We start from the raw sequence: 101,786 nt of genomic DNA on the forward strand, positions 1-101,786 counted from the left end.
GTACTTTTAAATGTTTTATAAGGTTTTAAAGCTGCAGGGTATTGTACCTCATGGAATACTTTGATTTATGCAAATATGTATACACATTGTGACCTGAATATCTGAAAGAGTCACCTCCATAAAAAGATGATCAGTCAAGACAGAAAAAACAGGGCAGACTGCATCTCTGACTATAAGCAAACAAACAAACAAAAAAATCTACTGAAATTGCAACCAGAATGCAGATGTGTTTACTGCTGATATTAAATAGATACCTGTGATTTTGTGTTATACTTGGTTGTTTTCATTAGTAAATAGATACACAGTTACAACTTTGATTCCCATTGCTTCAATAATTTTGCTCATGTATTCTATTCCTGCATTTCCAACTAAGAGAATATAAAACTTTTGTAAAAAGGATCATGGACAGATTAAAAACCCTTGAAGCATACTAGACAGATTTTATAGGATTATGGGAAGCTGAAACAATTCTGTGTGAAACTGCCTTAAGACCTAAGGACTTTAAAAGGTCCATCTTTGGAAAAGTTAAGGCCTGATGTGTGGATAGAAATTTTGGAGGGCAAGTGGCTTTATGGGGGGTGGTTTGTGTTTTAAACATGCTACTTGAAAGCCTCCAGAAATCTTAGCACAGACTGATTCAAGGCACACTGTGAAGGTTTCAGCTGTTGAAAACACATTATGCAGAGCAAACTATGGGCAGTATCTATCTAATCTAATAGATCCTGGTAAGGAAATCTGAGCTGCTGTTTGCTGTAATGCTTTCCCTGTGCCTAGATGGTAAGAAGGGACTTCTACATGAATGTCAGATGTGCCCACTCATGGGTTATTTGCAGTAGTAGAACAGGTCAGTTTGCCAAGGCTGGGTGTTCATGGAAGGAACATGCTGACATGCATCTTCTCTTGACTTTGAAAAGTAATTACCATGTTTAGCACTATCCCCTAGACAAAATCTTGGGGTAAAAAAGAGTGTGGATAAGAATGATTACTTAATTCAGAATTTTTCAATGTGTGGGGTTTGGGTTTTTTTTTGTGAGGTTATTTGTTTGTTTGTTTTTTGATGGTGGAAGTTACCTAAGAAAATAGAGATTTTTAAAAACCCTAAAACTCTAGGTAATGAGCAAAAGTAAACTACCTTACATGTGCTGTAACCTCTTTAGTTATGAAAATAGTTTTCAAGTTCCAGATGCCTTATTCTTTCTTATTCTGAATGACTTTTTGTATTTCACTTAACCTTGTTAATAAAGAGTGTGTACTGGGTCTCTACGATAACACATTTTTCCAGTGTGGGAAAAGGACTCTTGCTTTTATTTCCTGTGCAGTTTCATACAATGATGAGTGCCTCTGTTTTGTTTGGAGAAGACACTTATGGCACTTTAGCTTTTTAATTTCTTTAAAGATACACATATTTCTAAATTTTCTGGGTATGTTTTTTTCCTCTTTTTTGTGCTATCCCTTTTTTTATAATGCATTTCATATTGCTTCCTTCACTCCTTGATTCATGTATTTCTTTCTCCCACTATGCTGTATTTTATACTTTCCTTTTTCACACACTGCTTTGCTTTGCACTTTCCTCAAGACAACTTCTGTTGTCTTTAGCTGTTTCTTTTTGCCTTTCAGATATGCTTCCTGAGTATTTGCATGGGGGTCTCAGAGATTTCCTCTAAAGTTCAATGGCTGCAAGAAGATAAAAACTTGGCTTTAAGAAGCAAACTCCATTCTTCCTGAAGTCCAAGAATAATAAATATGATGCCTTGCTTTGCATCTTTGTCCCTTCTGCCATCAGTCACTGGTGGTCTTTGGTAAAACTGAGGCATCCTTCTCTCCTGGTCTCTGTGCATCCCTTGGCATGCAGGAGGTAACTCACTGTACCCTGGTTGTTACTTTATGTGAGTACACAGCTTCATATGCCTAAGAAGTAACGTATTTGGGCAGAATTGGCAGAGCTGTAAAAGGTACAGAGGATGCTCCCTCTTGCTTTACCACCTCTTCTCTTTCACCATCTTCTTAGCTTGCTCTGACACTTGGGAACTGCGACCATTGCTGCTGCCACCTCTCTGAGATTTTGGGCTGTTTGGAATAGAATAGGCATGGCAAGAGGTGAGCAATTTCTCTTCTGTGTTTCTGTTGCCGCTGACAGCAATATAAAGCACTAACGCTGTGAAATTAACCACAGTTGTTACTTGAAATGGCCAAAAAGAGGAGTGTTTCCCTTTCTTGTCTACATTTCTATCAAAAAAACATAGTTGCAAAGGAAGCTTAATACAAGAGTAATTTTTTTCCCTCCTAATATTTTTTGGACTTTGAGCTTTTTTGTACCACTTTAATGAACCATACAACACACCCTGGATTTTGTAATTCTTTATGTTGTGTTCAGTTTGGGTAGTTATAAGCAATACCCCTTAGATTTTATACATAAAATAAAGCACATGCATCAACATGCTTCAGAACGCATTGAAATTTAAGCCAGACTTGGCTATGATACACAACGACCTCAAAGCACAACTACTGAAGGTCATGCTGAGCTCCCTATCACACGTGCAAAAACTTTCCATTATATTCTGAATTTTGTTTTTAGAGCTGTGTTGTGTGTATTCTGTCAGGATCGCACTTGCTTTACAAAGGGGACCGAGTTCCACGTCCTCCCTCAGCCTTTCTTCAAGTCGAGCCCGGGGCATGAAGGTCAAACGGGAGGACTTTGTCCCCTTCATCCTTCCAGCTCCGCGCTGCTTTGCCCGTCTCGGCCTGTCATTCAGCTCCCACCAGGAGCTCTCGCAGCGGCCGGAGCCGCCCCGGTTGGAGCGGGGGCCCCAAGGGCACCTGCAGCCCAGGTGCGGCCGGGGCGTGTGGCGCAGGTAGGCGGGCCGGAGCTGGCCCGGGGGAGGAGCAGCTCCGGGCTCTGCCGTGCCCACCCACGCTTCTCCCCGTCCCGGGGCCCCCGCAGCGCTGCCCCCGCCCCAGCTTCAGCGCGGCACGGCCGCAGCGCCCGCACGGCTCCCCGCACACGGCGGGCTCCGGGGCGGCAGGGCCCGGCCGGGCGCCGCCGCAGTAGGACGCGCTGGCGGCGTCGGCCCGCCCTCCTCCCCGCCTCCCTGCTCCTTCCCCTCCCTCCCTCGGTCCCGCCGCCGGCAGGGGAGGCCGGGCCGGCCGGGCCCACGTGCGCGGCGCCCGGGAGCCGCAGGAGCGGCGCTGCCATGTGTTTCCGCGGGCGAGCCGCCGGCCGCGGCGCCGCCTGAGCGCCCCCCGCCCGCGATGCTGCGGGGCGCCGCGGGGCTCTGCGCGACGCGGCCGCCCCCCGTGCCCTCGCCGCCGCCTCCTCCTCCATGAGCGCCTCGGCGGCCCCCGTCAGGCTGATGCCCGGCGGGCACCCCGAGCAGGCGGGCTCGGCGCCCGAGCGGGGCGGCCCCGCCGCCGCTGTGCCCGGCGGCCCCGCCGCCGCCCCGCTGTGCCCGCCGGGGATCCCGCTGGTGCGGGGCGCCGCTCCCGGGGTCCCGCGGCCGGTGGCGCCCAAGGGGCCGCCCACCGCCACCCTCCAGCTGCCGGCCAACTTGCAGCTGCCCCCAGGTGAGTGAGCCCTCCGGGGCTGCCCCGGCTGCGGGCACGTCCCGTGTCGCGATTTACCCGGCATGTCGCGGCCGGGGGCCGGTGGGCAGGACGGAGCCCGCCGCGCTGCCCTTGCTGCTGGAGACGAGCCGTGGCGAAGGACGGGCAGGGCGGTGATGGTGATGGTAGTGGCGGTGTGTGTTTCGGGCTGCTTGTCTGCCCCGAACTTCTGGGAGCCGGCGTGTGCGCCTGCCTTGCAGGGCATTGGCAGTGTGGCTGGCTTCAGTCGGGTAGCGCTGGGGATGCTTGCAGCCTGCTGTAGGATGGATCTGGAAGTCTCTGGATAAAGGCAACTTCTTTGCAGGATAGCACGAAGAGCAGGAGAAGTAACCAAAAACTCAGCGGCCAAGTAGCCCTTACATGTGACTTGCAAAAGACTGCTCGAGGCTCTAGTGGCCCTGGGCTGAAGGAGTGCTCGGGGCGGGCGGTGCGAGCGTGGGCTGGCGGCTGCGAGCGCTCCGTGCCTGGGGAGCGGGTCGCGCCGCCCGCACTGCCCCGACCCGGCGGGCCTGCGGAACCCCTGTGGCTGGCACAACCGGGCCGATGTGGAACAAAATACTGCCGTGCCTGAGGAGGGTAGAGTTGAAAGTTCACTACGTGTTGCTCCTTGAAACCCTTTTTTTCTGTATAACCCCCCTGTGGGAAACATAAGGGTTCGGAGAGATACTGCCCTTGCAGGTGTGCTTCCTATAGCAGCAGTGAAAATATTAACGTAGGAATTGCACAATGCTGATACAGACATCTTAATACTTTGGATAGCAACAGAGGATTAGCCAGCACTTCCACCTGCACTTTCTTTTAAGAGGAAGAAGGTGCTGTTGGTTGTGAACATCCCACTTCTCCCCTTTGGGCTGTGTTTAAATGTTTGGGGGTTTTTTTGAAGTCACTTTGCTTCCAGTGGTTTTGGTCTCTCTCTGTTGAGACCCCAAGATATGTAATGACTTTATTGCTATTTGATCCTGTAATTATTTCCTGCCAGGACACTTCTGTTGGTGGAGCATCTGTTGCAATTACTTTCAGGTTGGATATTGCTGGAAAGGATGACTGGCTTTACAGTAATCCCTGTGCTGGTAGTGCGTATTTGCTTGTTTTTCTTTTTTTCTTTTTTTTTAAACCCCAATGTCTTTATCAAAGACATGGACCTCCCAAGAAAATATATAATGCTAATTAAAGAAAAGTCTTTAGTCAGTCAGTTTCACTGTACATTTCCCAGCACTCATGATGCTGTAATGTCTGGGTAGTCAGCAGTCAAGGGTGAGTCTAAATCCTTGCCAGGTTTCCTCTGAAATGAACCATGATGGAAATACATTAACTTCTTGTAGCAGGGCTTCCTAGGTACTCAGGTTTTGTATCTAACACTTTCACTTTCTATAATGTATTAGCATTGATTTAAACACCTTTCTGTGAAGGTGGATGCTCATGCAAGTTACCCATGGTTTTGGAACTGCAAGTTAGCAAAACTTACGGGTTTTTTGTAGTGGTTTAAGTTTGATTGTATCCAGGTATACTGTTGAATGTCATCTAACTTGTATTGTCATAGGAGGCAGATGTCACAAAAGTAGTATTACCCCTCAATTGCATCAGCTTGTTTTCCTTGCTCCTGGGACAATGCAGTCTTTGTATCAGAAGTGCTGGTACTCTGCAGCATTGTAAATTAAAATAACTATATGGACTTCAGTGATTCAGAAGAAACTAGACATTGTCAGATTTCAAATGGATCAATGTTTCAGGGAAACTTGTTTATGTAATTGTTTCAAGGTTACATAAAAATGCATTCCGTCTTGAAAAAATGTTAGTGTTTTGCCTCTCTTCTAGGTGGATTAAATTTTTTATTAATAATAAAAAATGCAAGATGGATAGCATTAATGCTTCAAGTGTTAGCAGCATTAAAAAAAGAAAGTGGGATAAGCCACTAAATTTCTAGGCTTGAAAAGTTTTATTTCAAAGAAACTGCCAGATCTAGCTGTACAGGATAAAATACAGAAAGGAGAATGCACTTAGGTTTAAAATCATGGCATTCAGCTTTTGTTGCAAAAATGCATATGGAAAATATCCTTCCCTTGAGTTTCAAAGGGAAATATTTTAGGTGGCTTGTTCTGGGGAAGGCTGGACAGCACTGCCCTCTGGTCATGCTGAGTTACTCATGAACTGCTTGTGGCCTGGAGTGGGCATTGCCTCCACAGCGCTGCAGTCTGCAGAAGGAAGGGCACCAGCACAGCTGTGTTTGCCTCTGTGACTTGCAGGGCAGTGGAGGTCCATGGAAATCTGGGATTTACATTCTTCTTTCTCTTCCATCTCTACCTCCTTCATCCTCTTGCTCAGAATAAAGCCAGGAGTTAGGAAAAGCAGATGACTTGATAATGACTGACTCCTCATGGGCACTGCCCATTGCCAAGTGCCTCTTGTCTGGTTGCCCAGGGAAGATCACTGAGCGAGTTCTCTTGTCTCAAAGGACTGAGACTTGCTCATGAGTAACAAAGGGTTTTCATCACCTTCCTGTGATTTCCTCTACACAGTGCTGGTTTTCAGTAGAGCAGTCAGAGCAGTGCTGCTGGTACCCAAGGCCATCCTCCTGCACCAGTCCATCCCTGACTGACCACCACTGGAGGCTTTAGCACGCAGCAGGACTCCAGGGTTTGGACTTGGTCTCCTTGTTGTGCATACCATCAGCTCTTAAACTGAATGCTTAGGCTATGTCTTCCCAAATGAGGGGAATTTTTCTACCAAAGGGACCTTTCTTCAGTTGCCCCCTTTGTTGACAAGGACAAGGCTAGCAGCATTTCAGAAGGCTTTGCACGTAGCAGTCTGGGTCTGCAGAGAGCAGAGTGGCGTGGTGAGAGCTGTGCTGCCTCAGTCCTGAGCTCCATGTGGCCTGTGCTGATGTGTACAAACCTGTAAAAGTCTCGTGTCATGGACCATCTGCTTAACAAGAAATTGTGTCCTTGGTTAACCTGAGCTTAATGGGGGGGAGAAATGGATGGGCTGTGCTATTAAACAGGAGGAAATAATTGGGAAGGAGAAGGAGAAACAAGGGCTGTGACAAATGTCTATAGTTCACCTTAGTGTCTTTGAGCTCCATACTGCTTTGGAGCAATAGAGGGTAGGAAAAGAGCATAAAAACAACAAAAATAATGTTGTTTCTTGGTTTTGTTTACTTTTCTTGAACTTCAGTTTTTGTCGCTTCTGTGTCTGTACTTTGACTCTGTCCCTGGCCCTGGAATGCTTGTTACAAGCAGGTTTGAAAGGACAATTAGTAGATAAACGTGCTTCTCTGCTGATGGGATGGATGAAGAAGGACAGAACTGAACCATATGCCAGGGATCCTTCAGTCTGCTCAGAGCAGGAAAACTCTTTGAAAACCTCATCTCATGGCACTGCTGCTGGCTCTACAGGGCTGTGGCAGGAGCTGCCATCACTCTCCGCTGTAGCATTGGCTGCCTCTGGTATGTTTATTTCTGTTTCATGTTTGCCATTACTGCTAACACCAGTATAGTGTCAGCAAAGAGAAGTTGCCCTGAGTGTGCTGTATTCCCACTAGTAATGTGGTGCAAGGCATGGTGTCCGTGTAAGGTTTCTTTGCACCTGACTTAAGAGGGGAGCAGTACAAGTGCAGCTTCTTGTTTCTGTGTGCAGCTCAGTTGTCTTTGGATGTTTTGCCTTGTCTGTGGCAGGTTTTCCACTGCCTGCAGCTTATCTAGGCTGACAGTGGGTAACTTCAGAAAGCACAGCCGCTGTTTGTGTCAGGTGGCTGGACTGTGTGGCGTGAAGCAGGCAGGCAGCATGGATGGGTGGGAAGGAGAAAACCAGAGTGGGTATTCCAAAACTGCAGTGGGATGGTATGGAGCCTGGTCTCATTGAGTTTCTCTTAATTGTCTGTAGAACCTGAGGTAGGTAACGTGACGAGGTAAGGGCTGATAAATATCTGGATGCTGCTGCCTTCTGCTTTCAAAGCTGACCTAGTATGTCTCAACGCAGAATACTGTGAATCTCCCTCGTTGTGTTCTAGTTGGTGGTTTTCAGTGGTAAAACCATATGAGGAATTCAATATTTTCATATTTGCATTTATCTGGTTTGTTGCTTTAGAATAGGAGGAAATGCTGATTTTAAAATACTTTTTAATTTACATTATGTTTGAGTAGGAGTAGGCTATCTAAGGATTTCTTGTTTCAACAGGCAGAAAACCGTAGAAATTGCTTTAAAGCATGCAGTTTCTGAATGCCAATAATCCCCTGAAGTCTGAGCATAGTACTTGTGCTTAGACCAGTAGGAGCTAAATAATTGGTGCTTTTAACTTTTTGTATCCCAGTGACATTCTCTGTTTAGCAGGCTTCTGGGGATGGATTCTTTGCAAAGTTCTCTTTTCATATTAGGGTGACACTGATAACCTTTTTTTTTTTTTTTTCCTGAAGAAGGGTGAACAAAGCTTTAGTGGGCTTGAAGGACTAAGTCAAACTTAGATAATAGTGAGGTATTGTCTTGTGTTGTAACCAGTTGAAATTTCAGCTGCACTGTAGGACTTGATTTTGCTTTCAGGACTGACTGTGTCTAGAAAAATAATGCCTTAATATGATCAAATGCACAGCCGTGTGGGAATTAAGATTTACATCTTGGCAGAAGATGTGAAGCTAATGTCTAGATTTATAGTTTTCCAACACAGAAAAAAAAAAAAGATGCATTCTGAATACTGAAGCACAGAAATATGATGCTCAGTAAAATTAATGTTAAATGCTGTTCAGATTTTACAGTCAATTGGAGTGTATTGCCAAGAATTACAGCTACAGTTTGGTGAATAGTAAACTTTTTTGATTCCTTAGAAGAGAGAGAATGTGAGCCTGACTTGTTTCTTTTGCAGTATTTAAAGGACCTTTTAACTTGTAGCAGTAAAAATAGCATCATCCACACACAAGTGACAGCTGGAAGAAACACTAATTATGTTTCAGTATTCTTTTTCCCAAAGATGCTGATAATATTTAGGTAAACTCATGTGTTGTTATTTTGAGTAGTTGCCATACCAGGTTTTTTAAGTCATTTTAGAGAACCAAGTATTTGTTATGCCATTTGATTGGAATCTATGCTGTTCCCAGTGGGTAGGATTGTATTTACAGATATATGTGTATATGAGTTTTGATATAAATTTCCACGCTTCTGATAACTATCAAAGATGAGTAATTAGTACTGCCCTAACCATTTAGACAAAAGCAAAAGGCAAATACTTTTTTTAGAATTCCCTCTGCATGAAGCAGCTTTTCTGAAAACTGATGATATCAGAAAGAAAGCATGTATAATTTGCAAAATGGAAAAGTTCACCATCAATGTTTTTAAGTATCTTACTATTCAAATTGTCGGGATTGAGGTCTGTTCTGCCATCTGGATCACCTCTAGAACAAAGTCCACTAACGGATCTTTTCTACCAGTGTCTTGAGGAAATACTCTGATTACAACTGAAGTGGGGTAAAAATGGCAAAAGGTGAAAGATCCTTGTTGTAATGAGCAAATCTAGGGTTTGTTAAGGCTGGAAAGCTGGTGAAGCTGAGTGATCTTACCGTGCTGTAAGAACAGCCCAATGATATGGTAACACTTAAATTTCATAGCTCATATTTGCAGACTTCTTCCAGTTTGGTGGAGGCAGAGGAGATGCTTTCATTAGTACTGGCTGCTCCTAGGAGTTGTCTGGGAAATCAGAGTTCCTTGGGTGGATGTCCAGGCTGGATAAACACCTGGGGGAAGCAGCATGCCCTGAAGACTTTCCCTGGCAGCTTGCCCACTGGCAGTTGCCTCCTAGCCCCGGTGGAGCCCTGGAAGCCAGCTCCAGCAGACTGGTGGGTGATGCATTTCCAGGCATTTTCAATGGGGCAGCCAATGCTCTGTGTTGAAGGGGGTTAGTGCAGTCAGAGCACCTTTATACATGGCTCACATACTCGACACTTGACAAATATCACACAGTTCTGGTGCCACTTTACATGATATCTGTGTAGACAGAAGTTAATGCTTCCCGTGAAAGTTTTGCCGTCTTCTGCAATAATTTTTGTTTGCTCCATCACAGAGCAAGGAGGTGTGATTAGTGTTAAAATTCAGTGTTGATCCCTTGTTTGCAAGTGAAAAGCCATCCAGCTGAGGAGTGAATTTGCACTTTTAGAAGAAATGAAGTGGAATTCAGCTTTTCTGGTACCCAAGTGGAAACACGGGTTCCTTTGTAAAATGAATCTGAATTAACTGGCTTGATTCTCATCTTATTTAAGGGAGACAAAGATTTAAAGGGGACTGATGTTGTCCTTTCTTAGAACACTGCCAAGACACTAATGATGTTTTCAGCAACTCTTGTTTTAAAGTTAAGATTTGTGGTTCAACATTTCAGCTTCAGATTTCTCCGTAACAGCTTACAGAATGGCTGTTTCAGAAATGGTAAGTGCAGGGTGTTGGCATAGCTTCTGGTCCTTAGAAAGCCATGTGCTCTGTATATATGACTGCGGTGTGCCAGGCATATAACTACTATTTGAAGAATTTCACTCCAGTGAATGCTAGGAGTACACAAGAGGATGTGGTATAGAGACTCAGTGCTTCTTTCAGTGCAGTAGGAATTGTCTTGAGAGTAAGGAAGTGTCACTTTGCTCCTTTGAGGTACTATTTCACTGCCATCAGCTGAAGGCCCAGCAGATATTTGAAGCTCCTGTATGAGGAAATTTGTGTCCCATAGAATGCTGGAGTCGGATCATCTTAGCTGTAGACAATCCTAGAACTGTCTGATGACTCTGATAGAAAGCAACCAAGCCTCAAGGTGCAAAGCTGGAAACCACAAAGATGCGATGGGGAAATGCTGATGGGAAATGATCCCAGTTGCTGAAAGGCATGGCCCAAGGACAAGAGCTAGATGTTATCACAATGTCAAATAAGGCTCTGCCTTGTGGTACACAGCATTGGCTGGGAATCCCGATGCCTACACACAATAAAAACAGCACCCCTTGGGATTCAAGTGTAATAAATACACTCTGAATCCAAATGGAAGTGGTAATGCCATCTTGTAACTATGCCCAGAAGACCTATTGGTTGTTTACATCCTCTCCAAGTACCCATGCAATGTCTAGATTTTCTTTAGATGGTTGGCATGGACATCTGGTGCTTGTTCTAAAAAAAAGGTTGACTACCTTTGTAACTGGCACAGTTACTTTTGATGAACAACTCTACTATAGCTGTAAAATTATGTGGATATAAATGTACTGTCAAGGAAAGAAGCTCAACCGTATGTGCAGTTGAGGAGAACTGTTTTAACACTGAAATGTGGACCTATGTTCTGTGAAAAGGCATCAGAAAATGTGAAAACTATGGGGGCCCAGTTGCTAGACTGATAAACAGATATTCATCTGGGCACCAAAATACATTGATGAGCAGCTAGTCTCCAACAGCTTGGATAAAACTTGCTGGTTGAGCAGTGTGTGAAACTTGGCTTCATATTTTTGCAGTTTTAGCACTTTGTGTCTAGTTCCTGGAGAAAGGGAGGGAGAGGGGACTTTGTTCACACTCTTGAGAAAGATGTGTGGTGAACATTATTCTGGGTTGTTTTAAACAATAGTATATTAGAGTCTGCTCCATCCTGCCTAGAAGAGATAGCATCATCCCTTTTCTGGCTCCATGTGCTTGAAAAGCCTGTGTCTGTCCTGGGTGTCTCAGGAGCTAGTGCCCACTGTTAGCACAGAAAGGTGCTTAGCTAGAGAAAGGCCACTGGAGTTACTGGAGGCAGCAGCCTTTGTCCTGTAAACCCCTTGAGCTGTTAGTGTGTGCATGGTGGTGATTTAAAACACTGCTCACAGCAACCCAGCCAGTCTGGGAAACACTAGTGCTGTTGGAACTCTGCTGTCAGCTGGACTGTGGTATCTGTGAGTAAAGCTGGTCACTGGCTTTGAAAAAGTGAGGTGTCAAACATCAGCCTTGGAAGTTTTAGGCCAGAGTCTGCATGAATCTGTAGTGTAGTTTGTGCTGTTGGCAAAGATGTCATCAACATTTTAAAGAGCTTACAGGTATAACACTGTGTTGTACTTTATACAGACTGTGTTCTGTTGTAGCATGAAAGAATATGGGGATCATGCCCTTTGAATTTTTCTCCTGACATGGAAATTAATGATTTCCATATTCATGGGCAAAACAAGGTGTCTTTCATTGGAATTTAAAATCTGACATTTCATTGTGACTCTGCAATATCTACATGCTAGTCACTGGTCCTGAGCCATTTCTATAAAGACCCATTAGTTTAGAAGCTTCCCTGGAACAAAGGGAAAGAGCACAGAGAGTGATTTCTGAGATATGTAATTATTTAGTTTGTGAAACAAAATATGAATGGAATTAATTGTTTGAGGGCCTGGATGTGTAGTGATTGATTCTGGTTGCTGCAATAGGAGTGCTTGATTGTAGTTGGGCATTGCTGAATTCTTACATGAGCTAAAATCGATTTCTAAAGTTGGAAGCATTTGTTGTATGGAATAAAATGTTTTGTGGGTGTAGTGTAGATGCTAAACAACTTATCTTGACCCCATATAGTGTAGATGAGCCCTCTGCCCTGCTTGTCTGGGAAATATGAGAACAATCACAGGTATTTTTCTCAAAAAATGTGTAAAACAGGCAGCCTTTGTGACTTCTGTTGTCTGAAGTCAATTGAATTTGAAAACAGAAGTTAGAGGTCATTATTGGGAGCCTGTGGTAAGGTAACTTGGTGTAGCCTCTAGATCATTGTTCCAGCTTCATTCCTAGAACATTGAAAAGCACAGCTAGATGTTGCCTTCAAATTGGACTGTTGTTCTTGTTTCTTCATCTCCGCTACAGAAATTTGCAGTAGACATCTAGGAAAAGTTAAGTAACAAGTGAGGTTCATGGAGAGTGAAGTTCTCCTGTATGCACTACAGACCATACTGCATCTGAGAACATTACAGCCCCATCATATTAGAAGGATTATATAAATCATGTAAAAGCTAAGTTACTGTCTTTCACAGTATTTCATTAGCATTTTGTGCCTCTAGTGCTCTTTTTCAGCTAACCTACAACATAATGCACCTTGATACAATCACTGCCTGAACAGTCTGTGTCTCTAATAATGCCCTTTTTTGGTCTGTCTTACTCTGTCCTGTAATGTATTTTTTAAAACTTTTAAGTGACCTGTTCTGTGGGCCCAATAAATGGAATTGAAGAGGAAGAAACAGTTGTTGATTTTTTTTTTTTTAATTATGAATGGATTTTGAGAGAAAAACTGTATTCAAACCTGCTGCATGGATTAGTAGTGTTTGGTATTTTATTTTGAAAATTTTAAATGATCCCGTGTAGTCCTAAATAGTCAAAGAAACTTAAAACCACTATTCCTATGGAATTGACACTTAGTTTCCTCTTAAACATCCCCTTTAAAGCTTGGTCTTAGCTTGAAATAACTGCCTTAAAAGCTATCACTTTGTTTTGAGTAGCTCAGTGAAAGAATGGGATTTGTTTAGGAACAGAGCTCTGACACATTCCTGTTGTTTTAAAACATTTTTGTTGTTTCAATTACTGATTTGAGACCTGGAAGTCCCCGTTTAGCCTTGTTTTTATAATTGGGTTAAAGTGTACTTTATTAAGATTGGCAACATATCTGATGCTGGTACTCCATGTTTTGAAATAAGCTAAATTTGCCCTTCTTTGAATGCAGCTTTTGTGACTTGTGTTCTCTTAAATGAGTTTGGTCTCATTGTGGTTGGTCCTTGCTTGTATTTTATTTTAGGAACAAAAGTCTTCATTTCCTCACGTTATTCCCTAGCCAGCAGTTCACAAGAGCTGTGGTTGAGCAGTTGGGTTAGAAACTTGTCATCAAATGATGGCTTAACTTGACAGCCTCAGCTTCACATGTAGTAACAGCATAAGGTGTATCTCCACTGGAGCACAGATACCAGCTGGCTCATCTCAGGAAATTCCTGGGTGAAGTTCTCCTTCAGAAATGGTCTCAGGTTTGCATGGTGGAAGTTGCCCTTATGGTGGGATGCTTTTAGCATACATTGGTGTTCAGTGCTGCTGGATGAAGCCAGCTTCAGTTAGCATTACAGGTTTTATGTTAACAACATTGTGGTTTCCTTAACACTATTCCCTGAAATACAGTGAAGACCATGCAGGTGGCTTTACATACAGTGGCGTGAACAGATCTCTGTTATCCCACAGGTTCTTGCTCATGTCTCCAGTGAGGTTTTGGTGCTTTCTAGTGAACATGCAGAGGTACCTGGAAGCTTCTCCTCCTGCTAACCTGTGTTTTTTGGTTCCAGGGTTGGGTGCTAAACCACGTTCAGAATAAGTGGGTTTCCTTCACCAATGGTGTTGAGACAGTGAAAATTTGTAGTGGAGGGATCTCAAATTTGGAAAATGAAATGAAATTTCATTAGAAAGCCTCTGATTTTCCATTGCTTAGGGTGTTGGCATGTCTAGGTAGAGGCTGGTCTGGGTGGTGGCTGCCTGAGCTTTGCAGGACTGCTGCCAGGCACTCCTCCTGAAGGCAGGGTACCTGCAGCCCAGGAGGTACCTGCAGGTTCCAGGAGAAGGCAGGGCACTGGGTGTAGATCTCAATGAGACCTCTCCAAGGTGAGAAGGTATAGAGTAGCTGCTTCTGTGTAGCTTTGGAGGAGACTGAGTTGGGTTTTCCTTGTCAGGTACTTTCCTCCAGCCCTTTTCACAGGGTTGCAGCTGAAGAAAGGTGTGCATGGCTGAAACAGCTGATTGTGTTTCAACTGCCTTCTCTGCCAGTGTAGGAAAACCAAATGACTTTCCAAAGTGTTTTTGGCAGGACAGGCAGAAATTGTAAGGGCAGAAGTCTCAATTCATTGCAAAAACAGGTTGGATTTTTTTTTTTTTTATCTGAGTGAGACATCTGAGTCCTCTAGTGAAGCATGTAAGAAATAATCCCTGATGGTAACTGGTCGCTTTGGTTTAAATATAGGAACAGCTTTGTAGCCCCAAAGGAATTATGCCTTGCTTTTACTGTCAAAATGCGTGAATAGTGAGAAAGTTGATCCTGTTCTCTGAAACAACTCCAGTAAAACTATCAAACAGAGTATTCTTGGAAGTGCAGCCCAAAAGAGGGCATCTCTAGTGTTACAAGGATGCTTCATTTACTACCATTGGTGGTGACATTTTGCTCAGATTGCCAGTACCTTTTTGTTTTTTTAAATGTAGTGCTGAGAGGTGCTAGCTGAAACTTCGTGCTTCAGCTGTTCACAGGTCCTGTGTTGTTTCAAGTGTTTTCTCGTCCTTCCCTCCATTTTCTTGTGGAATTGTAGTGACTGCAAGATGTGATCTGTTTTAACATTTATTTTGTTAGTGTTTGCCTTCTAGTGAATGTGGAAAATACCTCTTGATAAGAGGTACTATCTTCCCTCCCCCAGCAAATGAAGAATATGAATTCTTCACTTAATCTTTATTTGTGATAGTAGCATCTTGGTAGCTGCACGAGTCTGTTTACATGACCTTTTGATTGAGAGCCTCAAGATTGCCATCACCTGCTGTTCCCTCATGTCACACTTGTGCAGTTGTATAAAGTGTGTGAGACGTCAGGCATTGGTTCTGAGAGCCTTGGAACCTTTTCTTCTGACATGGGAGACCTCCTGTGCTGCCTCTTGGAATCTGTGCTGTTGGCTGCAGTGTGGGGTTATTGCTTTAGTTTCCAAGCAGAAAGGGAGTATCAAAGTTGTGAAAAACTGTAATTAAATTGTGGCAACCAGAGGTAAAAAATAAGTGCTGTTCTCAACAGCTATTGAAGTGTTTCAGGCAATTTATGTGTCAGTTTACTGTCCCTTTGTGACATTAGGTTGTAACTGCCCAGAATTGTCTCTTGTACTTGGACAAGATGTGGCTCTTCAGTGTGTGGAACTGTAGCTTGTACATCTGTTTCAAATTTGCCCTCAGCTTTATCTGTGCTAGCATCAGGCATCAATACCATTAAAAGTCTACAGAAGCAGTAGTTAATAGATTACCATAATACTTGTTTGAGTTACAATTCTGCCAGTGTCACAAAGAGTTGCTGCCATGAAAAGGTTACCATCCTTTATTAAAAATTCGCCCAAATGGAACAAAGAAAGGGAAATGATTGTTTGTTCCAAGGGGAATGATTTCTTACTCTAACTTATATGCAAGTAAAAGGCATTATCATAGTTGAATGTTCCAGTCAAGGCTGGGAACACTGGAGTGGCCTTGGGTAACAACTTCTGTGGATGCTCTCACCAAGTTATTTTACATGTTCTGATTCAGTATGGATGTCCTGTTGCTAGGGGGAAAGTTGCTTTGTTTCGAGTTACATCCTTTTTGGGATCATTGCTATCCTGCTCAAATGTAAAGGGCTACTTTGACTTGTTAATACTCCTGGTAGTTGTGTTTACCTTTTCTTTTTGGAGATGTTAATGGATTTACATATGAACTATATTGCGTTTGCATAAATTTTCTAGCTCTGTCACTCTTGAGGTAATTTCCTGTCAAGCAAGAAGATTGTGCTGGAAACTCAGGACTTTCAGGTGACTGTAGGATACTTTTCCAGCAGGGTCTCCATCTCTGGTGAATGCCAACTGAAAATGCAGAATAGTAGTGCAAAACCAGTCCCAACCCTGTAATCAGATTGACTAATTGGTATTGGTGTGATTTCTCAAATGCAGAAGTAGAAAATGCATTTCTGATAATTTAACTTAACAGACAAGTATAATGAGTGATGGCACAATATACAAGTACATGAAAACTAACTCTTAAAGCATTCTGAACCTCTTAAGGAATGAAATTGTAAGTTTATATATGCCTTCTGAAATAGTAGAGCTGTCAGTGATGTTTTAAACAAGGCTTATTTAATAAAAGCCTAAAATCTCTAGTAGTAACACTTCTGCTATTCTGAATGTAGACCTAGAGCAGAGAGAAATGCTATTGCTAGCAAAATGTGGTCAGCTTTCTCTCTTTCAGTGAAATCTGCGTAAGCATGTGTGAACAAGGGAAAAAAATGCCCTTTTCTGGCTGATGATAAATTGTTTGCCATGAATCACTGTCTAAATAAGATGACATGAAAAGAAAATGAGAAATCTAATGTTTTCTATAATTCCGGGTATTCGTTGATTAAATTAAATGATCCATCTGTACCTAAATATAATTATAGTCAAGTCATCAGTGGAGGAGGAGAAAGCTGAGCTGTCAGATGGAGTTAACAGTATTTTCTGAATATGCAACTGCCTTGTGCATCTGCCCCATGTAGTAAAAGCTGCTTGAGAAAGGAGGGGATCATGTAGATGCTGCTCTTGCAGTTCTCAGTTTGTGCCTGCTATGTAAATGGCAATATGTTGATGTTACAGAATTTTATACCAGGTTTTGTGTTGTCTTGCAATATCCTCTTATGCTTTTAGATGTGAAGGATGAAAAGCTGTTTCTAAGCATGTGGTTATAGCTTGATTATTTTTTAAAAAAACCCCAAAATTTACCCAACAAAACCTAGTTCCTGAGCTTGTGGCTTTTTCTGTTGTATGCATTTAATCTCAGAGGCACTGTTTTAGGCTGTATTGTATGGTAGTATTTTGACAGCTTTTAGACTAACCAATTAGTAAAAAGATTTTCATTGCAGTCTTGTTTTATACTAGGAAGGATCATAAGTGTGTGTATAAGATCTGGGTTTCAGATATTGCAAGAAAGTGTAATGCAGTCCTCCAGAAACATTCAGGTAGTCTTGTTTACCTAGCTGGATTTTCCTGCACCACCTCCTTCCTTTTATTTGAAAGGTTGGTGTTAAATGAGGGTGTTTGAGGATGGTGTTTTCAGTGGTTGGCTTTGCAGCAGCTGCTGTTGGAGGCCAAGGAGGTGAGACACCACATTTCTTTTGAATTTAGGAATTCTTTTCTGTCATAGGATGCATAATAAAGCAGATGTGCACTTAATTCTTATATTTCTTGGCAGCTGTTCCTTGGAGTAATAAACTCAATATTACATTGTCAGTGTGGTCTAGTTATTTCTTCCTATATTTCCTGTATTTCTTCTGTAGAAATATAGGAAAGCCATAATATAACTTAATTTCTAACAGTCTGAATGTGTTTTTTTCAACAGGAACTGTTCTTATCAGAAGCAGTAATGGCCACCTAATGCTGGTATCTCAACAGGCAGTAGCACAGACACAAAATAACACAAGTGTGAGGCGACCATCTGTGCCAACCAGCACATCTGCAGTCAGAATATGTGCTGTGCAGGTAACTTCTCTCATAACTTTATTTGGATATGACTGTATGCTATGTAGTTATAACAGGGTTAAATAAGCATTTGAACCCTTTCTGAATGGGCTGATGATATTTGGTTTTGCACCAATAAACATCACTATGTGCTTTGCTTTCTTGCTTGGGAAAAATCTTGTGAGCTTTTAATGATAAGGGTCAAATTAGTGACTTCCTCTCTGCTGATGTTGACATAAACCATTTTAAGAAAACAAATGCCAGCCAAAACTGCCTAAAAAGTTACTGCTAGTATCTAAAACTTTCTGATATCTGATTGGGATATTTCTGTGAAGCTGAGTAAAGCTGAGGACCTTTCCCATGTCCCTAGGATGTTCTTCTTTCCCTGAACCCTTCTGGCTTTTTGCTTCCATCTCTTGTTGTGTGGCCAGCACACAAAAGTAAGGAGATATATAAAAGTAACAATTCATGTATTTCTTCAACCATTTTATTCTGATTATGCATTATCTCTAAATGTCTCTGAATCTGTTACTGAATTCTGAGCAGTGTTTAAACTTTATGGACTGTGTGAATGATGCCTGTATTGTTTCTGTAAGAGGATATGTCTTGGTTTGTACTTCAATGTCTGTTTTGTCGTTGACTTGTCTGGCAACTGTTCTCTGCCCATGTGTAATTATTTTTTATTTTTACTTTTTCAAAGAATTCTGGCACACAGTTAGTAAAGAAAATAGCAGCTGCTCCTGTGAAAACATTATCTCAAACAACAAATGCTGTGGTTTCTACTGTTCAGACACCTGCTGTAATACAGGTACTTTGCAAACTTTATAGTATGGTGGAATAAGTGACAGAAAGAACTAGAGAAAATACGAATTTATTCTTGTTATTTCTATCTGTAATCTGGTTTTCCGTAAGCTTGGTAACCTTTGTCCTCATAACAAATTATTTCCCAAATCTGTTTTTATAAGTGCATAATTTAATTAGGCTTCTGTCAGTGTGTATCAGATAATTTTCTCACTACAGAAGAAAGTACATGAACAATGAATAAAATAAATAGTTCAGAGAGCCATTTCCAGTGCTTTTGTACACTGTGACAGAGTTCCTTCAGTCTCTTGTTACATCTTTTCTGGGAGATGTGCTGTTAGTGTTCCCTGATTCCTTAGTGGGGAAAAAGGTATACCTGAGATGATGTTGAGGGGAAAATGAGCTGTCTGCACCAATCAAGCTGTTTTTCATGTGTATGATTGTTTTCCCCCTCATTATAAACTGAAGGAAGGTCATAGCTGAAGACCTGTTCTCTAATTGTGTGTGGCAGATGGGTTCCTCAGGTACAACTGTAAATAGGCAGTGGTTGAAAATGCCTCATTATTTTTAGGTAGTATTTTTGTCTTATTTCCTAGGTCTTATTTTGCTTTTTCTAGAGAAAAATGTTGTAGTCCTCTTCTGAAGAGGGTTTTATACCCTTGCAGAGTATGAGACTTTTCCTACATATGATTCATCCTCTGTTCTTGAGGACCAGACTTCTGGATAAGTATATGGAATTAAAAGAAAACTACATTTTCCTGCAGATAATATGTTCTATTCTCATAATCTGGAGGAGAAATTGTGAAGAAGTCTGGCTTGTATCTGTATTTTGTGACAAGAGTTTGAAGGAGACTGAGCTGTAGCAGTTGACAAAACACTTAGTAAATGAGCAGGATCAGTCATTCAAAAAAAACATGCTGGATGTATGTTCTTGACCCTGAGGGTGTTTGAAGGACTGGGAGATGTGTTTGCTGACAGTGATAACAGTCTGACTAACAAGTTCATCCTTCTGCTGTTCTTCTGTATCAGCAACTGAACACTACTCACACTCTGTGCTCTTTTTTCACTTCCCTCTTACTACAGATGGATAATGTTGGGGCTAAAGTGGAAAACCTAGAGGCCTCTCTATTTTATATTTTGCTTAGAATGGAAGCAATGTGTGCTTTGTGTCTAAATACTATAATGGATATTCCTTACTTTTATTTTGGAATACTGGCTTGCAACCCTGTGTATGTGTCTCTGCATAGAGATCTTTAGGATATAAAAACTATAGTCATCTACTATACTACCCTTGCACTAGGGAAAAGAGATGAAGGTCATCCATCACCTGGTGGATGAAGTCTCATGCATCCTTACACTCTCATGTGGATAAACACTGAGATTCATCATGCTATTAACTTCTCTTTTTTTAACTTATATCTGCCTTTAGCTTGGTTTTTAGTACTTTAATTCAGTTTTGATGTAGTCTATTGAACTTGTGTTCCTCTGAGATATTTAAAGATGTAGACATGGAGTATTTTTTGTAAGCTGTCTTTTTCCCCCCCACTGTAAAAAGTGGAACACTTGTAATGAGCTGTAGGGCTGGATTTAAACAGCAGGAATGATGACCCTAGGAAAGATTAAAATACTTTAATAATTTAAAAGATTTTAGTGTTTTGTGGCTTCCTTGAAGCCTCTCTGTTTGCAGAGGATTGCAAAGCCCTATGTACCAGCTCCTTGGTCAATGTAGAGTAATGATGCAATGTGGATACATCTTGCCATCACATGGTCATGTTGCTCCTTGCCCTGGAGTGGACAAGAAAAGAGTGCTGAAAAGGGAGTCAGTGCAAAAAGTTGATGGAAGCATCTGGGGAAATGATGGCAGAGCCCTAGAGTCTGATTTCCTTGGCATCAATTAATTCATAAGTCTTAAAGTAACTTCCTGATCTTAGTCTCAACAATTTTTAGAGGTCACAGTAGAGAAGTATTGGTGTGGCAGTATGATGTCATCACAGAAAGTGGTGGAGAGGAAATAATCCTTGGCTTGGTTGTGCATCTTCAATCTTGTGTGAAAATCAGCTTGGAACACTCTCTGCAAAACTGTAGGTCGTGACTGCAGGATTGTTCTCCTCAACAACAAAAATATTTCCCTTTTTTGTCATTCCCGAATGTTTAAGCTCTGAGGTGAGACAAAATTACCTGCACATTCTAATTTTTTACCTGTTTCCCAGGTGGGATAACAAAGCTGCGAAGTGTCTAATTAGCATCATGCTGGGGCACTTTCATTTAGATGCAGAGCGCTTCTTCTCTTGAAATGACTTCAAAATATGCAGGATAAATGCCATTTTTTTGAGGGGGTTGTTTCTCTGTTGCTCAAAGTGAGAATGAAAATTGTCTGTAGCAAAAAAGGTTGACGGCAGATGACAGAAGTTAATTCCCATATATTCATTTTCCTGGGAAAATGGTCCAGCAGACTTCCTGTTGTTTCCTCCCTCAGCTGATAAAATGCTGTTCTAGTCTTGATGTGTAAGCATGCTGGAATTTGCAAGAGATCAGCTCCTGTTTTCAACTTTTAAAAGCCCAGGGCATTGCAGCTTGGCAGATTTGCACTGTGTCCCTTCCGTCTTCCTCCTGCCCATCTGTTTGTGGGATTCTTGTGCCCAGTTTGCCTCCCTGTGGTCTTAGAGCTGTTGAGCCTCATCCTTGGAAGAGGCAGTGGTGGTGGCAAAGATCCTGCAGAGAGCTATTAAAGTGTTACCAACAGCGGGAGCCTAGGCTACAAAGCTTTCTGGTAGCTGCCTGCTGCTCTCATGTCAAGCTGGCAGCAACTTGGGGAGAGGAGGACACCCACCCAGGAAAAAAAAATTGTAAATATGTGACAAAAGCGTGACAGTTGTGCTTCAGCTTTAAGTGTTTGTTCATTAATTTTCCCTATCCTGAAAGACTGATAGTCTAAATGATGTCTGCCTCACTTTTGATTAGTTTTTGTTTTATCCATAGAAGGGTAATTTAGACTCCTGTCTAACTGTTTTATGCAATTAGCAAATATTAGTTATGCTGTTTGACTGAGGTGGGGTGCTTAAATGTGCTAAGAGTCAATGAAAGGCATTACATTGTGCAGATCTGAACCTAAAATTTAGACTACAAAACCAGACTTTCCCTTCTTCTTCATAGGCTTGAAGCAAAGAGGACACCTAACTTTAGATTTCAAGTGTTAACCTGGCATTCTGCCTGTGGGTTCCCTCTGACTGTTCAGTTTTTAAGTTGAGAAATGAAAAGTAGTGGGTTTTTTTGCATGGGCAGTCTTTTACTCGTATTGTATTCTGTTGTATCAAATGAACTGTGTTGTTTTTCTTGGGTATGGTTGGTTTGTTTGTTCTCTTTAAAATCTGAAGTAGAAATACTTCAGTTTAGTGGGTTTTAGATTCAGTGTAGTTTGCAAAGAAGGGAGGTATTTTTTCCTAAACCTTAATTACTCTCCTGTTGCTGGAACTTCTGTTGGTAAATTATAATGAGCTTTTAAAAGGAGGTCTCAAAGTAACTGAATTTTGTGAGAGTTTCTGTCAGAGCAGAGGAGAAGGAGATCCAAATTGCTGCCCACGAGGAAAATGCAGGAAGAACTTGTTAGGTCCATTTGCTGAGCTGGCTGCTTCTACTGGCACTTGCATCCTTCCAAAGTGGACCTGATGTCTTTTGCCTATACTGTGTGTCATAGGAAAAGCAAGGGGTATTGCAGTTGGGAGAGGAGCTTCAGGGCAAGACTGGAAGATAAATAATCACTTATGGTTCTGCTTGTGTTCAGAACAGTGTCACCTGGCTTAGCATTGTCCAATAATCCATTAGACTGTAGGAGCCTGACAAAGTTAATGTATTAGTTTCTTCAAGACAACTTTACCTTTCTCTCTTCCTTCAAAGTTGTGGGCTGTGCTTTGGTCTGGATTTGCCTTTGTAATTTGTTTCTCACACCCTTGATTTGTAAATAGAATTATGGCTATTGTATTAAACAAACTCTCAAAGCAAATTAATCTAAACACTAAAAACAAAAATAATTGTTTCTTTGTGTTTCAAATAGCAGTGTGGAGGGAGGTTGCTACCTTATATGCTAGCAGAATCCAGTATGTTTGTCACGTTGTTCCTTGGTTAAAAAGTGTTAATTTTTTCTCTTCAGCCAGCAGCTGCAACAGCTAGTGTTACTACAGTTACTGCTGTAAAGCCTTTGAGTACTGGAACACCTGTAAAACTTCCAGTTACAGGACCACCTGCACAAGGTATCTCCCAAAAGGCAGTCTCTGTGAAAGCAGAGGGCACAACAGTAGCACAGACCAGCGCTTCTACAGTAAGGAAAAAAAAAATTTAATTAAAAATTAACATTCCGTATGTTCATCAGAGGTTGAAGAGACGGTGCAACACCTAACAGTCTTCTCTTTATTTCTGCACTAGGAGATGCTAGAGAATGTGAAGAAATGCAAGAATTTTCTTGCTACGCTAATAAAATTGGCATCTAGTGGACCTCAAGCCCCTGAGATGGGGCAGAATGTGAAGAATCTGGTGCAAAATTTACTGGTGAGACTTCTTTCCAAACAAAGTCTATGTCATTTGTGTATATTTTGGACATTTACTTTATCATTTTGTTCCTGTTATTTTGTAGTTTGTTTTTTTTCTTAACAGCTCAAGAGTTGGATTTGTGGCTGAGTACATCTGACCCTCGTTAAGTCTTGCATTATAAATCTTACTTTAACTGAATCCTGTGCTATTTCTTCCTCTCACATTTCTGTTTCATTTAATGCACACAGGTAACTGACAGCAGGAGGAGCTGGAAGTGTTAACACAGCTTCTGGGGTTTTTTTTCATATTGATGTACTTCTGAGTCCTCAGTAGCAAGCATCCAATGTACAGGTTGCAGTGCAACACTGAGTCCATACTACTGCTTTACTCCAAGACAGAACTGAGCAGTGGAACAAGAATGACATTATCAATAGCTTAAAGCAGTAGGATGGAGCAGACAACGTGGTGACTGCCAACCTCTCTCTCCTTGCAGGTGGCTTCTGTGTGGTGCTGGTGCTGTACCCCAGCACAGCTGGGTTTTCCTGGTAATGATTTCTCCTGCCACCACTTGTCATGGCATTTGACCGCTGCTGCTGTGTTGTTGTTCCACTGTAGCAGAAGGCTGTGTGCTGGTAGAGGGGGGTGGCTTTGCTAGGGGTACCAAAGGGCTTTTCAGTCTAGGAAGGTGTGGTGTAGGCAGGTGTAATTTCAGAGAGCAGATTGCTTGAGGATGCAGCCTTGCAAAAATTTGATTCCTTAGCCTCTGTCGCTGCTGGGTTATACAACTTCCTTCTGTGGAAAAAATAGAGTTGTTCTTTGTTGTGCTTAGACTACCTTTATTTTCTTTTTTTTTTTTTTTTTAAGAGCAGTTGAGAGACATTAATACATTGTTAACTGCACACTTGTTTGCTTTTTGTAGTAGCTTCAAAATCTGCCATTTGGTATGTGTATGATTAAATGCAAAATAAAGTGACCCTTTTGTGTGTATGAGAGAAATGAGTAAATAGCAGCTGGGCAGCAAAATGATCCTTAAGGCAGCATTTCATGAAGTGGGTGTCAAGCACCCTCTGTGCCTCAGTGAGCCAAACCCCTTGCATCTGTATCAGTGAGACCTCAGTCACCCATATCTGCATCTTGGTGAGATCTAACCAGCAACAGATCAATGGATAAATGGGAGAGCTGCTGGAAGCTCTGCCTGTCTGCAAATACCCAGTCTTTAAAATCCCTATTCTGGTTATGTAGCAACTTAGAACAGTTGCTCCAGAGGTGAAATGTGGATGAGAGAAGTAATTTCTCAGCATTCAGCAGAAATGAAGATTAGTGCTGCTCTTTGTGTGTCTGTACCTTCTTGGAGGAGGTAATGTTCTTGATGACTCTGGGAGGGTGAGGAAGGGCAGCAGAGTCTGGGGCTTAGCCCTGTGTACAGGTGAGAGGTCTCAGCAGTTTGCTGCAGCTTCCTAACCTTCCCAGCCCCTTGAGTCAGGTTGTTATGTGTGTTGGGACAGGGTGGAAAGCATTAAGAAAGGAAACAGTACTCTGCAATTCAGAGAACTGTTACTGTGTAGGTATGCAGAAATGTTTTGATTTTTGAAAGTCTTTTTGAAAGACTCTGTTAAGTGTTCTGTTTTATGAACCTATGTATGCATTAGTCTAGAATTGTCTTACAGAAACTGCTAAGCTGTCATTAGTCTTGATGCCTCTAAGTTTATTTTTATGCAGATAAACTACCTTTACTGAAAGAAGTACTAGTAGCTGATTTAAAATACATCTACATAACAAAGACATACTCAAAAGGATCAGTGCTGCTTATAAACTTTTTTCTATCCTTTCACTTCAGTGACTGGGTGTGAACATCTATCCCTATGTGCCTGTAGCTGAAGAAAGCATGAACAACTTGGATAATAATATATGAACATTGCAACATTATTCTATCCTAACTCTTTTTTTTTTTAATAAAGCAGGAAAAAAAGCATTTGAGTACTGAAATTGAACAATGCCAAGACATTATAAGTTTCCATGACTTTTTGATACATTTTGGGGGAAAAAGTGGAGTGGATTCAGTTATAACTTACTATTGTAATTATATTTTTCTCTTAGGAAGCAAAAATTGAACCAGAAGAATTTACAAAAAAGCTGTACATAGAGCTTAAGTCATCTCCACAACCATATTTAGTTCCTTTTCTCAAGGTAAGTGTCTGATTATGGATATGTAGTATTTAAAGAGGGAAGGGAGGAGTACCAGAAAAGAGAAGAGTTGGGACATTCTAATAGGTATTTCAGGTCAAGTGAAGAATGGTGCTTAGCATACCTCTATATGACTGTTGTGCTTGGAAAGGCAGTTCTTAAGGGGAAGGGGAATTTTTGAGGGGTAATTTATGCTGTGTTCCTAATGTTGTAGAGTAATTGCCCTCTAGATGTTAGTGGAGACTAGTGTTTTGGAAGCTGTGCATCTATCTACAGTAGAGCAGCTATGTTAAGATGACCTCTTACTTTGCCATCAAAACTGTAGCAATTCTGAGTTCTAACTCAGAGGCTGACAGTAGTGGCAATGCACAGCTTATGCCATATTAAAGATCAATCAATCTGCATAAAGCTATTCATCTTCTGCTGATTTATGTTTAGCTGGAAGTAGAAAAAATCTCTACCCCTTTCTCCATAAAGGGTCTGACAAGACTACTGCAGCTTAGGAAAAAAATCCCAGGAACTCTACTTCTGTTCAAGCAAATAATCACATAAAGGAAAGAAATTCTTCCTTGAGACTTTATCATATTATAGGATGGTATTAGCAAAATAAAAATTAATTATACAGTGAGCATTAAATCTCAGCGAAACCATGGAAAACTGTTAAATTTACTAAATTTCAATGTACACCATACTCTTAGGCTTGTTAGGTCTGTACATTCATTATAGGCAGATGAAGAATAAAGGAAGAATAGTTAAGTGGTAAAGCTGGGACAGAGTTTTTCTGGAGTTTGCCCTTTTCATTAGTACTTAACAAGCCATATAATAATGCATGTTGTAACATTGATACAGCTCTAAGTGGCTGGTGTTAATCTGTTCAAATTTTTCTTACAGTGGCAACTTTTAAATGCCTTGCTGGCAAGCTTGCTATGAGTCTGAAAGACTGCAGTCATCTCTGCAGGACCTCAAGCTGAGATGGGAGATTCAGATTTGATATTAAGAAAGAAAAAATTCACTGTTAGGATGGTCAGGCATTGGAATAGATTGCTCAGAGAGGTGGAGCAGTCACCATCCCTGGAGGTGTTTAATGGGATCTGGATCTGATGCTGGGTGATGAGATTTAGTGGTTTAGGGGATACAGTGGTAGTGCTTGGCTGATAGTTGAACTTGATGATCTTAAAGTATAAGTTCTTCTCCAACCTTGATGATTCTGTGATACATAAAATTTTCCAATTGGTCATTTAATGTTTAATTTCCTGGAGGCTTCTTAAATGCCCAATGAAAAGGCAGAAGAATAAACAGCTCCGAGAATGGGTCTTCTGCATCCAGTGTGGCTGCAGGATGACGAGATGTGAGTACAGGGTCAGTGTGACTGGCACTCACAGAAGTACCCAGCTGTTATAAGAAGCCATCCAGTGATGTGAAGAGCTGCTACAGTTGATGCAGAGAACTCAGGGCAGCTCTGCAGGGGTTAAGTTGGGTTCATCAATGTGGGTCAGACCCTGACCTGTTGCAGCAGAGCCCTTGAGTGTTTCTTCTGCAGTGCACTGCCAGGTACTGGCATCATCTAGCCTTCTCTGATTTGGGCAGTGTTCATACCACATAATCCTTGGCATGGTGCTCTCTCCCTGTTGCATGCTACATTAACAAAGATATACTGTGACTCCAGAAGTGTTGTTCAGACATGGCCAGAGTTAGCTGACTTTGCAGCATTGCCAATCTTTTAAAACATCTTGCACCCAGCTTGCCTTTTCCTGAAACGCTGTAAGGATGTGTGGTTGATACACACAATTAGGTTCATCTGTAACTCTTAAGCAGCTGTGACAGGACTGAGTGCCAAATGGAGGATGACTTCAGGAGCACTTCTCTAAGGTGCTAAGAGGATCAGTGCTGGCCTTGTTTGCGGGGAAAATGTTTGCAACTTGAGTCTGGAAAGAAATGTGATACGGCTTTTTGCCAATCCACTTCTAGCTAGTGAAGTGGAATTTTAGGGAGGACTCTCTGGAGTCAGCTCTTATCTTTGAGCTGCAGGTTTTTGATGAATTTGTGCATGTGTTTTGTTTGGCCTGCTGTAAGAGGTGGAAAAAGTACAGTGGCTTTGGCTGTAAAGCCTGCTTGATTTTCAAGTCTGCTGGATGCTTTTGGTACATAAATTGCATCAGTAGCTAAGCAGTTTTTGAAGAGAAAAATAAGTTAAATGTTAAAAAACAGATGGGCTGCAAAGGGTCTGGTTGCAAACAACATGATTACTTGGTACACTAGTGTGTGAGACATGCACCTTTTGCATGAGGTCCAAAGCAGCAGCACTGTGTTAGGAGATCTTACAAACTTCAGCAACTGCTAAGAGAAGAGGAAAAACTACAAGGGTTTTCAAGAATATAGAAGCAGCTGCAGCACTGATTTCCCCTGGTTCAGAGCCATAGCAGGTTATAAACAGTGAGGAAGAAAAATCTGTAGAGAGTTTGAAGATTATTCTGTCCATTAACCTTCTCAAACACAGCTGTAGTAAAAATGAGATGTTGCCAGATTCCTTTACTTTTGTTCTCCTGTTGCAGAGTAGCTGGCTGAAGTTGTGTTTCTGCAGGTCTATAGATATTATTAAAGTGGTATCCCCCCCTAGTGTAGATACAGCTGTATTGGTATAAAAGTGTTCTTGTCTTCAGAGCTTGTTTCTGACTTTATTGGATAATTCTTAGCTCCCTGTCAGGCTCCATGAAATAAACACAGCTGTTCCAATACAGCAGGGGGTTTGGGCAAAACAAAATTCCTTGAGTTAATAAAGCAGTTAAAATCATCTTACTCTGAAACATAAATTCCAAATTGAAAAATCTAAACAGAAGAACAAAGTTATGTGAGAGTTTCCTCATAGATGGGATTTACTGTGTGTAGTGTAGCTGTGATGATGGTTGACCTTTGCTTAACTGGTGTTGGTGTTTCCTGTCATCTTCACTGAGCAGGATTGTCATCAATTTAAGGGTGCCTGAAATTTAGCAAAACTTGTTTGCCATTTATTGTCTCACGAAAAATTTAATTGGAAAGTGAGGAAGAGGATTCAGTTACAAATGTATTATTATCGTGGAAAATTCTGCTGCTCCTACATCCAGTGTTTTTTCATTTTTCTTTCAGAAAAGCATGCTTGCCTTGCGGCAGCTAATGCCTAATCCTCAGAGCTTTATCCAGCAGTGTATGGAGCAGCCAGCTCCAGCACAAGAAGTGGTTTCAACTTGTACCTCTGCAGTACCAGCTCCTTCGACAGGAGCAACCTCGGCTGTAGCAGCAACTGCTCTTCCAGTAGTGAAACCCGTGCCTGCCTCTGTGGCAGCCCCAGCCCCTGTAGTTGTCACACCAGTCCTTGCCAGCACGTCAGCAGCAGCTTCTGTGCAGGCTGTGAAGGCCATTCCTTCCCCTGCAGCAGGGACAGCATCGCTCTCACCTGCAGCTCCCATCCTCAGCACGAGCACGGCACCGTCCAGGCTGACCACTGTGCAGCCTGGCAAGCCAGCCCTCACCTCTGCGGTGCCAGCGCCCTCTCTGCAGGCTGCAAAGCCCGTGCTGGTCTCTACAGTGGCATCTTCAGCAGCAACCCCTCTCCAGCCCCTGAAGCCTGTCATTGGAACCCCAGTTGGTATTAAAATCTCGCAGCCCAGCTCCGTCCTTGCGCAGTCAGCGGGTGCTCAGCAGGTGGTTAAAGTGAAACAGCTGGTAAGATGGATTCTCTGCTTCTCTGTAACTAACCAGGCTCCTTTACTTTGCTGTTTAATAAAGAGGATACCGATTTGGACCTTTGGTTCTTCTTCTGTTTTTTCTTTCAATGTGTAAAGCTAGTCTGCCTTGAGTTCATCAGTTATGTTTGTAATAGTTCAGAAAGACTGAGCCCTTGCTGGAAAGGTGAATCTAAAACCAAGCTGTCAGCTGGATCTCTTGCAATGCTGACCACCATTTCACCTGACTGAACATTCAGCTTGAGACACAAGGGGATACAGGCTCTAACCCCCACTGTGCACACAGCCAGGCTAGGTTGGCACCTGGAAGAAAAGGTAGGAAATGCAAGTGTCAGAAACAGAAGCTGCTGATGGGATCCGTACATTAATTGCTCTTGGATGCCCTGTTAGGGCTGTGCCTCAGCCAGCCTCCAGGAATGCCAGGCTCTCTGCCCTGCTAGTTCCTGTCCTGGGTACTTTGCAGGCACAGGTGGCTCAGTGATGTTCAGTGATGTGTTATCTGAAATGTACACACCACCTCAAGGAGCTTTTTCGAGCTGAGTTCTGACCTCCACATTTGCTAAGACATGTTAATTATGAAGTCGTCCAAAAGTGAGTTTTTTTTTCTATCAGGCCTCATTAGCTAACAAATTCCAGGAGGAATAACTGCCTTATTAAAACAATACCCTCAAAAGTGATGTGTTAACATTTTTATTCTTGGCACAGGTGAACTTCTTGCTAATGTTAATATTAAATACCAAGAAAATGTGGATCACAGGTATACCCGAAAGAGCAACTTTGTGAAATAAATTCGGTTTGGTTTATTGGTGTTTAAGATATCAAGTAGCATGGTGTCTAGCTGGTCTACCTGTAAGTAATGATCTCAAGTATTTTGAGAGAATTAGTCTCCCTTTGCTAGATATAAAACTCAATTCTTGTAAAGGAATTCCTTGTAAGGATTATTTTTCTTCAAAAAGTGGGAAAACCATTAGACTTCTTGTGAAACTAAATTTAGTATCCACAGATACAGTAGGACATCTCCTGTGTGAGTTTTCTTTTTAGCTTGGAAGTTGTGCGCACCTAATTTAAGTGTTCAGACCCCTAAAACATTTTGCATTTTAGTTTCCTTCCTTTCAAAGAGTGTAAGGTAGATATAATGCAAGAATCCTGCATTCTGAATAAAGAAATCATGCTATGGTAGTGTAAGCTACCATAAGCATGAGCTTTTCACTTTTCCAGACTTGATTAAAAAGAACAAAACACTCAACTGTATGTAGTGGATGGGGAGTCCTTTCTCTGAATTTGTTTAAAAATAAGAAAGCAAAATACCCTCAACCCCAAAACTCCAAAGAAGAATTATTAAGCATATGCACTGACAATCTTGGCTAGTAGTAGCTAAAGTCAAATTGGAAAAGGAGTTGGTTCTCATATTGTCTTTGAGGACTAAACTTGAAATTCCAGCCAGAAGAAAAGGAGAATTTCTTAGATAGTACAAGGGCAGGAGAGCAGTTTGTTGGCTACACAGAAAGGCTTGTAATCCAGGGGAAAGGTTGACCATCTGTACAAATAGGCAAGGAAGCTTAGCTCCACACAGGGGAGTCAAAACACTTCTTGAATCTGATATTGGTGAGCTGAAGAAGTGGCTTCTGCCTCCACACTGCTGCAGTGTGGCAGTCTGCTGCAATTACTTTTCTTTGCTGTGCCTTATATATATTGAAATGCATACAAAACATGTTTTTATCCTCATTTGGGTAGATCCCAGGCCCAGGGATTAAAATACTTGCTCTTCTCAGATCTAGTTGGAGGACTGAGTTGACTGCTTCACAGCTTAGCCATATCAGGAGCTTGGTGTTTGTTCAGACAACTTATTAGCACAAAGGGCAAGTTAGTAGAAGTGGCTGTATCTGCTATGGCTTCCATGATGCCTTTTCTTGAAAGGGCAGAGGGTCTGTTTTCTCCCAAAAGGAAACAAATCTGGACCTGCCCTCTCTAAACAGAAGGGTCCTACTGCCAGCTGAAAAAGGAAGCACAGTGCCAGCTGTGCAAATCTGTCTATACAATACTGCCAGCAATTTTTTCCCTGTTCAACCCACAGGGATGTCTGATGCCATACACTCCCTCTGCATGCCCCTTTCTAATTTTGGCCTCTTCTGCTTGAAAGAATTTGAACTTTCAAGTGCCAGCTTCATTATAATGGTGGTGCTCAAGAATGCAGCACTGATGTATTTTAATATCAAATTTGTAACTGGAGTGATAAAACATGAAATATTTTATTTCTGTAGCGTTGTTATCAAAACTCTGTGTGGACACTGAGGGACCTGTTCTTCAGGAGTGCTGTTGGGATTGATTGCACTCCTGTGCTGGGAGACTCGCACATTTTTTCTCCTGTAACTTTCTTAACACCACCTCATTTAAGAGTTTTGGCTTACAAAGAAGTTTCATCTTGGAAATAGTTTGTCTTGCTCTAGTATTGCTTTGTCTCTTGTTGAAGCACCATAAGTGAAAATTTACATTACCAGATGCTGGTATCCATTGGTGAGAAAGCTGCTGTGAGATTACAGCTAGGGGTTTGTGCCATAGTCCCTGCAGTTACCAGTGAGACACACTGCCTGGAGATTGTTAATGATTGAACCAAGGAGTGAAGTGTTCATACTGTTGCAACTGCGTGTTCTTAGTGAGGTGTTAATGTCAAGTCCCCTTAGAGCTGAGCTTTCATGAACAATCTTCTCCATTTTTTTTGGTCCTGGTTAGCTTTTGCATTCAATTAGTGAGGCTTCCTTCATGAAGCAATACTGCTTGTGTGTGATGATACTGATATTACCAATGTTGGTAATACTTTGTTCTGGCATTGGATCCTTGTTGGAGTTTCCAGTATTGTTGTTTTCTCCCATTGCAGCTCCCAAGATCTTCCAGCTTTTGTTAGTTTAGAGCTAGAATGGAAAACAGAAAATGAGCTCTACTGCCAGCACATCCTTTCTGTTTCTTGGCAGTGTAGCCTCCTTGGTTACTGGACTTACATCCCAGTCTCCACTCAGACCATTGCTGTAACATTGCTGTCTCTGTCCTTTTGTGTCCTGTACTTCAGTCTGAAATGCTTATGTTTCCTCCTGTGCTGTTCCAGTGCTTTGCATGCTGAAGATGAAGCATCGTTCTTCCTGGTGCTAAGAAGGATCTCTAGGTGTGTGTTAGTGCTAGTGGAGCCTGTAGTGTGTCCAGGCTGGTTGGCTCCTCATTGATTACCTGAACTCACAAAAAACATGCTAACATTATTCACAACTTGCAGTTTTTAGAAGCCGAATCTTTCAGAGAGATCAAATTGGGCTTTGGGAAAAACACACAGAAGTAAATGTTATCATCTGTTCTACTCCATGATGAGAGTGCTGCATATGTGAGCCTTGTCTCTGTCCACAGTCTGTCCCTGTATTCCTGTAGTTCTTTCCTCCTCTGGATCTTAGTGTTAACTGTGTGTTGAGTTTTCAGATACCACTTTCACATCAGTTACTGTGTTACTCCTGCTATGCCAAGCCAATATGGAGATGGTCAAGAGGATAACTTGACTCTTTGATACACAAAGTACCTATTTTTGTGAATGTGTGATGCTTATGTTGATGATATTTGTTAATAGAGGAAAAGACAGGAGAGAGCCTAATTTGAAGTATTGTAAATGTCAATTTTTTAATTACACTTGTGCCATCTTGCTGTACAAGTACTCTTTAGACTTTCTGAAGTAAGAAAAAAAGATACAGAGGAGAAAAATGGCTTCTTGACCTTGACGTTTTCTTTGTTAGCTTTCTGCTGCTAAAAAAATAGGATTCAGTCTGAAGATGTTGATTTTGTGCTTTGGTAAAGTAACATCTTCCTACTGCCTGTAACCAAGAACTTTTAAAAAGATGTATCAAAGCTGAAGCCCACATTTTGCTAGCTAGGAGGCTTAGAAGTGAGATTTTTTTTAGGGATGCTGCAATTTTATTAATTTCTTGCATTTTAATAGCTGCCCCTAAAAAGGAAGGATTAGTATTATGGGCTGTGCCTGTAGGTCTATGTTGTGATGACATCCTGCTGTCTAGTTTTGTTTCTTTGAAGAGTCTCTTTAAACAAAACTATGACTGCCTTCCTTTTTACCCTTCAGCTGTGTACTGATGTCTTTGTGTAGAGGCTCTACTTGCTACAGGTATTGCTATGTAGTACACTTCATGTTCCTGGTAACTGGTGTGTTCAAGTGTACTTTAGCTTAACACTTTGAAACTCAGTGTCTCAAGTTACAATTGATGTTGCAATTCCAAAAACACATCAATAATTTTCTATCATGTACTCTTTAATACTTAGCAGGTAAAGTATTTCGAGCAAGACTTCAGTTGTTTTGGTGTTCTCCCTTTTTGACTAGGTGTTTGTGATACTCACCTTTTGAAGTTATTGGCAGGCAGACTCACTCTTTAATAGTTAACCTGCTAAGCAAGACTTATATGGAGGAAAGCCTCTCAGTGTAGTGGCTTGTGTGATAATTAGAGAAACTTGTCTAATAGAGTTATCAGTAGAGAATAGGAGTGAGCAGTCTGTTAGAGCTCACTGAATGAGCTTAAAGCTCACTACCACTTGTTAAGATTTCTTGACATGAAGTTTAAAAAAAAAGAAGGCTTTTCTGAGCATGCTATTTGCTTTAAACCGAAAACTAGACAAGCATACCTGCCCAGTGGCACTTTTGGCTAAATGGAAACATTGATACTGTTTACTTCTTTGTATTTTTAGCTCTTCTCACTCTTGATATTGGATATTTCACTTCCAGATAGTCCAACAACCATCAAGAACCATTGTCAAGCAAGTATCCACACTCCCACAGCCCTCAGTGCTCACCCTGCCTGCTGAAAAGAAGATGCCACTGAATACTCTTGTTCAAACCAACCAGTTTCCTGCAGGTAAAGTGCAGGAACCTCTTTCATGGGGAAAGGGGAGGACTGCTGGGGTACAGAAGCAAGTGCAGGCTGTTGGTAGATTGTAGGAATGCAAGAAGGTGGCTGTCTGTCACATCTACTTCTGGCACTAGTTAAGAGCATGTCAATCAAATATTTGTACTTGTCAAAATAGTGTGACTGAGCTCCTCTGAGTGTCCTCTAAGCTGATGATTTTGAGAGTTGTTTCATGAGACCTTGCTTTTTCCATCAACAGGTTCAGGTAGATGCACAATAAGAGTTTGTCTCAGCCAGTCAGTTTTCACTAAAGCATTTCCCTGATCAGCACAGAAGGGAGAGTGTTTGCTGAGAGTATGTGAGGCTTTAGCCATACAGACCTTGTAGAGTGTCTGGTTTTCAGTTGGACCCAATTAGTTGTTACTGAGTTTGCAGTAGCCTTACCTAGAAGAATGAACTGACTAAATAGTTATCTTAGCATTTTACTTATTACTGCAACGTGTCCTTTGTTTTGTATAAGGTTCCATTCTGAAGCAAATTACCTTGCCAAGAAATAAAATTCTGTCGCTTCAAGCAGCTCCTGTTCAGAAAGTGAAAATGAAAGAGAATGGAGCAACATCCTTCAGGTAAAAAAGAACAATATCAGAAGTTAAGTATAGAAAGGAACAAAAGGAAGAGACAAGTATAGAGGTGGAAATGGAACCCAAATAAAAGCAACTTTCTTCAAAAGCTTTTTTCTGATTCATGTTTATCACATTTTAATACTCATTGACAATGGGTAACCTTAAAACTTCTACAGATGTTGATTACTCTTGGTGTAAGAAAAGTGTCCTAGTGAGGTTGGGTTTTGTGTTTTGTGTTTATTTTTCACTGACATATGAATACAATTACTAATCTAGTTATCTTGTATTAAAGTCTAAACAGGATTAAAACTGATTAAAACTAAAGATAGAACCTTTGTTTTTTTCATATAGTCTGATAGCATTGAACTATTCCTTGGACTGACTTGTAACCTGTCTAAAGCTCTGTCCTGCATTTCAGAATCTTTTATTAGCTCCTCTTACAAGCTTGTTTCTATGTGTAAGGGTGAAAGTCTTTGATTGCATCTCTAGTCATGGTTTCTAACATATTCTCTAGGCCTTTAGATGGCAAGAATGCTTAAAACTTTTAGTTCTGGCAACTGATTAATTTTTCAAAAGCAGAAATTATTTTTACAGCTATGAAGTGTGGTGTTGGAACAAACAGAGGTGCAGACTGCCATAAGCATTATTAGTGTTACCACTTAAGGGGAAGTTGACATTGCTCTTCCAAAGGAAAAAAAAGCAGACACCTCTATCTTGTGGATAGTCAACTTTCCAGTTGACTTATCTCTGGAAAGCTGCAGCTTTAAATTGCACTAGTATAGACAGAGAGCTGCTGCTCTTTACAGTAACATACAGTATACAGTGAACACTTAAAACAGTGGTTACCAGAAGTTGAGATGAAAAGCTCATGGTAAAGCAATACCTCTGTTCATCTGCCTCAAATCTTAGGAAATGCACTTTAGTATATAATGTGGGATGTAATTCTGGCTAGTGATGTTCAAAGAAAACCCCTTCATAAATATTGTGATTTAAAAAAAGGCAACAACAAACAAACTCATGCACAAAAAAAAAAAAAAAAAAAAAAATTTCTGTGATCTTCCAAATGGAATATATCAGCTGTCTTACATGACAGATTTGAATTCTTGGAAGCTGTTTCTAGAATTGTTAAATGCATAGTGTAGGGAAAAAAAACTGCTTTACAATATGATTCAATAGAGATTTCTCTTCTTGCTTTTGGATTGTGATCTTCAAAGTAGCTTAAGTCCATGACAATTTGGATAGGAAATAGACTCTAACTTCAATTTTCTTTGTAGAGTCTCTTGTCTCTGAAGAATTTGTCTTTAGATACCCCCTGTGGTGTTTCTTCTATTCACTGCTATCATTAAACTTTCTGACCTATGATCCATCAATTGCTGATCATGTGTGAGGCAGAAGCACCATGGCCTGCTTTCAGGTTTTGTGATGAAGTTTGTTACAAGCAGAGAGTGTGTCTTGTAATGGATGTGATTGTCCAGGTGCACTAATGGGAGTGCTCTTACTGTGCACTCGTGGAGCCTGACTCCCTCTGCCATCCTGTGACTAGGCTAAGTTAGGATCTGAGGGCATTCTACTCACTTAGCTGTAATTAATTAGCTGCAATTGCACCTTGTCTGCTCTTTAACAGGCTGGTTTAGGTTGCCTGAGATAAGCAGTAGAAAGAGTAGTTATTTCCTGCCCCCCAAGCAAACAAACTGGAAAAACCCAACAAAACACAAAGCATTTCAACCTAGATGTTGTTTCAGTTGTTTCATGGACATTGCACCATGGCATGTCAAGAGATAGTGTGTTTTTAAAAAATCGAAATTTTTGTAAGCTGATCTACAGGTTTCTGTAAAGTATATGCTAGAGCACTCTGGAAAAAAATAATCACATATTTTATCTTCAAATATTTGTTTTGAATTTATTCTGTTTAATACAGTTGTTCTCCAAAACACATGCAACTTTCTGGAATTGTTCTGGCCTGGGTAGTTGTCAGGGATGATGCACAGAGGTTTGGGTTCAGTGTGTCTTTCTCCTTTTCCCTTTGACTCCTGGATAAAATGGAGTAAAGACAGGGGAATTCAGAAAACAAGTGCGACGGTCAGACACCAGAGGGTGCCACAGACTCGCTTTTCAGGCAGCAGGCAAATTCATAGATGTGAGGAGCACCTGCATTGCTTGAGCTTCTTCGGCATGAATATCCAGCATAAACATCAAACCTGACTTCATGTAATGTATTGCTCAGAACTCTTGAGTTCTGTTTTCCACCTTGTCCTAGTAACCTTAAATCCCTGGAGACTTAAAACTTTTTTCAGTTCATTTCTGAGTCTGACACCATCAAACACAAAGAGCATTAAAGGGAAGTGATGCAGAAAAGGGGCTTTATGGAGGGATTGCTGAAAGTGAAAGCAAGTCAATATCCATCAGAAATGCCTTCACGTACACTCCATAATATTTTAAATTTATCACCTTAGTAGAGTGAGTTCTACACCTTACTCAAAGTACATGATGCCTTACTTAAAATGATTGAAGTTTGTTTGAACAAAGGAAAAAGAAAAGTAAAAAGTATGAACTTACTTTACCATGGCTTCTGAAACTTCCATTAATGTTTAGTAAGCACTTATCTAAAGAAATATAGTAGTAATTTCTTTGGGTTAAGTAAAATAAGTGCAACAGTGTTTTTATATATTTTGTCAAAGCTAATATTTCGTTGACTTAATGTAAATTAGTCTCACAGTGAAAAAGTTAGAATTGGTACTGAAGAATAGTACAGGTAAGAGATGTGGGCTTGCATATAAACTCTGTGTGCATGGAAATAATCAAGAAAATAGTAACCTGGTATAGAGAAATGAAACTTCTCTGTGTAGAAAAATGGAGAGATGTACATTATAGAAGGTTATCTGTTCTTTGCTTGAGCATTTTGAGTACGTGGCCAGATTAGAAGCAAAAATTATTTCCTGAAACTGCATGCTATTCAGTTGTACCTGGGATGCAAACATCCTTCCTGGGATTCCATAAACAGTTCCACTGGAGTGATGTCAGGTTTCAGCATCCATAGCTTGTGATGTGTGTTCCTGGTGCTGGTTGTGCTGATTTTGTCAGCAGATCTGTGGCAGTCGATGTGCTTCAATGGGATTCTTGTCTCTGCCATCAGCAAATACTTCTCTGTAGTGGTCACTAAGAGGAGGAAACTGGAATGTACTTGTGAAGATCACTTAGCACTCAATTATCATCCCTTGAAGCTTCATTGACACGCTTGTTGAAAGTTCAGGGTCTCTGTTAGGCTGATAGAGCCTGAGTATACACTTGGAGCTGCTCAGTTACTGGTTGAGAAGGGGTAGGGAAGTTGTTCTGGGACTGTTGGCTTCAGCTTTAAATTGTAACTGTGGACAGCTAAGTGTTCTGACAATCCTGGGACTTAACACTTTTCTTAGCTTGATGGATTAGGGGCACAAGCCTGGTTGGGAAGCTATTGTGTCTAGTTAGACATAAAGAGCTGGAGCTGGTTTCAGAGTCTGTTGGGTCTCCTTTTCCCTGAATACACACGCATAGGAACTGCTTGCAGTGAGGGCACACATGGAAAGAGGGGTAGAAAAAGGCTGGATTCAAGGCTGGACTCCTTTTCTGGCTGAGTCTCTCACTGGAAGTTTGCAGAAGAATCGTGCCATAGAAACATACTGGAACCCACAGGAGAAAATGCATCTATAGTTTAAGAAAAAATCCTAACATTTTCTTGTGTCTTTTAAAAATTGCTTAACCTTAAGCCCAACTCATGTTCTAATAACTTTAGTTTCTACCTCTAGTCAGTCAAGGATAGCCCCCAAGAAATATAATTTCACCTTAGAAAATTTCTGGCTAACCCCTTGTTCAAAAGTTATTGAGGCCACAGAGTGTTTTCTGAAGGTGAACTTTATCAAACCTTGCCAGAGAACACTTTTCAAGAGGGTTGTTTGTGTTGGTTTGGTTTTCTGTGCTTTCCAAATAAAAAGATGTTCAGATTGAGTGATTTTACTTAGCTGTCCTAATACTGCAGATGTCTGTTTTGGATTGGTCCTAATTCCCTGAAGCCACCATTAGGGCCTTTGTCACACTGTGAAGTAAAAATGCTTTCTCTTGATGATCTGAACTTATTTGAAAATAACTTGGATTGTTTTACTGCCAAGGTCATGCAAAAACTTTTTCCATGTAAGATTGACTCAGTATTTTAAATTAAGTGATCTCTAAAAAAAAATTAGGCTGAAGCACACAGGCTGTTATAGCTAGTCTGAGTGATGTTCACCCTAAATATGCCAGATTTGAGTTTTTATTTTGAACATAGAGTCCAAAGCTGCTCCATGAGAATCCAGCTAATGGTGCTACCAGCTAGAGCTCTGGTATGGTGCTTCAGAAGCAGTGGCATCTTCCCCACTATGTACATAGTTATGGTAGGACTGATCCAAAGTACAAGGTCTGGATTTGTTCTAGTATGTAATTCAGGGCTATTTGTATGCTGTGTTTTAAGGGAACTCACTAAAAAAACTGAAGATCACTTCTGTGGTAGTAAGCCTGTGCTTTAAGCCTCAGTTTGCAAGATATGTATCTTGGTTAGAAAATTGGCTTGTTTATAGTCTAATGAGTCAACATTCAGCTTTATTCCATACTTGGTTCTACCTGGTGAATTACTTTTAGAACAAATTTCAGGCTGCAGGAGTGGTGGTGCAGGGTTAGGGGTTGTGGGAACTTTTAATCTGTGTTTAACTCAGTCCTGGGTTTCCAGGCTGGCTCAAAATTTTGGTTTCATATAAAGGATTTGCATGCTTAGCAACTGGAGAATTAGCCAAATTAATGTTTCAGAGGTACTTTGCAGAAGTGTGAGAGCTTTTAGGAGCTCCCTGTCCACACCCACACTAAATGTCTGTTATATGTAGGATATGTGAATGTGGCTGCTTGATGATAGTTGAGACGTTTTCTTTGTGTCTGTTCTGAACAAAGCATAAAATGTTGGTGTTCTCTTTTGTAGAGATGAAGATAACCTAAATGATGTGACTTCTATGGCTGGGGTTAATCTCAGTGAGGAGAATGCCTGCATTTTGGCAGCAAACTCTGAGCTCATTGGTACAGTGATTCACTCATGCACAGATGAGCCATTTCTGTCTTTGGAAGCTCTTCAGAATAAGATCTTGAGCATAGGTAAGAACAAAGCATATATGTATGGATTTAGTGTTTCCTTGCCTCTTTCACCAGCCAGCCTCCAATCTTTGAAGAAGGACCTGGAACTATTAAGATCTGCCATCTCAATTCATGTGTTTCTGCCAAGCAATACTGAGTTTTCACTTCCCCTTCTAAGAAACAACTGTGCTTTAAGATTTTCTTTACACAGAAACAGTCTGAAGCACAACCAGAAAAAAGAAACTGATGCCACTTTAACACATGAGAAGTGAGCAACTTGCTTACTTTTAAACCTAATGCAACGTGTAACAGCCATAAAGGTGCAGTGTCAAAACAATTATATGTGCTTTTCTGTCTCAGCAGCTTCTAACTTGATGCATTACAGACTTCCCTAACAGTGTTTGCCTTCCTCAGCCTGTTCAGGTGTATGTACTCTATTGACTAACATTAGGAAGAAGTTTCAAACTTCCAATACACAAAGCCTTAGTTTATGACTCCCTCCATGGAAAAAACTTTTGTTAATTTTATACAAAAGAGATGTCAAAGCTGCTTGTCTGTATTGTGAATAGTACTGCGGAATGTACATTGACTATCTGTGTTACAGGAAGTTTCTAGTGTAGATATCATTTCAGCTGTTACCTTTTGAGTAAAAAATAGTAAGTGTTGCTTAGCAATGTTGTATTATGCCAGAGCAGGGAGTAGCAGCACAGTGGCTGGTCCCACTGCTGTCAACAGCACACTCGATGCACGTTGCTCAGCTCTTTGTTTGTGCCCTCTCCTTGTACTTGCTGTACTGGAACACTGAGTTCTACAGATGAGCATCCAGGAAAGCCTGAATGTGCAGTCACAATTCTGTCACAGTGGCTTAACCACATGTTCACAAAGTCTTTCTGTTTCCACACACAACTAACTGGTTCTTAGTCTGAGCAGCTAGCCTGTGACAAGCAAGTGCTACCTGTGACCTTGGTGCTCCTGACCTGGTCGGCCAGGTGTCATCTCAAGCTGTATGGGGCATAGTGAATGCTGTGCTACTAGTGGCAAAGGGAAAATACACATCAGACATACTGCCTAGAAGATGTTCTCAAAATTCAGCAGAAGATTAATCAGTCATTCGTGGGAAGTGGATATAAGGGAAAATAAAGAGCTCTGCAAAAACAGAGAAAGTATTTCTAGAATAATTTGCTGGTTGTGGGTGTAAAGACAGTGTGTTGAAAGATGGAAAATAGAAGCCTGGATGTTTCATAGCTAGAATGGTAGTTGTTCCAGATTAATAATAATATTAATAATAATAATAATAGCAATAATTCATGTCATAAATGATAAATGCTTGTTTGCAAGGAAAGGAATGCTGCCAGGGAGTAAAGCAATTCAGAAAGTTTAACAGTCTGCTTTTGAACTGCCATCTTTGGATTAAGAAATACGTGTGTGTGTGTGTGTGTGTGAGTAGGGAGGTCTTGAGGTTTGGAGGGGGTTTATTTTGTCTTTAAGTTGGTGTTTCTGATAGTCTAGTGAGAAGCTACAGGGGAAGTATTGGACGGTGCTTGAGCAAAATGAGCTTTGCACTCCGTTAAGTTAGAGGCCAATGCTTACTGATCAAATAGGAGAATGCTTTGATTGTATCTGGGAAAACATTCTAGGTTCTTCCTGTCTTGTGGGACTGTCATTCGTTTTCAGTTACAGTAGCAAAAGCAAATGAAATAGGTGATTAGTTTTTTTACAGTGCGCTGTTTATCCATTCTTAACACTTCACTTGGCAGTAAATACTGAAATGGGTTTTGAAGGCGTGCTGTATATTGCATCATAAAGTATTACAGCCGCTGTAAATGCGGCGTAGGGCAAGGCAAAGTGCTTGTGACAGGTACGGCGCGTGAGGCGTGTGGGAGTGCTGCCCGCCGTGCCTACCAGGGAAAAGCCGCTGCCGCCCAGGTGTCTGACGGAGCTGACTGATGGATGGTGTCAGCCACAAGGTCACAGAGGTGCTGCCCAGCTCTGGTGCAGGGCCAGCACAGCCTTGCCTGCAGCTGTCACCGGCCGCAGCTGCCAGCCGCGGAGCATGAGAGGAGGGCTGGATGGTGGGGGGTGACCCCGGCCGGCCGGATCCGCGCTGTCCCAGCGGCTGCCCCGGGTCCGTCCGGCAGCAGGGTCTGCTGTGCCTGCAGTGCGCTGCAAAGCCCGTTCCTGCTCCTCAGATAAATGTCATGAGTTGTTAACAAGCACGGTGTCAAGCAGGGCAAAATGTAATTCTGTATTTTTTTAATTACTGGAATTAACAGAATATGGCACTAATTTCTACAGCTTCTCCCCCTCCCTGAACATGAAGCTTGATTTGTGTTCTTATTAACTTTGTCCTATAAATGACCTTGCAAGGAGAGTGGTTCTGGAGGCTAAGTGAAACAATGTCTATATTTTCTGAAGCTCCAGGCTAAGTTTTATTAATGTAATGTCTAAGATCTTTGAAGTTGTGACTTTACCAGGAAAATCATAATCTCCAAACCTTTATTCATAATGGGTATGACTTCCAGGGGGAACAGAATACCTGCTGTGCTAATTATTTCAATTATCAGCTACTACTAAAACACGTAATGGATTTTCTCTGCTTCCACAGGTAAAAGGCATGACATTATGGAACTTAACTCTGATGTTGTGAACTTGATCTCCCACGCTACACAGGAGAGATTACGAGGGCTCCTGGAAAAACTAACTGTAATTGCTCAGCACAGAGTATCAACCCACAAGGTAAAGGAAATCATTAGCAAGTTCTGCACAAAGTTTTCCTGCTTTGCAGCCTTGAAGGTAAACCTCTTCCAAGTGTGGGCACATCACAGGCAACATTTGTGTTCTCAGTATCTACCAAAGGCTGGTTTTAGATGTGTCTAGCCCAGCACATAACTGTTCCATTTGACTTGTTGGACAAGTGCTCTTAAAGCCCAGCACAAGACTAAATGTTTGTGCTTCTTTTCTGTAGCAGTGGTGGCTGTTATACAAAGTCTCTTATGTGGTAATGGAAAGCTAACTTTGAGTGCTCTTGATAGTGGGTTGATTTAGGAGCTTGTGTTTTTCTTATGCGTTTGCTGTTGGTGGAATTGAAGTTGGTATTGGCTCAGTAAAAAGCTTTTGGAAACTAAATTGATTATTTTACTTTTAGAAAGTGTTCCATGAAGGCAGAGGCCCTTTTCATCTTAAGATTTTTCTTTTAATCTTAAAAGTTTTTTAGCTTCATTCAATATAAAGTATATTGTGTCCCAGCAAGGGTAGTATCCCTTAAGATGCTTATATGGTGTAAATGGGAAGTGATGATTTACTAGCCAAACCAGCTATTTCTTTTTTCCTTTAGTCATTGAATAGCAAGATACTAATCCTTACTTCTTGCAATGTAAAGCTGTTTAAAAAAAAAAATAAAAGAGAGAAGCAAATGTCGCTATCAACTCAGTTTCCTGTTTGTTCAAGTTGGAAATTTTTTATAAGAACTTTATACTTAATGAAATTTAACAAGAGCAGCCAACTGATGGAATAGGAGTTATTTTTGTACTGAACACTTTTTATGGGCCTTTCAGCATCAGAGCAGCAATAGTAAAGAGGAGCAACTGGTTGGAAACTTCTGACTATTTACGGTGTTGTCTGGAGCAGTTGGAATATTCTGTTCCTTGCCAGAAGAAGATGTAATAGAAAAGAAAGTCAATACAGAACAAGTACAGAGTTTTGTATGAAAAGACTTCAGAAATCTGCACGTGTTGTATGTTGTTTTCTCCAAAGTGAGAGGTACAATTGAGCTTGTCAGCAAAAGTGAAGAGGAAGCTGAAGTCCTGAGTAACCAGTAGGACTTGGTGTCCTGCAGACACCAAGAACAGAAGGAAATGGTTTTGGACAGTAGGCTGGGATAGGGCTAGTTTCTTTCTCATTGAACTAAAGCAATAGAAAAGCAGATAGGTTTTTGTCTGATTGAATTGCCAGAAGCAATGATAAGATTATAAGATTGCAATAAGCTGGCTTTCTTTTCCTCTTTTCTCAAAAGCAAAACAAAAAAATCAAAAGTAACGGGCACAGTAATCTTAGAGGCACAGATACCCTCTTTTGTTAGGAAGATGGTATTACGAGACAGAGGAGTGTCCTACAGGATTACCTTTGTGAGTAATGTTACTGTGAGAGATGCTGACAGGCTTTTAGAAATCTTAAATTCAAGAGGAGAACACTGCAGAGTTTTGGAGTCCTGTTATGTATTAATATAGGTATTTATACAGCCCTGTATTCCATCTGCTTACCCCCTGTTCTCTTTTCTGTCATGGCTTTTGATTGTGTAGGTTCCCCTGCATAATGTGGGCTATATTTATGTCAGATAAATTCCCAGAGCCTTTCCAGGAGGATTGGGCTGTTGCTCCAAAAGGCTTTGTACTGGCTTATCTTCATTACAAAAAGACAGTCATAGGACTAGGGGTGGTGAAACCAAAGCAACTGTTGTTAGGATAGGAGATTGTTTAAAAAGGCCAGTAATTTGTGGAATCATACTCAGGAACTCTTCTTCCCAGTTTGCTCAGCTCATGACTAGCGGCTTTGATCTGATAGATAGCCCTGCAGAGAGTGAATTGGCAGGGTGTGCCATCATCTAGACTTGGCAACTTTTGTCCTTTCTTTGCTGAATTTAAAAAAAGTTCTAATTAGAAGTCACTGACTTAATGAAAATAAAACCATGATGGTGGTCTCTTTATGTGAAGCAGGAATAGCCTTTCAGATGGTTGGGAGCTGCTGTCTGTGATGCAGCTCTTGTTGCAGTGCTCATATAGAGCCTTTGGAAGACCATAAAGGGAAAGGGTTTTTATGTGGATTTATCCCAGCATGAAACAGCTGCCATGCTCCTGTGGTTGGAGCCCTGAGCTCGTGGCTCCAAGAGGCATGGTGTGGTGCTGAGCTATAAATGATACTTCATGAAAACATTTTCTCCTCATGCAGTAGCACTAAACTAAACTGCATTATCTGTAGGGCTATAGGATGTGGGTGATGATGCTTCATCATAACAGCACCGGCTACAAGTTATGAACAGGGGTACAATGTAATGTTTCTGTCTCATCAATTCCCTGCTCAATGGCCACAGAGAAGTTTATTGAGTAGGACAAAATGTAACTGCAGGTGTTCCTCTTTTAGTAATCCCTGAAATAAGGTATCTTAAAACAGGTGATGAGCTGAAATACTGTTACAGATGCAACTATTTCTTGTCTCATATAAGCTCATGGTAGTGCATTGGAGAGTTTCTATTTGACTTACACTGCTGGTTGGTATAGGGTCATGGATTTGTCTTAAAATGTGTAAGTATCTGGCAATTCCAAAGCAAAACACTTGTAAACTTCAGAAAGAATAATCTTCTGGTACTACAGCTTTCTTCTTTGTCCTTTTAAAAGGATTGTGGCATGGTGGTGGATTATTATAAACTGCTGCTTCAAAACAAGTTGTACTGATGTACTGAGAGTGACTCAAAAATAGCCTATGCTTTGTGGGGAGTGGTTAAAAAAAAACTTGAGCAGTGACAGAAGGGGGGAAAAGGTTTGTTGGACTTTTTGCAGAGCCACAGCCACTGCTTGCAGTCTCTGGTTGCAGCATGTGGTGGGTTTTGAGCCACAGTTGGTAATATGTGACAATGAAGTGGTTCATTGAAAAGGACCAAATGTAATACCAGAAAAGGGATTGATTTCATGCTGTGACTCAGTTGTGAACATTCACATTAGGAGACAACAGTGTTCCACAAGGGAACTTTTATTTTCCTTTCTTCTTTTCATAGTACATGACTGGATGTGAGAAGAAGAGTCTGAGTTTAGTATCCTTGAAAACTAAAATCTGAGCAACTGAAGTCACTGATAGTCCATATACTTAACATATAACCTTGCCTAAAATTCAGCTGAAAAATATCCTGTGCCTCTTTTAGAATAGCTGTATGTCAGAGCTGTTTCATTCCAATGTGAGATTGGGGTAAGATAAAACAAAGAGTTGCTGAAAGTACATAGTGTTTTTGGCTGATAAACGCCCCAAGATAAATTTCTCTGGAAAAATAAACAAGTTCACAAAGTAGCTGAGAAAGGAGACAACTGTAGGACATGCACTAAAAAGTGGTACAAACAGGTGGCACAGACATGCCTCATCTAGAATGGGCTCCTTGTCTTGTGTTGCCTAAATGCCCTCTGGCCAAAGCATGGCTCAAGAAACCTGTCTGTGAAGAGCAGAATAGCAAACCCAAGCTTTTCATTGCCAGTTGTCCATGTTTTGGATCTTTCCTTTCTCTGCCTTTATGAGCTAAAGTAAATGTCAACTCAGGCTTTCCAGTAGGGGCAAAAATAGAATGTAAAATAAACTACTGATTGCTATTCTTTAGACCAAAAGGACCTCAGTCCTGTGTCAATGCCTGTGTGTCCAGTCACTGTTGGACTAATACAAATTACTGGTATTCACTGGCCCAGCTTTGTACAGGTGTCTGGACCAGATGACTTCCCCAGGTTACCTATCAACATAAACTATCCTAGGACTTGGAAAGCATTCACTCAGGCAAAAATATGTATTCTTAAAGCTATAATAAACTATATATAATATACTTAACCTTCTTAACCCCTAAGATTCATTATAATTGGTTCTAAACCAGCCCTCCAATACATAAAACATCTTTTTGGAAATACCAGGTGATGCTCGTTTCAACTTCTGCATTAAATGAAACTAGGCTGAAACTAGGACACAAAGCACTAGAAAGTTAACATAACAAATTCTAGGTTTTTCTCTCTTCAAAGGAGAAAAGGTATTATACCCTGCTGCTTTACAATTCCTTTTTTTTATTTTTAACACATTTAGTGGATATGAAGTTGATGGTTTAAAACAAAATTTCAATCTTAAGTGTAAGGTTAGGGGAGACTTCTGTTATTATAGTCTGGATGTTAATGTCTCTTGTTCAGTAACATCTTACTAGTCACAGACACCTGGAAACACGCTTCAGTGGAGAGATGTGTAAATGACTACCTACCACCTGAAGTCTTTCTAAAACAGCCCACATTTTTCAGCTGAAAAACAGTGTTGTTCTTTTCAGATTGTTCCCATTAGGTTTATTAGCTCCTGGTTGCCTGTAACAAACTTCTCTTTTCAGGGGAGTGATAAGTACATTGTGTGTAGTGACACCAGAGCACAACTGAGATTTCTTGAGAAGCTTGACCACCTAGAAAAACAGAGAAAAGAAGAAGAAGAACGTGAAATGTTGCTTCGAGCAGCCAAGGTAAGACTCTAGGTTTCCAAGGAAGTAGTCATGTCCTCTGGGTTGGTGACCATCATCAGATTTCTCCTACTTCTGCTTTAAATATAGTAATCATTGACCCTGTCACTGAAAATCTAATGTTTAGGACAATTGAAGCTATACAGAAAATGATTTAACCTATTGACATTTTCTAAAAAATCTACAAGAGTTCTTTGAAATGTGTTGTGGGGTAAACTGCTCATTTGAGATTTTTCCTACCGGTCAAAATGAAGTAAAAATCTATAAATGTCCTTCCTTTATCTCTTTTTGCCTCTGAAACAGAAGCCTGGTGAGACCCTCCACTCTTGCAGGTGTATTTGTTTTCTGTAGTCAAGTTCAGGGGGCTAGCCTTGGAGCTGGTACCACAGCATCCATGAACCTCTGATGGAGCTGTTGCTAGTACAGAATAAGTTTCTTCTCTCCTCCCTCCCCTCAAGAAGAGGAGGGAGGAAAAAAAACCCTACAACAGTAGATGTTGCTTCATCAGCTGTGACTTAACCATCTTTGTTGATTCTTTTCTTTTGGTTTTGTTTCAAGCTGAATTTTGGAGCCTGTTGGGTGGAGCCTAATCTAGAGTTGAACGAACTGTGTTGTGCTTGCATGAATACAACTCCCTTTCTTTCCTATACTTCCTGTCCTTTTTAAGTGTCTACTGCTGACATGAACAACATCATGCCTAGACTGGACCTGACTGACAGTGTTAGCATCATTTTCAGCTTAATCTTGCCTCTGGCTAGAGCAGAGGCAGCCGGCCCAGATGAGGAGGGGTGTGCACGTATGTGTGTGGAGGGGGATGGAAGCCAGTCTGGATTGAGGCATTCACCCCTGGAGCTAAATCTTTCAATCACCAGAGAAAACTGTCATTTATTAAATATTTAACAGATAGGATGGTGTTTGGGATGCCAGTAATTTCTATTCAATCTTTTTCCTCTTCCTTTGGTAGAGCCGTTCCAATAAAGAAGATCCAGAGCAACTGCGGTTAAAGCAGAAAGCGAAAGAGGTAGGACTTTGAGTTACCATGCTTGCTTTGTGTGTTGAGAGAAGGTTGGCAGCCCTGTCCTGGCAATTAGGTCAGGGTTTATTTTGCTACTGCATACCATTTGCAGAGGCCTTGGGGAAGGACAGGAACTGCCACAGGCAAGGGCAGTGCTTCAAATGAGGTCAATGAATTATGAGCTCTCTTTTTTTTAACATTTTATTTCTGCCGTTTCAGTCCTGTCTCGAAACAGTCCTTTGTAAACTGCAGCAGTACACTTGGTAGAAATATAATGTGGGATTAAAAAAAAAAAAAAAAAAAAAAAAAAAAGAAACTTTGAGATTTAGCATCTGGGACCGTACAATAGGCTACATTTTTCCAGGGTAATTGTTCGTTTTGTAAATCTGATACTGCTTATAATTCTTTGGCTGGGAGGCGGTACTGGGATTTAGTTTTAAATGGAAAACGCCTCTGGCTTTTAATTTTCTGGGCCCAGCAGTTTTCTGTTCTGGAATGGAGCCCTTGTTTCACACAGTTCATGTTTAGCTGCAGGGGTTTTAGTTTATAGCTTAGACTGGTTAAGCTTTTACTCCCAGAGGCCTCTGCATAGCAACTGTAGAAATCAACAAATAAGTTCATTTATGTCTGCAGCCTCCTCTCAGTAGCTGACTTTTTACATTTCCCAATATCCATTTCCTGACTTTTCTAGCCTGAGAGAAAAAAGCTCCACTAATTGGAGCTTATTTTAATTGAGCCTTAATATTGGATCTCACTGGAGTTGCCCCCAGAGCTACTGGGAACAGAATGAAATGAAAGTACCTAAGGTTGAAGATGTGTGTGTGTGTGTATGTGTGTGTGAAATTTTTCACTTGACCTACAGATTCTTGTCCCTGCTGAATAAATCATCAAGCCTGTTCACATTTCTGATTAAGGATCTGACAGCAGACAATAATAAAGACAATTGAGGTGTGAGACGTGTGATACAGAGCTGAAGAAATTGGTTTCTATAGTTACTTGACTGATTTCATGCAATTTTTAAGGATCTTTGTGCTAAATGAGAGTGATTTTCTGAGCAACCTTTTTCCTTAACTGTGCCTCTTGAACTATGAAATTTGTTGTTGCTTAACATTGCTGCACTTGGCTCCTAGGTGCCAGCAGCAGCAGCAGGTTATTTATGAATGCTTTAAAGGCCCTTATTGTTTGGATTAATGTAGGGGCCCAGGCAAAACAAATGGAAATCCAGTAAAATAGTATTTGAATCAATGCTCTGGATTTGCACCATAGTAGACAAAATTTGTAAAATGAGAGAGAAGGAACTTGCTTTACTATTATCTTTTAATTCTTTGTTTCTGCCTAAAACTCTTTCTTCATTGCTACAATCTGTGAGTACAAAGTTGCCCTGGAGCCCTTTCCAGTTTGCCCTCTAGTGCCACCAGGATCAACAATCAGTGGGTGATGCTAATCTGTCTTGTTTTGTAGGTGACTACCTCTGCATCATCTGATCCTTTCTAGATGTACTTCCTTTTAATAAAGACTGCAAAGTAATTCATTTATGCAGCTCCTTTTCTTTTGTTTTCCGAACAATAATGTGTAAGATCATTAAAAATATTCTGCAGTTTGCATATTTAGACCACAAAGGAGGTGAGGTTTAACTGATATTTTTCCTGAGATCTCTTTTAAAAAATGGCATCGTGGTGTACAAGAAAAGGAGCCAACAGACCAGAGAAGGCATCTATGTTTAGTGCTTGGTGTTCTAATATGTCTTGAATTCCAGTCCTTCTGTGCATCTCATTTTGTGCCAGACTAACATAACCTGCACCACTCTTTGTCCTGTGTGTTTCTCCGTGCTGTGCTGCTGCTCCCAGAGTGAGTCTCCAATTGCTCCATCAAAAGAAGAGGAGGTACATGTGCCTCTTGGAACAACACAGATATTTGTGTTGGTATTTACTTGCCCTCTGTCCTGCTGCTTTGTTCTCCAGAGAATGAGGCAGCCAGAAGCATTTCCAAGCTTCACATGGAGAATGGGGACACCCACCTTCTGTGGCAGTGGTGCTTTTTCATCTGAGACCATCTCAGGATTGAGTGGAAATGAGAGCAAATGCAGCTGGAAAAAATTAGCACTTCATTGACAGTTTGGAGAAAACTGGTCAGCACACATTTGCATTGAAAAAATTTGAGCATGAATAGGACTGGAATAAGAGCAAAATAAAAATCAACAAATATCCCAAGACTAAAACTGGTAACACAAAAGCATGGTGTACAGTGGGATGAAGGCTTGAAATGGCTTACCCTTGTCTGTCTGTCTGTCTTGTCATGTTGTGGTTATAGTCTGCTGCTAAGGAACCAAACTTGGAAACTTTGATGCCCCTGTCAGCTGAAATCAGATTCTTTCCAGGTCACTCCAGTTGAGTATCTGCTGGAAAGCCTCATCTGATTGTCTGCTTATAGTTCTTTAAGAATTAATATGGACCTGCCTTCCTCAAATCTGTCTTTCATATGTTGATGGTGACGCCCTGGGAGAAGGGAGAGGGTGTGGACTGATGGCACTGTAGCATGTTCTAAAGCAAAGTTTCCCAAAATGCAGGGTGTGCATCCTGACAATGAATACTTATAAATCCAAGATGTGCTGTCATCCAGTAGCTGGAAGCAACATCTTAACATTGCTGGAAGTACATCCAGAGACTCTGCAGTGGATTCTTTTATCCAAAAGGCTATACATAATTGCTGTGACCTTTTCATCTTTTTTGCATGACCTATTGCCTCAAACTTCCCCTATGCTAAGTCATTTACTTTCCTATATTCTTAGCCTATGTAGCCTGCCATGAATTAAGTCTGTATTTATTTCCCTCTTTCACCTGTTTCAGCAGATTTTAATACCTATGGAAAGTGCACATTCCTTCTGAGACAGCTGTAAGGCTTGCCCCAAGCTGCTGCTTTGTGCACTCAAGAATTTTGTCCTTGCTCTCCTCATGGACCAGCTCTTTGAGCAGTGGCATTCCTACAATCTGGGTAAATTACCCCTGTTTTTCATTCTGCCTTATCTGCCTCTTCAAACTGAGAGGATGCACTCCTGTCATTGTCCCTGATATTTGCACTATTAAACCATAACTTTTTTTATGTGGTCTGCTATTTCCTGTTGTACTTTCTACAGTGCTTCCAGTTACAAGGAAAATGTTCAGTCAGTGTGATTATTGTTGCTGTATTTGTAGTTTATCTGTGGCTTCATCCCCTTTCCTGAAATGAGCTTTCCCAAATTGAGTAGGTGTAGGATACTGTCAAATGTGCAAGCCAGCCATATGAACAGTGCATCCCAGAAGACCTGTAAAAATGTCAGTATTAAACAGTATATACACTGTAATTCTAAATATAAACTCTGATCCCTTAGAATCATTTAGGTTGGAAAAGACCTCTAAGATCATCATACTGAACTGTTAGACCAGCACTGCCAAGTCTTGGACCATCACTAAACTGTGTCCCTAAGTGCCACATGTAGGTATTTTTTTAATCCCTCCAAGAATGGTGACTCAATTACTTCCTAGGACAGCCTGTTCAAATGCTTGACAACCCTTTTGGTGAAGGAATTTTTCCCAATTTCTTTGTACTTCTGTCTATCCTCTTCAAAAGTGAGCATGCTTTTGTAGTACAGCTTTGGGAAGCTTAAGGCTCAGCCTGGGCAAACCTTTCAGAATGTATTTGGGCAAGATACCTGCTTGAGGCTGAGCAGGTGAACAGCTATTTTACTGAGACCATCTTTGCTTATTTCCATGGTATCCACCTTCACCCCTGCTCTTACCTGTGTCACCTTGCAGTGTCTGTCAGTGCATAAAGGGAAGCAGCTGCATCTGGAGCTAGGGGAAGGAGTGTGTGGAGCAAGTACCTGATGGACAGCAGATTCTCCTTCCCCACTCCTTGTTCTGTCAGCAGCTCTGTTCACTTGTGTCTTGGCTTGCAAAGCACAAGTAACCAGAAGTATGTGTTTTATCACCAGCTGTTAAAACCAGGTGGGGCAGTGTTCTTTATCTTTTCCACAACCCATCCTTCCTCCAGGAAATTATCTTCTCTTAATGGGCCATTGAGTCCCACTGCATGACTGATAAAATCACATCATCCCACTGGGAGATTCTCCCCCCAGGGGGGAGGAGCCAAACATTCCCAACTAGATAAAATCTGAGATTTGAAACACCAAAGTAGCCTTCTTTCCACTGGATTCCAGAGGAAAACTAGACATTTCCACAATATCCCTGGACCTTCAGAGGAAAACGGAACCCTTCTACAGGAGCACTGCTTCAGCTGAACCACACCTGCCACTGCAGGGGGACTGCAGCCACCATTTAATGGGACTGCTGCCAACACCCTGACTGACAGGGTGTCAGGTTGTATTCTGTCTCTGACAGTGTTTGGGGTTTTTTTCTTCTTTTTGTATTACTGTATTTTTATTTTTAATTTTTCCTAGTAAAAAAGCATTATTCCTATTTCTGTACCTTTGCCTGAGATCTCCTTTATTTTAAAATTATAATTTGAAGGGAGAGGGTTTATATTGTCCATTTCAAGAGAGGCTCCTGCCTTTCTTAACAAACACCTGTCTTTCAAACCAAGAAAACTTGCAACTGCACAGATCTTCCCACTCCCTTGTTCCTGCCTGCTTGACACACTCATGCATTTTTTGACACAGATACAAGATGCCAGTAGATGAGATGCTGAGAAAATTGAATACCTTTAGTATCAACTGACTGGGAGGAAAAAGGCAAGCCCTAGGGGTTTTTGTAGAGACAGAACAACTCCTGTAGAAAACATCAAACAAAGAGCCAGCATGATTCCAGTGTGTTCTGGGTCTTACATAGTAATGACTGAATTTTAGTTGTTGGTAGTATCTTCTAAACAGTTACCATATTTTTTTCCTGTCTCATATGACTTAACTCCCTTATTTCCTCTCACATTCTCAGGTAACAAGTTACTGTAACTTGATTCTTTGCTGCTTCCCCTACCGCCTCCAACTCACATTTTCAAGCTGTTTGTTTTCTTTTTCCTCTTGTGCTGCTTCTCTATCTAGTCTTCTGGACTCAGTGGTTCAAATTATTTAAGACCAATCTTGTGGCAGGGCAAAAGTTAACCATAACCTCTCAAAAAAGCAAGTACAGGATACTGTAAGCAAAACAAGGCCTCGTTGTGATCAGCTGGCTTTTATGAGCTTTCAGCATTATCCTAAGAACTTCTGCTTAATTGCCTGATTTATATTATCCTTACTGTTCTTAGTGTTTCTTACCTGATTCTGAATGTTTTGAAAGACAAAAACACAAACCATGATAATCAAAGAGACATAAATTTTAATAGCTGCAATGTAGCCTTACAAATAGGGCAATCATCAGAAAATTGGTGTGTTAAAAGTCTTGCAGAAAGTCAGGAATAGAAATTCTACAATGTGTTAGATTATTGGGTGAGCTACAAAGCAAACTGAATGTGTGTTTGTGACATTCATATTGGTGTTTTGAAGGAATGTAAAAAAAGAGCAGATGAGACACTGCATCAAATACCCTAAAACCATCTGCCTGAAAGATGATAACAACTATCTTTAGTGAAAAACAGCCCCCCCACAAAACTCCATTAAGCATGTTCTTGGATTTGCAAATAGCCTTTTCTCACTTTGTCTGAGAGACAGAGAATGGATGTATAACCAGTTTTAACTGTGGCCTTAGATCAGAAATTTGCTAATAGAGGAAACTTTAGGGCTGAAAGTACAAAAAGAAAATGATAATGAAGATCCAGAGAGTGGTCTGCCAAGAAGTGTTGGGTGGACTGCGTGATGAGATGGTCATTGAACAGTCTTCTCCTAAGTGAAACATCTGAAACAAAACCTGTGGAATACAGGTTGCATAGGTGTGGGGTGCTGTCACCTGTTTCTTGTCTTTGCAGCAAAATTAGCCTAGGCAGTGTCTGAAAGCATACAGAGAGCTTGATGCTAGACACCCAAGAACTTCCCTGACCCTCCAAGTAAGGCAAGCTGACAAGACTGCACAGAGGAAATCATGTTCCAATTGTCCTAGAAGACAAAGAAATGTATCAATAATGGTTAAGCAAACAAAAAACCTGGTAACAGGAAATGCACACTCCAACACATAGGAACTTCTTATCAAGAATGAGCAAAATAAGGAGTCAGGAAGTTCTGTGCCCTGGATTTTTTCTTGTGTGGAGTTAATTATATATTAGGAAATGTGAAATACCAACTCAAAATACAATTTTTTTTCCCCTTGTCCTATTGGTACATTACTCCATGGCTATCCTGGAAAAATGTTCTGTTGTTCTCCAGAACATTTTATTGCACCCTCTTAGACAGACAAGGCAGCTGGTCTTGGGGGATACAACCACAGTAGGTCCTGTTGTGCCACTGAAGCAGGTATGTGGGATGTTCACCTGAAAGAAATCTACAGTATTACATACAGCTCTATTATAAGTCAGGACTGCATTTCAAACAGTGCATGCTATTCTGCCTTTCTGCTGTTAAATCTAAATTACAACAGAGGGAAAAGTCAGTGGAAACTAATTGTATGGCTAATTAAAACAGTTTGAAAGGAAGCAATTGCAAGAAGAGAAATTGCATTATAGGCAGGAGGAGAGGATGGTAAATGTTTAAATATGCAGCCTCCAAGTGTCAGTTTTCCTCAGAGAATGTCCCTCATATGAGAAGTCTGCTATTCAACCGCATTCAACCTGTAGGGCAGAAAATTTTGTATGGGAAAGGTAGAGACTGGAGGCAGTAATGCTCATTGAGCTTTATGACAACCAGTGTGAGAGGCTTGGGATTGAAAGCAGATTTTAAGGTTTATTTTTCATTTTCTTCTCAAGTTCCTTAAAATGCTTAAAGGGAATGTGAAAAAAATTGCAGCTCTTTCTTCCAAAGACAATGAAGAGAGAAGTGACTGAGAGCAGTAGACAACTTTCAAAGCACTAAACAGAGGACATAATGAAACCCAGTGAAACCTTGCTTGAAAAAGCTGGTCAAAAAGAGACAATGGATACAAAAAAGAGAAAAGTCATTTTGGTGGGGTAAGTGGACCCACTAAAAAGGTACCTCAGTATTTAGTTCTTTAAAAATACACAGTAAAGGGCATTAAAAGGCTCAGATAGGTCTTTCACAGATGTGAGCTAGAAAAAGGTAGACATTGAAATTCGGTCACAGTTTCTTTGACTTTGAATTTTACTATTTGCTAATTTGTTGTTTAGTTTCTTTATTGTGGAAGCTGATAGGATTGCGAGCTTCTGTCTCTTTTGTATGCTTATATTCCTTTCTTTTTTTCCCTCTGCAAGTCTTATACAAATTCTTGTTCATCTACTTTAGTGCTTTTATTACTCCTGATGTACTTATTGCTGGATAGCACACATAACCCTTAGGCATACATTTAAGTTGTCTTCAGCCTTCCCTGGTTTCCTTTCCTGCCAGTTCTTCTGTTAGTTTAAATATTTATTTAATCTGTCCTGTACTCTATCTGCCTGTAATGTCATATGTGGAGACATCCCCACTTTTTACTTAATATTAAAGCCAGTATCTTGTACATACATTTTTAAGTCTTTCTCTTATATTAATTATAGCCAAGTCCAGAATTGTGGTGTTAAGCCATATCTGTCTTCCCAGCATTTCTTCTGAGCTCATTTACATCCATGGGGCTATATTTATTTGTTATTGCATTGCCAAGACAATATTTTTACTTTTTTGTTTCTCAGGCATGAATTCCTAGCATTCAAATGAAGAGAAATTTCTTTTCTCTGCTCCTCAGATTTGTTTCCTAGTACTTTGTATATGGAAGTGTCTGCAGAAGCAGACAGTGGTATGAATTTCTTATGCCAGCACGATGCTGGGCAAGGGCTGCCTGGCTGGCTTTTCTTTAACCTCAGTCCTCTTATTGCTCTGTGAGCACTGACTAAGACAGGTGATCTCATCTCTACCTGTAGAAAAATCTTCCTTGGTAAAACCAATTTTTGAGGATCTAGAGAGCAAATGTTTCATGTACTTTGTCTTCTGTGAAAACTTATATCAAATACCTGAATGCTGTCCTGGGTACTTTGTGACCAGACACAAAGGCTTTACTCCTTTTCCAAGGTGAACTTGAATCTAGCCAGATAACACTCTTTTTTCCCCCCCACCTTTGATAATACAGCCACTCTCTGCTGTACACATCGTGGATTAGCTGCTGTGAATTAGTTGACTTTATTTGTAGCAGTGTATACTTTTCATCAGTTGTATTTAAAAGATTCTTCCTCTTTAGGGAAAGCCTCGAGATCTGCATAACTTGCATTATTGAGGCTTTGATAAGGCAGGCAACCACATCACCATGTACTTTGTAACCAGAAGAGTTTAAAACCAATCTGCAGTATTGCTTTAAGTAAAAGTTTCAGCATCTCATAGCTGAAGTACTTCTTGTCTCCTTATACAACTTTAAATTTATTTTTTAATATTAAAGTGCCTCAAAAATGTCATTGGTGTAATAGTAAAAATAGATTTTGCGTATTTTCTGAAATGCGAGGTATGAGACATAAGTGAGAGAATTTCTGTGAGCAGGAAAGGAAATACTTTTCTCAGAGGATTGAGTGAAGAACAGAGAGGTCAATTTTAAAACCTTTCATTTTGTGTGATTACAGCCATGCTGCAAATGCCATTTCACTATAAGGAAGGACTTTAAAACATACCTTATTTCCTGATTTCTGCTGCAGGTCAGATTAACTAAAATGGTTATTGTGTCACCCTAGAGATTCCTGCTTGCTGCAAGACCAGACTTTAAACCCTATTTTTATTATTAAAAAGGCCAGCAGCAACAAAGACTATTTTACAAGTTCTGAGCCGTTTTCATAGCAATTTGATCTTTATACACAGGTTTTAGAACTCTTTGTACTGCAATTCTTAGCATATGTGAAATCAGAAAGGGGGGAAAAGAAGCATGAACACTCATTTCCCCCTTGCCTGGAACCCACCCCCTCTTAATGCCCTTCTTGGGGAACGGATTTTGGATAGAGCGTGTGTTGGGTTCTTGTGTTGTGATGGAAGAGCAGCATCTTTCAGCAGATTAAGTAGGTCAGGTTGAGGGGCAGCCTGCTAGTTTTGGGATCTGATGTGCAGTGCAGCTTCCCCCTGCTCCTGTGGAATTGTCATCACACACTTCAGTCTTCAAGGAAAAAGATACATGTGTTCTCAACGTGGGTGTGGTGGTATGATTTCACCTGGGTGTGACAGTTCTCTTTGCATCCTGTTGTACTCAAGGACATCACTGATAAGAAAACTGACCTCTAGATGAGAAACTGCAGCTTCTCTATGTCATATTTTAATAAAATGTATATATGACTTTTACTGTCCCTTACTGCAGTGATGTTTCTTCCCTAATTTACGTGCTACAAAACTAACCATTAAAGAAAGATTTGACTTCACATAGTCACCTCTTGCTCTTTCCTAATCTTGTTTAGGAAAATTTGGCAGTAGTTAGCCAGCCAGTATCCTCTGGTATCCCTTGACATTATCTGCCTGTCTTCTCCTTATCCTGTGCCTTTAACTGCTCACACAATGTTTAGACATTTAATCTGCAATTTTTAATGGAACAAAACTTGATGAAAAGATGATTTTGCTGGCTTCAGCAGGGCAATTTGGATGCCTGCCCATATCTCTTAATGGGGATCTGTTGAGTCCATTATAGAAATTGAGTGTTTAAATTCATTTGTCTTAATTATGTTCCCAGAAAAATCCCTGAGATGTTTAGAATGCAACAAGACTGATTTTTTTTCTTTTGCTCCAAACCCCTGATGAGACTCTGTATGATTTGAAAAGTCCTTTGACTATGTAGGAGGTGGAAAATGTATTGGAGAGAGCAGATGTTGGTGATGATGTGTGGTTCCAGCATTGTCTTGGGAACTGCCTGGCCAAACATGCACCAGTTCTGTTTCTAGAAAGCACATCTTTTTTATACAGTCCCCCAAGTGTCATCCTCTCCTTTGTTACTTCTGCCAGCACTGCCCTCCAGCAGTATTGCTCCCTCCAGCAGTGTGTCTGTGCCAGCAGCACGCTTGGTCCTCTTGAATTCTGTGGGGTAAATGGTGATGGTGCCAGGGCACTGCCCAGTCCTCAGCCAGAGCCACATCCTGATGCTCCACCATGAGAGCCTCAAACTGCCCAGTGCCCTCCACCCCGTGCTGATGCCAGCCCAAAACCCTCCTGGTGCTTAATTCATAGCTCTGCTTTTGTCCTCATGTTTGACCATGGCTGCCCATCAACAGCAGCTGTAAAAAGGAGAGAGGGGCTTATTTCAATGCTGCCTCAAGGCAGAGTTGTTCAGCAGCCACACATTTTTGACAAGTCTAAATGCAGTATAGCTGGCTGGTGTGTTCTGTATGGTTGAGAGAGAAGGGGGATGTTTTCCAGTGATTCCCAGGGATGGAAGCACACAGTTACACTAATAAAGGCTTTTGGCTTGTTTTGCTTTGTCTTAAGTTTAATGGTTTTAAAAGTTGTTTTACTTTGAGTGTAATGGTTCCTAAATGAAAGCAAATAATCTTTTCCCTTCTGGTGTTCTTTTTCACTGGAGCCTTTAGGAATTTAATCTTTCCCCAGAGGGGTGCTGTGTGCATGGCATGCTGCAGTGCCCCTTCTCATGGCAGGAAGGCTGTGGTGTACGTGTGGCCACTGTGATGACTGAGCTACACTGCTGGCAGGAAAGAGTGCTTTGCTTCTGCTGGGATGCTCCTTGGCTGCCTGCAAGGAAGGGTGGCTCCTTGCAGCTCCTTAGGCTCCTGGGCAGCAGAGGCTGAAAGTCAGCACCTTCCTCTGCCAAAACATCTCAGCATTTTATTGCTGAGATTTAACACTTACTCTAAGCATTTTATTGCTCCTGCTTAAGTAGTTTCTAAGCCTCGATCTTTCACAGTTTGTGAAGTTTCAATGTTTTTTTAAATCTGTTTTTAGTTTCCCCCACCTCTGATTGTCTGGAGTGCATTACTGAATATAAAGATACGAGATTCAATCTATGTATGAGATTAAAGGAAAGTTTATCTTAAACATTTTATGCTAGTTGGCTGGCTGGAGTTAACTTCAGTTGCAAAATACTACCAGTTTGAAAGTTTATATCTGTAAAGTATTCTTGAAAGCAATCCTGTATATTTGGATAAAAAAAAAGCTGACTGAATTGAGTGAATTTTGACAAATAAGGTTTTAATTGTGTATACTGCACACAAAAGCAAGAACAGTGTGTATGGTAAGTGAATGATGATACCTAGCATTGAAAAAGTACTACTGTGTGAAGAAATACTACTACAGTAAAAGCCTACAAAGATGACTTGCAAATAGTGCTGTTTTCAAAACTGAAACATACAAACCCCCCCAAAACTCTATTGTCAGTAATATATTTGTTAAAATCTTGATTTGCCTGATTTCTGAAAAACCTTGAGCAGTTTGAGTCTTCCAGGGAACATTGTCCTTTTAGGAATCTTGCCCTGAAATACTGTTTTTATTTGAGTAGCCTAGTTGCTGCTGTACTTGATGTGAAGCTGCTGCCATCACTGAAGTCTACTTACATGAAGTAAGATAAGGCTTGTAACAACATCCACCCAGAAACCACCCAGCCAAAAGCTCTCTTCCCTGAAACACTCCCCCTGAGCCCCAAAGTATTTCTTTGTTGTGGATTCATCTTTATTTAAGTGGTAGCATGGTAGATTTATACCATGTAGGTGCTGCAAGCTCAGTTGTTATCAGCTGCTCTTCTCCTCTCCAAGTGGGATTTCTGAGAGCTGAAAAGCAAGCAAAATCATAGGGTGTTGCAAGCTTGGTAAGCAGGATATCTGTATTGACTGGATGAGGAAATCCAGGTAAATCATTGAGTTTATGATTGGGGAGGGAAAGAGATTTGGATGCTTTCCTACCCACAGTATGGTTGTACTTCAATTTTTTTAAGACATGCACACACATCCATGCAGAGAATCCCCATCTGACAATATTCTAAGTCCAGGGAATGGGGAGGACGTGGGCTACAGAGCTAGTTACAGGTCAGATCATCCTGGGGTTGACATCAAACAAGAGGTTTGTATGTGGAAAGCCTTCCTTCTGCACCCATGCTCCAAGCTGGACAGCTGGTGGATCTGGAAGCAGTGTGGTTGTATTAGCAAGGTGGTTGATCTAAGTCAGCAGACTTCACTGGATTCAGCTCCAGAGCTGCTGGCTTCGATAATTGTTGAATAGAATGTGTCTGAAAAGAAAAAAAAAACCTTTTTTTTTTTTTTTTTTTTGTAATTTTTTTTTTTTTTTTGTAATTTTAATCCTCTTTACTGTGGGTTTCTGTCCCATCCCAAGTTTACCTAAGCCAAGTGAAGGTCGTTTTTAATGATTTCTTAGTGTTCAACAGTTTTGGGGGTGAGGGAAAAGAAATATTCAGTGTATTTCTACCTTGCTTCAGATGCTCCTGAACATTCAAATATGTACTGGGAAAAGAAAGACTAGCAGTCAACTAGCAGCATCACTTAAATTGGGTAGTATAATGTTTCACAATAGCAATATTAAGTGCTGGGTTTGGGTGATAGAGGAAATTTGGTATCTTTCTTGTGCAGTCAGGAATTGAGATTTTTTAATAAGAATAAACCCAGGTCACATAACATGGTAACTTCAATTTTTATTACTAATCCAGCTTCATAAACCAAGATTTTCTGTTATCTAGAAACAACAAACCTTATGAGGTAAGGAAGCACCTGCAAGGCTTGTGTTAAGGCTGCATTGATACTACAGTGTAGTCTCCATGAAAGGTGTTACTTACACAGTGTTGTCCATAGGGCTCCAAGCATGAGTACTGAATTTGTCAAAAGGGAGCACAAAGATGGGAAAGATGAACCACATCATTTCTGTAGGAGTTACAGATCTGTCTGACACTGTTACAAAGAGAACCTTTAACATAATGTGTATCATAATTAATGTAGATGTTTTCTTTTTCAATTAGATGCAACAGTTGGAATTAGCACAGATGCAACAAAGAGAAGCCAACCTCACAGCTTTGGCAGCCATTGGGCCAAGGAAGAAAAGACCATTGGATTCATCAAATGTTGGATCTGGGCTCGAGGTACAGACGTGGCTTGCAACGACTTGAATGGTGTTCCATCTTCATACTGAGCTATATTTATCTTTCCCTGTAGGAAGAAATGAGAATTTCCTCACACAAAATAATTTGTTGCATTCTGTAAGAAAGCTAGTTTGTCTCTTAGGTGCTTGAAAGGATTGTTTCTGGTAAATTTGATGGGAGTGTGTAATTGTGTGTTAAAGGAAAGACTGTGCATAAGAGCTCTGTGTGTAAAGGACTGAATGAAATGATGACTCAGAGAATTTCCCATCTGTAGTGGAGGGTAACTAAGCTGTGGTGGCCTTCCACTGCAGGTAGTTGTCATGGCCCCTTAGCTGAACTCACAGTGCCTGGTTTAGATGGCTTTTGAAATGGCTCTTGGTTTGACATTTGACTGTGGATATTTATCCATGAACAGTGCATAGGCACACTTCTCAAATACTCTGTGAGTTCACCTTGGCTAGGCTCTCCCAAAAAAGCAGTAAATATGACAGTAAGACTGTTTACTTCCTGCATGAGCCAGATCGTCTTCTATCGCTCACATTGAATATTGAAAGTGCTTTTAACAAATCCTTTCTGGGCAATTCTCTTAATGTCCTGAAAAGTAACTGCTCCCAGTACCTGGGAAGCTTTTGTGGCTGCAGAAGTCCTTTCTGAGGAGACTGGCTACTTCTGTCAGAGGTCATAATCTTTGCTGGAGATGGGAGAAATTAGTGTTACTGGCAGTTTTGCCCCTTTATCACAAAAGCCTCAATATATGTCAGGGTGGTTGACCTGATACAATCACAGTGAGCAGGAGTCTGGAAAGTAACTCTTGTGTGGAGGCAGTGGTGGTAAAGTTGTCCTGTCTGATGAACCTTAAGTCTTTTTCATTCTTGTTGTCTGGGAAGGTTAAATAAATGGTAGGATTGAAAATACTCTGTCATTTTTGCATAGTAGAGTCTGGGAGGACCCTGTCCTCAGTTATTTGCAATGTAACTGAGATAGTGGTGGGATCTGTCCTGTAGTTTTTTTCTTCATCTGGACTGTGACAAGAGGCCTCACTAAGCAGGTGAAATAGACTTGTTTCAGTGAATTTTTAACTTGTTTTTTCCATGACATGAATACAGAATTAGGCCTTTGAATACTCCCTGTTAACCACAAGTGAAGGGAAGCAATCTGTCTCTAAACAAGCTGCAGAAAGCAGCGTTCACATCTTTTGAGAAGCTTTTCTTCTCTTCTTTGAAGTTTTTTAATGCACTTTCACATGAAGCTAAATGTATGGTATTTTTTTTCTTTATAATACCACTGGAAAAACTTGAAAAAATCAGTCTAGCACAAGAAAAGTTTACCCCATCCTTTTCTCGTCTTCCCCCAAGCTTCTATCAGGTAACTATTCCTGTTCTTCATAGTGGTTTTCTGTAATTATTGCCGGATTTGTTTCTGAATATTTAACAAGTCTGCCTGTTAAGTACTTTTCAGTTATTTCTCATCATCTGTGGTATGTCTGCTTTATTAAAAGCTTCATGAGATTATGCCAAAGCGAGACAGATAACAGTGTTGCTGTTGAAAGCTGGTGATCCATTATTTACTTTGCCACTTCAAAAGAATGTGGACATGACATGCCTAAAACTGACCACAGACCTTGATAATACTCCATTGTCACAAATTTACCTGCTGTACTTTAAGCAGCTTTTCATATAGGTTGCCATACTAGACTGATTTGTAAGGGCAGTAGGTGAAACTAATTCTGACAGTGAAACTATTTCTGTTCCTTGCATGCAAGCTCACATTCCAGTGCCTAGCTCTTAGGCTTTGTGCATTTCTCTGCAGACATTTTTTTTTCTATTTTGTGAAATTACACAGGACAGCAATCCTTGAAACGGATGTTTAGATTTAAATGTTTTTAAGTGTCCAAATATGTCTGAGCAGGATTTATAAAAGGCTTAAGACTTCTCATGTAGAATTAAGAAGGGTTTTGACAAACACTCTCTAGTTCAAGAAGCAGAACATTTGTAATACATTCATGATAACATGGCAAAACATCCTGAGCAGTAAACAACATTCCATTCTTCAGAGATGAAAGGAGGCCTTTGAAACTGAAAGCAAGTACAATATGGCCTTAGGCTGATACACATTTGGGCATCTTTAAAATCATCTTTTTGGGCAACCTGTCTGAGAATAATTTAAACAGGCAGGATATGCTTTCTCATTTCAAATTGCAAATACAGACGAAATACAGACAGCTTTACTCTCAAATAATCTTAAATGCCAGAACTTCTAAACTGTGCAATGGCAAGTAAGTCTGTGCATAATACTCCTGTGACTTATTATTAATTATTATTATTATTATTAAAGCCTAATAACTTGGTAGACAGGTGTGATGGAAGAAATTATTCCTAAATATGAATGATATTTAAACATTATTGAGTGAAATCACTGATGCTAACTGGATTAAGATTTTTAACTACTACTTCAACTTTCTTTGGATAATGTTCTTTGTATAGTGTTTGTGTTTCCTATGGCCATGTCAGCTCTGTGCAGCTTCTTTTTATGGTTGCCTACTTCATTAATTAAAGGAAAGGAATTGTTTTGAGCAATTATTGAGGCAAACTAAAGCCCTAAGGTATTTGGGCAGACAGGGAAGAAACAATCAGTTACAGTATGTATTAAAAAAGTGAAACTCTGTAAGCAAATTTGTCGTATATTTGCCTTTCTTTATTCAGTACCAAAACGTAATGGGTACTGGGAAAGTTCAGTTCAGCAGTCTGGGTTGGTTGGATGTGCTGCCTACTGTTGCAGCAAATGTGAAGGGCTCACACCATCATTTTAGGGAGCATGGTATCTAACTTAGCATGGGACCTAACTTATCCACAAATGATCATCTGTGTTTAACTGGGATGATTCTTCAGCCCCGGGTTTTCTAGTTCTGCACGCTCCAGCACCGGGCTTTGCTCCTCTTCTGAAGAGTCTTTTTCCCGAGATAGTTGAGCGCTATAGTTCCTGCACGTTCATCTTATTTTGATGTCTGAAACTGTGCTTTCCTTGGTCTTTCCAGGAGACCTATTATGGGTCATTTTAATGTGGTAATTAGAGCATGTGGTGACACAAGCATGTGCTTTCCAGCTTGAAGTCTGCTTGCCAGCAGCCTCATCACCTCGTAGTGTAACAAGTACCGAAAGAAGCTCTTGTCCACAGGAGTGCCTGTCAACTAATTAGGACCTAAAAGCAATATAAAAAGAATAATCTATATATTGCCATGATGGCTTATGTATCTCTAAAGTTGAAATAGCTGTAGAGACAAATCCATGATGATCATGGAATGAAAAAATAAGGCTAGTGCTCTAGGCCCAATTAAAAAAATAAAAGAAAGAAAAGGCATTTGTATAATGGGAATTCTTTTCCCTTTCTTGTTGGAAACACTAGTTTGGGTAGTTTTGCATGTTTTCTTCACTGCAACTTAACATTTGAATGGTATTGTTAAGAAAGAGTAATTTGAGAAAGCCCTAGTAAGAAAATCCCTCTATTGTGAAAATGTGTTAATTGGTACTACTTGTAATCCAGAGGTGGCAATATCTTCATCTCTCATTCTTACCCCTCTGGATGCTTTTGGATACAATGAAGGGGAGAGGCCTTTGGATTTGATTTATATGTGTTTTTGTGAGTTTGTTACCCACCTCTCCTCCTCCCCTAGTTTGAGGGCATGTGGTAAACAGTAATGAATAATAGGGCAGGAGAACTGAAAACTAACTCATCTTGGGAAGGGAGGACACTTCTAAAACAAATAAGAAAAAAGTAAACTTGAAACCACAGACTGATTTTCCCAATTATTTGTTCTGTTTCATAGCTTTTTCTGATTGGTAACACATCCCATAATGTTTTCAATGTTGATAAATAGTCAAGGATTTTTTTTTTTTATTAAGTTTTACTGCTTTTCTGTTGACAAAGCCATTTTGGAAACAGCTTTGTCTCATTCCCACTGTAACTGGAATCTTAGAAATTTGAAGACCACAGTTCTGAGTCCTTAAACTTTCTTTTCTTCTATTCAGAGGTGTCTTGGGTGCAAGGTCATCTTTGACCTAGAACCATGAACTGTGTATTTGTGCAGAATCATGCAACAGAGAGCAAAAAAGTCTACAGATGTAGGCTCAGAAGACTGGTTGTTACACTTATGGTTGTCAAGTGAGTGGTCTGGAATGTCTTCTACTTTGTACAGGAAAATTTATTTGGATACTTGTATTTCCGTGTAATTTTTGGGGTAGACTACTTGCTTTGCATTACTTTCCTGGCTCCATAACAACACATTAAGTACATAGTAGTGATGCAGTCTCTCCCACCCCAAAGTGCTATTGGTGCTGGGTTCTTCACTTGTTTTCTTCCAGGTTGGTTCCACTGACTGATTCAGGGGTGTACATCTCGTGTCTTTTCTTTCTTTTTGCCAGATTCAATGGCAAAGGAGATTCCTCCCTATAGATACTGATTGTGTCTGTTCTGTCCCCTGCCAAGACTGGCTGCTCTGCTAGTAAGTGTGGGTCTTGCCTTGTCACAGGTAGTCTGGCTTTGCTGTGGAAACTCAAGCTATTGCAAGTAGTTGCTACATAAGTACATCCTGCAGCTGATTCAGTGCAGGGCCATTCCAGTACTTCCTTTCTGTCAGGCTCCTAGCCCTGGCCAACATACTTAAAATAATGTGATACTTCCAGGGTTGTGCACATAATAGAGCAATCCACACTTGCATTCTCCTTCTGCAAAGAAGTTTGGCAAGCAAAAACGGGAGAAATGGCTTGTTTACCACAGTGGTCATTGTGCCATTTTTAATATTGACTGTGGGTGGAGGAAATGAGCTTGTAATCTTCTCTTGTGTCTTCCACATCTGATCATTGTTAGCAGAACTTAAACTTACCCTTCTTACTTTACAACTTTGGGATGCTGGTATGCATGTTGATTAAACATTTTCTGTACATGGTGCTTGTTTAAGCTTTGGAAATGTCCTTTAAGTTAACTGAAGAGGAACTAAGCCTTTGAGCAACAAGTTATTTCTGCAGAGTGGAAGTAAACCCAACTCTTCCAAGTGACTGGGGAAGAGACATGATTTGTTTTTCCTGGTGTGTGACAATCCAATGGCTTTTTATTCCCAGAAAGGGTATATGGTCTTGTAAGTGGTAACTGTAGAAGCTACTGCCACTTTTTGGCATAAGCTCTTCTGATGAGGGAACACCCTTACACAATTCATCAGCTTCAGTATTGGTGACTGTGTCCAAGTGTGAATTTAAAGGCATGAATTGGCTCTGTAGCAAATGATAGCTCCCTGTGGAATGAGGCCACTGCCTGATCTTTGGCATGGGTGCATGGTAGTCTGCTACAGTATTTTCTTAGAAGCTGCATAAAATTAATTTAAAAGCAATCACTTCAAATTGGGCTACTACTTACATATAAGTAGCTGTTCATAACCAGGCTACAAAATCTCTTTCTACACTTCAGTGGTTTTTCTCACTTTCTCTGTGTCTCTTTCTCTCTCTGTCACCCCTTCCCTCAGCCCACAGTTATTAAGTGATACTGGAGGGTGAGGTTTTTCCTACTTTGCATATGCTTAATGTATGCAGACTCTTGATTTCAATTTCTGGTTTCTTATTTGAGCTCTTGGACAACTGAAGTGTCTATGATATAGTCATACCTTTGGGGAAGAAGGGACCTAAGTTACTGCAATTATAAAATGTCTTCAGCATCTTAGTTATCTGTTTCAAGACCTAACAAAGCACAGCTCTGTCAGCTGAAGAGTTTCAGTTTCTGTGCTGAACTTCCTGGCGCCTGTCAGTCTAGGCCATACACTTGATCTGAATTTTTTTCCCGTGTAAATAGGCGAAAATATTCTCAACTGCCATTCACACACTTCAGAAATACAGTTCATTGGCCCATATCGTGCCTTCTCCGTGTTAGAGATGAACTTAATTCTTTTTATATGTGAAAGATATCTGCAATTTAAATGACTAATTGCATTGTAGCTTTAGGCTGAACATATTGGTAATGCACAAATGTTGATGACATGTGAAGGGTCAAGAGATTTATAATTTAGTTGACAATACATTGCTTAAAATGATGTGGCAAAGAGCCAGGAAATTTCAGCTTAATAATTGTCTGTTAACTAACATGACATATTTGTATAGGATTCATTACCTCCAGGTACAGATTAAGCATCTGATGTACCCATACGAAGTGACATGCGTACATGAATCTTGGGCATAATAGTGAATAAACTGACATTGCATTCACAGTAATTTGTTTCAATATGTAAAACATGCTGTTGCCTACATTTGAAAGGACTTGTAGGAATGTTGCAATGAAATCTGAAGACAAATCTGTAATTGAATGGAGTTTTCTATTATATAGATCTGACAGCTCTCTGAGGCTTTTTTGTAGGTTGCAGATAACATCATAAATACAAGTTTGTTTTCAGCTGCACAAGAAGTCTGGATATAGAGATCTGAGTCTTTCAGCCATTGGCTTGAGCTACTGTTAATGGTCTAGAAGGTTAAAAAAACAAATAAAATCCCCAACCTAACACAACCAACTTTATTTAAAAAAAAGAATCATATAAATACTGAGTCATGTAATATTTTAGTGTTGTGAATGTGGGAGTATTTCTGTCAGACTGAGGTTTGTTAGAATAGGCAGCATCAGTAGTCTGGCTTGCCACCAAACTGCTATCAACTTCTTTCACTTTGTTTTCTCTGGCCTAGATTAGACACTTGTGTGTATGAGCAAAAATGTCACAATTTTGACAGGGTCTGTTTCTTCCTCCCTGGCTGCTGAAGGAGACTCAGGTAAGTGCTTGAACACAATGTGTTAATGGTTCTTTAACCCTTGTTTCCTCCTATGAGACAGGAATGTGTTCAGTGTTTTACAGCTGGGAAACCAAGTACAGCATACACTACATATCACTGATCTCAGTGTGACCACACGTGACAGAGATGGGGGTTGAACCTGGATGCATCAATTCTAGCTCTTACCACCTTTCAGCAACATCTCTGCTGCACACAGCTGTCATTTTTCAGCATTTGGAGATGTCATTGAAAACTGTCTCATAACTTTGCTTCCTTCTGCTGGTAGTATTTTTGTAATGTGCAGCAGAGCTGCAATCACAGTTTGCTCTCTTGAGATCTTGGCTCTGGAACTGTGATATGTTTATGCCACACCAAAATTTGAAATGAGAACACTTGGCTTGACTTTTTAACATTTGACTGAACACTTTTCTCCCTTAAAGTGTCTCCCTCCCAAGAGTTTAAAACTTTGAATTTTGGTTGGTGTGAAGTCATTGAATTTGGGAAGAGAGCATGTACTCCATGAGGAGCAGCTCACTGAACCTGAATGGAACTTGGTGGGGAGGAAGGTGTCTGCAGACCTCTCTGAGCTTTGTGTCAGGGCCTGTAGAACAGCTCTGGGCAGTTTTGAAATCCTTGTATCCATGATCCAGACTTGCAGATGCCAAGTTGCAGATACCTCGCAGACAAGAAATAAGGTGGTAGTGATGGCTCTGTATTAACTTCACTCTTGCCTTTTCAGAGAATTGGTATTTAATTCTCCATCCAGCCACTGGAGAGAGCTCTAGAGATCTTTAAACAGGTTTCCAGAGCAACCTCTGAACGAAACTGGCTGTTCAACAGCTTGGCACTACAGCAGGAGCACCACAATGTGTTCTGCTGCCAGGACCAGTGAGTGTAATTGATCTCTGTCAGGTGTGCATGAAAGGCTTTAGGGGTGACTGACAGTGTGCTGCTGTGGAAAAGGTGCTGATTTGGCTCAGTTCTGATGATAGTTCAAAGCAGGACTGCTGCTGTTGTGACCTCCTGGGGCTCAATTTAAGCTAGCTGTGGTCTCAGTACTGGGAAGGGTGGTTTACAATGGTGCAGTTACACTGCTGTAGTGCCTTACCTGGCTTACAAACAGGGCCTGTCAGCTGTGATACCCAGGCTGACTGGTAGAACCTACACTGGTAGTTGGCCCTCCTGGGCTGTATGTCTGTGTGTCATTTTCCTTTTGGAAGGAAGGCAGGGTGGTGAGGGTTTACTGAAAGGCAGGAACTTCAAGGTAACAAAAAAAAAAAGAGGAAAATAAAAGAAGTTGCTAGTTAAAGCACTAATAATTAGATGTTGCAGAAGGGGGATGCAGGCTGATTGCAGTACCCTTTGCTAGAAATGATTCCACAGGGATGCATTTTCTATTTGCTTATCTTTGTACTTGTCTATGACCTGGATGAAATAGGCAGCACTTTTCCCCTAGAGACAGACAAAGCTGTCTTGGGATATGCTGAAGACTGACAGTGAAGAATCCCCCAAAACAGCAAGACACAAGTGGCTGCTCCCTGAATGGGAGGAGCATAATAGACATGTCTGGAAGCAAGGAATGGGCTGGTGTTTTTCAGGTCTCAAAAGCTTTGTGCTTTTGAGGAAGGGGTATGTGAGATCTAAAGGAGAGGATTATTGACTGTTGCCTAGGGCCAGACAAGGTTGATCTCTGATAGGAATTTGCTCAAGTGGAGCAGCAGAGGATCCTCCCCTAAAGTGTCCCTTGTGTCAGCTTGGGACTCAGAGTTGGGCATTTCTTAAGTAAAGTCTTGGACCTTAACAAAAGTGTCTGTGATGTGCAGATCTTGGACCACTGCTTGATCCAAGTTCCAAAACAAAGCCAGGAAAAACCAGTGTTTGAACGCAACTGTGGAAGACAGTAGCTAAGGAGAGGTAGTGCTCAGCACTGTATAAATTCACTTAAAAGTGGGCTCCCCAGCATGTCCCTGTCTGGACTGGAATGACCTAGGCTGTCTATTGGCTTCTTTAATTTTAAACCATCGTGTACTTTGAGAGAAGGACATTTTGTTTTAACTTGTGGTAGGAGCTGTTGGTTGCCAAAGAGTTGCCCCTGAAATGCTGTGCTCGGTAGCTTTGATAAGCCAGAGTGATGCTATGGGAAACTTAGAACTGTGAATGGCTGTGTTAGTAAACTAGGCCCCAGGATAAGCTTTGACTTTGGATGTGGTATTACAGCATTATATCGCTCTGCACTGGGCATGATGGGTAAGAATTTAAGAATCAACAAATCCATAACTCTGTCTCAAACTCGGGCAGCTTGGTGCTTCTGCCCTGATGTAGCATCTTGCAGCTACAACAGCTTCCAAAGCGGGCTGGAGGATTGTGCTGTCTGTCTCCCTTTTGTAAGAATGAACAGGACTGAGGTGGCTTTGTTTGGTGTCTTTTTAAAGGTAAGACTTCTAGTCTAATGACTTATTTAGAGAGAAAATACTTTCACCTCAATAAAGTTTTTTGAATTATAAAGGACATTGCTGTTGGGTTACTGAAAACCCTTGGGGTTTGTTTCATTTATAACATTGCCTCGGGCCTTCTGCTGCATCCTGTTGGACTGACCTCCTTTTCAACCCGTGCTGGCAGCTGCATTGCAGAGCTATCTTTTCCCTGGGTCCTTCAGGGTTGTCATATGACAAACTTGAACTGTGACCCTTTTGTGTCTTACCAGGACAGCAGTGCCCTCTGTGCAATGTGGCCAGCAGTCTTCCCCACGCACGCATTTGTTCCGAGCCATTTAACAAACTGAAAGTTTCGAATGATGGCATTTCATAGTGTTTAATAGCATTGACTGTAAAGCAAATGAAATGGTGCTGAATACCCTGCGTGCTGCTTGTAAAAAATACAGCTTCCATTTCTGCAGTGTGCCCTGGATTTTCTGTGGCTAGCATGTGCTCTCTGGTGAATCTCTTTATATTTTTAATAAATTCCAATGCTTCCACCCTAGCAGCAGTAGCATTTGCTGCTACATGTAGTCCAGCTCTGGTAGTCATTTCTAATAAATGGAGGGTTTAAACAGATTTCTCTAAGCAAAGTGGGCAAAGTCATTTTGCAGAAGTCTTGCAGAGAGTGTTAGGGTAAGAATTGATATAGTTAACACTGCATCCAAGCAACACCATCTCCAAGTGGTGTTGATGCTGGCAGGCATTGCCTTGCTGAAGTTACAGAGACTGAGCACTCGTATTTGTACAAATTACATTCATTACCAAGAACCCTCCAGTAGTGATAAGAGACTGGCTGTGCAGCACAGATTGGCTCCAAGATAAGTAGCCAGTCTATTGTGCAGCTCATGGTAATCTTCCTCTTCCCCACCCCTTATAATAAATCTTGGGGCATTTTGGAAAGCATGGGGGTTGCTCGTTCCAGTAGCTTGAATGCAAAACTACTAAATATCATCATCTCCTACCATTTGTATTTTCATAACCAAGCAAGGCAGCTGACTGAGATGGATGGGCTCAGATACAGTGTTCTGAATATCTGGATGCTTTCACTGAATATTTGTTGCCCCCTTAAAGGACAGAACATGGCTGGAATCAGAGTTTCTCCTGGCCATGTTCCAAAGCTAAGGTGCATTCACAGTGACAGTTTTCCTCATGAAGAGGGGAAACCTCTGGAGCAAGCAGTAGTAAGATCTGTGCACAACCTGGGACTCTGCATAGGTACTGTGTTAGTACCTTCTTTATAGCTGGCTAATCCTTTCTCAGTGCAAGTGTGTTTAGCAGACTTCAGTGAAATGGCAGTCATTTATATTACCGTATTAGTATAATTTCAAAGGAAGAAAGAACTTTGTGGTTGCTTTGACTGAAATAAGCCATCAGCTGGAAAGTGCTTGCTTTGTCTTTTTCAGTATCTAATGTGCAAGGATTTTTGGATTGTTGGTTTTCAACATGGAAAGCTGAATATCAATGGGCTACTTTTATACAAGTAGGCAGTATAATCCAACCAGTTTAGTTAAAACTTCTATTTACATAAAATTCTGATGTCTGATGGGTTTTTTCTTCTTCTCTCCCCCATTTAGGGTTTGAACGGCAATGGAATTGCTGGATCATCAGGTTTTAGCCTTACGAAGCAGATGCACTGTCCAAGAGTAACCCGTGTCTGTCTCAGGGACTTGATATTCTGCATGGAACAAGAGAGGGAGATGAAGCATTCTCTACACTTGTACCGTGCTCTTCTGAAGTGATTTGAATCTTGCATTTCACCATGCTGTCTACTGCCAAAGAAAACACTGGAGCATTGTTGCACTGTCTTGAAATTCCAGTTTCTGGAAAACAATCCGTTGTAAGGATAACTCTTGTTTACAGATAAACATTTTTATTAAATACCTAACTTAGCACCTGTAAGGTTTTTAATAATAGTTGGCTTAAATCAGTCTGTAAACCAGTGAAAACACTGAGCTGCATACATGAGCACCTATCTGCTTGCATTTAACTGTCTTACAAGCTCTGAGGGCTTGATAAGTGTCCCTAGTTTATGTATGTCACTTGCTTCAGTACTCCAGAGTCTGCAATATCTGTTCTATGTGTACTGCCACCTCCAACCCAATCTTATTTAGGGAAACAGGTATCACTATAATGACACAGCATAGCATGGCAACTGTATTTAATCATGACCCAGCAGTCAGTAAACATGCTAATGTATTGCCTGTCTGACTCAACAGCTTCTGAAGTTTTCTGGGTTTAGAATTATTACTGGATGCTCATTTGTGGAGATTTAAGTACCAAGCGAAAGGAATGAGGGGCCCTTTCTACCCCACACTTTGCCTCAATTTCCCTCAGCCTTTCCTGTGAGAAAGTGACTGAGGGAAGGAGGAAAAATCAGTCATTCTTGTGATTGAAGTACATCACACAGTGTAGTTAGGGCATACTTGGATGGTCATGGGAAATTTGGAGTTACTAAAAATACAAGGAGTAAAAGATTCTAAAAGTGGAGGGTAAACAGAAAAAATAGTTTATTTTGGGGATATAAAAAATAGCATTGAACTTGAGCATAGATGCAGAAAGATATTAACAAAACCTGACTACAAAAAAAGGGAAGAGTTGAGATGCATTGAAACTCTGGAACTGAAGAGGAGCAATGTTTGCAAAGAATAGTATTCACTGCTTTAGAATATTGTTTGAATACTTTCATGTGGTATAACAGGGAAGCTTCTCAAATAGAAAGTATTTAGACAGTTGCTTTGTTTCCATTCAGGGAGGAGGACTCTGGATTATAAAGACTCTTAGAACAGATTCAAATATTGCCTACTTGCTGGTAAAGACTGCCTTGTGGTGGAAGGAGAGCCCTGTGGGTCACCCTTCTCCCCAGCCTCCAGACATGTTGCCTTCCATGACACAGCGCTGTATAGCATGGCTGTTTCCCAGGATTGACTGCATTCACGGAATCACAGAATATCCTGAGTTGGAAGGGACCCCTCAGGGATCATCAAGTCCAACTCTTAAGTGAACAGCCTGCACAGGGATCGAACACAGAACATTACTAGCACCATGCTCTAACCGACTATTGAATGGCTTCCTGCTGAATTCTTTTTCTTTGAAAGAACAAGCTTCCTATGGTTACTTGGCATGCTGCTTCAAAACTTGAAGCAACTATTCACACAACTATTCTGCACTGGCAGAACCACTGCAGATGGTTACCAAATTCACAGAGCTGTGAATCGGTTATGTTGGTTTTTGTTGGAACAGTAGTAAACAAATCTAGTAAATGAATGCTGTAAATAATTTATATATGTATATATAGCATATATATATAAGAAAAGCAGTACTTTGACGAAACTATAGTTTGCAAGATATTGAAGGCATTGGGTAAAATTGTTTTGTATAATTAAATGCTTAGCTTTACTTTTTATGTAAAGTGCAGCATTTTCCATATTTGTGTACTGTTATTGATCAGATGTTAAAAATTATTTTAAATACTGCATTAAAGCAATTATTTTATTAAAAATAATTAATTGGTACCTTTGTTTCCTGGCGTGAGAAGTTCAGCATCTGAAGCTGTCAGCACTGTGACCAATGGTGTGAGTGGGAGAGTGAGCCCCAGCTGTGTGCCCATCGCAGGAGCTGGCACAGTTTCCTCACGTGACATATTAACTATGAATTAATTGTTCATACTAACTATGAACACCTCTGTTTGAAGGGGTTTTAAACAGAAGTAGGTGACAGAGAATAGGATTGCTGGAAAGGGGAGAGGTGGGCAGGGAGAAAAAGCAATGTCTCCTGTCTGATTTCCTTCTCTGAGTCAGCACAGAGACTGGGTTGTGGGGGTTTTGTTAACAGCTGGGCAAGGTGAGAGCTTTGCACACGTTCTGGGAAGCAAAAGCATGAACTGTGTCAGATCTCAGCAATGTGCTGTGGAAGCACTGTCCTTAATTATTGTTAAAGCAACTCACAATTAATTAAGTGTGGGCTGGAGAACCACAAAGAGCCTCTGCATATTGGCCTGCCTCTTTCTCTTGAAACCAGTGCAATACTGAAGTGAAATATGTTGGAGGAAATAATTGATAAATAGATATATCTAAAGGATTATGGATGATTCAGGTGTTTTTATGGCCTGCCTATGATGCAGATCACATGGTTTTATTGCTGCTAGAGCAAGTTGTCTTTCACCAGTAGATTCTCCTTGTGTGCTCCCTCTTCCCCCATGTGTCATGTCCAGGCCCACCCCACTCCCAAAAGACCTCTCAAATTCAAAAATTTTACACTGTAAGGAGTAGCAGATGTTTCAAAAAGGTTTTTCAGCAAGTCTTTAGGCCTAATTTCAGACAGGGACAGCTTTGTCCTTGGTGCAAAAAACTGAAAATGCTTGTCCCCTTGCCAAGGGTTCATCCTGCCTCCCATTTGAGCTCAGCTTTGCTTCTGAGAAAAGTATCCTCTAAAGTGGCATTTAGGAGACAGCCTGAACTTGGATCAGCCACATCAGGAATTATAGGAGAGATCACCAGGGTTTACTTCCATGCTCTTCCTGCCCCTTTTGGGAATACTGAAATCCTAGTCATAAGGTGATGAGGACAAAACCTGCTACCATGCTCCCTTTACCTTTTAATTCTCAGTGTGCTCATGTTCAAGCCTGGGAACCTAGGGGAACTGTCTGTGCCACTGGTGCTGGGAGGGCTCTAAAGCTTGCTCCAGGCACTTCCTGCTTTCCAGCTGGCCTGCTAGCCTAGTGGCTGTCTCTGATGCACTGAGCTGGCTGGGCAACTATCCCTGCCACTGAAGTGCTCAACCTTCAGAGAAAAAGGTATACAGCTGGGGGAGGAGGGGAGGGTGAAGCTGTTTTTACTTTTTACTATATCTGAGCAGCATTCTATGCCAAATTTTGTCTGTTACTTGGTGACAAAAGGGGGCTTGTACTGTTTCCCCTCCAACTGCTGATTTTCCTTTTATTGCCATTTTCAAGCCTTAGCACTGAATCCAGCCCTTTGCACTGCCTTTGACTCCAGCTTTTCCCTTCTCCCCATGGGAAAGCCTAGCTGGAGTGCACTAACACACCCTGCAGCTTCGTTCGAGGTTTAATGAGGAAGGTAGCAGGGGATCGGGAGACATTGCTGGATGATTCCTCAAAGCCATTGCACTCTCTTGGACACTTTGACACAAGTAGCTTAAGGCTACTGTTTGCATCAAGTTGTTCTAGGCCCCCTCTCTTTGTAGGCACCTGTGTCCTGCCATGTGAGTGCACTGTGCTGAGCAAAAGTGCTGTCAGCTGTTCTCCAGGTTCATCTCTTGGCTCTGTTCTTTGCTTTCCTCTTCATTTGTAATCACTGGGCTGAAGAGAGAAAGACTAAAGCAAGTGAGGATGTCCTGAAGGGGCAGACAGTCCAAATGATTGGACTTGGTGAAACAGGCTTGTTCCCAGCAGCTTTTCAAATGAGGGCTGCTGGGTTTGTGAGGCCAAGCGCTGCACACTTGCCTGTGCAGAGAGCACACCATGTCTGCACATGCTCTGAAAGCTGGATGCAGCCATTGTTATCACAGGTGCCATGGCTGTAGCTCTGGAAATAATTACACTATGCAGTGTAGGCTTTACTCCTTTGAGGGGTGCAAAGCTGAGTACCAAGACTGAAGAGCACAGCACACCAGACCTGTCTGGTTTTTCACCCACAATGTCAGTGTTTCACTTGGTGCAGGCCTTCTGTAACCTAGAAAAGCACCCCATTTGGCTTTGTAACTCTAACGAGCTGGTCACTCACTGCCTGCTCTCTGTAGCTATTCTGGCATGTTAGCTGATAACTTTGCTACCCAGCCTCTCCTCATGAGCCCCTGCTTCACAGTTCCCTCCAGCGAGCCTGGTTTTGAAAGGATTCTTTTGCTGTGAAGAAGGGGGCAAAAGGAGGGTGTTCATCCTGGACTTTAATGGTTATTTTGGAGTGGAAGGAGATGGCACAGGTCAGCCCACAGCCCTAAGGCTGTTACTTTCCATGCCAGGAAGATCCTTGCAGGAATTTGGTGTTTTATAGTGGCCAAAACTTCCACCATTTAGTCCTATTTCATTCAAGGGTTTTCTACAAGGTCCTTATAGCAGTACGTAACTCCCATCTTCCAAGGGATGTTTTGCTGGCAGAGTCATTCAATGTTCCTGCTGGACACCGTGTCAGAGATGGTCATCCATTCTCTTCCCCAGCCCTATCTCACTGTCCCACAGCTCTTCCACGTCTCATTGTCTGCCTGTGTCTGTCTCAGAACTAGCAAAGGGTACAGAGCTTGTTTTGTGTGACTCAGGTGGACACTGAGGGGTGTCAGGACCCACACTGAGGCCCCAGAGTGTGACCAGTACGTGTTACACAGAGTTCTGCCTGTTTGCAGTGTCACTGAAAGACTACCTCCCGTGGGGCTGCACCCTGCTGGGAGGGAGCAAAGGTGGGGGTCTTCTGCATAGGGACTGCTAAGGCACAAAGTCCATCTTAGCAGCTTGGCATGCCACACTGCCACTTCACTGCCTTTGTTTGATAACTGCTCTGCAGTTATCAGTAAGCAGTCACTGTCTCTACCAGATCATAGGGAATAGTATTTTTAAATCTATTTGAAATGAAAAATTATCTGACAAGATCATCTGTATCTGTTTTTGAGAGCTAATTCATAATTAGGTGTAGCTCCCCAAGCTTCTTGAGATATTTGCTCTTCCACTTTGAAGTGTTTAGCGTGACAGGGTTTCTTATTTACAGTTATTTTAAGGTGTTTCTTATTTTTGTTCTTAGAACCTGAAAGGCAAGATGGAAGTATTTTTTTCAAATAATTATGTGTGAATATACATGTACTCTGTGTGTATAAGGATGGCTGAGTAACTTCTGAAAAGAAAATACTCTACTTAATGTAAAGACTGAGTTATAACAGCTCCCAGGTGTGAAACTCCAGCAACAAGGAGAGAGGGAGGAAGGAGATAAATTATCTTCTTTCTTTAAGAGGTTTCAAGTTTTAATGTGTTAAAATCCTTTGATACCTTTGTACAAAATTGAGCAGAGAATAAAGACTCCCTTGAAGAGCTGATCAGTGGGAAGTCTCAAGAAGGAAGGGTAGGAAAAGGAGAATGCATGCAGAGGATCGAAAACAGAGCTTGCTCCTCTCTTCAGGAGCTTCAGTGATACATTTGCATGCATTCTGGTAGAGGCTTTCTTTTAGAGAAAAGACAGAAAAGGACCTTCCTAGAAACAAAGTAGGTGAGTATGTGCAGGCTGTATATTTAAAGAAGCAGACTTACTGGGGAAGAAATCCTTATGTTGTTGCTTCCCGCTCAATGCAATTCTAATTTTTAACTTCATATCTCTTAAAATTTGGAAAACCCCTCCATTATCAGCTCATCTCTCTTTGAAGGAGTAGCAAGTACTATCACCAGCACAGAACTGAGCTATTGTGGGCCACATGTTGTGCATGGGAATCTGTGGCCCGACGCTGAAAGAAGAGGCTGGAGAAAGCAGATGTGTAGCTACATATAGACATACCAGGAGATGTGTAAATACAGCGAGGGCTACTCAACATGTCCTAGCTGAAGCAGTTTTCCTTTACTGATGTGAATAAACATCAGGAGGCTTATAGCCCATGTGAGCATCTGCCTTGCATCAAGCTGAGGTGGCAATCAGGCTTGTGCTACCTCTTGTCAGGCAGGGCCAGGTCTGTAATTTTCTGCACCCTGAATTTCACCAACCCATCCCTCAGCCCTTTGCAGACCGACTGGCGGGTGGTGCGAACTCAAAGAGACCTCATCTCACACAGCTCTCAGTCTTTGCTTCTAATTTGAAAGCTTTAGCCTTCCTTATTACAGGGGAAAAAAAAATTGAAAGTGACCCAAACTTCAGGTACGGAGGGCAAATATTAAAAATAAGCTTGTTTTTGCCTTTGAAATTCCACACTTCTTAGAAGTTGTTGGTGAGTGATGCCCCAGAGCTGGGGAGGATGGCTCCAGAAAAAGATCCCCTCAAGTGTGCAATCAGCCCTTCACAGCAGTCTGCTGGGATGCTGAAACAGAAATCAGCGTTTCAAGTTCTGTTGTTTTTTTTTTTTTTTTTCCCATGCAGTGAAGAACCTGTGGGAAGGTCCTGCCTATGTCCTTACACAAAACCAGGATATCCAGTAATTAGTGAGAGATACCTCCAGGGCAAGCTCAAATTTTGCAACACTTCCCAAGGCAGGGAAAATGCCCTGGGCTAGGGCAGTCTTGGGAAGAGAATGAGTCAGAAGCCTTATTTTTCTTTCTTTCTTTTTTTTTTTTTTTTTTTTCCTCCTCTAGTCCTGATCAAGTAAAAACTTTATAGGGATGGAAATTTTGCAGAGACCCGATTCTTGCAGACCTCCCTGTACCTGGGTGAGGCTCCTCCGCCTCCTGAGCTAGACGTCTGCTTTTTCAGGCTTTTTTCTCCTTAACAGGCTCCACTTTCCGCAGTCCTGAGCCAAGTCTGGGAGCGGGGGAGCCGAAAAATCCAGGGAGGTGCCACCCACTCCCCGATGAATGGAAGGGGTAGGGTGCTGCCTCTTTTGGCGATTGTTTGCCCTCCCTCAGAAACACACGGATGATTTAAAGGCAGGATCGAGAAGAGGTTTAAAATGCTTGTTTAGCTGTCACTCGCTTTGGGCGGCACTGCCACGAGGGAGAAGCCGAATGGGCCCAGGGTTGGGGCAGGGTGGGTGCACAGGCGCGATGGAAGGCGGGCGATGGCGCTGACCCGCCGGCAGCTCCTGCGCGGGGACCAGCCCGGGAAGGGCGGAGAGGCTGCGCTGGCGGAGGCAGCCTTGAGAAAGCTGCTGCTTGGCTCCGGGCCCAGAGGCGCCAGCACCGCCCTGCTGCCCCAGGGCGGCCGGGCCTGCCCTGCTCTGCCCGGCCCGGCCCGGCCCGGCCCGAGGGGCGCCCGCGGCCGTGGGCCGGAGGCGGGTGGGAGGCCGGGTGGGGGCCGTGAGCCCAGGCTGAACCAGGATTCCCTGTGCCCGTGACATGGACCAGCCTCCTCAGGCACGTCTCTCCTTGAGCACCAGTCTGCACCGCGGGCAGTAAGCCGTACAAAAGGGGCTCGAGCTCCTCACATCGGGATGCAGCACAAACACTCCCTGGCTCTTGGAACAAACATCCCCAGGCGTGTCTGACCAAGATGCGGTGGCCCTGCGCCTCTTTCCCACTCTTGTTGCCTCCACATGTTTTCTGTGGTGTTGGATCTCCTTCCCAACAGTTCTTTACTTCCACAGCTGCCTTAGTTTTCCATCTTTCCCCCTGCTCATGTCTTGTACAAACCTGCTGTATCATTGCCTGCCTTCCCTTACTGTTCTTCCTGGCCACTGCCTTTTCTCAGTGTTTTAAGCCCTGGGAATGATGTTTTGAAAGAATGAGGTGTAGCCCACTGTCCTGGTTTGAAGGACAAGTGTCTGCCAATAAAGGCAGATGCTTCTCTTTGAAATGGAGAATGTAAATCCCCTTCCTCCAAATTATTATTATAATTTTGAAATTAAGGGGCTCGCAGGCAAAGATATGGGAATTAGGAATAACAGTTCTTTACTAGGAAAATTAAAATAGAAATACAGTATTACAAAGAACAATCCCAAAACACTGACAGAATCAGAATACAACCTGACACCCTGTCAGTCAGGGTGTTGGCTGCAGTCCCATTAAATGGTGGCTGCAGTCCCCCTGCAGTGGCAGGTGTGGTTCAGCTGAAGCAGTGCTCCTGTAGAAGGTGCTGTTTTCCTCTGAAGGTCCAGGGATGATGTGGAAAGGTCCGGTTTTCCTCTGGAATCCATTGGGAAGAAGGTATCGTGCTGTCCAAAATCTCAGTTTTTATCTAGGTAGGAAAGGCTTGGCTCATCCCCTGGCTGGAGCATCTCCCAGTGGGATGATGTGATTTTATCAGTCATACAGTGAGACTGAATGGCCCAGCAGCAGATGATATCTTCCTGGAGGGAGGATGGGTTGTGGAAAAGATAAAGATGACTGCCTTACTTTGTCTTAAAGATGGCCCATTAGCAGATAGTATGTGCCACAGAGAGAAGGAAATCACTACCCCACCCAGATTCAATAGATGGTGATAGAATACACATTTCTGGCCACATCAACCCAATACACCCACTAATAAACAATGCTGGGATAGTGGTGACAGCAGATGAGGACAAGGCTGAGGTACTTAACAATTTTTGGCTTCACTCTTTAATGGCAACCTCTCTTCCAGATCTCTCAAGTGGATGGACAACATGATGGGGACTCAGGGAGCAAAGTGTTTTCCACTGCGTAAGGATGACCACCTGAGGAATCTGAATGCATATAAGTCTTTGGGACCCAATGTGAGGCCTCCCAGAGTCTGAGGGAATTGGCTGAAGTGTCACGCCACTCTCTGTGATATTTGGGAAGTCATGCCATCAACTAAAGACCTAGGTGATTGGAAAAAAGGAAACATTGTACCCATCTTTAAAAGAGGACCCTGGGATCTACTGACCTGCCAACCTTCTCTTCATGCCCGGGAGGATCATGGAACAGATCCTCCCAGAATCTGTGCTAAGGACAGGGACATGATTCAGGACAGCCAGCATGGCTTCCCCAAGGGCAAGTCCTGTCTGACCAGCCCAGTGGCCTGCCAGGATGGAATGAGTACATCAGTGAACAAGGGAAAGCCTGCAGATGTCATCTAACTGCATATCTGTAAAGCCTTTGACACAATATCCTACAACATCCTCTTCTAATTAGAGAGAGAACAGTCCATCCAATTTGATGGATGAACTGTTGGATTGATAAGAAATTGATTGGATGATCATGTCTGGAGGATAGTGGTCAGTGGCTCTGAGCCCTGAAGGATGTGAGTGACAAGTGGTGTCCCTCAGGGGTCTGTATTGGGACTGGTGTTAATATCTTCATTAATGACACAAACAGAAGGATCCAGTGCACTTTCAGCAAGTTTGCAGATGACACCAAGCTGATTGGTGCAGTTGACACACCTGAAGGATGCTATCCAGAGGGACCTGGACAAACTCAAGAAGTAGGCTCATGGAAACCTCATGAGGTTTAACAAGACCAGGTGCAAGTGCTGCAGTTGGGTCGGGGCACCCCCGGACATGAGTACAGAAGGGGGAAGAAGTCACTGAGAGCAGCACTGCTGAGAAGGACTTGGGCATGCTGGTGGGTGAGAGGCTGGACATGTGCAGGCAATATGTATTTGCAGCCTGGAAAACGAGCTGTGTCCTGGGCAGCATCAAAAGCAGCATGGTCAGAAGATCAAGGAAGGTGATTCAGCCCCTCTACTCCACTATGATGATTCTGTGAATTCTGAACTGGTAGGGAACTGTCTGCTTCACCCAGGCACCCTCCAGCCTGACTTGAACTTTTATGCTTAGGCAAAACCAAAGTGAAATGGACCACACCAGGTGCTTCCATCTTCATCTTTCAAAACTGTTGGGCACTTCTGCTGTGCCCAAAAGCCTGCCTTCCTCTTCAGCTTCCATGGTTGCTCTGATTCTCCTCCCAAACCCTCAAATAATTTGTTTCCCTTGGATGGCTACCATCGCTTCTCAGCCTTCTTCATTTGCTGCTTTGATTGTGTTCCTTTGGAGACATCTCCTGCACAAGCAACTCCTCAGCTGCCCCTTGTCTGAGCTGAGAGCTCACAAAGCTTTATTGCAAAAAAAAAAAAAAATTGTGCAGTTGTCCAGGCTGGAATTGTGAGCACTTGGGGTCCTTGTGGGCATGCCAAGACATTAAATCAATTTGAACATTGCTAAAAGAGGGCTCAGTTACTTTATCTTCCATTACCTTTGTTGAAGAGTAGGCAGTGTCAGTCCTGACATTTCTGTCTTACCAAGGTGTCAGAGAAGCAGGTTCCCCTCTCCCCAGGGAAGGACAGCGGGGGTGGAGCAGTTTTCCTTCCCTAAATTCCTGTGTGCACCTCCTGCAGAAAGCAGGCACGCTGTTCCAGGCAGCTGCAGTGCTTTTAGGCTATTAAGCTGTTTCTGATGTCTCGTTCAAGTTGGGCTTTGCTGTGATGCCAATAAAAACTTGCTGGTGTTAGGCTTCTGCGGCATCACGGAGAATGCCATGAGAAGGAAGCACTCACTTCTCAGCAGCTGAAACCCTGCACTGGGAATTTCCCTCCATCTATTTTTTGGTAGTTCCTTTTCCCAGTGTGCCACCCTCTGTGGGTGTCCATGGCCCATTGCTTGAGGCAATGTAGACCAAGGACAGCACTATATTTTACTTTCCTAAGATTTACCACAACAAGACCTTTTCCTGAAATTAGCTGTGAATCCTAAACCAACTGAAAGGTCACATCTTGTAACACCTTGAAGCATGTGGGGCAGCTTTGGAGGTGGCACTTTGCAAACATTCTATCTCTTCCTTTTGCTTCTGATTCTGCTCTGTCTTCAAATGGGCAGAGAGCTCTCAGAGAAAATGGAAAACAGTCTCCACTCCCATGGGTTCATGGTTTTGCCTTCTACTGTGCCAGCAGCAGGCTGTGTGAGGGAATACAAATGGTGCTCAGCACAGGGCTTGGATAATTAATACTGTTTCTTTGAGCTACGGTATTACTTATGCCTCTGGTTGATATCTACAGTGATAAAGATACAGTCCTTTCTATGACTGCACAAAAGAAATATATGGGAGGAAAAAATTGAATTTTTGCTGGTCCAAATTAATGTGGCCCCAAAACTCTCACATTAAATCTCCCAGAGCAAAACCATCCTATTTTCATGACCCCAGGAAAGGCCCTTAGATGCTCTCCTAGGGGCTTATGTGCCTGCGTGTAACCAGACCTCCCTCCCCAGAGCAGCTGGGGGGGACAGGATCTCACCTTTCCCACAAAAACGTGTGGGGACAGATAGATCACATCCATCACAATGGTACAGGGCTTGTCTGCCACCCCCAGCATGGCTGCACTAGTGGGGGGACAGCATTTTCCTGCTGCTGCTTGGGGAGAAAAACCCTTGCCGAGTATATCCTGCCCCAAGGCAAAGCTGAAGCCATAAGGAGTCGCTCCAACCTGCTGTGATTGGTTTAGACTATAAAATTGTAGGGGATTTTTTTTTTTTTTGGTGTTATTTAGTGAGCAACTCTCTGTGAATTTAATAGATGAGTTTTACTATCAGTAACAACTCCCCTAACCCCCAAGCACTTTATTTCATATGTACAAGAGTTAAAAAAAAAAGAAAAATAAGAATACCTCTGGGGAAAATAAGGGGTTGGGAAATGGCTGTAAGTGTAAGCACAGGATTGCCAAACCCACACGTTCAAAAAGCATGAATCAGATCTCCAGAAATCACAAGACTGGTGGTCTGAATTCCATGTATGAACTCTGGGCAGTTCCTGAAGGGTATTTCCCTCCATGCTTCTTAGGGGAAGCTGTATGCACTCCCTTGGGGAAAGAATGTTGGTGGGCCGGAGTTGAGGCTTACACATGCTTATAAATCCATCCTCCCTGTGCTGGAGCCTGAGATGGTCTTCATGCCCCCCAAATCCCCTAAGCCTGCCTTGTTGCAGTGCTCTCCCCCACTGTGAGGCATTGCTGCTGCTCCCTCATATCCCTGAGGAGCTGCCTGGAAGGACAACCAAGCCCCAGTACCCACCTCGCCACAGTAGGGAGCAACAGCTGCTTGCACCAGGGTTTTCTCCTCCCTGTGGATAGGTGGTAAGGAAGAAGTGCCTTTATTTAGTCCTCAGACTTTAATAAGAGAGATGCAGCTTTCAATAGTCCAAAGATGTTCCTAGCCAGAGCCATAAAACCAGCTCAGCACTGTCCGAGGTAGGGAGAGTTGCCCGCAACACCTGTTCTGGAGGGACATGAATTGTTTTTCTGTACTGTGCAGGAGCTTGCTTTAAGACAAAGCTGAAACTTTTTTATCTGGGGGTAAAAATTAATACCTTCTCCCCCAAAGTTACCCAAAACCCCCAAAAACCTGAGAAGAAGAGTGCTGTGCCAAACTTCCTCTGTACTAGACTAAATGGCCCAATTTGTTGGCGCCTGAGCCCCCAGGCAGGGAGCAGCCTTCACCCACACCTCCAAATATGGATGAGCTGGCAGGAGAGGGAAGCTTCCTCTGTCTCCTGCCTCACTTGAGGGCCTCTAGATCTATAACTGATCTAAACTGCAGTTGCCCAACTTGGCCTTGCAGAGTCAGCTTTGCTGCAAGTCCTCTCTTGTTTCCCTCTGGAGTCCCTCAGTTTTCGTCAGCACCACAATGTTGGTCCTTGCAAGCTCTTTGGTCATGCTACAACTGCTCAGTTACAGCTGTCCCCACCAAAGGAGCAGCATGACCTCCATGGGAGAGGACTCCCTAGTGACTGGCTACACAGCACAGCACCATGAGATGCTCTACCCGAGCCCAGCATGGTAGTGTTGCTTCCTTGTGCTGGACCCTGTGCTGAACACTTCTTCTGTTTCAGGAGAAGCCACTTTCATCCTTGTGTGTTGCCTCCTTATTGCTCCTACATCTCAACTCGTACCAGTCAGGACTCATTGGTGTGAAATGTGGGGAAATCCCAGGCTGCATGGCTCTTCCTGAGCTCCTGTTGGCTAGGCAAATTACCTGTCACAGGGAGAGGATCAGGAATTAGAGGGAATTGCATGCAAATGGGAAGAGCAACCAAAGAGCCCCAGTTCTCCCAGATCTGAGAGCTGAAGAGCTGAGGCTGAAGACTGCAGTTGGCAGTGCACCTGCTTCAGTGAGGGGTGGAGCTGCAGCTGTGCAATGCATAAACCTCACAGCCTTTCTCCTTCAAAGCCAAGCATCATATTTTGCTCCAAAGCACTTGTACCACCCACCTGTGGAAGAGGTGTACTGGTGACTTCCAACTGGATGGACAGCAACCAGCAGGCAGCGAAACCACTCACTTGTAACTGGAGCTGCAGCTCTTGCAGTGGTAGCTGATGAGCAGAAGCTGGTCGGTTTCCAGGGCAGGAATGACTCACAGCCCATCCGTGATTACCTGTGAGTCGTCATCCCAGCTCCGGGCTCCCCAGGGCCTGGTGCAGCAACGTCTGCTTCCTGAGTTCAGTGAAAGGGAAAAGGTGCCTTGCTCCCTGTTCATGAGGATTGTGGATTAATTCATGCTTGCCCTAGGTTGGAGGTAATACCAATAGCACCAAGCACTCCCTCCTGCTGCATATCAAGTGTGGGAGTATCCTGGCCTGAAGGACCAGACATATTAGCCTGATCCATAACTGAAGCATCAAAGAGGACACGAAATTAACATGTACGTGGACAGCACGTGGCAGCAACCCTTTAACCCTCCATAACTTTGCCTGCTTGCCTCATTAGAGGCCCTTTATCTGGTAGATGGACTCATTTGCCAATATAAATATGCACTTGCCAGCAGGGGTCAAACACAGTGCATAAAGAGCTGGAGAAGCTGGAAGAGCAAAATGCGTCCAGCATACACGGCAATGCCAGGACAGAAGCACCATTGGAGTCCAGTAGAGCAAACCCAGCCATATCTTTCTCTGATTCCTCTTCCCCCAGTTTCTTTATAACCCAGCTGCCTGAAGAGGAGAGGAAAAATCCAAAAGTCCTCTCAATGCTCACTGCAATCACATAGACTACATCAGCCCACACTGTTGGTTGGAGCAAGGTGATGAGACCTTTGGCTGCTCCCAGGCCAGCTCTCTACATTGGGTGTTTCCAGAGCAGGAAAGTTTCCTCTCTTCTTTCACTCTCAATGTACAGCTGGCCCTCACAGCCCTCCCTTTTTTGCAACAACAGATCAACCTATGTGGGCCATGCTCCCTAAGACATCTGCCAGCACAAGGACTGAGCCTCCTGCTCTCCCACAGCTCTGACTCCAGGGATAAAGCATGTGGACGCGACAAAAATGTCTCCACCTGCTCCCTCCCAGCAAGAGCTCTGTTACAGTTGAATCTCCATCTGAATGCTGCTCTAGGTTCACACACTGAGCATCCTCCAGATCTCTGTGGAGTTCCCACTCTTCCTTGGGACCAGGAATGCACAGTGCAGGTTGCAAGGCTTAGCATACCAAGCTCTTATCCACATTGCAACTCTGGTGAGTGATTCCTGCTTACTAGGTTTCCTGATATGTTTTTCCATGTCCAGATGCTGCCCACAGCATGTCTGGAGAGCCATTCCCCACAACCACCTTGTACGCTTCTCCCAACTGTCTCTCTCTTGGGAGTCATACACAGGGTGAATATTTTGAGATTTGGAATGTCAGTCCACAAGCAGCAAATGAGCACTTTTACCTGTTCCAAGCTTCCCATAAAGTTCTTCAGTGTGTGCAGGCTCTGAAGAGCTTTTAGGTTGTTTCTATGATGAAGTGCCTGTCTGGTTGTAGCTACATGTGCCATCACTCTGCTGAACTCTCATCTCCTTTGAAAGGGCAGGGATTTCCCATCCTTGCTGTGAACTTTCACTCATGAAAGAGCACTTCAGTGTGCACAAGACAGCCTTGCAAGTGATGGCTCCATTCTGGAGTTCTGAATACCGCTGACTCTTCAAAAGACTGGATTTGCTGCTCAGCCTTTCCCTCAGTGTAGCAACCCTTATCCAGCTAAATTCAGCTGGGGGAATTCCACCTGTAAGATGTGCAAGTAAGGGCAAAGACATCCTTTGCCTTGTCCCTGTCAAGTTTCTGCTCCCCAAGGCCTTGCTTTCTCTGTTGGTAGTTCCTGCATGCAGCAGCAAGTCTGCTCCCCATGCGTTTCGCTCAAGCCAAGATGCCCACACATTTTTTCCATTGTGAACCTGGCTTCATCCCTGCCAGCTCACGCAAGCAGCTATTGTTAAGTAATTGTTTGAGTCATCCACTGAGCCTACACCCAAGCAGACTTTTCAGATTTAGCACATGGGAGATTCACTGCTGTTGGCATGGCTTTGAGGTACCCTACCTCATGCCTCTGCCCAGGAGGATGGCAGCAATGAACACACTCCAGATGGGCCATTTCATGCCCATCCGTGCTTTCCCAGCCTCCAGCCTCCAGCAACAATAACTTAATGCAATACAGAAGAGCCACCAGCTTGCACCCAAGCTGGAGCAAAGGGTTTTCTCCTGATGCTGCTGGAGATCAGAGGTATCCCTTTCTTCTCCTTTTCTCCCTATCCCCACTGTCATTACTAGAGCAAATGTCAGAGCTGCTTCTCTCACTAGTGATGATGTCTCCCCCTCACCCCTACTTGATGAACGGGGTTTATAATTGAATTTTAGTTTGGCACAGTTGCTACTCCCCAACTCTGGCAATTAGAGGATTTGAGATGTTCATTACGGAGCCTTAAGTTTTCATATGGTCATTCTGGCTGACACCACACTTTTTACCACATTTTACATCCACAGCCAAAATACTCGGCACGTTTTCAGAAAAGGGAAGATTAAAAACCCAACTAAAAAACCCAAAAAACCCAAAACAACAACAACAACAACAACAACAAAAAACCCAAACCAAAAAAACCCCAGGAAAAAAACTGAAGCGAATTACTAAAGTTTATAAGGCTAATACTTTATAGGGCTAGTATGCACAGGCCTGGGGCCTTCAAGATAATATAATCTAATACTTGGAGATCCCCTGATGAAAGGCACTATATATGCAAAGTGCTTTATAAACATTAATTAGTTAATGTTGAAAATTTTGCTCAGGGCAAAAAAAAAAAAAAAAAAAAAAAAAATCCTACCAAAAATCCCCCTTCCCTCCCTCACTCTAGTCCCTAACTATACAAAGTTAATGATTCTGTGTGTGCAAACTTGGAGTTTAATTTTAATTTCTGTTTACTTCTGGGGAGATGGAAGCACTGGAAGTACTTTCATATATGTTATGCTTCTGCAAGCATTAGTAACATGGTGGCTTCTCCTATCGTGTGCTTTAATCTCCATAAATGAGGACACCCCAACATCTACAGTATAATTTTGGACCACAGTATTTGCAGCAAAACTGCCCAGGCTCTACTCACTCATCCCTTCATAGTCTGTAATCACTAAGCAAGCAAGCAAGCAAGCAAGCAACCAACCCATGTGTGAAAGTCTTTGTGACAATAGTTTCCATTCCAGGGCACCTTCTCAAACCTTGGGCAATCAGCAGGTGGTTTCAGTGTCATCACCACATCATATGTCCCCACATAATGTATGCACACAGAGCAATGGACAAGGTAGCACACATGCTACTTATCACAAAAAGAGGGAGTCTGAAGGACAGAGCAGGCCTTGCAGGATGAAGTTGTGTTTCAAAGTAGATGGTGTAAAAGGCAACAATCCTGCATTCAGTGGTATTTCCAGCAATGATATCCCAGGTATATTTAATCTCTCCTTCATGATCTTTCCCAGGGAAACATTCAGCTTTCAGGTAACACTCGGGATTGTTTTCCCTGAAAACCCACCTGTGTGCTGGCAGAGTAGTCCACCACAGTCCATCCCATTTCTTTCAGAGCACTGTGCTCACTTCCATGATTTGCAAAGCTTAGGGACTGTTGTAGGCAGCACTTTTCTCCTGATAAAACCCCTTTCATCCCTGACAAGGCCCTTACAGAGTCCACTCAGTTCAAGCAAGTCTGCACCCGGCATGCTCCTGGGATGCCACAAAATACCAAATCAGCTGCCTGGCTTGGACTTCTCTTTATCCACCAGCAAAGGACCACAAGGCCCCTTGCCCTGTGGCTGCCATTCTTCTCCCAGGTGCAAGGGCAGCAAAGACCCCAAGGGAAGAAAATGTACAGTCAAATCCCTTTCCCTGAAAACTTGGTAGCATCTTCTGGTGTCCTTTCTCCCCATCTGTCCTGTTGGAGCCCCAAACTCATGCCTGTCAGCCCAGACATTGGGATAAAAGTGCTTGATGGAGCAGGAGAAACTTTTTTGACATAGAAGCAGAATACTGCAGAATGCTTGCAGGAGCAGGGTCTGGCCCAGCAGGGTTTTTCAGGGCTGGGTCAACAAGGTCCCCATGGCCGTGGCTGAATGCAGATAGACCTTTTATTCTCTGTCTGGTGCCTTTCCTAGCAGCCGGGTTTTTGCAGGCACCTGATCTTTTCCCAGCACCCACAGCAGGTATTGCTGTCTCCCTGACAATGGACCTTTGGTGGGGGACACTTTTCTTTTCCCTCTCCTGGTTCCTGGGGGTCTCAAGGGCTGCTCTTAGCATTTTGGCTCCCCACAGTGCCACACTGTGAGTTGTTGCTGTGCACTGGCAGCAGAACACTAAGCCAGACATTTTCTGTCTGCCAGGGCTGTCTCTGGGAGAGGCAGCATCAAGGGATCAGACCAATGCATAGTACCACCACTTCTCTTAGCCTCAGACCTGGTAACTGGTATGAGCAAAGTCTTGAAGTGAAGCCAGCCCAAGTGGCCACAGGCAAAGCTGATGGTGGCTGTCTTGTGCCTCCAGTGCTTAGCAGCCAGACAGCTGCATGGCTTGGGAACACATCTCCTGTGCAGCAGCTTGTGGAGTGGTGACTTACTGAACTTCACTGCATGTGGGTGCAGCACTGTGCTGAGCAGGTGAAATGATGGGGCTGAGGAATCGATGCATTCCCAAGGATCTCAGCCCTAATGACAGCCCCCCTTAGTATCAAGGGCAGCTTTTGATGGAGTCTTTGGAGCATCAAAGGCTGTGAAGGTTTGCTCTGGTATGTTCCAATCACTGCCACCTGTGAGTACAGTCAGGGTTCAGCTGAACATTCGACTCAGGTGAGCTGTCTCAGGGGAGTTTTGCCTGTGCACGAAAGCAAGATCAAGCTAGTGGAGAGTAATCGCTTACACACATATCTAATGTAGACATACCTGGATGAGCTAAGCTATACTTTCATCTTGTGCAGTTAGAGATGTTTAATTTTAATCCTGTGTCAATGGGGAAAAAATTGTATGAAGTCCTAATAAATAAATTATGCTGCTGAGTGCTCAGATCAGCACATCCTAGCTAGAAGCAGTACAGAAAAAGTCGCCTTCCAGCACTGCAAACTGCTTTAAAACATCCCTTCAAATAGATGTTGCAAGCCAGTGATACACCAATGCAGTTGTGGTGGCTTCAGATCATGAAGCATTTGCCGTTCTGAGGGTGTGTAATTCTGAGGAAGAAGAAAAACACAACATATTTAGTAGTTTCTGACTATCAACTTGAGAATTCTTGAAGTACCCTGATTTTTTAAAATCATTGCACATCTGCTCTCAAGACAGCCTGGCTGCTTTCAGGTGTATCGTGCTGGGCACCTGCCAAGGCAACCACTGAAAATGCAAGTCTGCTCGGAAAAATCTAGATGGGAGATTGTGATGGAAGAAACTGTCTGTACTGTTATTGCTGAAGTTACTGATTTTTACCTCCTCTGTTTTTAAATTACTTTGCAGCATTATTTGCTCTTGAAGAGACAGCTAGGAATGCAAGGAGAAACTGGAGACTGGAAGCATGTTTTATATTGCTGTGGGCAAAAGACTTGATTTTCCTGGGATTTCTTGGGTGCTCAGACCCTGTTTAAGTTCCAGGGACAACAATTAGCACAGGGAACTGTTGTGTTTAGGTCAGATACCACCAGAATATTTACAGTATGTATTAGGACACAAGCTGTTTACCACCCACTGATGAACTTTTATGTGTAAAATGTCCCTTTAAATTTGGGCTGAAGCAGACACTTGCTTTGATAGTTATATGAAAAAAAAAATCCGTAACTTTGCTTTGGGATATTTATAACCAAAGCATGCAGAATTATTGCAACATAAAATCTACTTCACTGGGTCTTGGTGATAAAAAAAGGAAAAAAAGAAAAAAAAGAGGAAGAAAAAGAAGGTTAATATAATAAAGAAAAAAAGACAGATGAGTACATAGAACACACTTCAGATCTACAGCACTATATTGTCCCAGCAATGCCACCAATTCAATTTAAATCCTAAGGATAAAGGTAATGCTATTGAAGCACTGCAAATTAACAATAGCCCTGGCCTTGTACATCACCCCTTCACAACAACCAGCCCATCAAACACCTTTGTGGCTCCACATGAAGACAGAGTGGAGGAAAAGTGAAATGGTTTCTCATCCTCTGCTCTGCCAGAGGCAAGTGCCAGCTCTCACTGTTGTAAACTGTAAGGCAAGGCAATCTGCAGTGCTATGGAAAGAAAACAAATACCACAGTAGCAGGCAGGCAGGCAGACAGAATGAGACAGAGATATTTTTAATTGATGCTAGAGGAACATAAATAGATGAAGCTGGCATTAAGCAGCACAGCCCTTTTTCTCTCTCTGCCAGGTACCCATTTACCCGGGCTCATGACCAAAGGCCAACATGACATCAGAAGCCCTGTGGTGTTTTGCCTTTGGGCAGCAGCCGGTAAAACTGGTTTCATCTGGCAGATGAGCATGTGAGCTGAAGTAATTGGTGTGTTCTTTTCTGCCTCAGATTCCTTATCTTATCCTGAATATTCCCATAACCTCCCTTTTTCCAGTCCCTTTTGTTTCTCAACAAAAAAAAAATATTTACATTGAAATAAACAATAAAAAAAATAAAAAATGGGAGCCTCTAGATCGCATCGGGAGACACAGGTGCCGGTAACTTCACGAACAAAGAGCAGTGCAGTGACAGCTGCAGAAAGGATAAGCTGGAAAGGGAGGCTTTTTCTAGTGAGACTGTTCCTGAACAAGAAGGGTTGGAACAGGCACCCTCTGACAAAGGAGCCTCACTCAAAACCAGTTGCCCTTCCATTTTTCTTTCACTTCTGAGATCAGTTTGGATTCTTTTTCTGAGGTGTTTTGCAACTGCGGAATAAAACCCACCTGAATGTGATCAGAGGACAATGTGGGAATCTTTCTACATGCCAAGGCTGTAAGCAGCCAGGGCTGTCTATTCCTAGGGCTGTGTTAGCAGTGCTTTGGCAGCACAGCTATCCCAGGCTATGCAGAGGTTGGGCAGGCTTCCTGTGGCCATCCCTCACATCTCTGACTGCTTTGCTCTCTGAAAGGAGCAGGGTCATGGAATGAATCCTGCCAGCAACACTGCATTTTCTAGCATATCACTGAATGTGCGTTACTGGCAGTTTTGTTGGATTGTCTGTGTGGATGAGTGACTTCACCCATGTTTAGGGATGGCCACTGCATGTCTGCAGGATACACATGCTCAGAACACTACTGTGGGGCAGCACCACAGCCAGCTAATGTGTGGCTGGGTAATCTGGGGGATTGGACAGAGATTTTTGGCTTGTTTGGAACATATGAACATCTATAAGCTTCCCCTGAAAAGAAGTTGGAAGCAAAAAAGTGTTTTCTTCTTCCTTTCTTTCAAATATACAACTGATAGGTATAAATGTGGCAGAAGGACTGGGCACCATGCCAGCAGGGACATGCTGGGAATAAGGTTTCTGCTCTCACATATTGGCTCAAACCAGGTGGGATGCTGCTTCCATCTCTGTAACTTAAGGAAATGTGGCTTGCTTTTCAGAAACATTGTTCTTTCTACTTATAGGTCCCTTTGGAGCTGGGAGATGGTGGAAGCATGGAGAAGCTTGGGAAATCTGGCAACAGACAAACACAGACACTTGGGTTTAGCCTCTCACATTTTGAATGTTTTCCCTCTTCTCCCATGGAAATCACTGGTGAAACTTCCCACTGAAGTGGAGCTGGATCCCAGTCTGTTAATGCTAACATATTAAGACGGAGAAGAAAATGCAGAACATAAGAGAAAAAAGAGCCTCCAACCTGCTAAACAAGGCTAAAACACAAATCTGGTGGTTATGTTAAACAGTCCAAATGAAAATTATCCAAATGTACAGGATTATAGGAGAAGAAAGAAAACAGGCAACTGGAAAGAGATTATGAAAAATGGGCTGAGGGAGGAGGAAGATATAAAAGGTGGGAAATTAATTGGAAAATACACTTGGGGATGAGAGAAAGGAGGGCACAAGTGTAGGAAGGTTGATGTGAAATACAGGCAGTTCTGGGTGCAGACACCAACATGGGGGCTTTGACATCTGGGTCTGAGCCTCACAGAGGACAGGAAGGAACACCAGGAGGAGTATGGACGCCTCCAGAGAGGCTGGAAAATGTCTGAGCTCTTTGTGGTCTCTATGGAAAAAGAGATAGGGGAAAATGGAGCAGGGAAGGAATAGAGAGGGGTCCCTTGTCTGTCTGGCCCACCTTGCTGGATGTGCCCCAGAGACCAAGCATGGATTTGGTCCTCCAGGTGCTGCAGGAGCTCCTGCTTTTTCCTGAGGGGCTTCAGGGTTTCTGGCAGGACTGAGAAGCCCAGGTCAGGGATGTGGTCCAAATGGTGAACAAGGCAAACCCAGCTGGCTCCTCCAGCACATCCCCCTGCCCAGACACACACCCACACACACACACCCACATCCCTCTTTTCACCACCTTGCTGCTCCCAGCCCATGATTCAGCACTGCAAGGCTACCCAAGACCTGAGCAGGAAGCCAAAAGGCTGCAGCCTGTGCTGCTCTACACTCCTACATGGCTCAGAGATATTTGGGAGCCAGAGGATTCTGGTTTCTGGGGAGGCTTCTGAGCTTGTCCAGGAAGGTGGCCCTTCCCACAGACCCAGGCCCATAGTGAGTGCAAGTGATGCTCCCTGTCTACCAGGTTTTAAACCAAGTCCACCCAGACAAAGCTGGGGGCACTGTTTTGACCTCTCCTCCTGTCCCTGTCCTCTCTCCTGCACTGAGAATGTTTTGGCCAGGGACTTAGCAGCAGAAGGACATGTCCCCCACTGCTTGTCCCTTTGGTGAAATACTAACCAGCACACCACTTCAACAAGAAAACAAGTGCCTCAGGTTCAGAAAACACATTTTGGACTTTTAAAAAGAGTGAAATGAGGCAGCTGCCCATTGTGGGCAATTTAGCTTAATGTGATATTGAATTCAGCTGTTTAATACACCCAGATGCTCCAGCAGTGAGTGTATAAAAAGCCCCCAACTTCAATAAATAATGAAGATGTGAAGATTTTTTTCCTCTTTGTTTCCTTTTTTAATGAAAATGGCAAAACCACTAATTTGCTACTGTACATCTGCATCAGTTACTTAACATGACATCTTGCTGTAGTAATAATCCATCAACATCCAGTATTACATATGGATTCATAAAAAGGTTTATGTTTGTGTTGGTACTTTTTCTGTCTGCCAAACTAATTATATACATTTTACAATAAATTATACATATTGAACTGAGAACCTGCTGTGCTAATTGCTCACACTTTTGTAGGGAAAAAATGTGGTCATAGAGTGCTTTTTTCATTTTAAGCATATTGAGAACATGGCAGAAGAAGATGCTATGTCTTCAGTTTTTCAGATCTGAAAAATCAATATTTAGCCCTACAATAAGTAAAACAAACAGAAAAAATCAGGAAGAAAGAACTTGGGGAAGCTTTCTATGGTGTGTTTTTGCCCCTCTGTGTCTTCACTTGGTGAGGTATGAAAATACAAACACAATTTCAGTACTGTGAGTGTCCCATGAAACAAAGACCAAATGTCTACTGTACCCAAAGCTAAGGGCCCCCTGAAATGCCTCCCCAAATCAGGACCCCACAAGGAAGATATGAAGGAGCTCTACATCTGCCTTTCTTGAAGTTTTTTGTTTGCACTTTGGCAACAATGACATGTAATTATGAGATAGTTGCACTGTTCATAGAATTTCTGTGAGTAATACTTAAATATAGTTTATTACATTAAGCCCAGCACTTGCACCCAATAGCTTTCAAGTCCCATGAGGACAGAATCCACATTCTTCTCCCTACTGAAAAAAAATGTAAAAATCTCTCTTGATGGAAAAGAAAGAGAGGACAGAATTAAAACTCTAGATAATATGACAATGGCATCAAGAGGTAGGGCCATATTTCACACCCCCTGAGGAATCTTTCACTTCTCAGTCAGTTCAGTCTTCCTGGAAATGACAGAAGACATACAATGGTTGAGGTTGGAAGAAGCCTCTAGGGACCACCTTGTTCCCTCCCACCTGGCACAAGCAGGGCCACCTTGAGCCTGGACTGTGTCCAGATGCTTTTTGATCTCCAGTTCATCTTGTATTGCAGCTGTTATCAGGCCAATAAGAAAAGCAAGGAACAAAAGCAACAACCAAAGATGTGGCTAAACCTCTCAAGTTGAAAAAAAAGGATGTACTTTTTAAATGAAGACATGTTAGCTAAAACATAAGGGGGGAAAATCCTCCAAAGATAAAGAGTAACATTTAATATGAATGTGTAGGAGCATCCTGGTCCTCCTCATGCTACAGCCCCATATCCTGTCTTTGATGGAAGAGATTAGGAAAAGACCCATAGCATACACAACAGGGAACAGGGAAGCAGCATTTCCTAAACACTTCAAAAATGTGCACTTTTTAACCCTAGCAAAACAAACTGTATGCTGTTCTGATTGATTTATTATCTCAGCATTGCCCTTCGGGCTTAGTGGATATATTAACATTAAGCAGGTAAAGACTTAGGAATAATTTAAAATAGAGTTTAGAGCAGTTGCAGATCTGACTGAATTCTGCTGTGGGATGGTGAAAAAGACAGAAATGTCTATTAAATTTAGAGAAAAATACAGTTGTGTTTAAATGTGTTAGTGAGAAGAGGCTGAGACTCACTGTGGCTATGAATTCTCTGCCAAGCTGGAACGTGAACATCATGGTACAACTGGTTTGGTCTCACAGAGAAGATCCTTCCTCAGAGGACATTCCTTCCCTCTCCAAAAAACAATGGAGGATTTTTCCTTTTCATCAAGGAGCAGATCAATCAGGAATGAACTTAAATGCATGAAACATGTTAAACCCACCAAGTTACATGCACTGTATTTGATTTTCCTTAAACATTGTACTTCTTTGCTAGTCTTCAAAGTGTGCCAAGTACTCTGCTCATGCAATATCTGGTTTCAGGCAAGCCAGCATGGCAGTTTGCCTGAGCTGAGAAAATATGCTTGAAGTCGGCATTCACAGGCAGCTTCAACATCCTAAGGAAAATGCTTTGTTTTTGTAGCCTGAAAGTATGTCACAAACATGAATAGAATTATACACTCGCTCTCCCTCACCCTCAATCCTCTTTACCTGAGGAAAAAATTATACACTTCCAATTACAGGGCCAGTTAAAATCAATACAAAGGTGGGAGAAAACAGATCATTTTTCTTATGGAAGTAACTGTTTTCATTAATTTTTCATTAGTCCTGCTTTTGTTGTGCTATCCATCACTGAAGAAGCTGGTATGCAGTAGATTACATTTAGGTTATCTTACATGCTTCCAGGATTTAGTAGATATTGCCCGATAAAGCTGCGAGCTTTATGGCTTTAACTTACATCTATCAATAATGCATCAGAAGAGAATTTTTCTGCAGAACAGCTGTCCCTGAGCCAAGCAGCTTTCTTCTTGGAATAGCTGAACTGGTTACAGTGGAGATGATGGCACAGCTTTTAAACTACTCATCTAAAGGCTACAACTGTGTGAAAGATGAGCAGATGCTTAAGGAGGAAGATAATCCAAGAGCCCTAGTTTCCCACTGCTGTCATTTTTATTGTGGAGCATTTGAAGCTGGGAGCCAGCCATGCCTTGCCCCATCTCAGCAACCACACCTGAAAAACATTCCTGCCATCCTGGCATGCAGCAGGATTTTGTTGTGACCACTGTACAAACAAACAAAGCTCTTTCACCAACTGCACTGGAGTTTTCCCCTTCTCCCATTTTAATGCCTGAGTTCTGTGTTAAGGGACAAACATAAACAGAAAATGATAGTCCATACTGAAAAACTGAGCCAAAGAAATTAAATGAAGTAGACCATCAGTAGACTTCACTTAAAACATATAAGCTAAAGGAAATTTTATTTCATTTTAATCTATTTCTCTCTCACTTTGGAAGGAATTAGAAAAAGAAATCAGAAAGTGAGCCAAGCCCAACACGGTTGCAATGCTAACATTTTAAGCTCATTCAGACATCCCAACAATTCCTTCTCTGTGCTTGAATAGCTTCTAACTCTCAGCTTTAAAGAAAAAATGTGTCATAGTTCTCGATTTCCACCTCTTTCTGCACTGCAAGAGAGCTTGTGGAAAAAGACAGCTAAACAGGACTCCAGATGTGCACTTTGACACCCAAGTGGGTAACAGTCGAGCTTCTTCACCCTCCACAGCTGCAAGGTGAGTTTATTGCTGCCTTCTTGCTTATTTGAAGGTATGTACAATGCTTTGAAGAGACCAAGCACTGCATTAGGGCCAAAGTTAATACTCTTGAGCTGCCCAGGCACAGCCCCCAGCAGAAGAGAAACAAACCTCCTGAACTGGAGAAAGAGAGGGAAAGAAATGCACAGCTCCTTTTGGTTTTAATGTAAGCCACCCAGAACTGAAATATTTATTCAGAAGCAGCAGGGATTAGTGAAATCATGGCTCCAGATCTTCAGAACAAGCATCCATTCTCTGCTTGCTTTGCCTTTTGTTTTTGCAATTTCTTGGCAGTTAATCAAATGAAGTATCAAACATCCACTGAGCCCTCTGGTTTGACCTGAAGTCAGAATGAATGCAGCACATGAGTTTAGGGGACTTCACCACATGCAGTTTTTAAGTCAATGTCACCTTCTCTTTTAGACTGCATCCTAATAGTAAGGAGGCAAGGCCAGCCATCCCATGCTTCTCATTTTCCTCAGGAGAATTAATAACAACACTGACAAGCTAAATAAAAGAAGCCACAAGACCATTTAGGGTTGTAGATGAGATAATTTATCAGTCCAAACTGCAGAGCACAGAGACAAATCTCTCTCTCTTCATGTCTCCTCGGACCAGCAAGCCAGAGCTGTGCTCTGAGGACCACAGGACAGGGATCACTGGGCTGAGCTAGGGCACCAGCACTCCATGCTCCCCGGAGGCACAAATCCAGCCTGCTCATACTAGCAACAGCCTCTCCAGAGAGAATTCATGTATATAGGGCTTTAATGAGGCTGAGGGAGAAGAGTCTCATCAAACTATGCTTCCTCTGACCTGCAGTGGAAAATACTGTATTTTTAGAAGGAACAGAGATGACATACTATTGCTGTGGATGCAACAACACTGGCAGCCCATGACCATACTGCACCCCTTGAGCTTCTGACTGGGGTGTGAGGCAGGTTCACCATGAGTATGGAGGGCAGAAGATGGGATCTGGTCCATAATCTCCAACATCACCTGAAAAATATTACACCCCTATTATTTTAGGGACACAGGACTCCTATTAGGTCCCTAGATAAAAACTGTGGGGGAAAAAAACCCAAAAACAAACAAACAAACAAAAAAACCCCAAACAGATTGAAGGAGAAGTCAGAATAAGTCAAATGGAGAAGGCTTTTCTCCATTTGTCAGAGGACATTTTCATTGCTGGAGATCTTACTTGTGCAGATAGAAGATGTTTCAGCACACTAGCACTGGGTTTTCCCCATAGCATTGATGTTAACATCCTGGCTGCCAGCTAACAGAGCTAGCTCAGTTTACAGGAGGATGAACTTGTGTACTATGTGCCTGCATTTTTTCTTTTTAAGAGGAGTTAGGGCTATGATTTTAGCAGTTTCTGTCTCAAATAGAGGATTCCATATGCTAAGTCAGTTTTGGGGTCTTCAAAAAAACAGATCAATGGGGCAGCAGCCAAAGCCAACACTGGGACCTGGTGCAACATATTGAATTTTGGTGGTGGCGATCCCTCCAGACCCTCAAGAAATAATAAACCATTCAAACTGAAGTCTGAGAAAAAGCAACTGGTCTACAGGCCCTAAGGATGTCTTGGTTTCATTTCCACTGTAAATAAACCTCAGGCAGCTTGAATGCCAACATACAAATACCAGTTGTCCGTAGAAATAATTCATAATATAGAATTTCACAGTGAAGAAATGACAGATGGAAATAAATGATTTTATTTTTCTGAAAAACTGACCATCAGTCAATAAAATGTTTTTCTCACCCCCCAAAATCCAACCCTTCCTCCCCAAGTAATGCAATGGAAACATTAAAGAAAAATTCACTTGACAAGTCATTTGGGTGGCAGTAAAAACCCTGTAATTAGTATAAAAATCAATTTTTAAAGCTTGCTGCAAAAAATTATGCTTATGAACAAAATGTTTTACTTCAAATTGAATTCAGTGCCTGTTCAGCATAAAGGAAAATAATTGAATGGGTGGCTCAACTTTCATGTTTTTAGAGTTTACTAAGTTTTCCCCACTGATTTTTGTTATGCATTTTAGTAGGCATTGTAAAACAATGAGTCAACTTGACTTGCTTGTGCCAGTCAAGCACTGAGATGATCAGTTTCCTTCTATAGACATGTGGCAATGGGGAGGAAACACATCCATTGGGCCAGACTGCCTGGCTACTACCTGAAGACAGAATAAATTAGCAGCACCTATTTACCAGTACTGCTTCTGCAAAGAGAGATTAACCCACTGACACTAACCCACAGTGGGAGATTAACCCACTGAAAAAGCAGGACTTCACTTTGTCCAGCACAGAGTAAACTAGCTCAGTCTTCAAAGGGACACTCAGTTTTAAGGTTCATCCAAGCATGCCAGGATCCATATTTACATTACTGCTGTACATTAAGGAGGAGATGGGAGGAATTAAACCCTGGGTCGATGGTTATTGCAGAAATCCAGCCTTAGCATTACCCAAAGAAAAGGTGAGGACCAAATTCCTCTGCCTGTGTCTCACTGTGGGAAGGGGAGTTGGTGCCATCTGCCATCTCTGCACGTCTGCAGGAGTTCTCCTGGCAGCTGCTTAACCAACTTGCTGGAGTACAACATTGGCAGCTACTGCTCACTGCAGCTCTGCCTCTTGTTGTTAAATACAGCACCACTGATGGCATAAAATGGAGTTAACACTTTCTGATAAAAAAATAAGATAAATATAGATGTCAAAATTACTAACCTCCAGAGACAAGCTGACAGTAATTTTGTCCTTCTTGGTTCCCCCACTCCCCCCACTTTTCTGGAGAAATTGCTCATTTGTTTGTTGATCATGTTTTTCTAAAGAACATTTTAAAAACATGGTTATAAACCTCAATTGCAAACAGGACTAATCTCATCTACTCTCTAAAAATCTACAGCTAGTTTATTCCTGCATATATTTTTCATCAGCCATTACTTTGAATATTCATGACCTCTTACCCCATGAGCACACTGTAACTGCAGATACATTTACATTCAGGGTCTCAGAGTGATTTTTGGCTCCATCAACAACAAAAGCAGGCTTGGTGAGAGGGTGACCAGCCAGTTGAGGATTTGGAAGGAACACAGTGGTATCTTCAAGGTCATTGACTTGGACAGATACACGCTGATCAAGCAAAACCTCCAGCAGAGCATAACCTGCTGGCTTTGGGAGCCAGATGCTGGAAAGCATCAGAGGCAAAGCTCCTTGCCTTCCACACCCTGCCTGTGCACAGGCTGGTGGCACTGTGGGCCCTGCCAGCACTGGGGGGACACTTTTGGGGCTGCTGATGCTCCTGGCCAGGCAGGCTTATGGTGCCTGGGAGCAGGGAAAGGGGCTCCACTCCCCCCACCGCAGCCTGCACTGGAGCATAAACCCATATGCACAGATGGGGGCCAGCAGGGCTGGTCTGGATGTGGGAATACCTTTGGGCTGAACAGAGAGGGCAAACACATCCCTGGGAACACTGTGGAGACCGCAGAAAGTACAGCTTCACCCAGATGCTTGGCAAGATTTGTGCAGCAGTCTCTGAAGAATCACATCACCTTGTACTGGCACCCATGTACTCTCAAACCCATGGGGTCCAGCATCTTTTTGGACACAAATTTCATCACTTCCAACATTTTGAAGATCTGTTAAAAATATTTATTTCCCTGGGTTTTAGCTTTCCAGTTTCTATGCAGACTAACAACCAAATTGTGGGCAGTAAGAGCAAGCATTTGTTTATTTTGTAAGAGGACTTCTTGCTGCTAATTGAAAACAAGCATTTTCAATGAGGCAGCTGTTTCAGTACTGTGAATAGACAGATCAGCATCACATTGAAGATCTAATAACCCACTAATGAACCTTAATTTTTAGAGCCCCCCTCCCTCACCCATTTTCACATTTCAGCAATTCCAAACCATTGATATGTGCTGCCAGTAATTTAAAGATGTCCTCTGACATCTTTTAATAAAAAACAGAAAAAATGTGATTTGTCTTTTTTAGTTATGAGACTATATTAAAAACCTTGTTACATGTATCTAACAGTTTCTTTTTTTCCTTTTCTTAAATAAATAGCAAAGTGTGACCAAAATGATCAATGGAACGCCAGCACCATTGTGTTGATAGAAATTGCCACACTAGGATGAACATAGAGTCATGTTCTGTGACAGTGCATAAAAAGAGATTTTGGAGGAAAGTTGATGCTTGCTGGTGCATCAACCCATGAGCAGTGTGTGCAGTGGCACTGGGATGTGGTGCCTCTGCAAAATGTCACAGGCCTGGAGCTGGTACCTGCAGAGGAAGCCTCAGTGAGACTGCAAGAGAGCAGCTCACAGGACATCTAACACAGGGAATGGGTTTACTGCCTGCTACCAAGGGACAGCAGCCACTGGGTGACACAAGGGCTGGCCATGCCACTCTCTAGGCAGAACAATGGCTTGAAAGGAGAGAAATGAGCAACCTGAAAACCAGGCTGACTAACACTGAGCAGGGCAGGGGTTTGGAGAGTCAAAGCTGCCAACTCCATAATCAAG

General features: G+C 42.1%; 1 protein-coding gene across 3 annotated transcripts; it reads left to right on the top strand.

The window, feature by feature from the left end:
* The first annotated feature begins 3,117 nt into the window (after positions 1-3,117).
* TAF4B (TATA-box binding protein associated factor 4b) lies at positions 3,118-73,728 on the top strand. Of its 3 annotated transcripts, XR_013773514.1 has the most exons (16): positions 3,120-3,561; positions 17,659-17,798; positions 18,478-18,585; positions 22,726-22,893; positions 22,998-23,120; positions 25,200-25,289; positions 28,410-28,985; positions 33,768-33,897; positions 34,409-34,514; positions 39,490-39,659; positions 42,244-42,374; positions 46,750-46,875; positions 47,837-47,893; positions 60,823-60,942; positions 71,791-72,053; positions 72,966-73,728. XR_013773514.1 is itself a non-coding variant. In XM_079299355.1 (15 exons), the coding sequence occupies exons 1-15, from the start codon at positions 3,321-3,323 to the stop codon at positions 71,953-71,955; spliced, it is 2,451 nt and encodes an 816-aa protein (XP_079155481.1). In that variant the 5' UTR covers positions 3,120-3,320; the 3' UTR covers positions 71,956-72,115. The 3 variants fall into 3 exon arrangements, 2 of the variants coding, with proteins under 2 accessions (XP_079155482.1, XP_079155481.1); XM_079299355.1 differs by lacking the exon at positions 72,966-73,728 and having other exon boundaries at positions 71,791-72,115; XM_079299356.1 differs by lacking the exons at positions 60,823-60,942; positions 71,791-72,053; positions 72,966-73,728 and adding an exon at positions 50,737-50,988 and having other exon boundaries at positions 3,118-3,561.
* Positions 73,729-101,786: the final 28,058 nt, after the last annotated feature.

The sequence above is a fragment of the Erithacus rubecula genome (genome assembly GCF_903797595.1).
Source record: "Erithacus rubecula genome assembly, chromosome: 3".
Classification (NCBI taxonomy): domain Eukaryota; kingdom Metazoa; phylum Chordata; class Aves; order Passeriformes; family Muscicapidae; genus Erithacus; species Erithacus rubecula.

What these genes read in the sequence shown, in the direction of transcription:
- TAF4B (XM_079299355.1), top strand. Translation starts at nt 3,321, where the DNA reads ATGAGCGCCTCGGCGGCCCCCGTCAGGCTGATGCCCGGCGGGCACCCC. An exon ending in GAATAAGATCTTGAGCATAG is followed by an intron (nt 39,660 to 42,243) that starts GTAAGAACAAAG and finishes CTGCTTCCACAG; the next exon opens with GTAAAAGGCATGACATTATG. An exon ending in TAAAGCAGAAAGCGAAAGAG is followed by an intron (nt 47,894 to 60,822) that starts GTAGGACTTTGA and finishes TTTTTCAATTAG; the next exon opens with ATGCAACAGTTGGAATTAGC.